Consider the following 144179-nt stretch of genomic DNA (forward strand, 5'->3'; position numbering starts at 1 on the left):
GGGTACTCTGCAGTCTGTGTGGGATGACATGCATTCTGCGTGGGATTACAGTGATATCTATTGTCCTAGTTACTGCAAGTTTGTTCCATCACTATGCACAGCCTCACAGTGAGCCAGAGAAAGAGTTTATACATAGAAATATAATAACATATAATATATATTTATAATTAGTTAATGTTGTCCAGACCACAAATGATTTCTAAATCACACACATATATTATACACACATAGAGAGATCTGTTACTATAATTTATCAGGTGACTGGTTTTGCACAGTGGAACACTGAGAGCAGTGCATTGCACATTGGGGGCAAGCACAAAACCTTAACCTCATAATCTTGAGCATGTGCCAGCACAGACTAGTAATGTATGATGGGCAGGAACAGGTTGTGTGCAGGTCATGGGTTGTGCAGTACATGGAATCCTCATGAAAGATCTTAGCTGTAAAACAGCAGCCGTGTTGTAAAAGCACCTTTATGAATCCATGGTTCTAGGTTAAAACCAGAAGGATCTCAATATTATCTCTAATTTGCTCAAAGTCTCTCAGGTTTCTCGCTTCCTTTCCACAGTCACTCAAGAAATCTGTTGCCATGGAATCTGTAATATGGCCACATTGCTGTTTCCTTTCTCTCAAATAAAACCGGTATTTATCCAGGATCTTACTGCCATTTACTAATCGCCTGGCCAGGCACTGAGCGAGAGAGGTTAAACAGCACTATGTACTCTGCACCCAAAAGTATTGCAAACCCTTTACAAGCCCACTTCACCTTCTTAGGTCATACAGGGATTTGTGTCCCTTGGGGGAGAGTAAAAACACCTCTTTTTCTATCTACTTTCCTAAATATGGTTAAAGGTGTATGTCTTGTACCTGCAGCCTGCCATTAAATTGTTACGACAAAATACACAAATTACCCTAAGTCTGTAAATTATTGCCAAACTCTGCAACAATCACTTGCAAATCTATATTCTCACTAAAACAAAACTAAATTTTATCCAATGTGTTATATAAAACATTTGCCTACAACAAGGGGGGAGGAGGGTTAAAAACCTAGGTTTATGAAATAAGGTGACTTTATAGCCTTTTTGGCCTAATGCAAGAGAAGGAATCTCTACCTAGTTCTAGTCTTGTGCAACCTGAACATTGGCCTAAAGAGAGAGAAGGAATCCCTACCTAGTTCCAGTCTTGTGTTACCGTAACATTGGCCTAATGAGAGAGAAGGAATCCCTACCTAGTTCCAGTCTTTTGTTACTTCAACATTGGCCTAATGAGAGAGAAGTAATCCCTACCTAGTTCCAATCTTGTGTAAGTGTAACATTGGCCTAATGAGAGAGAAGGAATCCCTACCTAATTCCAGTCTTGTGTAACTGTAACATTGGCCTAATGAGAGAGAAGGAATCCCTACCTAGTTCCAGTCTTGTGTAACTGTAACATTGGCCTAATGAGAGAGAAGGAATCCCTACCTAGTTCCAGTCTTGTGTAACTGTAACATTGGCCTAATGAGAGAGAAGGAATCCCTACCCAGTTCCAGTCTTTTGGTACAGAAGGAATCCCTACCTAATTCCAGTCTTGTGTAACTGTAACATTGGCCTAATGAGAGAGCAGGAATTCCTACCTAGTTCCAGTCTTGTGCCACTGGAACATTGGCCTAATGAGAGAGAAGGAATCCCTACCTAGTTCCAGTCTTGTATTACTGTAACATTGGCCTAATGAGAGAGAAGGAATCCCTACCTAGTTCCAGTCTTGTATTACTGGAACATTGGCCTAATGAGAGAGAAGGAATCCCCAACCTAGTTCCAGTCCTGTGCCAACGGAACATTGGTCTAGGTAGTTTGAGCTAGACCACTAGCGCTCTCTGCACTAGACCAGCTGAATATCAATTTAAAGCAGCAAAAACTTGGAAAATTTTTAAAAATGTATGCCTCCCCTGGTAACTGGCTGCTCACTGACACCCGAGGCAAGGCACTCAACTTGGCTCATGGCAGGAGCCACCCTAAACCTTTGACATCAGAGTGGGAGTACAGGAAGACTCTAAGTACAGGAAGACTTAGAGTCTTTTTTCCCACTCCCTTTCATGTGATGTGATGTAACACTACTTGCTGAGTGCCTCAGATATACCACGGATATAATTATTTACTTTAGGCTCGGCCTCACATTCAGTCTGCCATGAGAAGGATGTTCCTGGTGCAGAAGTTCCTTCCTATGTTAATATAGAAGAGACAACCAGAGGCCATTTTTACTTTGGGCTATGGTGTAGTGTACTCTGTGCCAAGCATGGTATTAACGTTTTCCTTTTATCTGTGTGTTTCTATGTGTTGTTATATTTATCTCCTATACCTGGCACCATCTCCGGTACAGTTCACACCTTGTCCTGTGACTCACCTTTCTGCTAGTAACTCATTAATAAGGTAACCATTCATTTTCTGAATGCAGATTCTCCATACAACAGTAGGAATATTCACGTTAGCAATGACTACAATGAATACCTTAGCCTTTCACTCACATAACTGCTAGAAAAGCTGACAAGCATTTGCACAAAAGAAGAAAAAGTTTTGCTAGGTTAGAACTTTTTTGTGTAGGGCTCCTGCTCCAGCCCTATGTCTACTGTATCTTAATATCTTAATCCATGCAAACAAGCCACTGATCCTGTGCCTTTCTCCCTTATCTAATGCTGCAGCCCTCCATGGAAAAAATATAGTGTTCAAAATGTCTATATCTTAGATCTGCAACCTGTTTTTTTTTTTTTTACCTGTGAGCTACATTGAAATGTAAAAAGAGTTTGGGGAGCAATGCATGCATTAAAAATTCCCCTGGGGTGCCAAATAATGGCTGTAATTGAATATTTGGTAGCCCAATGTGGACTGGCAGCGTACATGAGGCTCTCTTTGTCAGTACCAGTTTTTATGTAACCAAAACTTGCCACAAGCCTGAAATACAAAAATAAGCACCAGCTTCAAGGCCAATGGGAACAAGGAGTTGATGAGCAATATATTTCTGCCAAGCCACTGGCTGGGGACCACTGTATAAAACCAGTGGCAGTGATTGGTTTTGGGGAGAATAGCTCCTGGAATCCTAGTTTAAAGATTTTCAGTGGGCACTTATTTACTGCACCAGGTATTCTTGGTTATATGACAAAATGGCACATGCAGCAATATTTTTATACATTTCTAACAGGCAGCAATAAGCAGTCCTCTGTAACTTTAAAACACAAGTAAAGGCCAACTCACTGGGGTGTTACAATATAATAGACACCCAGGTTTTTATTGGTGGTCTAATAAAACTTAAGAAAAAACTTAGTGCAAATTTAAACTTGCACAAGCATAGTACAGTAAGACTTTATAGTTAAATGCTACTGAGTGTGCGAGTCTGGAAAGGGACAACCAGGAAATGTAGTTAACATGGTACTGCCATACTTTTTTTCCTGGCCCACTGCACAAGGAAAAAACTTACCAATATATATATATATATATATATATATATATATATATATAAAAAGGCTGATGCACACACTTATAGGGATAAAAACCTGGGTGCAAATCAGACAATGTAAATATGTAAAAAATGCTGATGCACACCAGGAAAATTTTATCAAAAAAAAGATACTTAGTTTATTTAGATCGACGTTTCGGTCCTCACCCGGGACCTTTATCAAGTATATATATATATATATATATATATATATACAGAAAAGAACAGAGCACACCCTAATAGTAATCAAATGCCCCAGGTGCTTGCAAAAACCATGTATATAGCAAGACAATGAGCCGCACACGAAGGGACTTTTTTAATGAAAACGATCCAACGTTTCGAGCACCAACTGTGCTCTTCCTCAGGGACAAACCAAAAGACAGTGCAAACCTCACCCCCCATAAATACCCCACCACAACAAAAAGGGCGCCAAAAAAAGTATCAGTAACCATGGTAACCAATGTAAATAAATGTAAATATGGTAACTGAGAAAGGTCCCAATGGGGACCGAAACGTTACGTCGGCTGTTTATGCTACTTTGAATATATGTTTTGATTTTTCACAAGAAATCCCGGAGTTACTGGTCTTTTTTATACTATATATAAATATATATATATATATATATATATATAAAATCATTTTCTTTTTCTGCTGAAAATACTGCGTGTAACATGCAGTTGCACTCTCTGCACTAGCAATGCAGTATTGGGTCAGACACTTTATTATTATTATTATTAACATTTATTTATAAAGCGGCAACATATTCCGCAGCGCTGTACAATAAGTGGGTTTCATACATTGGACATACAGAGTAACATATAAAGCAATCAATAACCGATTCAAGAGGTAAAGAGGGCTCTGCCCAAAAGAGCTTACAATCTACACTTCAGGCATTTTAGCTAGACAACCCCATTGCTGTATAGGAATTCACAAGAAAAAGCAGGCAGGCACTCTGGTTTCCACAGGATGGCCATTTTGACTTTAAATATTGTGTGTCTTGAGAGTGTATGTAGCCTATGATTAAGTACCCTAAGGTACCAAACGCCTAAGGCTTTTTTTTTGTCCTATGTATGGATTAAATAAATAGTACGGTAAACGTTTTATTTACTACAAGCTGCTTCCTCTGACTTTTTGACATCCTGGGGAAACCAGAGTGCCTGCCTGCTTTTTTTCTTGTGAATTCCTATATGGCTCCCTAAGCTGAAGGTCCGGGGCATGAGCACCTGGACCCACCTGTATTGGGGGTAAGACTACAAAATTGACCTACTTCTGCTATTACTGTGATAACCTGTATGTGGAACCCCATTGCTGTAACCTTTATGTTATCCCTTTAATAACATTGCTTGGTGAATTACTTGTCAGTGGCTGACAAGCTGTGATTCCCCAATGGGATTTGACTGTTTTAACTAAAATGATATTTTTTCTCTTTCAGTATTTCTCCATTGAAAAGCCTTTAGAAAACCCCTTAAATACATCTTCTTCAAACCATATTCAATTCTTTACAAAAAGATAAAGTGGCAGAGGAACTTAAGATTATCATAAATGGTGAACTAAAAATCCCAGCATGCACAGTTAACTCAACTGATATGCACAACTTGTGATGAGCGAAATTCTTCAGCAGGTTTTACTGTGAAAAAACACCCATAGACTCCAAAGGCCACAAAAGAAGTTGCACGTTAAAAAAAGGTAGCTGTTACAAGTAGCTGCTACTAGTAGATTTGTGTGTCTTCACCATTAGGGCTATGGCACACATGGAGATCAGAAAGAGCAGATTTATCAAGGGGACCCCTACTCCTGAAACTAATGTAAATCACTGGTGGAAAAACACACGCAAAGTAGACTGAAATTGCCTCATGTGGAAACTCCGGGAAAACAAAAATGAGGTGTATGTATTTCTACCAGTAGTTTACATTATTGCCAGTGGGAAGGCATTTCAGGGAGATTAGTCCACCACAGTAGAGCAGATTTAACACTGGCAACTAATCTCCACGTGTCATCACCCTTACCCCACTCTCACCACTTCTCTGCGAGTATCAGTATAATGGTCTTTATTACTAATGTTTCAAATTATCCTGACTACTCTGCTTGCTACCTCCCTCAATCAATTGCCTTTTTTTGGACCATAAACTGTTTAACCCTCTGTATACCGCTATACTGGACTTTTGGCCTGTTCTCCTGTGTCAAACTTCATCCTTGGCCTTCACTTCTGCTCAAAAGGCCGAGTTGACACCCTGTCTGACATGAGTTTTGCTATGGGTGTAACTTGCACATAATATACTAACCAGCACAAAATTCTGCATCAACCTTTATCTAGTGCAAATAAGTCCATAAAAATGCTGCATTAGGAGCTGCATGATAATAAATATGCACTATGTCTATGTAAGTTAATGGTATACAACAGAGGTCCCCAACCTTTTTTACCTGTGAGCCATATTCAAATGTAAAATAACTTGGGGAGCAAGACAAGTTTAAAAAAAGTTTCCAGGGGTAGCCCTTGTGTGGCCTGGCAGCCTACAGGAGGCTCTCTTTGGCCTGTAACCAAAACTTGCCTTTAAGCCAGAAATACAAAACAAAGCACCTGCTTTGAGGCCACAGGGAGCAACATCCAAGGGGTTGGTGAGCAACATGTTGCATGCAAACCACTGGTTGCGGATCACTGCTATACAGTATCTAGTAGTGTTACCTTGGGAGGCAACTTCGGGAAACCAAAGCAACGCATATGGCATCCCACTGGCGATTTACATTTTTGCCGGTGGGATGGCATGTCGGGGAGATTAGTTGCCCAGAATAGCAAAGATTTATCACAATCCACTGCCCCAAAGCAATTTGACATTCTGATTAATTTTTAAGATTACATAGATAGCCCAGTTGCTTTAGGTGAATCATTACTAGATACTAATAAATAAGCACCCATATATTTAATAACATGCCCTCTTTATAAGAGCACACCCTCTGTACATAACCTTTGTTAGTAGAACAATTGCTTTATAGAAATAAATAACTGTGAGAACAGAATCTTCCTACACTACATATTTGCTTTTATTTATTTGTGTGGGTGCTGTCATTTCAAATTGCCATTTCTAGGAGTGGAAAATACCTCAGCCATGACATGCAATATGTCAGTTCCCACTCATATCTCTAAATGTAAATAATATAAAAAGAATACATTTTACAAAAATGTTTAATGCTCTTTTTTCCCAGCACCAATTTTGGTATACATTATACACATTTGGATGCCTCTGAGGTTCCTGAAATCAAAAAGCCCACTTCCACAGAATACAGACTTATGCACCAAAGAGACACCATTCCCTATTAACACTCTCTACATAAGAGACAGTGAAACTTCAAATGCCCAAATCATGCCTTTTATGCAACTGGATTCAAATGGAATGAATATATCCCTACCGTTAACTTAATCTCCGCTGCCCATAATACCCAATCCCAGAGGCACCATATTATGTGCCCTGTTTAAATGACTGTGAAATACACAAATAAATAAACACTCTTGTAAATACCCGAAATGCAAATCCAGGAGGTCCTATGGACATACTCTTAGTACTCCATCCCACAGACACCCTTTGTCTTAATTCAGTTCCCTGGACGCACTTACTAATAATTAAACCATCAAAACATATATTCTACTATTCATTTATGGCCATATACTTTATACCTCACCTACAATTAGCTCACAACATGTTGCAAAGTGGAAATTCTATGCAAAATATGCAATTTCTTAGCAATAAAAAAGGCAACAAACAAAAGGTAATTAAAAGAAAAAATCAACATAATTCACATATTAATAGCAAACACCCATGAAATCCTTACAGACTGGGGGGATTGTAATGCAGGCAGTATTAGGAAAGGGAGAGGTAGGTAGGCTACCGATCTGCAGTTGTATGGGGCATTTAGGACTGACAGTCAGCAGGTTATTATTTCCTTACACTAGCAGTTTCAGGGTACAACTTGAATTAGGTACTCTGGAACTACTTAAATAATGTAGTACAGCGAATACTGAATGCTGAGTACTTCTGAAATTAGATGCTTGGGGTACTACTGAAATGAAGTAATCAGTGGTTGAGGTATCGCATATATCTATCAAAGTATTTAAGCCTAGAGTCTCCAAGTCTTATGTTGTGACAGAGCGCGACCCTGCTCTCCATATCCCATGTGCCAGCTGGTGCAACTGCACTTACCCTGTGCCCAGAGGAACCCTCTTCCCGCAGGACTCTGAGCAGGCAAAATGCATTCACGGACCAACTCGGAACTGTGAGCCTGAGAGACAGCGATATCCTGGCCCCGCCTCCTCCATGTAAACACCTACTGATTGGTTCTCTCCGAACATCTGCACAACAGGGCTGGTGCTTTAACCCCATATGTGTGGGTACTGGCACTAAAGCTAAGCTGTCGGGGTGTGTGGGCATGTAAACATTGCGGGGGTTGTGTATGCCAAGCCATACAGGGAAACTCCTTAGATCACAGACTGATCCTATAATGGGAATACAAATCAGCGAGTAAGGGCAGATGGTGTCCTATAGAACATGAGGCGACGCGTTTCTAGTACTGTCATACATTGTGTGTGAAATGGAGGAGGGGGGGGCATGGGGGAGTAACCCTCAGGTAAGGCTGAGCTAGAGAGTGTGGGGGGGGGTCATGTGGGTGTAACCCTCAGGTAAGGCTGAGTTAGAGAGTGGGGGGGGGGGGTCATGTGGGTGTAACCCTCAGGTAAGGCTGAGCTAGAGAGTGTGTGTGGGGGGGGGGGGGGTCATGTGGGTGTAACCCTCAGGTAAGGCTGAGCTAGAGAGTAGGGGGGGGGGTCATGTGGGTGTAACCCTCAAGTAAGGCTGAGCTAGAGAGTAGGGGGGTCATGTGGGTGTAACCCTCAGGTAAGGCTGAGCTAGAGAGTGGGGGGGGGGGTCATGTGGGTGTAACCCTCAGTTAAGGCTGAGTTAGAGAGTAGGGGGGTCATGTGGGTGTAACCCTCAGGTAAGGCTGAGTTAGAGAGTAGGGGGGTCATGTGGGTGTAACCCTCAGGTAAGGCTGAGCTAGAGAGTAGGGGGGTCATGTGGGTGTAACCCTCAGGTAAGGCTGAGCTAGAGAGTAGGGGGGTCATGTGGGTGTAACCCTCAGGTAAGGCTGAGCTAGAGAGTAGGCATGGGACATTCGAGCCAGTACACAGTGGGGGTCATTTATAAAGTTCATGCAATGCATATATATTCCCAAATGGTTGATTTGTGCATGTTTTTCCCAAAAGGCTTAAATTTGGCACTGATGTGCCTGTCTTTCCTTTTTTTGAGGATTGCAGTAAAATGCGTATTGCGCACAAATATTTGCAAATGACTTTGTGGTTTGTGCAGGTTTTCACTTTGCAAATATAAATTCACAATTTACAAAAACAGTTTCTGCCACCTAAGTTGTGGCATAACTCGGACTCAGAGGGGCAGATTTATCAAAACGCAAGTTCGAATCCCAAATGGGAAAAATTCTGATTGGATACGATAATTTCTGATGATCGCAAATATCACGTATATATGCTTACAAAAAAATTGTATTAGTCACGATAATATCATATTGACGATCCAAAAGTCACAAAATTTTCGTATCCGAACGATTGTAGAATGCAGGAAAACCTTTCCGACTTTGATCCTTCTGTGCATGATTTTGGAAGCCTCCCATAAGACTCAATGGCACTCTGCAGCTCCAACCTGGCCCAAGAAAAGTCACAATACTGAAGCTTGAATGAATCCGAAACTTTCGTACTTGTTGTGACAATACGATTTTGTCGTGTTTTTTTTTACGCACAGTACGAAAAAGTTGCATTAAATAACAAAAAAATCAGCGAAAATACGCATACGCAAAGTATGAAAAAGTCACAGAAAACACGATCGGGCCGTTCGTGGATTGATAAATCTCCCCCAGAGTGTATAATATAAATTGCATAAATATTTGCAATTTGCAATTATGCCATATTTAAAAACCTCTTAAGGACAATCACACTGTGAATAAAATTTCACAATTATGTTTGCACATTAAATACACCAGTCTTCCCCAGCTTTATAAATATAAACACAGACAGGGCTAATATGTTTACTGTACAAATAATTCTGTGCTGCACAAAGTTTATAAATGAGCCCCAGGGCCTAATCAACACATGAAAGTGAATAAGGGCCACAGCTCCTGCTCATGTGTGCGGCCCCTACACTCTCATCCAGTCTCAGGTGCATAGCAAGCTACATGATTGGCTGCTGTATGGCCACCTTTACTTGATATCTGTCCATGATTTTGGAACTGTCTATGATTTTGCCTATGTTCAGGAAATAATAGGTATTCAAAAGGGGTTCTTATTACACATTTGCATTGTTAGAATTATGACTGATAAGCAACTGCAGGTGCAATGGGCCATGCATACAGTAGGGAGCAGTTTGTGTCCAAGCCATTGATATATTATATGGGGACCAGTGCAGACCCGATAGGCAATTAATGGTCTGACTCACCACCCAACAGGAATTTTCCAGCCTTCTTAATCAATAATTAAGCCTCTATCAGATATTAATCGGAGGTGCCATCTTCTGACCCAATACATGGGAAATAGTTTAACAACTTAGCAGCCAAACTTTGCACCTGCATGTGCAACTGAAGGCCAAATTGCAATATTCACTGATTCACAGGGGCCTGAATGTTCTCTAAGTGAATCATGCCACCTAATGGCCACTAGAAGAATAAAAGATTGTATTTCTTTATTTTGTTACATTTCTAATCATATATTGTAAAACCTTAAAATAATTATAAGGACACAATGACAGTTTGTGTCAAAATCCTTTCTGACATGACTGTCCTGGTAGGATTTTTTTGCCAGTGAAACAACATCTTGGTGGGAAACTATATTTCTAAGACCTGGAATGAGCAGGGGCATTTCTAGCCATAATGCCACCTGAGGCGGATTTTGCGATTTTGCCCCGCTTGCGTAAAATAACCAAAGATAGTAGAAAATGTACGTGTTGGAAAACATTCTTATAATGACCTTAAAGGCATTCTGTGAGGAAAAAACATATTTTTTTACAAAATGCGTCAATGGCACTCATTCAGCAACATTTTGCACTGAAATACATTTTTCGAAAGAGCAAACAGATTTCTTTTATATTTTATTTTGAAATGTGACATAGGGCTAGCCATATTCTTAGTTTCCCAGGTGCCCTCAGCCATGTGACTTGTGCTCTGATAAACTCCAGTCACTCTTTACTGCTGTACTGCAAGTTGAAGCAATATCATCCCCCTTTTCGCCCCAACAGCTGATAAGCAGAACAATGAGACTGTAGCAAGATAACAGCTCCCCGACACCTGCATTGCTAGAAATGCTCCCATGCCCCACCTAGTGGTAGATAGTACTCAATAGTAAAAATCCAAGTCCAGCTTAGCCAAGTCATTACTCCTCCAGTAGGAGGGGAAACAAAGTAGAGAAACAAAGGAGAAAGTGCTATTGTTTAAAAAAAATTTTTTTTGGCAATAATTTAGGGGCAGCATGCTGTGCAGCCACACTCCCGCACTGGGGATTTCTGTGCATCCTGTCCCCAGTGCACTGTGTGCGAGACAAATGGATGCGCTTCTGCGAGATTCTGGGGAGGGAGAGAGAGGGGTGGCTGACAGGGGGCGGGCTCTGGGCGCCCACTGGACAATTGGAGCTGCTAACCAGAGCTCTGTATTCCTTCTGCAGTCAAATGAGGAGTTTCAGCTGTTTCACTTCCTTACCTTTGCCTGACATGCTCAGCAACTGACCAATTATGCTCGAACTCCTGTGTCCTTATATAGGACAGTCCCTGATTTTGTTTTCTTTTAAGTCCGGTACCGAGCAGTCCCCTGTTTTTTTTTTTCAGGACTGCCACTGAACGTGTAGGTTTCCAGGAGCTGTGATCAGAGCTCATGTTGGAAGAATAGCATAAGATGCAAAATACAAAGGTTTCTAATTAAAAAATAGTAGAGAATATTTAATGAATTTATATTATAGTATAAATTTATTCCATTTGGTCTAAATAACACACACAAGGATTATGATTTTTGACTTTACATCCCCTTTAACCCTTTAAATTAAGGTTTAGTTTTGGTTAGTATTCGGTCAAACATTAATGACTTTTAATAGTATGTGTAAAGCTAACTTTAAAGAGGACCTGTCACCCAGACATAAAAAGCTGTATAATAAAAGTCCTTTTCAAATTAACATAAAACCCAAATTCATTTTTATATTAACACATCCAAACCCATTATAAAGACATTTAAAAATCCCAGCTGTCAATCATATATTGCTTGCCCCGTCTCTATGCCTTAGGCATAGAGGTGGGGCAGACAATAACTTTAGCTTTCCATTCTGCACTACCTAGATCTCACTGCACATCTCACTTTCCCCCTCCCTCCTCCTCATCTAACTGTGTAGCCAGTGCATGCACCTGGGCATCTGGTCCCCCATTCTGGCACATAAACAAGATTTTGGCATGATACACAGCTTGCCTTAATAACAGTGTCCACAAAATGGTGCCTGCCTGCTTGCTGTGATTGAGTAATTCCAAGATGGAAGGAAACAAGATTTATATTATTTATATAGAGTAAGTAAAGTTTATTTTGCTCAACTAACAATATAGAAAATAATTTGGAGTTATTTCTTAGGGTGACAGGTCCCCTTTAAACAGTGTTTCTCAAGTTTAATTGGTGCATGGTAAAAGCATACCTCCCAACATTTGAAAATCACAAAGAGGGAGAAAAAGATCTGTTACAAAAACAGCTTTTTTCCATGGTTTTAACGGTAGCATCAGATGCATTAGGTTTTAAGAGAGACACAGTGGTTCCCACATATTGTGATGTGCTATATTTTGGCCCTCAGCATTTAATGGCGACATAGTGTATTGTCAAGGTAGTGTTAAGGAAAGAGTCTGTTACTGTGAGTGTGTGGACAAGATGGTGTCAAGAGAAGGGACTGCAACTTTAGCATCATGGGTAGGCAATATGTTTTATCAGTGCTGTCCAACTTGCAGCTTCCTGCTGTAGTTAAACTGATACAGATACTGAGAGTTGTAGTTTAACATCAGGCTCCGATGCTTTTATAGGAAAGAAGGCTGTGGTTGGGGAAATTTTAGCCTGAAGGTTATAAATAACTGGGGGAAAGTAATGGCAATAAGTTGGAGGCTGTCAGAGAGAGACTGGTGATGAGCGAATCTGTCCCGTTTAGCCTCGCCGAAAAATTTGCGAATCTTTCAAAAGATTCGCGAAATGGCAGAAAATGCGCGAAACAGTGAAAATGTCGCATGTCAAAAAAAAATTGTCGCCCACGGCTATTCTTTCGTCGCACTGCTATTATTTTGTCGCCCGCGACTATTATTATAGTCGTGGGCGATAATTTTTCCGCTGCAAATTTTTTCATCTGTTTCGCAAAACAATCCACCAATGGCGAAACACGGAAATTTGCCGCGAATCCATGCCTGGTGAAACATTTTGCCCATCACTAACTGAGACTGATCCGCAGTGAGAGGGAAAGAAAGAGCAAGCAGGAATCAACATCAGTGAAACTTGTAGAAACCAGTAAGAAGGTCAGAGCGGGAGGTAAACAGAGACAGAGAGACAAATCACTAACTAGCAAGTAACATCTACCTTGGCTGCAGGGGAGAGGGAGTCAGACAAGGGCAGAGGGCAGCAGCAGCAGCAGCAATAAATCCAGACTGGTTCGATTTAGTATCTCAGCAGCAGTGTTCCCACTGCATTCTTTAACTGGATCAATCTTATCTTGGGAGGCATTGCAGGACATTCAGGAAACTATCCGGGACAGCGGGTTATTGGGGGGGGGGGTATGATAAAAGGGTACACAGTGGTCCCCATCATGACCTAAAATAGTATTAGTACAAATTGCTCTGCAGAATGGAAACTGCTCCCAATAGCCAAAGAGCTGTATGGAGCTTCAAAGCTCCATATGAAAGTTCAAAGCTTTCATAATTTAACTTAGGTTTTAAGGTATCTATTGCTTTATCCCATGCCTTGTACGTGACTTCCTGAATGGATTCAATGTTTTGTATTTCCTGATGGTCAGTACTCTTCAGGTCTTCTCTAAAAAATGAAACTCCATCTTCAATTTGTTTGTAGAACTCACCCAGCCATTCTGAAATACTGCCTTAATTGTCTTTGACAAGCAGTGTTGATTCAGTAATAGCTGAAAATATCCCAAACTGATATTAAAGGGATATTGTCATGATTTTTATGTATACTTTTTATTTCTAAATTACACTGTTTACATAGCAAATAATTCACTCTACCATTTAAAATGTTATTCTTGAACCAACAAATATATATATTTTTTAATTGTAATATTGCTGTGTAGGCAGCCATCTCAGTGCAATGTGCCGGAGTCTGAGCTTTCAGAAGGAGCCAGCGCTACACATTAGAACTGCTTTCAGGTAACCTGTTGTTTCTCCTGCTCCCATGTAACTGAAGGAGTCCCAAGCCGGACTTGAATTTCTTACTATTCAGTGCTATTCTAATACCTACTGGGAGCTGCTATCTTGCTACCTTCCCATTATTCCGCTGATCGGCTGCTGGGAGGCGAGTGATATCACTCCAACTTGCAGCTCAGCAGTAAAGTGTGACTGAAGTTTATCAGAGCACAGGTCACATGGCTGTAGCACCCTGGGAAATGAAGAATATGGCTAGCCCCATGTGAAATTTTAAAATTAAATATAAAAAAATCTGTTTGTGTTTTTGAAAAACGTATTTCAATGCAGGATTCTCCTGGAGAAGCTCTATTAACTGATGCGTTTTGAATAAAACATGTTTTCCCAGGACAGTATTCCTTTAAGAAAACTTTTCAGCCGTTGGGAATCTTAGCTCAAGCAGTACTCAAAAACACATTTTTCAATATTGCTTTCAAAAATATTTTCACGAAAGTAAAGGTATTGCCTTTTATATGCTTTAGCTGCTTGCTGCTTTGAGACAATTAACCTTCATATTCCTCCCAAACCAATGACAAATATTGCTAGCTCATTATCATGATTCAGCATTGAAAGGTTTGCTAATTCCATAGCCCATAGACTCTCTGTATTAATTGTTATTGATGTAAAGGACGTAATCAAATTTCATATCTGGCTTATACTTCCCATCTTTTTCAATAAGTTGCATGAATGCTCTTTGGATGCATCTGCCAGCACTAACAGCAAACTGCAGACCAAACATAGTATTAAGTAAAATGGATTTGCCTGATCCCCAACACAGACAGTACAAATATCTTCCTATCCCCTTTTGCTTTAATTAATTCTGTAAGCACAGCTCAAATCCAATTTAAAGGGATGTAGGAAGCATCACCAACCATCAATATGATAGGGCAGTCAGAAATCACGATATCTGCAGATATTTTAGGCAGTTCACATAAACATTCATCTTTGAGCTGCATTTCATATAAAGCTTCAAAGGTCTGTCTAGCTTCCCTTAAAGCATGCAGTTATTCAGCTTTTTGGTTAACATATCCTTGTCCTTAAGCAATATGTTCCTTTCTGTACTGCTCTAATTGTTGTGTTTGAAGCAGGGACCACAACTGATAATTTATCTATAAATATATTAAGCTACTGTTAAAAGAACAATTTTGTTTATTGTTAGAGGGACTGCAGAATGTTGATAAATTACATTATAAAATAATTTTCAATGAGCTTTTGTAGTTGTTCATACCTAATATTCTTCATCTCTGTTCAGTCCGATGTTTATGTTCTTCAATGCTACTGGTCTTTTTTTGTAGAAAGTATGGTCTTGATTTGATACACTACACAGTAGTGTGTACTCTTTTATTCTTATTTCATCATTTTTATAAAGTTAATCTTTGTTGCTGCATACTGTGTGTGTTTATTTTTCCAAGTAGAATTCTCTGAGGTGTACTACTCAGTGCCCACTAGGTGGAGGTAATGTACTGTAAATCCTAGTTCCTAGTACCTTTCATGCAAAGCCCGGCTACTGGATTCCAAACAGGTAAATACAGGTAAACAGCCAAGAAAAGAGAGTGTGAGTGCAGTAAGAAAAGGGTTACATAATAAAATTCAAGGTAACAATATGCCCAGTTATGTATAGCCTTCCTTCTCTAATAACAATTCCTGACAGTTTCTTTCTGTATTCTGTATTATCCTTAGCAAGTAGACAAGTCACTGATCTGTCAGATAACAAAATCTGCCTGTAAAACTGAAAACCTGCTCATTCCTACACATAAAAATATAACCCAGCCAAGAAGGGCAGCTCACCCCATGAAAGTGGTGTTGTACTCACCTTCAGTTAGATGCAGTGCAAATGCCCCTGGCCCCCTGCCTCATTATTCTACCTTTGTGATGAGCAAATGTTTTCGACAGGCATGGATTTTTGTCAAAAATGCTGTGAAAATTCACTGCGACAAAAATGATGTGCCCCAATAAAGTCACATGGTAGCTGCGTTTTGTGAATTTTTTGCCATTCCATGAATTTTTCAGCGAAGTAAAATGGGACAGATTCACTCATCACTATTATGTCTTTAAAATGTTGCCTATTTTTAAGAGTCTTTTATATAACAATAATTTACGTGCTTTTATTTTCTTTTTCATAGCAGTTATTTCCTTTGTCTGTGCTGTGGTGGAGTGAGGACAGCTGTTTCCTTTCCCAGCCCTAAGACATGTGAGCTCTGGTCTGTTAAAATTGGATAGGGCTCAAGAGGATACACATACGGTGCATGTGTGTATTGACAAATTCGCCCCCTCCCCAGTATAGGCTTTAATATTCTGCTGTGTTATTATTTACTGTACTATGTAAATAATAAAGAGTCTTTTGTATCTTGCTTATGATGGCTTATCATGCTGGGGATATCTACATTCTGATTGTGTATGGTTTTGTGGGGGATTGGAAATAGGTCCACTCCACAATAGAAAGGGAAAACTAAATATGTTAAATTGGCTTAAATTGGCTAAACATGACTTAATGTATCTTTCCTTTTGTATCGGATATTGGTTGTATTTTTCTTTACTTACCTTTATGTTCACCCTTCTATCATACTGCCATCAGGACACACATACTTATCATAACTAATGCTATAGGCAAGTACATTGCACTGCAGGGCTACAAGTGCTGATTACAGAACATACTTAGTGGTGATATTTCATACAGACATTACTGTAGGGTTTTACTTACTACTGGAAAACTCTATGCCAGAACAGGCGTTCTGGGGACATTTCATATAGATATTATGGTAGGGATGTACATACTGGTTTAAGGAATTAAAGGAGAGGCCAAAGGGCTCATTTACAAGCATTTCTCCTGAAGAGAAAACTGTATTGGTAAAGCACAATGCTACTACAAAACACACTGAACTCTTTCACAGTTTTAAGAAAATTCTGTTTTAAGTTGTGCTCTAAAAAGAGCCATTTCTCTATTTTATTCTATGTTTTGAAATCAGACAGCAATCCATCGTTTTATTACTTATTTTCTTGCCAATATTATTTTTACTGCCTTATAAGAACAGAACAGACTGGTCAACATTCAAACAAAGTCACTGTTTTTCTTGATATATCCCATAGCTTGTGATATATCTCATAGTTTGTGCTGTAAAGTCAGGGTAAAAGTAGCAATGGCATAAACCAGTTGTAGTTTGTTGTATACAAATGTCTGGGTAAGTGGATAACATTAGGGCAACGGAGGGTAAGGGCTGCTACAAGTATACTAACAGTGTAGCGAATACGAGTAATCCAATCAGATGGTGGGATGCACTGTAACCACTTGCTTGATTCCTAGTGTAGAAGTATGGGTGATCCTGTGAAATAAAAAAAATAAAAAAAAATTGTTATAATGGCTTGAATGGGGCTTAAATAAATTGTTTTAAAGAATCTTTGCTGCCCAAATTCTGCCCCTTTAGGTGAAAGGAACATGCCTTTCATAGCAGTCCATGTATCTTGACTTGGACCCATGGTTTCCACCTAATAAAGAAGAAATTCTGTGTATGCAGATTTCCCAATAGACCCCCTGACTGGTGGATTTTGTTCCCTATGGTAGCCTGAACTTCAGTGGTTGAATCTGTACCGCTGTCCTTTAATCATAGATTCAAGCACGTCCTCCTTCAGTGGTCAGTGCAGTCTCAAGGTCCTTAGTTACAGCTACTATATACTGTGTTATCTACTGAAGTAGCTGCAAGTACAACCCTCCTAAAACATACTTTCTTTCCCAAGAAATCCCAATGCTTTGTCTGTCTAATTAGTCTTGCTCAATATCACATGGAATCCATGATAAATAAACTTCTTCTACCCCAAATGACCTCTGGTATCGGAATTTCCATAATATACCCATCCATTATTTCATGGGCTTTTCTAGTAAATCACCAGCTAGGGATGGGGCCAGAATTACAAAATACCGGCAATGTACTTTCAATCACGGTTATACCCTCTGGCCACCCATGTAATTCCTCCACCCACTCCCACCACATCCAACCCAAGAACAAAAACTATTTTTTTGACTATTTATAATATAGATGCAAATATTTACCTTAGAAGGACAGAGAAGCGGGATTGGATCAGATAGTGTTTTTAAGTAATACTTATCTCCTTGTGGCTGGAGCTGAAAAGTAGGGGAAAAAATGTGTTTTGTGAGTTGTTGTGCAGGCCAAAAAGGGATATTAATAATAATGTGTTCTAGTATGCAGCTGCACTTAGGTGAACATCAGAATACTTTAGAAAACTAACTACTTTAGAGTGCCAGTGATTCTATCTCAGTGGCTTCACAAACACCACCATATGCATACAATATAGTGTAAGGACAGAGAAGAGCACAGTAGATTCAGAAGTTAATTATTTTTTTTATTAATGCAACATGTTTTCTAGAAGGCTGGCCGGCACAGAATTGGAATATCCTTGAACAGAAGGTTTATTACTCCTTGATTCTAATGTAAAGCTTCTCAAACTAATAATGAATAAAGTTTCATAACTTGCAGTGCAGCAGTAAAGTGTGACTGAAGCTTTGGAGTTGGAGAAACAAAAGCTAATCTGAGAGCAGTTCTATTGCATAGTGTTGGATCCTTCTGAAAGCTCAGACTCTAAGCACTATGCACTAAGATGGCTGCCTACACACCAGTATCACAGCTAAAACATTTTTTAAATGGTAGAATCAATTATTAGCAATCTGAACAGTGTAATATAGTAATAAAGACTATGCCATAAAAATCACAACAGAATCTGTTCAAACAAAGCATCTTATTTACATCTAAACAAAAATATTTGTTTCCTCCATTTTGCAAAACCCCCCAGGTTTACACAACCCACTTTTCTAAAGCATTCCAGATTTAGGAAAGATAAACTGGAATAACATTCTAGTCATTAAAATAAAGATATGTAAAATATAGGTAGAAGTGATTCTGCATCTGGGGCCACCTTGAGGCAGCCTTCTCGTGCCACCACCCTGTCACACCCCTGAATTTCCTGTTTAACCAAAATGTTAGCTCTAAAACATTTTTCCACCTGAGGCCTCAGTTGTCCCCATGGCAGGACCATTCCTGAATAAAAGGCATCAAAAGATGTATGTTCTACTGGAAATTTGGCCATTGCAGCCTACTAGAGTTGCTGAGAAGTTTGTTCAAGGAAATGCAGACAGTTTAGGTTTTTCTAAGAGGTGTGATTGGTTCTGTCAGGACCAGAGAACATAAACATGCCATCATGCAGTTGGTGGGTGGCCCAATGACAGATTAGTTGGGGCCACCTTGAGGCAGCCTTCTCCTGCCACCACCCTGTCACACCCCTGAATTTCCTGTTTAACCAAAATGTTAGCTCTAAAACATTTTTCCACCTGAGGCCTCAGCTGTCCCCATGGCAGGACCATTCCTGAATAAAAGGCATCAAAAAATGTATGTTCTACTGGAAATTTGGCCATTGCAGCCTACTAGAGTTGCTGAGAAGTTTGTTCAAAGAAATGCAGAAGGTTTAGGTTTTTCTAAGAGGTGTGATTGGTTCTGTCAGGACCAGAGAACATAAACATGCCATCATGCAGTTGGTGGGTGGCCCAATGACAGATTAGTTGGTTTTCTAATGTGCTGCTCCCTTACAGGCAGTCCCTTTATCCTTCGATCTTAAAAGGTTGGTCTGCCATGAGAAACTCATTTCGTCCTGGTAACTGTAAAAAAGAAAATTCTGATTTTTAAATCTGCACTAGTGATACGGCTCCCCCTCGACCAGCTCCAACACTTAAAAAAGTAAGCATGGGGGGTGAGGGGGTCTGCATTGGCAAGGCTGCCCCAGGGTGGCAGTAGGTGCTGAATTAATCCTGGTTTCTGCTAGTACAAATTTGTAGGAGGAAAAAAGGTAAATATGAACTGTACCATGTTATTCCACAGCGCCCTGGCCAGTTGCTCATGACCTTTGATGGTAAGGTGAAAACAATCAGGAGTAAAGTAGGAATAGTCAACCGTCCCGTTCTGCAAATAAAACACAACTTGAGTTCATCCCTTTCTCTAATTGTATGAGGACCAAGGTGGCATTATTTGGCCACACTTCTCACACTCACTTGGTCAGTTGGTGGTTTGGCATGTTTTAGAAAAGGCTGAAGAATTACAGCAAAGTCTTTCTTTCCATTAAATCTTGTGGAATTCAGAAACAGACGCTCTAGCTTTTCCTGCAGGGGTGGAGAAAGAACACAAATATAGATATAAGAACTAGGTTTTTTTTTAACTTAGGTTTTTTTTGTGTACAGAGCTATATCCAAATGATACAAGAGTATTTTTTCTTACCATTACCCTCTTGAGCAGAATTATTAATGCAAGCTCAAGTGAAAAACACTAATATGCACACAAAATCTTGCACTCTTAATCACTATGAACCCATACACACACCTTACACCAAGTGCCAGTGCACTGGGTTAGTCTGCTCCGATTAAATACATGCCACTGCATGCAAGGTGCTAAGTATCAGGTGCATGGATGCAAGAAAGCCCTGGAATTAATGCCTGCCATAAAGAAGTCTTGTTTCAGGGTTCCCTTTTTTCTTATGGTTCTTTTAAAGCCCAAAAGTCTTGATTTGAGCTGGAACAAAGGCTACAGAAACTGTTTTAATCTTTTGGCATGGAGAAAAGAACTGTCTGTATAGTAGAATAGGGGTCTGTTAATTCATTTATTTCGTAGCAGAGTAGTGCATAAAAAAGCCACCAAATTGGATCACATGGAGAAACACCCGCATGTATAAGCCCATAGTCATATATGACTTTGTTCTCACACAGATCCATTTTCTCTCTTTCTTTTGCTGTGTCTCTTCCTCTAAGACCAAGGGGACATCTGTGCCTCTCACTAATAGGGGAATACTCAGGGGAGGGCCCAGAGATATAGGAGTACACTGCTTCTAAGTCCAGCATGTCAGGTGTGGTGCAGTTGAGTGAGAAAATGTATCATTGATAAACCTCTGCAGCCCATAATATGTACCTGAAATCCACACATCCATACTTTTCCAAGCCACAAAGACATACCTTTCAGACACAGTATCACAATATCTTCTATTTTCTAATGACAGTTACCAAAAAACTGGTATCACATTGGTCTTTGTTGATTCTAATTACCCTTGTAACACAACTTAGTCTCACCTGAAACTGGGTCATCTGATCTAATATTTCTTGGAACTCTGTAGAATTTTCATTTGGCACAGCCACACAGGAACAAAAACTCCTAGAGGACAAAACATTATTTCAGTATGTCTAAAGATTCTCAATAATATAGTAAACAATCAAATATGTAAGCCAATAAGCTATTATCTTGGCATGGCTGGGGCAGGAAACCACCCCTCTAAATTTACACTAAGGGATCTCATTTAGATCTCTCCTCTCCTGCTGTGGATTTCTCCTGCATTACACCATAGGGGAGTGCAGGAAAAATGCAGCCTATTCTTCCTTATTGGCCCATACTGTTGCAGGCACATCAAAGCACCAAACACAGGTGGAATGCAACGTATGGTCCAATAAGGAAGAATGGGTTGCAATTCGTTCTGTGCTGTTCTGTGGTAGAACACAGAAGAAATCCAACACAAAGGAACACAGGCCTAAACTCACATGTGTAAGAGCCCTAACATTTGTGATCAACTTTATAGATATTTTAAATATAAATAGGGGGTGCAATAAAGAAGTGGCCACATAAAACAAACAAGAGAACAAAGTGATTCTCTTTATTCTCTATATTAAGGGGCGAATAAATCCCCCAGATAAAGTTGGCTCATTTAAATAAGATTAACGATACATGGGCTGCTGGGTCAGTTCTTTCAGCCAGCAGTCATATACAGTACCACATAGAATGAAGCAGATATGCAACCTTTCTGGGATGCAATATTGCTTTCCTTCTTTTTAAAGTCTGCTGTATAATCCATGCTTGTAGAACTTTCTCAGGTTCAGGGTATGTGATGTAGGTTTACAGCAGGGCTGTATCTACTATAAGGCACTTGAGGGCCTATGCCTGTGGTGGCAGTGACCAGGGGTGGCACAGAATGTATTATCTTTTTTTTGTGAACTGTCCCGCTGGCTTTATAGGTAAAATCATTTACAGTCTCGGAGGCAAGGGACAAGTGTGTGCATTAGTTTGCTTACTTACAGGGTCCTTTCCATGCCCTTTGTGAGCTCAGCTACTATGGCTGTCATTTAAGGTCAGTCTATTTCAGATTTGCTGCCTGTACCGTTGAAAAGCCAAAGTATATGACAGCCAATTGCAGTACATAACAAAAGGCAAAAGCATCTCTCTTCATGCCTTGACTTGGCTGACAGCTTAGAAGGTATATAGCAACCTAATTCAGGGTATTAGTTGCCCTTTAAGAGATTTTGACATAATTCAAAGCTATTGGTTATTAATAAGTGATAGTTTACACAAAATAATAAAATGAACTTGCCTTTGAAGCAGACATCCCAAACTCTTGTCATTAACACTGCGAAGCTCCTCAATACGTAAAAGTTGAACAACATTTATAATGGCTCTTGGCAGCTGTGAATATAAAGTCAAACATTCGGCTCATTGATTAGTCACATATTGGCAGAGCTGCCTGGTGGTGGGGCGGAAAAATACAGGTATGGGACCTGTTATCCAGAATTCTTAGGACCTGGGGTTTTCTGGATGTATAGCCATACTTTGGGGCTGATTTACTAACCCACGAATCCGAATCCGAATGGGAAAAATTCCGATTGGAAAACGAACATTTTGCGACTTTTTTGTATTTTTTGTGATTTTTTCATCGCCGTTACAACTTTTCGTAAATTGTTGAGACTTTTTCGTAACCATTACGACTTGAGCGAATTGTCGCGACTTTTTCGTAGCCGTTACGATTTGCTTGGATCTTGTCACGACTTTTTCGTATTGAGCGCTCGTAAACTGCGGGCAAAACTTTCAGACTTAGCATGATTTTGAAAGCCTCCCATAGGACTCAATGGCACTCTGCAGCTCCAACCTGGCCCAAGAAAAGTCACAATACTGAAGCTTGAATGAATCCGAAACTTTTGTACTCGGCGCAAAGGCTACGAAAAAGTAGTGACAATTCGCGCAAGTCGTAACGCTACGAAAAAGTCGCGACATTTTGCGAACCAGTCGTAATGGCTACGAAAAAGTCGCGACAATTTACGAAAAAATCGCAAAATACAGATCATTACGAAAAAAACGCATTCGGACGCCTTTCGTGGACCATTCGTGGATTAGTAAATCAGCCCCTTTAAGTCTACTAAAAATGCTGCTCTGCCCTGCTTCAACTCTAAAGGCATCTCTGTTAAAGGACATTAATCATATATTGCATCTTTGTATCTGTCTTTAAACAATCCAACCCTTTTATGTGAATTTTACACCTTGCCCTTTCAAATTGCCTTGTGAATCATATCGGTGAATTTCAAATAACTGAAGGCCTTTTTTGGTTTATAAAATAGGCAGATACTTACTTGTTGCTGCAACATGTCCAGAGATACTGTAAGGTTGTGTATAAAGCTGTCTGCTGAGAATAGAGTCTGTAGGGGAAAACATTGTGTGTGAAAGGCAGATAATCTTACTGTTGCTGAGCACTCTGATTCTCAAATTATGTGAGTTATATTTCCAGTGATTAATGCTTCTTTTGGTGTTTGTTGGTGTCCTCTGATGGCTTAATTGTAAGCCTCAAGCTCACTGTAACACACTTGCATGGCTGAACCCAGAACAGAGGCATTGTCTGTAATTACTGGTAACAAATATTTATAAAGCTGCAACACATTCTGCAGCACTGTAGTCTGATACCTTTAGGAAATAACAAGTGGCTGTAAAACTCCCTTTTGGGAACCCAGACTTTCTGAGTCAGAACCTACTTCAAGTAACCAGATGGTCAGAACAACTGGGGAACAGGAAACTTGAGGTACTGACAGCCAGTTGGGAACAAGTAGAGCTCAGAAGGAATAGTCTATCACTAGGCCAAAATTTAGTGCAGGTAACATTTCTGGACAGATCATTCCCACCCTCCACAGATGTTCAGGGCTGAATTGTCAGATTCAGCCCTGAAGATAGATTTTGCTCAGGCACCTTTAATAGCTCCCGATCAAAATCTTTTAACCCGCCCGATCGGCGAGTCAACCGATATCAGCAGCCTTCTGAGATATCGGTCACCTCGCTGCATGGCCATGCACCGAATATCGTACAAAACAAGGTTTTCGCACGATATCATCGGTGCGTGTATGGCCAGCTTCACAGTAGCCTCTCAGGCAGACAACAGAAAAGTCTATTGAATGGGAAAAGGACTTCAACAAGTACTAGTGCATCAGTCTGGGGAACAGCTGGTAAAAATGAAAGTGTAGTTAGAGCCAAAAAAACCTACATGGCTCTTGATGCACTGCATGAAACAATAACTTACCCTAGATAAGCAGTTTTATAGACTTACTTTAAACCTGTGGTATAATGTTTTGTACTGCATTCCCATGTCTGTACACCCATGCCCAGCCATTTTCCATGTCTGTATGATACCCATGCCCAGCCATTCCCTATGTCTGAATCAAACCCATGCCCAACCATTCTCTATGTCTGAATCAAACCAATGCCCAACCAAGCCCTATGTCTGTATCAAACCCATGCCTAACCATTCCATATGCCTGAATCAAACCCATGCCCAACCATTCCCTATGTCTGAATCAAACCCTTGCCCAACCATTCCCTATGTCTGTATCAAACCCATGCACAACCATTCCCTATGCCTGAATCAAACCCATGCCCAACCATTCCCTATGTCTGAATCAACCCCATACCCAACCATTTCCTATGTCTGAATCAAACCCATGCCCAACCATTCCCTATGTCTGAATCAACCCCATACCCAACCATTTCCTATGTCTGAATCAAACCCATGCCCAACCATTCCCTATGTCTGAATCAACCCCATACCCAACCATTTCCTATGTCTGAATCAAACCCATGCCCAACCATTCCCTATGTCTGTATCAAACCCTTGCCCAAACATTCCCTATGTCTGTATCAAACCCATGCCCACCCATTTTCTATGCTTGTAATGCAAATGTGTTCAAAAATTCTTATGTTAGTCAATTGGTTAATTTGTCTTGCTTCTAAAGACTTAAAATCCCTATGATCTTTGACATCACTCACCTTATTTTTGCAGTAATCACACACATCATTAGATCCAATGAAGATGGTCACTAATTTCCAGTCTTCTTTAAAATTTACTCCCTGAAAAGAAGAAAAAAATTAGGGGCCTGTGTAGAATTGCAGGTGGAATATTCTGACATTTATATTACAGGAAATGAAACCTGAATATTGTATGTATGTATGTATATCTTTATTTATAAAGCGCTACTTATGTACGCAGCGCTGTACAGTAGAATTCATTAATACAGACAGGGGGGTTAAAGATAATGGATAAATACAAAGTACAACAATAAATACAAATAAATACAAGGTACAGTTGCAATAAGAGTCAGAAACACAAGATGAAGGAGGTCCCTGCCCCGTAGAGCTTACAATCTATATGGATACTATAATATTATTTTAATTTGTTAAATAAATAGTGATCCTAACTATACAACATTGTCAAAAGATACAACTGCAGAGAAATATTACCGGGTAAGATTTCATAGTGTCAATCAAGTGCTGCGTTTGTTCTGGCAAATTACTGCAATGAAAAAAATCACGTTTCAGTTTTTATATTTTTATTGGCTCACAAGTACATAATGTGGTAGTCTTGTTATGATCTTTTTATTTTAGTAAAATCTCAGTATCACACAAAAAAAAGAGTCAGTAGACAATAAATAAGAATTATTATAATTATCATATTAAAAAATAAGATCTGCCTTACAAGGTATTTGCTCCAGTAACAGCCAGATTTAGGCCTGTATCCTCCAGTGGGGCTGGTTTATAGCTGACAGTTTTCCTTTTTCCAAATCCAACAATGTTGGGATTGAAAAGTTTCAGAATGTCTAAAATGTTTAGGGAGATATGTCAGCTGACAGATGCTGGATAAATAACAGCACATACTGTAGAAGAGAGTTGCTATTTGGAAACAAATTGAAAAGGATTTTCACTATTATTAGACACGTTGAAGTACAGAAGGCCTGGTCAAGGCTGACATTTGTAAAAAGGGGATGAGGATCGCTGTTAGGCACAGAAATATCTAAGGAAGCAGGTGATTATTATGAGCTACATTGGTATATTAGAGTATAAGGCCCTATCTAAGAATACATCGGTAAATGGTGTAACTAAATGAACACAGTGTGGCACAAGGAAGTGGTCACTGTCAAGGAAGGGAATGATTTAGTCAAGCATCTCATTATTAAGGGCAGAATGGTACAGAGGGTATAATTATATAGGGGTCAGTCATTTAATGCAGGACCTATGTGGCCCTGTCCCACTGAGCATTTGTTGGACTGTAGGTATCTACGGTGTGGGATGTAACATAAGAAAAAAGACTAAAGACTAAGTGAAAGCTCAAGGGAACAGATACTCACTTGGTAATGTAGTGACATCTGAGATGTTCCCAAAGCCCCCAATACTGTTAAAATAAGACAGAGATTAATGCATGGGGGTAGGATGGAGTCAGTGGTAGACTTTCATTTTCATCAAAGAGGCATACTTGGTAAATTGGATGTGACACAGTTATACATTCTAATTAATTTATAATCAACGATTATACATTATACTTAGTTCATCATTGATATTTAGCTCAAATTTGAATAACTTTGGAGCCAAAAAAATAGTCCTTGGGGACACTTGAAATGTAGCTAAAAGGGCTACACATATTAGATATCATTTTAATGTAATCAGTATGTAGATAGACTGGATCAGAAAAATCAGACACACGTCCAATAAATATTGGTTATTAGACTGCACTTAGTGTAAGACTAGGAATAAAGCACAAAGGACCAGAGCAAAGTACTCAAGCACATCCATCCATTTTTTAGGACTTGATCCTCAATGAAAAGTGTCCTTGCCTGCAGCTATTGGTTCAAGATTGTCTCAAAATTTTGCTACAAGCAAAAGCACCCTTAGAATTGCCCAAGAAAATAACAGCAGGCAATAACCAATGTGAGAAGGGGATAGCAAGCTAAAGGTGTGGCTGCAAAAGGGAGGTGCATAAGTAGGTGAGAAGATGTCTATGTACAAAATAAAACAATATGAATGAAAGATGAATGATAAGGAATAAGAACAAAACAGAATGGTCATTACAACTAATGCTATTTTGTTGAGACAAATGTTTGTAACAATTTTGTACCACAAGAGCTTGCAGGTTTTTCTTACCTCCAGGAAAGATGTCGGTATTCATTTGGGATCTCTAGTACACTGGTAGCATTGGCTGCAATTGCTGTCTGAAACAGAGAGGGTTTTGTTAATCCTTTTTATATGTTACCTCTCTGCCCCAAACCAGGGCAAAACAGGCCTTACCGTCAGTGAGTCCCCCAAAGCAGCCACAACTTTCACATCAGCTGGTTTCACTTTCTCCACTGTGAAAAGAAAAATTAAACAGACTTATCATGTCATATCTTTGGGACTTTAGCCTGTCTATTGTTTAAGAGACTTTTGTTGCAAATATTCTTATTTAGAACATAATTTACTTTTAATGTATTTATTATTATTATTAGGTCATGCACCCTGAGATAAATTTGCAAGATTTCAACACCTAGAACTCCAAGTCAAAATTGAACTACTCCATATTTCGTCCTTGCAAGCCAGATAATTAGGTTACCATTATACAACCCCCTCCCTTTATTGTGGCTGTTTTCTTAGCAGGAGTCCATTATGTAGGAGGATTATCTGGGATCTAACTCACAAGGACCAAACATGGAGTAGCTTAAGTTTCCCTGTTTTTCTTGTTTAGCTCAAGAAATAACAAAAAAGAGTTTTCCTTATTAAAACAAAAGGTAAAAAGTATGTTAATCACAATTCCTATTAAGTGATCTTGTGTTGAACAAGGGGTTTTAGGATAAAAATCTCCCTAGTTCTAATGTCAAGGGATTCATTTGCTATCATACATAGACTGTTACTGACCCAAGTATTGGCTCATTTATGGGAACTTCCTGACAGGCTGCCTGATCTGGACAAAAATGTAACTGTCTTTCAGATATGTATGAAAATTCTGTTTGGTCGTTAGACCTGCAGTAAAATCCAATTGGATTGAATCAGCCTGATTTGCCCAGTATAAGACCTCACCAAAGGAGATCTCAAAGTGAATGAGCAGACTAAGATATAAGAAAGTTTTATGTATATACCGTGTTTCCCCGAAAATAAGACACTGTCTTATATTTTTTAAGCTCCAAAATATGCACTAGGTCTTATTTTCAGGGGATGTCTTATTTTTCCATGAAGAAGAATACAGGACACATTTATTCCATCACCCTAGGTGGATGTCTTATTTTCGGGGGGTGCCTTATTTTCCGAGGGGGGTGTAAAATCGGGGGGTGCCTTACTTTCAGAGGATGTCCTATTTTCGGGAAAACAGGGTATCTATTAGTGCTGGGCGGTATACCGGTTTAACCGGTATACCGGTTTTTGAAAAAAAAATGATATGATTTTTGAACATACCGCTATACCGGTATGCGCCCTTCCTGCAGTTTTTATCCAGTTACATCCGGGTTGCGCCCGTGCGCACGTGACGTCGGCGCGCATGTGACGTCGGCGCGCACGCGACGTCGCTAGGACGCATCGCTGGAGCTGGAGGAACCACAAGTTGGGTAAGTTGGGCTGGGGCTGGTGCTGGGGTTGGTGGGGTTGTGGCTGGTGCTGGGGTTGTGGCTGGTGCTGGGGTTGGGGGGTTGTGGCTGGTGCTGGGGTTGTGGCTGGTGCTGGGGTTGGGGGGGTTGTGGCTGGTGCTGGGGTTGGGGGGGTTGTGGCTGGTGCTGGGGTTGTGGCTGGTGCTGGGGTTGGGGGGGTTGTGGCTGGTGCTGGGGTTGTGGCTGGTGCTGGGGTTGGGGGGGTTGTGGCTGGTGCTGGGGTTGTGGCTGGGGCTGGGGCTGGGGGGGTTGTGGCTGGTGCTGGGGTTGGGGGGGTTGTGGCTGGTGCTGGGGTTGTGGCTGGGGCTGGGGGGGTTGTGGCTGGTGCTGGGGCTGGGGGGGTTGTGGCTGGGGTTGGGGGGGCTGTGGGGGTTGTGGCTGGGGTTGGGGGGGCTGGGGTTGTGGCTGGGGGGGTTGGGGGGGGGTTGTGGGGCTGGGGTTGGGGTTGTTGGGGGGGGTGGGGGGGGGCCACCAATATTTATTATTTATTTTTTATTTATATACCGTCAAATACCGTGATACCGATATAATTTTGAAAAATACCGTGATATAAATTTTTGGTCATACCGCCCAGCTCTAGTATCTATACATAACTATTATCTCCCCCCATCTCCAATGTAAATGTTCTCAGTATGAATATAGCTGGCAAAACATACAATATACCTGTTGTGGGGACTTCAGCAGAGGGAGACATATCGGGGCATATAAGAACTTCATTATGACTGCTCCCATTTTTGGCTTTTTCTGGAAACTCCTGATAAAAAATATCATCATCATCATCATCATCATCATGAGTGGAAACTGAACATTTAGCACACAATCCAACACAATCCAACTGTAAACATAACACCCCCTCTCCTCACCAGAACAGTCAGTTACAAATGTTTTTGCATCCAGTCATAACAAATCTATCCAGTATAAACAAAAAAAGAAAAAACACTCAAACCAATCAAATATTGGTTGCTGTGAGTTTGTGCATGGGTGCAATTCAGCAGCTATGGTAACAATTTAAACCTTTTTGTATTAGTTATAAGATACTGTGACTAGGGCCAAACTAGGAGATAGTTTATTCACAGCAAAATGCCCCAACATGCCCTATATGCCAGTAGTTTTTAGGGTATTGAGGGATACATGCCCAGATTGCTCTCTCATCTTCCACATTGGTTATTCAAAGATCAAGAAAGAGGAAAAAGAGTAAGAAGAGTAAAAAGTCAGTGATGGTTCCTGCCTGTTGTTGTTTAGCTGAGCATAACCTTACTCAGAACCAGGAATGAAGGGACACTAAATCAGATTGCAGTGCTTTTAGTTAATTTTTAACAGTGTAAAATATGTTCATACTTTTTTTCGCGGGAAAAATGCAGCAGTAAAATGTAATGTGCACCAAAGGAAACATAGATCAAAGGTTGCATTTTATCAAACTATTGTGTTTAGAGAGCACTGTGTACATAATGCTGGAGTCTCTTGTTAGTTTACATTAATCAGATGTAAACCCAAAACATACTGTTTTGTCAAATAAAATAAAATTAAATTATTAGAAACTTTTTTATATGCATTCATTAAAAATGTATAGTGTTTTGTAATTTTCTAAATGTAAATGCAATTGAAATCAGTATTTGTGCAACTGCACTGCCGGTCCTTTCCTACAATGCCTTGCATACTTCACAGATCTATTAATCTGCTGGCTTTTGGTACAGTTTCCACAGACAGAACAAGAAGTACAGAGAATACTGTTTTTAATAAAAATGGCTTTAAGGTCACTGAAAAAAGTGTAATTCATTTTTTTATCATGAGGTAACATTTTTGGGCGCTTTATAACCCCTTTAATACCAGAGCATGCAATGAGATATGATAACATCTAACTATAAAACATATCCATTCTTACCTGTAATCCATACATGGGTATTTGTGTTTTAAGACCCGACATATAGTTATCGAACCAATCCAGCCCTTTTGAAAGAAAAAAAAATGACAAGGAAGAAAAACCAGTAACAACCGCTCAATAACAAGGCTAGCAAAACAAACAGAATGACAAAGTGCAGGCTACTTCATACAATGTTATTTGTGCAGGTATGGGATCTCTTTATTTATTGGAGAAACAGGTTACCAGGGATGGCAAAAAGCTGATACTGGTAACTTTAAACCAAAATTTCAGTTTTTTAATTGGCTCTTCTAGCCAATCGGCTGTTCTAGAGCAGAAAGTGCTCTTGGATGAAAATTGAACAAAATCATATGATTTTTCATGTTCATAGCTCAGAACTGGGCAATGTGCAGTTTTTATTCAGGCTAAAGCAGTGTGCCCAAAATGTCTCTAATGCTCCCAAGAAAGAAGATAAATTAAGTTAAGGGCTGTGGCACACGGGAAGATTTGTTGCCGAGCCAAGGTTAGTTGCCGCACTGAAGATTAGTTGCCCGCGACAAGGGAGATTTTAAGATATTTCACAGACAATACATCATGGTTGAATGCAAATAGGTGAGGTTTATTGAGGATCAATAAACCTCACCTATTTGCATTCAACCATGATGTATTGTCTGTGAAATATCTTTGTGAGAATCCTGTGAGTGCCGACATTTCTCCATCTATCTAAACTTTGCTGCTCTGGCACCCAGGTATTGTACCTAAAGTTTGGTGTGCTCCCCACTCTGCAATATATATATATATACACTACAAGGCTGCAATTTGCATCAGCATTTAATCATCAGCCCTGTAATACTAGCTTACATGACAGACCAGACTCATTTTCTGCTTGCTAATTTGTGACAACCCCTAAGCTTAGCTCAGAGCACACTGAGAATGTGAGCGTCACTGACACATAACAAAATCCAAGATGTGACAACTCTTAAGGCCTAGATAATTTCTACTACAGAGATGATGAACTTTTAATCTTAGTATATAACATATAGCATTTCTAAACATATTCATTTTTAGGATTCTATGATTCCTGCTTGTGGCAACAGTTTGGGGCCCTTTCCTGTTTCTGTGCAACAACCCGCCCCCACTGCTGTACTAGGGCAGCTAAACACCGGTGTGCTCTAGAAGTTAGTTGGCTCCAAACATACCAATTCAGCAGTTTAGTTTCTTCTCCAACATCTTCACAGCAAATTTTTTGGGGTGAACAAGCAGCAGAACTACTCTGACATTCTGCCCCCTGGTTTCCCTTATGACTATTCTGTAACTAGTCTCTATGTAGTGCCTGCCTGCTTAGTGAGCACTTACCTAGGATTCCCTCAATGCTGCAAACATCTCCTTCAGGTCCCATAAACTTGAAAAAGGAAAATTCACCTACATAGAATGCTCCCTGGAACATTTGCTCCAAGATCGCATACATTAGACAAGACCCACATTGAGTGGAATTTCTAACTATTACATGATGTAATAGTCTGATGTAAATTAGTCGATGTAAATCAGAACTTACCGTATGCCTGGTGCAGACATAAAGAGAAGATGATCACTTTTAACATCCTCATTCTGTCAGTCTACTGAGATGTGTTACCTGCTAAATATTCCAGCAATCTTTTCATAGAGGGGATTTTTGGATGTAGCCAGCACTTGTAAGCTTAACGGAGAGGCAACAGAGCCAAAGCACAAGTATTCAGTGTGCAAATGCAGGGGCACTGAAGGTCCAAGTTTCATTCTGGGACTAAAGAGCACAGAATGCACAAATCAATAGATGGCCTTTCCACATTATTATAATAATTTATTAATATTATCAAAGTCCAAGCTCAGAGGTGAGTCCCACTTATTTATTAATTATTTAGTCTTTTCCAGTTAACCCTTATTTTGTGTTTAGAGAATCAGCATTCCATTGATGTTTATCCCCTTGTAATTAAGTTACTGATAAAACTTGTCTCTGTCACAGCATATTTTATAGTCCAAAGGACATAACCTTCTTGGTTACAATCATGAGATTAAAGGAGACGTCTGCCCCAAAACACAGCACTGACCTTTTTATATACATACTGAAATCAAATGGTCAGGAAAAAGTTTTTGCTAAGGAGCAGTTAGTACAGGGGGAATGTACTGTAAGAAGAGAGCACCTAAATATCTTGGCTGGTAGAGGAGTCAGCTAGAACATTATCTAATGGTGCTTGAGAGAGCTGATATGAAATGGCCATAAATAAAGGATTTGCTATTATAGTGGTTAAGGCCAGTGGCACACTAGGATTTTTTTCTGGTTGCATAGAAATGCAGATGGGCGACGGCCGACATACTCTGAGCATTGGCCCATTAGAAACACTAATGTCTTGTAGATTGTAAGCTCTTTTGGGCAGGGCTCTCTTTACCTCTTGTATCGGTTATTGATTGCTTTATATGTTACTCTGTATGTCCAATGTATGAAACCCACTTATTGTACAGCGCTGCGGAATATGTTGGCGCTTTATAAATAAATGTTAATAATAACATATGCCTTTTCTCTCTCTACACAGGTACAGAAAAAGCCTAGTGTACCACTGGCCTCATTCAGTTATGTGTCTTTCTGAAAAGTTTATATAAAGTGAAAAAGCACTTACTTTTTCTGCAATATATTTATTGTGATATCATCTACATGATCCCTTATCTACTCATAAGTGACCAGCATCAATTATGGCTGCTTAAACAAGTTATACATACAAAGCTTTGGAACTGGCCTATTTGGTACAAAAGTTCCATGGGTTTTGTGCACTGGTTCATAATTTTTTATGCCACAAAAATTTATTGCTGATTAAGAAAGATACAATAAGTCTGCGCATAAAGGAGGTTTGCACAGGAAAGTAAACAAGTTGGTTAACTCTAATGCTAAACATGGTAATTGCTTTTGGACTCATAATGGAGTTTGGAACTATTAACCTAGTTGTGGTCACACTATCTGGAAGCAAATGCATGTTTATGGTTCATAATGGCCCAATAAGTTTCTATCTTGCCTGAACAATAAATTGCATTATGCAATTAAGCAAAAACTATAAATAGCTTATTTTATAAATAAGCAAAATTTGTACCATGGCTTATTTGACCTTTGTATGTTACCCTCACTAATTTGGTCTTAGTAAAAGAACAGTTATGCCAAGGACCTCATCAGGCCAGAGATTCAGTAAGTGACCAATGCGTCTGCTTTAGTCAACCATTTAGTTAGTCGAGCACAGGGCTCCTGTGTGCTTTTAACAAAAGAAGGACAAAGCCAAAAATGAAGGTTCAACTTAAAGGCAGGAGGCAGTAACAGATCTCAATGCAGCTGTGCATGAGATCTCCCTTTCCCCTTTGCTTTTCAATTAGTGGGTTCAACATATTCCTTTGGATGTGTGTCCCATTGCACTCATACCCTGAATCTAGCCTATTAAAAAACAGAAGTGATAAAAAGTTTCTTTGGTTTAAGACCAACTGAGCTGAGCTCTGCGCAGGGTGCCAACAGAGTAACTTTAAGATAGGAGAGAGAAATAAAGCTTCTGGGCTAGACCAATTCTTGGTCTCTGGATACAAGGCCTAGACACTGCAGGAATGGAGAGAAGAAAAGCAAAATAAAAAAGGTCAAAGCAGTAGTAGGAGATCCTAGTCCTTGGGCTGAAGAACTGACATTAATTTGCTGGTAAAATTACTACCATCTGTGAGTATGAAATGAGTTTACTGCATCTAATATAACATGGGGCAATATTATATATATATATATATATATATATATATATATATATATATATATATATATTTATTTATTTCCAGCAAGGATAGCACACCATACAATAGGGGTTGAAGCCTGGGTGCTATTGCAAAAAAATATAAATGCAATAAAAGCCAGCACTCACAGGACTTTGAGACATTCCTGAGGGAGATCTCCCTGACGAAAGTTCCTGTAAGTAACTGAAACGTTGGATAAATAAAAAAAACATGAAAGGAAACTTCTTGTGAACATATTTTTTTTCATATTACATGTCTCAAAGTACTGCGAGTGCTGGCTTTTACTGCATATATATTATATAAAAAAAACAATGTTAAAGGGATTTGGTCATGATTTTATGTTGCACTTTTTATTTCTAAATTACACTGTTTACACAGCAAATAATTCACTCTACCATTTAAAATTTTATTCTTGAACCAACAAATGCATTTTTTTTTATTGCAATATTGTAATGTAGGAGCCATCTCAGTGCATTGTGCCTGAGTCTGAGCTTTCAGAAGGAGCCAGCGCTACACATTAGAACTGCTTTCAGGTAACCTATTTTTACTCCTACTCCCATGTAACTGGAGGAGTCCCAAGCCAGACTTTGATTTCTTACTATTGAGTGCTATTCTGATCTCTACTGGGAGCCGCTATCTTGCTCCCTTCCCATTGTTCTGCTGATTGGCTGCTGCGGGAAAAGGGAGGGGGTGCAACTCCAACTTGCAGCTCAGCAGTAAAGTGTGACAGAAGTTTATCAGAGCACCCATGGCTCTGGGCACCTGGGAAATGAAGAAAAAGGCTGCCCCTCCATAATACTGTAAAAGCATCAGAAAACATCCCCTGTTATGTTGTCTGTGTGAAATTTTTGCTTCCTATAGTATTTTTTTTTTCCAGCATGATTGTCTTCCAGTACTATTAATTCTTATTTTCTCCCAGCTGTGTTCATGATTCTTCATATTCATTCTCTTCAGTCATACTCTTTCTACTGCTGTCAGCAATTGCTATGTCCCCAATTACATTGTTCTTTAATTTTCCCATCTGCCCCTGCACTGTTGATTTCATTTATGCTCTTCTTGTTCCTTGTATCATTCACTTAAGTTTTCCCCCATCTTTGCTTATTTCTGATAAACAAATAAAAGTACGCCACCATTTGAACTTTATTTTATTTAAATAAAACTCGTAAGCCCGGCTGATAATTTACATGGCTTTCCTGTCTGCCCAAGCTGTACTCTAACCCCATAGGGGAGCTGGGTTCTCAACATTGCACAAATGAGCCCCTTAACAACCAAGTATTTAACCCTTCTCATGCTTGGGGGTTGGACTGTATGCTGTCTGCATCCTAGCTCAGCATGATAAGGATTATTAAGAGTACATCGGGGACAGTCCATCTATAATTCTTGAGATGATACCTATTTCTCACCGCATATTTGCCAAATAGATTTTTCTTTTTTTTTACATAAAAAAATTTGTCACTTCAGATCCAAGCACATTTCTGATTACAAATGATGTAACTGAAGATCTCTTGTGATTGCATCAAAAGTAGCAATTCAATTATTTTTGGAAATGCATCATGTTTTCCTCGGATCCACAAGTCAATGCAGCATTTGAGGCTTCTCTACAGTCTCTTTCCCCAGAATGAAAACATGAAGAAATAATGTGATGTCTTTGCAATCAGCACAACTGCTTGAGTAGCTTTTCAGATTTAGGGGACAACTGATGAAGACGTTTAGCCCAAGCCAGACGTGAGCTGCAGGAATATCGGCTGCGCAAAGGGATTCTTTACAAAATGTGAAGCTGGGTTTAAAAAAAAAATCAACACAAATGGAGAATGTAACAAACTGAGTTAAGTGGTGTGTCTTAAAAACATTGTTTAAAAGAGAGTAGCAGGACTATGCCCTAGTGCAGATCTGCATATTCAGTAAGAGCACAAAGACCCCCTAATTCAGTGAGTGAGTGCTAACAATATCACAGTGAGGGAGATACCCCCACACAGCACGCCTTCCCAATCTCCACCACTTCTAATTAACGAGTCCTACTTTTGGCCCTAAGGTGGGAAAAATACCTTCCCATATATTTTTAGCAGTGAGTCGGTGACAGTTTTGAGACTTTTATAAATAAAACTAAAGAAAAAAATTGCTGTGGTTGAAAATGGATGCTTTCCATACAGCAAACAAAAATGTAGGTAAGGGAGGAAATTACCTGTCTAAACAAAAAGAAAAAGAAACAAAAAATGAATAGCAGAAAACAAAATAGCTTGCTTTGTTTCTATTAACACTCGGCAGATCAAAGTGGTTGCATATATTTCCTGACCCATTGTGGGACGGAGGCAGCTCTGGTCTTCTGGAAGCCTTTGGGTTTAACGGTCTTTACACCAAGTAATGTTCTTCTAAAGAGCAAACCGTTGTGTTCACTGTGGTTGCTGTACTTCCTGTTGTTGTTGGGGTTGTTCTGGCTGTTGAGGGGGTGGATCCTGAGGTGCTGCTCTTGGAGCTGGTGTTGGGGGTCTTAAAACAACTTGAGGTTGCCTTTGTCGATATGCAATGACTGTCCCAAGCAGCAGGGCGATAATGGTCATAAGGTACAAGTCCCACTCTGGTCCCAACAACTGATCCATATCCAACTGGGATACCATTTCTTTAACCTGATGCAGTTGGAAGATAAGATAATTAAATCAGGAAAAACTTATCAAAGCATCAGAAAACAATTTGGGTTTTATTTTTTGTGAAGTGTACAGTGTAGCTTATCATACAAGGCAAGTAGATTGGCCAAAGTAGTGGGAACTTAAAAGTAGGCAGGGAAGATGGGGGAACATATATTAAGTTCTAGAAGGCAATCATATCCTTATTTAGCAAAACATAGTAAATGGGTAACACATGCACACATGGGGTGAAGTCATTATTAAAGCTCTATTAAAGGAAAACAATACCCCAGAATGAATACTTAAACAACAGATAACACAATACAAACTAAGAAACTCACCAAACTGGATATAGAGATAGATAGATGATGATAGAGATAGATAGATGATGATATATAGAGATTATATATATATATATATATATATATATATATATATATATAAAAAAGTATATTTTTATGAAAATGGTTTATTTAGATGAAGCAGGGTTTTACATATGAGCTTGTTTATGCAATATATTTCTATAGGGACTTACATTGTTTTGGGGTATAGTTTTCCTTTAAGTAAAATGAACAAGATTATTGCACCAGCATATGAAAACCAAGGATATCACTGGCCAGCCCTCATTAAGAACTAGCAACCAATTAGCTAAAAAGCATTAACCAGTTTGTCACTATATTGAAAAGATGCAAGGAAATAGGGATGCACCAAATCCACTATTTTGGAATTTGGCCAAACCACAAATCCTTCATGAAAGATTTGGCTGAATACCAAAATGAATCCAAATCCTAAAAGGACAAAAGATTTTCAGCTTCTGTGTTTAAGTGACAAAAATGATTTTAAGGATTTGTATTTGGTTTGGCCAGGACCATGGATTTGGCAGAAACCAAATCTTGCTGAAAAAGGCTGAACCGTGGCCAAATCCTGGATTTGGTGCATCCCTAATAGGAACAAAACAAACAAGGAAAAAGGAATGTTTTTGGGACAATGATTTTAATGCCTCAAGTACTTACATTCATATCACACAGATACTGGAGTGCATACAGAACCCCAAGTTTACACAGTGCTAGAAACACTGGCACCTGAGCATCTGGGCTGGCTTCAGCAGCCATGTCATAGAAACGTTTAGCAAGGTGGATGTCCTATAAAAGGAAGAACAAAAGCTGATGTTGTGAGAGAACACATGGAGTGTGTGCATGTTTACAATTTCAAATGCAAATGTACGTGCAAGTGGATATACATGCAAATGTGTCACAATGAGCTGCTATAATGCATTTTATGCATCTCACAATATTTCACGGCCCCCAATTCTAAGCTGTACACTAGAAAACTGGACATGCTATGTTCAGAAATACATTTAAAATCCAGTTAATATGTATTTTATATTTTGTGTTTGCATGAACCTTACCCCTGTGTGTATGAGCCCTAAATCTTTGGAGAAGCCAAATCAGGAAGCAGTGCCATGCACGTTACCAGGGGTGGCAAAAAACAGGTGCTGGTAACTTTAAGAGCCGAATTTTTGGCTATTAAACCAAAATTTCAGCTGTTTTAGTGCAGAGAGGCTATTAGTGATGCAGGCTTCCCCCTGACCAGTTGAATTTATGAGTACTGCGGGGTGATGGGGGGCAGCATCGGGAAGACAACCTTGTGGCGGACTAGTGCCCAGAAATGCCAGAAAAATTGTAAGTCAAAAACAACTACATTTATAAATGATAAGCAAATATAAGGATCCTAAATAACTGCTGCTTTATATGTTTCTTTATATTAAAAGGATCAACAAACAAACAAACATGTAAAAATACTGCTCTTTGGAAATGCAGAACAAGTAAAAACACTTCAAAGTAAGATAACAATGACCTGCTTGATCCCCAGGCCCTTCTCATGCATGTATCCCAGGTTGAACATGGCTTGGGCACTGTGCTGCTGTTCAGAAGCCAGGCGGTAATGAATAAATGCAGTCTCATAGTCAATATCTGTTCCATAACCATAGAAATGATAATCACCCAATTTTATCCTGGCATGGGTGTAACCTAAATGAGAAAAAAAATGTTGATTTCTATGTTTAGCAGTTCATGCTACCATATAGTGGGGCACTGAAATTTTATACCCAGAGGGGCCGATTTTCCCAGGGTTCTTTCTAAATGGTCCCAAACTTGATATTTATCTCATAAAAGCATACTTCCAAAGTAGACTCAGATCTAAGGCTACTGCCTTAGTCTGCAGATGAACAACAGCCGAGAATCAGCTCTTTGCTGGCATCAGCCTTTCCCTATGCCTGCATCTGGAGCCACTGCGTCAGCCTAGGGGCAGGCACATGGAACAGATTTTAGTGCAAAATGCATACTTGTGTGTTTCTGGGCTGAAATCTGCTCCATGTGCCTGCATCTGGGCTAACTCAGGGTACAGCTCAGGGAATGGCTGTTGCCAGCGTAGGGGCTGATTCTTAGCCTGTGTTATCTGCCCAGTGTGGCATTACACTAAACTATGCTCTATAACAGATTTACCTGACACAGGATATTCGGTTTTTCGGGTTTTAAAATAAAACTGCCTCATACACCCTGGAATAAGCAGTGTATTTAAAGAAAGATTTGTAAGATTTGTATAACAAGGCCCTCTTCTCCTTGATGAACAGCTCATTTACAGGTGTATACTGCTGCCTAACCAAACTTCATTATTTGCACAATAGCCTCTCCTAATATATACAGTATTACAACTAATGTACATAATTAACTGTGAACTTCATTAACCTCCTTCAGCTTTCTAGTTATAATGATATAATGTGCATATATTGTGATCCTTTTCCCAGAAGAAATCAAGTTCTTGAATATATATGTGTGATTTTACATTAGACCATGATAACTTGCAGAACGAATAACAAGTTTTGTCCACCAAAATCTTCAATAACCCTATTATTGTTGAACCTACCCTTCTCATATTTAATGCAGCAAATAAGACTGACCTTGTGAGGCTGCCCGATTCCAGTGTAGCAGAGCCCTGGGAAAGGTTTCATTCTCTCCAAATATAGCTGCCTCTTCTGCAAGAAATACAACAGCCACAGTTAGAAATATTTCTCTCAGTCACATACAGAGCCTTTAATACAAGACAAGTATTTGGCATCTACCAGAATCCCATTCTCTTACGTTGGTCTAAGATGAAAGCTGCGTTGCTCTGGGCCACCTCATACCCCTGTTCAGCCAAAAGCAGGTATTGCACTGCTGCTGTGTTGGCATTACCATTCTTGTAGCTGTTATAGGCAATCATAAGCCTCTCTGACCAACGCCCACGCTCACATACATTCTTAAATAACTAGAAGTGAAGATCAAAAATTGTGTTAGTTAAGGGAAAGGAAAATGATTACTTTTTAACCTCAAGCGACTTTATGTACAATGTTTATTATATTTATTTTTGGAAGCCCTCACATGCCACTTCCAAGTGAACTGCAGTCACTTAGTAAGTGGTGGTTGTTGTGTGATTAATTAACCAACTGATGGGAAAAAATTAAGACCTGATGACTGTAATGTACTACTGGAGTCCCTTTACAGTATTAAAAAAAACTACACACGCAAAACTACATAATCACTGCAATAACAAATACCTATGTGACAGACCTTATAGAGTACCTCTAAAACTCAAACACCATCTCTGCATGGGCTTCTATCATAGGGAATCAGCAATTTCATTAAATAAAACAGCACAGTAAATCAGGTTTTCAATATCTTTGGTTTTGTACTGCAAACAACAAAACATTGTTAAACCACTAGTTTGAGATTTCTAATGTGATTTCTCAGAAAAAGTAGCAAAGATTTGCACCTACTTCAACAGCAGTGTGGCAAGATCTCATCACTCCTGTGCCAGTGGCATGCATCTGGCCAAGGTTGTAGAAAGCCAAAATGTGACCTCCTTGTGATGCCAGGTTAAAATATTTCAGGGCTTGCTTGTAATCTTTCTTTACGCCTATGCCATCTGTAAAGCAACCAGGGTGCACAATTTAAATGTCACCGTTGAAAGTATTTTACTCTTGTATTTTATCTTTTACAACACAGAGAAAAAGGGAGAGAAGATAGGAAGAAAGTTTAAAGTAGAGTAAGAAGAGAGCTAGGTACTGGAGCTAGTGGGTCACATCACATTACTTATGTACAAGTATCACTAACATGGTTTATTGCAGTTAAAAGTATACACAACTCAGTCATTTTTCTTGATGACAATATTTAATCCTGCATTTTGAAGCACAGGATTTGTCACAAACCAGTGGGAAAGAGAAAAATCTACAACAGGTTGAAGTTACTTTGAATATAAGATAATTTGGCTCTCGTATGGCTGAATCTGTGTTCTCTGTATCTATATTAAACCCATGACGAAAGGTATCCAGTAATTGCCAGGAGAAGTGAAATAAACTCACAGTGACCGTGGGAAAGTAGTTAGTTTTACTGCTGGAAAGGGACTCTGGCTAATAAGATGAGTACAAATTGTAAGAAGCTACAATAGTTTATGTATAAAAGTGATGGGCACCATGTTTCTTCCTAGTGGGTCCTGTGGCATGGACCTACAACTAAGCATAAAGGGAATGCCTGTTGGGCATCATTAATATACAAAGTCAAAACATCTATTAAGCCATTAAAAATGTATCAGATGCATATCTCAGTCACCTACTGTAATACATTGATCCAAGCTGAAGCTGTCCATCCACCCACCCTTGCTCCGCTGCCTTCTGGAAGTATTTCAAAGCCAGATCATAATCCTGCAGGATTAATTAGCAATTCCAAATTATTGGGGACAAGAATTGAACAAGAATTCAACATTTAAATTCCATTTGGGATAAGAATAAAACAACTGAACTTGTCACTGTATAAATTGTGTTCTGACTCCAAGCAACTGGCAGAATTCAAATATGTATTAGAACAGGAAACAATTAGTATGGTACAAAATAAATTAATAGCATGAGACATATAATGTAATTATATGTAAAAGCCTGAGCATCTGATTTCAGTACTGCAAATTTTTTCTTTTAGAAAATGTACAATTTGTTTACTTACAACAGGAACCCCTCTGCCATACAGATAAGCCATGCCAAGTCCACTCTGGCCAACTGGATTTCCCTAAAGAAAGAAAGTAAACGTAAATTTGGTCATGGTACTTATCAGCTTGAAGAATTACACTTTATTTCTCAGTATTACTAAAGTACTACACTTAGGGGCTGATTTACTTACCCACGAACGGGTCGAATGGAGTCCGATTGCGTTTTTTTCGTAATGATCGGTATTTTGCGATTTTTTCGTATGTTTTGCGATTTTTTCGGATTCTTTACGAATTTTTCGTTACCAATACGATTTTTGCGTAAAAACGCGAGTTTTCCTATCCATTACGAAAGTTGCGTAAAAAGTTGCGCATTTTTCGTAGCGTTAAAACTTACGCGAAAAGTTGCGCATTTTTCGTAGCGTTAAGTTTTAACGCTACGAAAAATGCGCAACTTGTTCGCAAAATGTTCGTTTTCAAGTCGGAACTTTTCCAATTCGGGTCGGATTCGTGGGTTAGTAAATCAGCCCCTTAGAATGCAGGTTCCACATATGCATCCTGTGTTATACTAATGTTGTGGTGTATAGCTTTGTGTACAGCTCTCAATACACATTTTATTAAATTATATTTTAAAATGCATATTTATTTTGTTTCCACATTTATACATACACAGATATACATCATCAGGGAGTGAACCCACCATATCTGCTGCTTTCCTAAAATACTGAAGAGCGGTTTCATTACTCTGAATCACTGTATCACTTCCTTCAGAATACATCTGAGATCAAAAGAGAGAGAAAAAGAAAAGATACTGTTGTTTCTGTTAGCACAACCATTGTTTACCTCCCAGGAAAAGAAGTTCAGAAAATGAGAAAGCCTGTAAATAATAATACATGCAAATTACATTTCTGATAGAATTGCACTTTTGTATTAGTTTCGTTTTTATTTACTCTAATCAGAACCAGTCGATAAAGGCTGCTTCCTTTCAATTTCCATACCTTTCCTAGGAAAGCCATTGCATGGGAGTTTCCTGCATTTGCTGCTTGATTAAAATACTCAAATGCCCTCTGAAAAGAAATAAAATGGAAAACAGAACTAAATTGCTGCACTGCTGCTGCTTTAAAATATCCTTTTACTTTTGACTTGACAATGAAAGCATCATAAATAACAAAACTCTGCTAAGGCAAAAATAACCAGTTTATCAACTTATAAATATATAAAATCTTATCCATTACTGGGCTAGAAAATAGAAACTTTAGGGCTTATCTAACGAACTAAATGCGCTAATATAAGAAGGGTTACTTATATAATGATAATAAGGAATGTAAACAGTTATTACAGGGTCCTGCTATAAACAACTACAATAATTTCTCCATTTGCAGTTCTGTACAACTGTTATGGCATCAGCCTCTTTGGCCATGCCAGACAGCACTTGGTGCGGCATACGTTACTAAGAAAAGCGGCAAGCAGACTCTACCAATAGGCAGAGTACTTTATAGGTACAGTTATACTGTCAATTTTTCAATCTATGTCAGACAAATGATTAAACATTATCATTTGTATTGATATTTTTATTTTTAAAACATACTTGATGATTTTGTTCCACACCACGCCCTCCGTGCAGATGAAGCTGTCCCAGACCAACCTAAAGTTAGTAAGAATAGACACATTTTCATTTAGAAAACTATAACCATTTGCTCTGCATTATATTATGGAACAGAGGGAAAGAATTACAAACTATGTAACAGAAGCAGTATATGTTTGTCAAGATTAAATGACTGCTATGAATTATACATTATAAAATGATAGATTACAAAAGAAACACATCTTACAATTATATATGTAAGCACAACATATAACTCTTGTTTTTGGTGTTTTGGCAGAGACCATATGAGTGGAGGTAAAGTAAAAAGTGATAATTGGGCTCAGTTATGTCTGTAAAAGCATTTGGGGTCCCCACAATTTCTCTGTGAAGATGTTCTTAGCCATATGTGAGCAGTTGCCTGACTTTTTGGACCCATTGAGCAGTTCAGAATTTGAGAGATACTGAAGCTATGTTTGGATACCCAGATGTTGCTGGACAACAACTCAAACTAAACTGAAAACAAGCTGGCTGCAGTACCTGCTAATAACCAGATTCTCTGTTAATTTATAAATAAATATAAAAAAAAAATGTTTCTTTCCACCTTAAAAAGAAGAAGAAAATCATTTTGGCATTTTACTGCCAATAGATTTGCCACATTAGTGCCACCTAGAACACTATATTTATTCTGCAGAAAACTTTATCATACCTGAGTAAAGAGCCCTAGAAGCTTTCTCGGATTGCAGCTGCCATTTTAGCTTGGTGTTCATAGCTTCCTGATTGCAGTTTAGCCGTTATAGCTCAGATCAAACATTTCTAAGGGTGGGGGGCATGAGTTTTATGAATTCTTATGGGGTGGGGGAGCAGGAGAGGGGAGAGAGGTGCGCAGACTCTGGATCGGGAATGAAGGATTTTTCTGAGAGAAGAAGTCAGATACCCTAAGAACATGTTTACAAAAAAGGAAACAAGAAATCTTGTGTTTCTTTTGATAGAGGACAGCGTTTGTGTGAGTACTTATGGCTGTATTTACATAGACCTTTCTGATAAAGCTTACTTAGTCCTTCCTTAAAGGAGAAGAAAAGGTAAAAACTATAATATATTCTGGTTCTAGAAACACATTATAGCTGAAGCAAAATCATCCGAATTAAAAAGCTCCTTTAAAGGAACAGTAAATCAAAAAAATGAAAGTGTATAAAAGTAATAACAATATAATGTACTGTTGCCCTGCATTGCTACAACTGGTGTGTTTGCCTCAGAAAGACTACTATAGTTTATATAAGTAAGCTGCTGTGTAGCCATGGGGGCAGCCATTCAAAGGAGAAAAGGCACAGGTTACTTAGCAGATAACAGATTAACCCCCATTATATGGGGCTTATCTACTAGTTATCTGCTATGTAACCTGTGCCTTTTCTCCTTTTTTCCAGCTTGAATGGCTGCCCCCATGGCTACACAGCAGCTTATTTATATAGTAGCTTTTCTGTAGCAAAAACACCAGTTTTTTGCAGAGCAACAGCACATTATATTTTAATTACTTTAAAACACCTTAATTTTTTTATGTTACTGTTCCTTTAAATGATTGCTTGCACATTTATGCTATTGTATGCTAGTTATAAGTGTCTTACAGACCTGAGCCTGGACATCTCCTTTCTCAGCCAGAAACTGGTAATACTGGATCAAATCTTCCTCAAGCATTCCACTAGCCATTCCTGGATTTTCCACTTCATCTGCCAAGCGAATCCTTTGTACAACAGTGCCACCTGTCAGTGAGATGTCACTAGCAACTGAAAAAACAAAAAACAAACAAACAGAAAATGAAGATTAAACAAATAACAGTTTTTTTGTGCATCACTCAACTTCAGAAATTTTGTTTGAGAAAAACAAAAAATAGCATGTCCTAATTGGCAAAAGGCACATGCACAAGTAGCTCTGGACACAGGAAGTGCACAGTCACCAATCTAATTTAGTGTAATATAAAACATTTACAGTGATACCAATTTATTTTTACTGGTCCCAAACAAGCCTAAAGTATCTCAAAGGCTTGTTATCCTAGAAACACATATACCTCATTTCAAATCACTGCCTTTCTCTTTTCTAGACACTGTAAAACAAAAACAAAAAAAACCAAAACGATTGAAACCTAGTTATGGCAGTCACCTATCTTACCAGCCCTCCAAGTTAGGAGGTATAAAGGGACACTTGATTGTAATGTGGGTGCACATGGGTGAAGCATGGTGGTGAGTAAAAGGGTTAAAACAATAAAAGATTGTAAGATATCCAAGAACTGCATTATCCTTGTAGTTGCAGATTTTGCTAAACTTTTGGTGTGTCCACTATGCTGGCAAAGAAATGCAAACCACCTATGTGCTTTACAGAAATAGGCAACAATGATCACTTTATTGTGTAAATTTGTATTCATTCCTGAAAATTAAACTACTGTACTTAAAAAGCTATGATATGGATGATAGTGTCCCTATATTTAGCTATATAAGTTTTTTTTAAAAGCACCTGCACACTGTTGACCTGCAGGCAGAAATAGTAAGCCATTCATAAAAAAAACTCTATTCTGTCAAACATTGGTTTAGCCCGACATTGCAAACACTAAATCAGTTAATTATACATAAATTATTTACATGTCTGGCCTCGCCACTTTTCTTCAGTTATATAACCTGAAAAAAAATTACCATGGTTTGCCACAAGACGATAATGTGTGAGAGCTGATTCACAGCTCTGCAATACTCCAATCCCAGCCCAGTATCGATAGCCCTACAAAAAAAAAAAAAAAATCAAATTTTGTTGGACTCATTTTAGAATTTCAAGTAAAAGAAAGGAATGATGAAGGTGGATGACTTACCAAAATCATATGAGCAATGAGGTTTCCCCCTAGAGCACCAAATGTGTAATATACAAGAGCCTGTGATTTACAGAAAAAAATAAATTAATAACTGAAATAATTACAAACAAGAACTTTTTATATGGGTATAGTTACCTTTGCTTGACTGGAATTCAGACCCAGACCAGAGGCATATAAAAACCCAAGAGCCTGAAATTTAAAAACCAAATATAACAATAAACATCAGAAGGGCAAAAAAAGAGACTGGGGCCATTACTGCAGCAGGTATTAACAAGGTAACACAGGACAGATATTCCAATCCAATCCAATCCGTCTATTATTGGATAAAAGGAAAGCAGTAATTCACAAGCAGCTGAAGATGTTATTCTGGTTCAGCAAAGGCATATGCTTTCTTTACCCCAAGTCAAAGGTTAGAATAACTCATAGTAACTCATATCTTACCATCTGACCACGAGGTGACCCTTGCTCTGCCAGTTTCTCCAGAAGCTCTTTAGCAGATGGGATATTTTGTTTTATAGGATCCCCAAACAGCAGGGCATAGGCCACCATCTCCATTGCCTTGATGTGGTTCATGTCAGATGCTTTCATAAAATAGTGGAAGGCTCTAAATAGACAGAAAACGTATCTTGTTGAGGATAATTGAAAAAAACACAAAAAACCCCCCCAGTGTTTATGCAACACTTGAACCTTTGTACAGGTTCAAACAAAAAGCTAATTTAATTCAACTGCTCCCATTGGTAAATATTTGTTTCAGATGAATAAATATGGCTAAACCATCTTTCCATGCAGCGCAGACATCTACCAAGACGGATTTTAAATCCTGCAGGATCATAGGAATCCTAGATTTTGCATTTACATATGTGGCAACTTACTCCTTCTTCTGTGATCTTTTGTTGCTCTCATTTAGTATTTTCATGCCCAGTTGGTAAAGGTCCTCTGCTTCCTGCATCTGACGTCTCTTATTGGACTGCTCTTCAGCTTAACAGAGGAGAGAACTATGGTTAGGACATGGACTTAATAAATAACCAACATGTCAGTGCTAAGCAAAATTTGACCTAGCTAGTAAGAAAGAACTGCTAGATTTTCTAATACTGCCTAAGCTTGGCATCTTTATTATCAGAAGGTATTTAATTGATAAATGAGCGACACACATGGATGTTTTAGCAGAAGCCCTATAAGAAAAAAAATTGTGAAAGGCACAATTGTTTAGCGGTTCCAAAGTCTGGTTCAGTATAGCTGATTTGGGTAGATTCTAGCCCTAAGCTGAAAGTCCCAGTATACATTTCCATTTGTGAAACATTCTCACCAGGGTTGGACTGGGCCACTGGGCCCTGGCCCTCATGGGCCCCTCCGACCCAGGCCCACTCATCTAGAAAGCTGCAGATGCTTCCCATTCAAAGACCGCACGCTCTCGTCCTATTGCAGCTGCAGGTTATGGAGGAGGAAGGTGGTAAGAGGTACACTATGCCACACCAGTGAGGGACAAGGGGGGGGGGGGCGGACAGACCTCAGGAAGGAAGGCCCCTGAGATGGGAAAGAGGGCACTTGGGGTCAGTGGGCCACGGACACCCCGGTGCGACACTGATTCTCACAATATTTCTCAGTGAGATAATGGATATTCTTTCTAAGTGCAACTTTTACATCATTACATTCTCCCTCAAACAAATGATCAAAGCACAGCTGTGCATTCCATATGATCAAAAAAACTAGAGGTAAACAATGCCTACAACATGTTAAGTCACTGACCTCTTTCCCTCCTGCATTAACCAGGTCTTGTTTTATATATTAGTTATGTAAATATTTAAATACGTTGAGTAAATTATGGTCTTGAGTGTTAAACACCGAAAGATTTCATAGTGCTTGGATGGCAGGAATAGAAACATTCTCATGATGCCCTTATAGATTTTCCCAGCAACTCATTTGTGATGCTTCAATCTTAACCAAGCACAAAAAAAGACCAAGGTCTGCCATATCTGTACTAATAACTGTGCCAGATGCAGGCACAGCCAGCCAGGTGTGAGTGGGTATTGGGCCTATTCTTTGATGTTGTATTGGTAGAAAGCCCTGTAAGGGCATGGCACACAGGGTAAATACCAGCAATTGCATATGGTAATCACCGTTTGCATGGGTGGCAGGTTCTCTCATGTACCACTGACTAAGTACTTTGATACAGGCTCTAACAGTAGTTATATTAGCAGATTTTGACCATACTGACCAACCACTGGGGTATGTATGGCACCTTTGGGATAAGTGCAGATAAGGTTGTACAAGCACTGGCAAATCCAAAATGTGAACCTCAGCAAGTCCTCATATCGTCTCGGACCCATTACTGCCATTACCCATTAGAAGAAACCTATTTGACCACCTAGATAGCCAAACTGCACAATAACAAAATATTTAAAGGTTCTGGCTTCTACAGAAAAATTCCTTGCTACAGCTAATTTTAAATAAACCTTGTTAGGCCAGAGTCTTTTGGATTCTCTTAGGGACACAATCATCACTTTCATTGCTTTTTCATCTTCTTGCAAATTCACCTTGTTAAAATGTGGCAATAATCATCTATATTGAATATGAAAAAATAAACAGGACATATAAGCACTTTGTGCCCGTTTTGAACTCTTTGCTCCTTCCCAAAGTTCCATAAATAAGGCTGTGGATCTCATGCCAGTTGATTCCCAGTTATCCAATGTGCCTACTCTACGCCCACCAGCAAATCTGCCTCATGTGCTATGGACCACTACTCGGCATAGCTGTGCCCCACCTCATAAATATAGATACAGTCATACTGAGCAATTAATAAAAATTTCAAAATAAACACCACACTATACACTACACAATACACAAAGCCTAGTACAGTGTAGAACACGAAGACAATAATCTTTTACTTCCACTGAATAAAAAGGTATCTCAACCAAAATAAGAAAGCCCTCCTCTTCTGCAGCACCACTATTCAAATTGCTTTGTAAACTTACTATGGTATATCTGCTCTGTTCAAATATGAAATGCTCCTATATGTTTTTCCATTCATGCTGATTAAGTTACACACAAACTTAAATATTTGTGTTTATCTAGCTGTTTAAGCTTGTACTTACAAGATTTAGATTTCCTCATTGCCCTGGGATAATTCTATTTTTAAATCCATCCTAAATACAGTTGTGGGACTGTCAAATTCTAAATTCCTTAGAACATGAGGGGTAATTTATGGCTGCAACCACAGCTGCAGGGGGTGCAGTCAGTTGCATTAGTCACTGCAAAGCAGGTATGTACACATCACTCTTAAGCCAAACACCAGAACACTCATGCTGGGATTATGGAAAAGGCACAGCATTGTGAGTAAATACATGGCAATTGCACTTTTTGCACATATTTGCAACATACTAATAAAAGTATTGTGCCTCATATCATGAGTGAAGTTTAAACTCAACACATGAAACAGCACAAAAGCTAGTACATTGTAGGACTCACTTTCACAGAACCCCCACTTCAAGTCAGTCTTGTAGTCATAAGTGGTTGCACACCAAAGTCTGCCATCCTCACGTCCATCTGTTGTGCACTCAATGTATTCCTTATCCAGGAACAAGAATGGGAAATGACATGCTTCTCCCTCTGCAGTGCCTCCCAAGACTAGGATTTGGGGATCTAGAAAATTACAAAGACAAAAAGCATAATTAATAACATTTCATTGGATTAAATGTATGAACATATTAAACAAGTTAATATGTTTACCACTGGAAAAGGCTCTTTAGCAGAAAATGAAGATGGCATAACCATGGCACTACAGAATGTCAGGAAATATCTATATTGTATGCGTGGAACGCATTTCTATACAAATGTGTAATCTATTTCAGTCAATTGGTCAATCCTAAATCAAGTTTCAATTAATCAATCCCTGTCCAAAAAAAAAAAAAAAAAGACACCAACCCAATGACATTCAAGTACATGTATACTATACAACAGAAAGTCTTAAAAAAAGTAGCCTTTAGTCTCAATAATTTTTGAAAAACTACAAGAAGATTATAAAATAAAGACTTTATCATTTTCAAGAACTTTTATTTTAATCTTACAGCTATACATAAATAGTCCAGGTTTCAGTTTAGTTTTCTAAAGCCACTGCAGACTACGAGTTGAGCAGTGTTTACACGAAACATTGACTTGGGCCAATCAGTAGGAAAGGAAAAAGACAACTCCTCCAACACCTGATGGGTTTAGAAAAAACTGCAAGAGGCCAGGTGGCTGCAGACAGGTTTTACATACCAGGCAATAGGCTGATGCAACCATGCTTTGCTGACCCACACACAGAAGCACAAAGATCTATTCCTTTATTGTAGATCTAACTGAGGAATCCAGAGAGAATCCCTCCCAGCAGTTTGATCTATTTTGCTATTTTTCAAAACTTCCCTGGCTGGTAGGTTAAGTGTTTTACAAACTGACACAGGATTCAATTCCTCAGTATGTGTTTGACTGCTTTAACCAGTTAAATGCTGTTCTGTTCTATGGACTAACAATATAGCAGCGCTGAACATTATCACCTGTCTAAATACTTGCACCTCCAAAAATTTGCATGCGGGATGGAAGGATTCATTTTTCATGCCAGAAAATAAAATGGTAATAACAATAAGCAGCTCAGGGTAGTTCACATTTTAATTAACTTTTAGTATGATGTAGACAGTGATTCTGACATTTTACAACTTATCATCTTCATTTCTTTTTTTGGTTATTAAGGTCCAGCAGCTATTTGGTTATTAAGGTCCAATTTACAAAAGCAACCAAGGCCATGATTAGGATAAAAGACTAAAATAACAAAAGAATAAGGCCTGAATAGAAATATTAGAATTAAAAAGTAACATTAATAATATACTGTAGCCTCAAAGAGCAATAGTTTTTGAAAGCTGGGAAGAGGAAGGCAAATCATTCAAAAACTAAAAAAAAAAACAAAGAACAATTAAAAATAATAGGCCATTCTATAACATGGTAAAAGATAAAGGTGAACTACCCTTTAAGAATGAACACAAAGATATTAAAATGGCCCATAAACATTTTGTTAAAGGGGGTGTAAAGGCAAAGGTAATAATGCTTAACCTATTGCAAGAATGAAGCATAGGAATTTCCTTGGTTGGGTCCATGTGTATGGTCGCTAAACTCTCCAGCACTCTGTCCCATGCTGTTTCCAGCCGCAAATAAGAACAGCACATGCATCTCTTTACTACATGCATCTATACGCAATCGCTCTGTGCATATTTACACATTATCCAGACATGCCTGCACTGTTCTTATTTGCGGCCGGAAACAGAAAGTGACTAAGTGTTTAACTTTTGTGGGAACGCACACAGATCTTAAGCTGGAGGACAAATGAAACGCAAGCGCTTAATTTGTGCAAATGGTTGAAAATTTTTAACCATTATATACTGCAAAACTGATCCAATATGGTCTTTAACAGTTATTAATTTTGCCTTTAGATACCCTTTAATGTGGACTCAAATAGACAAATATTACTTTTGCATTCAACTGTAGGGTGCATGTCTGCTAATACTTTTCTACTGGTGCAAAAGCACCCTGCAACTCCAATTGAATCAAACAAAATACACATATATATGTTATGCCTATATTTATTTCAAAAGTGTTAAAGGACAAGGAAACCCAAATTCACTTGGGGGGGGGCAATATGTCAGGCACCACGCTCGTCTTCTCACTAAATCCTAATATAAACTCAAGATTGTACATGCACAATTGTAAGTCTGCACTTGGAATTCCTGGAAAGACAGGATAAGATGGCAGCATAATGCTGCTAAAGGAAGGAGAAGGGGGATCCTTGGACCAAAGCATTTTTTCTGAGAAGAAGCACCAGCACAGGGACCAAAACAATGAAACATACTGGTAACCCCCCACCCTTGTTTAGGGTTTTACAGAAAACTGATCTTGGAACAGCTCACAAATGTTTTTAAATAAAAAATCTGCCTTGTTGCAACCCCTGAACCAAAGAAACTTATGATGTATATTAACACAGCATTGACATTTCTGTTGCAGGTACATTAGTATTTATTTATATTCTTTCATCTGTTTGTTCCCTTCTTTTTATGCTTGCAATATATGTACACATCACTACTACTCTCCAACCAGCTTCCAGTTAAAATATATATATATATATATATATATATATATATATATATATATATAGAAAATAATCATCTGTGGCAAGCACACCCTTCAATGTTTCATCAAAATTTTTTTATTTTAAATATATTGTTAAAACCAATGTTTCAGTCCTTATTAGGACCTCTCAAGGATAAAAATTTTTGAGAAAGGCTGCAATTGTGGCCGAAACGTCAGTTCTCTGTTTCTACACTTAATAAACTACAATTTTGTTATAAGTCCTGAGCGATGCGATTCATATTTTTGTTTATTATATATATATATATATATATATATATATATATATATATATATATATATATATATATATATATATATATATATATATATATAGTCCCTTAGAAAGCACTCACGGTACGTGTATTAAAAAAAAAAAAAAAGGAATTTATTTAAACAAAAATGTCTACGCGTTACGATCCATATAGGATCGTCATCAGGACAATATCAGGAAGTGAGGTGCATGGTTAAATACATTGTCCAATCAGTGCATACAGACAATTTAAACACATTTAACCCATTAAGTATATGTATACCATCTCAAAGTGTGTCAGTCTCATTGCAAGTAAATCTGTGTACAAACACAAGCAAGTGCACATCTAAAAGATCTATTACATTTGGATCACATCTATATATTTTTTTTAATACACGTACCGTGAGTGCTTTCTAAGGGACAATATGCGAATTAATGGTTAGCACCCGGACATAATTCATTACGTTGGTGAGTGCCGATGTTGGGACATTATATATATATATATATATATATATATATATATATAAAGTCCAAATGGATCAGGCACTCACGTATCAGCAGGATTTAGGGTGCCTGGGTGCAGAATTAAAGGTAAAGATACTGCAGAAAAGATACTCCGCACTCACAGGACTTATGAAAAATAAAGAAATAATTTATTGGTCAAACAACTAACGTTTCGGCTGGCGCAGCAGCCTTTCTCAAAGTGACTCATAAGTCCTGTGAGTGCGGAGTATCTTTTCTGCAGTATATATATATACACACACACACACACACACACACACACACACACACATGGTTGCTGGTCAAAATAAAGTAAATATTATACTTGGACTTAATGTACAGAAAAAAGGTATTACAAAAAATCGTTTCAAGCACAAACAGTGCTCTTCCTCAGGGGAAGTTGTCCCAGAGGAAGAGCACTATTTGTGCTCGAATTGTATATTAAGTCCCAGCGTGTGTGGTACTCTGCATCTTTCTTTCTGTGTATATATATATATATATATATATATATATATATATATATATATAAGTTTTTAATCTTATATTGATGTAATTTTAACTGAATTTATTCACCTTTTTGGGTATACACTATGCAATCATGACACTGTAATGTGTGTATTTTTAACATGATGTATTATGATGTATATGATGGATTTATAATGATTGCTTTGCCGAATAACTTCACTGAACCTTAATGATTATTTTAAACAAACGACTGCTTTCTCCCACAAACGACTGCTTTCTAAGCTAAGGTATATTGGTCTTAGTGAAGCCGTTTGCACATGGATAGAAAACTGGCTACAGGATCGGGTACAGAGGGTGGTTGTTAATGGTACATTCTCTACTTGGAATAAGGTCATCAGTGGGGTCCCTCAGGGTTCTGTACTGGGTCCACTTTTGTTTAATTTGTTCATAAATGACTTAGGGGAGGGTATTATGAGTAATGTATCAGTGTTTGCAGATGACACAAAACTCTGCAGACCAGTCAATTCTATCCAGGATGTGACATCCCTGCAGCAGGATTTTGACCAACTGGCAATCTGGGCAGCTAAGTGGCAGATGAGATTTAATGTGGATAAATGTAAGGTCATGCACCTGGGATGTAAAAATATGCAAGCCCCGTATACCCTTAATGGGACTGCACTAGGCAAATCCATAATGGAGAAGGACCTTGGAGTCCTTGTAGATAATAAACTTGGCTGTAGCAAGCAATGCCAGGCAGCAGCTGCAAGGGCAAACAAGGTTTTGAGCTGTATTAAAAGGGGTATAGATTCACGGGAGGAGGGGGTTATTCTTCCCCTTTACAGAGCGCTGGTAAGGCCCCATCTAGAATATGCTGTTCAGTTTTGGTCTCCAGTGCTCAAACGGGACATTACTGAGTTAGAGAGGGTCCAGAGAAGGGCAATTAAGCTGGTAAAGGGTATGGAAAGTCTCAGTTATGAAGAAAGACTGGCCAAGTTGGGTCTGTTTACACTGGAGAAGAGGCGCTTAAGAGGTGACATGATAACTATGTATAAATATATAAAGGGATCATATAATAACCTTTCTAATGTTTTATTTACCAGTAGGTCCTTCCAACGGACACGAGGGCACCCACTCCGTTTAGAAGAAGGGAGGTTCCATTTAAACATTCGGAAAGGATTTTTTACAGTGAGAGCTGTGAGGTTCTGGAATTCCCTCCCCGAATCAGTCGTGCTGGCTGATACATTATATAACTTTAAGAAGGGGCTGGATGGATTCTTAGCAAGTGAGGGAATACAGGGTTATGGGAGATAGCTCTTAGTACTAGTTGATCCAGGGACTGGTCCGATTGCCATCTTGGAGTCAGGAAGGATTTTTTTCCCCTCTGTGGCAAATTAGAGAGGCTTCAGATGGGGTTTTTTGCCTTCCTCTGGATCAACTAGTAGTTAGGCAGGTTATATATAGGCATTATGGTTGAACTTGATGGACGTATGTCTTTTTTCAACCCAACTTACTATGTTACTATGTTAAAGGGGTATTCATTTAAATAGCACCAGATCTGCACTTGTGATATTTTAATGATAATTTATGGCACTGATCACTTTACAGCATTTGCTGCACACTTTACTGCAATGGTCACTTTATGGCATGTGTGCACTGATGTCACTTCCTATTTGCTGGTTCACTATGGATAAACAGAACATGGGGTTGGTTAGCATGGTTGCCTTGAGAAAGGTCCCAACGGGGACCGAAACGTAACGTTGGCTGTTCATGCATTTTTAATACACGATTGATCTTTTTGGAATATAACTATATAACTCGGTGTTGCTGGTCTTTTTTGGATATATTATATAAAAAAACACACACTTGCCTGGTTTTTGCAGTTCCACTGTCTGTGTGCCCTTTTGTTCATTCTCGTCTCTTTCATTTTCATCTTCTGTTGGAATAAGTTTTATGGTAGGTAACACAAAGGATTTGGGGTTTCCCTCTGGATTTAGGTCTAGGTGCTTCTGCTCAGATCTGTCCTTCTGAACTTCATTTTCATCAAATATGGCTTCATTCTTATCCTGTTCTTCTACATCTGGGAGCATACTGCCCTCCTTTTGGTCTCCAGTGGGGTATCCTGATTCATGGTCTTCTGGTGTCTTACAGAAAATAGAAAACTAGTATGTTAAATCTATTCTAAGGACACATTAACATATTTATTTGTCTTAAGCTGGCCATATATGCCTAGATTTGGCCTGGCAGTTTTTTGAATTTTGAGCTTATTACCATACTCTCCTGACATTAATGCAACATTGGTTAAACTAAGTACTGCCACCTTATAAATTATTTTTATTCCATTCAAATTAGTTGGTGTACATAATAAAACTTGCAAAACCTTGCAAAACAAAAAACAAGAGGCAAATTTAAATTGCTGTCTACATACAAGTTATCAAATGGAAAAATGCATGTAATCCCTAATAACAGAGAAACTTGAGCAACCTAAAAAGAAAACAATTTTAAAAACTGTACTCTTAAGTAGCTCAAATTACTCTTTGGATAGAAAGTAGCACCTGGTAAATGTGCCTACTCCATCACTAAGTTATATCTTCCAATTTATTTTTGGTAGTTTACTACTTTAATTAAATAAAATTATAACTGCATAAATAATACTTTGCATTTTGGTGAACGAGGTGTTGCGAACAATTAAAAAAAACAAAAAACAAAACCTTCCCATGCGTAGAAAGCATTCACGAGAATCTCAAATCCAAACCTACAATCCCCACAGAAGCCAGTGGAAAGCAAATTGGCAATCACAAGGTTATAATCACTACTGATACCTTCAAGTCTTAATTAGCAGTATGCTATAAGAGATGGTGATGAGCGGACACTCCACAAGACAACACAGAAAGTTCATTCTTACCACCATATACCCCTATTGTCAACTCCTTCCTCCTTTTACAGCACATTGTTTGCAACAAGGAATTCTGTCATCTTTATGGTGTACTTTTTAACTTCTAAATTCTCAACTTCTAAATTGTCTCACTCTACCATTTAAAAATGTATTTTTTAGTTGTAATATTGGTGTGCAGGCAGCCTCAGTGCTTGGGACTTGGATTTTGTATTGAGTGCTATTCTAATATCTACCTGAAGCAGTTATTTTGCTACCTTCCCATTGTTCTGCTGATCGGCTGCTGGAAGGGGAGTGATATCGCTCCAACTTGCAGAGCAGCAGTAAAATGTGACTGAAGTTTATCAGAGCACAAGTCACATGGCTGTGGCACCCTGGAAAATGAAGAATATGGCTAGCCCCATGTGAAACTTCTAAATGAAATGCATCTTTAATGCATCTTTAACGAGGAGAGGATTTACAGGAAGAGGGAACACAGCTGCTTGGTTCACAGTAGAGGCATTTAGTAGAACAACACTTCTGCATATTTTTACCATAAGAAAAATGCTATTTTTTTGTGGGTTTTGGAAGGAAAAATTTATGTTATAGTCTAAACATACTGCAAATAAAACTGTTTTAGATATGCAGTATTTATCACAACTTTAATTGCAGAAAGGGTATAACTCACTATCCCTTGGCTGTCATACACACAAAAGATTTTCCCTGGCAATGTAAATACAAACACAAATTATATAAATGTCTAGTATCAGGATCAATTGAAGACTCACCTGTGGATTATCACTGCCTTCAGGTACATCTGAAAAATAAAGTATAAAAAAAAATTATATGAAATTTTTAAAAAAATAAATGCAAAATGGACACTCAGTGACATAGACTAATAGACACTGCTTACTCTGCATACAATATTCTTTCCAAATATCTTATTAAAGGCTGCCTTCACATGAACACTGGAGCCAATTTTATCAAGCACCAGTTATCCTGCCTTTACGTTTTCATAATGTTGCATGGCCTTTATATGGGTTGTCCAGCTTTGAGAAAAAATGGGAAAAACCTACAATCCCCTTGTAGATGGTGCCTTTATGGGGACAGCGTTTATGACATAGGAACTGCAAAGCAACACAGCTTAACCACTGTGCCACATGTTATACACAGAACATATAAAGCACTGCAGGAATGAGAGGGTGGGAAGGGGGAGAGCTGACGACTTTATCATTTAATGGCACATGTAGTAAAGACTGTCAGTGCAGCAAAACACAGGAGTCAGTTCTCCTCAGCAGCATATGCTACAGAGTTTAGGAGTCAGAGGCAGGGATGCAGATAATATAAACAGTTCAATACTGATTTTATTACCAGAGATATTTACAAACATATTTTATAAGAATGCAATTAGTACACATAACGGTAAGCTGATTAGCATGACATTTTTCAGCTTATTCTGGACACAACAGCCTTTCATATTGCTTCATTATCTTCTAATCTAATTTTGTTTTAAAAATATATTCATATAGCTATACATTTCCACTGTTTTCACCAGGTTTTTAAAGACATTAGTTCGTGCGACATTTTAGTGTATAGGGGAGCTTGGTTTAAAAACGTGACGTACAGGATGATTATCTGTGCCTATTGACATGGGGGAGGTTGCCAGCTCTGCACCCTTGCTGTTAATGTACGCCACTCATCATTACAGTCATCCTACCCTCTCTAATCATCCTGCACCTCCCTCGGTTCTACACTCATACCCCGCTTTCATTCACGTTTCTACTCTCCCTAACGTAGCTTATTCTGCCCGGCTACCCACCGTTGCACTGCACTCTCCCTACTTAATATCTGCGGATTGTCAATAACTCGGTTTCACTGGGACTCTCTTTTTTTTTATTTCACTCACCTGCGGCGACCCGGTGGGACCCTGACAACACCTCCAGGAAGCCGCAGTAACAAACGAGAAACAGCAGAATACGCACAGCCCTGTCCCCCATTCCTCCCGCAGCCCAGACCCGTTCAATTCGTCTGACAGTCCGAGGCTACGGCCCTGGCCTAAACATTCCCAGTCAGCCAACAGCGCCCAGCTCGATAGCCAATCGGCGATCGCTACTCATCTACCTGGACCAATCACGGAGCGAGATCACACACTAGCAAATCAGAGTTGCGAACGACAAGTTCCGTTTATGACTTACCTTGTTTTGTATACGGCTACATGGCCCGCTCTAATTGGTCGTGCAGCCGGCGTTGGGTAGAAAACTACAGTCCCCGGCATGCTTCACTGTTGGCCCAAGCCTACTAGGCTCACGGGAATTGTAGTTTTATACGTGTTTTAGATTGGACGTCACCTAATCTAATTCTGGAGACTCTTTATAATTAACACCACTTTTGACTTTCAAATAGATTCTGGCTGCTGATTTCATAAATGGTGATTGAGAGTGGAAAAAGCTGCAAAACGGAACTTTATAAATACCACATTTATTTTACACATCTTTTTTCTACTATCTATCTTTTGGTGCAAAACATTTTACAAACGTTTATAAATAAATACTTTTTATAGCGGTAATATTCACAGCTATAATTTACATCTGATATAGCATATCTCCCAACATTTTGAAAAATGGAAAGAGGGACAAAAATAAATGCTGCGCGCAGTATGGCGGTTTTTCTTGCCAGGCCCATTTTTGTGGCCACACCCCCTAAATACCACTCCCATTTGACTAAATTTGTCAGGTTATTTAAAGTTTGAACACATTTCTGGGGGTTTTGGGGTCCTGTTTTATGTGTCTTATGTTAGTTTTGCTGAAAAGGTGAAATTGCCCTTTAAGGTGCAAGTCTTAAGGTGGCCACACACGTGGCGATTTGCGATCTTTCGTGCGACCATCGGTCGCACGAAAGATCGTTAAACCTGCCACTAACCTTCAGGGCTGAAACGGCAAATAAGGAGGTAGAAACAATAGGATTTCTACCTCCTTCTGCCGATTCAGCCCTGACGGCAGATTTTGCTCAGGCGCCTTCTATGGTGCCCGATCAAAATCTTTTAACCTGGCGATCAGCAGCTTCCTGCGATACCGGTCGACTCGCCGACTTGCCATACACGCACCGAATATCGTACGAAACGAGGTTTTGTACGATATTATTGGTGCGTGTATGGCCAGCTTTAGTTCCCCCAAGAGACCTGTTTAGCTTATTAGTTACAATTGTATCTCAGTGCAGGTGTGGCTTTTTACCTTTCTGGGATCTCTTCCAAAAGCCCACTTATTAAATTAAAAGCGAGAAACAATGTTTCTAAGTGCAGGTGACGCTTGTTAAGATTTCTGGGCTCTCTGCCAAAAGCTACTTTAAGGCCGATGACACACATAGCGTATGGCGTATATTTTCGGCAATTGGAAAAACGATTGCTGAAAATATCGCCATACGCATAAAAATGCGATACTATGCATTCTCTAGCATTTTTATGCAGATATTGGCTACATGTGCCTGCACCTGAGCGTATCTCATTCATTCCGGTGCAGGCACAGGTAGGGGACATATGGTGTGTCTGGCGCATATTTTTGGCAAGCGTTTCTCAGCTTACTGAAAATATGTGCCATACGCCTGGTGTGGCATCAGCCTTAATTACATTTGTATCTTTTTTAGCTTCAGTGCAGGGGATCAAAGGGAAATGAGGGACTTTTCAGTAAGAATCTGGGACTGCGGGTTGAGCTGTCAAAAGAGGGCTCAACCCGCAGAGGGACTGTTCGGGACAGTTGGGAGGTATGATATAGACTCTTGAAATCTTTCATGTAAAATCTTTTATGAAAAACTAAGTTGAAGCACTGTATTTCAGTGGCAAAAAGGGTAATTGAAATGTTGCTTTTACGTAATATATTAATTGCCAGCTCTTTGGGCAGACCTGGGTATTAACTCTGTCCTTGGAAATGTTTTACTCTTGTTTTTAAAATTAAGTAAATGAAAAGGTGATCTTATGACAGAAATCTGCATTCTAGGTCTACTCTCACTGTGCAATCAGTGTTTATTGAACAGGGGTGCTAATTGGGAGGCAGAGTGAACCTTGGGCCCTTGGGTGTTCTTAATACATGGGCCAATACTCCACTGATGCTACCTTTTCTTCCATGTTAGAGGGATAACATGGAGCAGGGCTGCCCAACTGGGCTGCATGGATCCCTCCAAACGACTTTCAAGGGCTGTGACGTTGTGGGGCATTGCCTTGACATGGCAATTGGTCAATCGGCATGTCAGTCCTAAAGAGTTCTGTCCAGTTTTCAAAGTTGGCAAACCAGCAGGCAGCTTTGACCCGAACGACCCTTCTGAAAACCGGGCTGTCCAGGTCAAACTGGACAGTTGGCAACCCTAGGCCCTAGGATGGCGTGAGACAGGCTGTGAATAGAAATGACACTTTAGAAACTGAAATTTTGTCTCTTAAGGGCAACTTTTTCATATTGTCGCACAAATGCCAGCATCGAAAACTCCTGAAAACCTCTAAAACCAGGAAGCAAAGAAAGATCTTCAAGTTGTAAAATAAACATCTGCCATTGACATCTACATGATCTCTACATATTTTAGATGGCATATTTTTGCTTTCAGATTTGTTGTGGGTTTGCTGCATAAAAAATCACAAAAAACCCAAACAACATTATATTTAGTGACATGCAGTGGGTTGTGGAATCCCAAATACATTATATTCAAAGAGAAGAGAATATTGCAGTGCAGTTTTCTACAATTCCATTAAAAATTATTGCCTCAGAGATCACCTGACATAAGCTCTATCGTGCAATATAAGAGATGTCTTGTTTAATTTTCCTTTTTAGTTATCTATATTTTGTTACTTTGTACACAGCTGTCTACCAAGATTTTTTTTTTTTTTATAAATGCATGAATATATATTTATGGTGAAAAGTACTTAAAGTGATACTGACAGCAACTTAAATTTTTTTTTACACCTGCTGTTGTGTTTTAATTTGTATCAGCTTTAAATTCCTAATAAACTAAATCTGCAAAGTTTTTTCACTTCATAATTATGGTAGCATGAATTACAGACCCACGGAGCAGCCGTGTTTGTTCCCTTATTCCGGGTTTTAATTTAAATGCCTCCCACGTGAATAAATATGCCCAATCACAAACCTGCAACGCCCCTTCTGCTTTCAGCCGATGTGTGACAAGCTCAGCTTGTTGTCTGTGTGTAATGGGGGGAGGGGGGAAGGGGCAGGCAGGCATGCACGGGAAAGCTTAAGCTGACCTGCTATTTAATTCTTAGTGGGAAGAGCAGAGAGGTGGGGGCACAGTCCTTTGAAGTAGGCAGGCAATGGAAAGATCAAGCCTGCCTGCTATCTAGTTCACAACGCCATGCAATGCTATGGGAGGGAGGGGGAACTCTTTGAAGCAAACGGTAAGCTGAATCCTCCCAGTTTATGACGTAGTCCTTTTGACAGATTGAGAAGCTACAGTCGGGCTGGCTGCCAGACAGTCGGGTTCAGGATCTTCAGTAGGATTTATGTAAAGAAGCAGGACTTTTAGGAAAAAAACAGTCAACATGACCTATAGGTAGGTTTGGAAGTAGGTTCATATTTTTATAAGAAATTTTTTGGTGTCAGTATCACTTTAAAAGCATGAGAACTTAAAAGCAAATGAGAAATATTTACTAACATTTACAACTAGTGATGAGCGAATCTGTTCCGTTTCGCTTTGCCAAAAAATTCGCGAATCTTTAAAAAGATCCGCGAAACGGCGGAAAATTCGCGAAACGGCGAAAATGTCATGCGACAAAAAAAATTTGTCGCCCGCGGCTATTATTTTGTTGAGCGGCTATTGTTTCGTCACCCGCAGCTATTATTTTGTCGTGCGGCTATTGTTTCGTCACACGCGGCTATTGTTTCGTTGCGCGGCTATTGTTTTGTCGCCCGCGGCTATTATTTTGTTGCGCGGCTATTGTTTCGTTGCACGCAGCTATTGTTTCGTCGCGCAGCTATTGTTTCGTCACCCGCGGCTATTATTTTGTTGCGCGGCTATTGTTTCGTCGCCCGCGGCTATTATTTTGTCGCGCGGCTATTGTTTCGTCGCACGCGGCTATTATTTCGTCGCCCGCGGCTATTATTTTGTCGCGCGGCTATTCTTTTGATGCCCGCGACAATTCTTTTTTGACGCCGGCGACAAATTTTAGACGTGCAGCAAATTCTTCCGTTTCGTGAAACAATCCGCCAATGGCGAAACGCGGAAATTCGCCGCGAATCCATGCCTGGCGAAACATTTCACCCATCACTATTTACAACATTTATCACCCTCTCTATGTACTATCTGGGATTTTGCCAGATCTAATACTTCATGCTGTAATGAGAAATTTGATTCGATAAAATCTTTTTTGTATTGTTCATTCATCTACTTCAACTGAACTGATGGCCATGTATTTCAATGAGAATAAAAGTCTTTCTGGCACCAGACTTTATCCTAATGTGACCAGATCACTTAAAAATTTAGGGACACATCTAATAAATCTATTTAAACTTCAATTAGTGCAGCCCTGCTAGCTGGATTTTTTAGATGTGTCCCTGAATTTTCACGTGATCTGGTCACCCTACTTTTTCCACTGGATGTGCATGCATCATTCCTTTTCAACAGTCTTATTGTATTTGCTGACAAATATGTAGTTTACATATCTGATTTTTATATCAGTTCTATTGTTTCTGACCCATGCAACCACGTGTGACTTGTAGAACGTGATTTATTGATCTGCCTCATTCTACAGAATCTCCTGTTCAATTTGTCAAGTAGAGCTTAAATAATGTAAGGATAACAAGTGATATACGCCTTAATATCTGAAGCAGAGTTGTTGTGTAAAATGTTTGCTAACCAGACCATATCTTTCACTCAGTCTTTGAGTGGTATGGGGATTGTGCCACTAGGTGGCCCTAAAGGTCCACAAGTCACAGACTCAATCTCTCTTTTTCAGTGAGTCTCAAATCATCTCATGTCTTTGTGTATAGCTCAGACAGACTGATTTGCTCTGACAGCCTGTGATGAGAAGGGAGGCTGGAGAATGCAGGAGCCACCTGTAGAAACAGCTCTGCTAAGGCTGAATTAGAAATATATAGCACAAAAATAATAACAATCACAGGCTCTGCTGCCAATAACTGGGTTTCTAAATGTAAGGCGACTAGGGAATCTGGACTGACGTATAATATCTTACTGTGCTTATTTTTGTACTGGAGGGCACAAAGGGTAAGAAAGATTTTTTACTTTGATGGAATTTTTTATGCCTACTTTAGGGATATGGATGCTTAGCCTTATAACTGTATTCTATTAATTGCCAATGTTATCAGAGAAGCACACAAAAAAATATATTTAGATATTACAATTGTAATAGAAATTTCAGTAACAATGACAGCTTACTTTTATCATATTGCCATGTCTCTGCTTTTCCTTCCAAACCTAAGATGAGGCACAGTGTTTTAGAAAGGGATAGGACCTCTGTGTACCTTACTTTACTGCGTGGCACTACTGCCCTTACAGAGCCCTGGCCTCCTCCACTATGCCTCTCCATTCTTCCCGATTCAATGCATGCTGATGCCAGTTATGTAACCCCATAGTTCTCAAATCATCTTCCACAACGCTCAGCCATCACTTTCTTGACTGTCCTTTGAGTCATTGCCCCTCAGGCCTTTGAAGATAGAGACCTTCCTCCTTCACTCCTTTCCCATATGTTCCAGATAGCCAGCCCAGCAGAGCCTTACGATCTTGGTGATGGAGGTTATGCAGGAGTCGCCCTATACAGCTCTGCGTTTATACAGATTTGTCTTACTCTCTGAACTTGGATCAGACCATATATGCTCGTCCAAAGTCGCCATCATCCCAGGCATCACTCCACAGGCCTAATGATGGTCTTGTAGATATACAGCATCTTCTTCACATTCCAGGTCAAAAGCTGTGACTTCAACAGGTGCGTCTGTTGCCACATTAAGTTTGGCCTTAATTGTTAAGTGGGTTTCGTACCTCCCTGTAATCTGGGATGTCAGATACCCTTTCAAAGCTGTAGTCCCCTAACCAAATCAAGCCCAGCCCTGCTTGTTCTTCCCTCTTTGTCATGAATATGTACTCAGTCTTCTGCATGTTGACTACATGTCCTGCTTGCCCAGACGCCTCTTCCAACTTTTTGACTGGCTTAACAGGTCCTCATAATCTGCAAAGGCCAGCACCTGCACCGTTCTATTCATAGGAGTGCCCCCTGAGTTTATCTCAATGCTACACACCAATTTCTCCAAGGCGAAGTTGCAAGATAATGAGTCATCTTCTCTCAGGCCCCTTCTGACTTGGACCTCCCTGCACACCCCATTCTACATTTTATTTTGCTTCGAGTGTTCCACAATGTTATCTAAACAAGCCACAATATTTTCTAGATATTCCAAGTGAGGCCAGCGTCATCAACAGGTACCTGCAGTCTACGCTGTCATAGGACTGTTTATAGTCAATGAACAGCTGATAGGCAGGAGGTCTGTGAGCAATTGCTTAAATGATTCCAAACAATTATATAGTAGATTGTGGGTATCACTAGTACCAGCAAAAAAAATTGTCTGGCTACTATGGCATGTTATATTCCATGGCTCTGATCTAGTCCAGGCAAGCCCCTGATCCACATGTAACCTCCCCAACTTTAGGGTTATCCCTGTCCCTTTTATATCAATGAACTAGTGCAGTCCTGCATCAGGTGGACAGTTGAGTAGCATAGGGGTTAATTTATTATGGCTTCAGAGGCAAGAGCTAAAGCTCTTAGGGCAAAATTTCACTCTTGTTTGCTTATTTACCCAGTGTTCATTTTTGGGGCATTGCTGCACATGATGCATTGTGATTTAAAATTCAGCATAAGGTGGTATGGCAGGTGGTATGGGCACTCTGCACCAACCGGCATTCCCTAACATGCATCTGAATAATGTCTATGTGCTTCCCCTAGACTGCCTCTCATCTGAAGGCAGATTCTGTTAATGCCTTTAAAGGTGGGCATATATGTTAAGATCCACTCGTTTGGTGAAGTCACCAATCAAGTGGATCTTCTCCCGATATGTTCACCTTAGGTGGGCAATATTGGGCTAATTTGATTGTTTGGCCTTGGGCAACGGGGGACATAGGAACCATTGGACTGAGGGCTGCCTCAACCTGATGCTGTTCCTGATTAGATGTGTTATGTTTGATAGCCAAGAAGGAGTAGGGTATAACAGTGCTTTATTAGCAGGTTCATGCAGCCATTACATAACACAGGAACTTCAACTCTAACACTTTTAGTAGCCTAGAAAGTACTATGCATGCACAGTATTAATGTGCACTGAGTTTGTTCACAGTGACACCTACAGGCCATTTGTATAAACACCACATATTCCCCCTATAGTAGGAAAGCATTTTTTTCAGTACAGTAAATGTAATAAACAACAACTATGACATAGTATGCATCTTAAAGCCATATTATGCATATTTCACATAACATAGTCCTTGGTCCATGCAGGTTGTTTTCTGTTTCTTTCAGGCCGCCTTATAGGTTCACTTTGCTCAGGCCTATCACAGGTAATATCAGGAGTAGGAATACATCCTTCATCAAATGGGACTTCTGCAAGGTCATGTCTAACAGGAGCAAGACGACTGGCATTCCATATGCGTCCATCAGACAGTTCGTATGTGTATGGACCTCGCTGGCATCTCACTTCAAGTGGTGTAGTAAATTTGGACTGTCCTTGTTTCAGTAGTCCTGGCTTTTTAACTCGGACTAGAGATCCAGGCTGAAAATGTACTTCTCTTGCACCACGTTTTCTGTCAGTATAAGCCTTGCATTTGGCTTATTGACGTTTAACAATGTCAGCAGTAGATAATTTTGTAGCCAGAGCATGTTGTGGGAATTTGATGTCTGCAACATGTAACTTAGTGCGCATCTGTCTGCCATGTAGTAATTCAGCTGGAGATGCTTGGGTTGTTGCATGGCAGGTTGCTCTGTAGTTATGTAAGAACTCTGTTGTAAATGCTTTCCAAGACTTCCCAGTAAGATTTGCTGTTTGTAGCGCTTCTTTTAGACTTCTGTTGAATCGCTCAATTTCTCCATTTGCTTGTGGGTAATACACAGAAGATTTCCTATGCACAATATTCCTCTCTCTCAGGAAGAATTCAAACTCAGATGAGACAAATTGTGGCCCATTGTCTGATATTAGCTCCTTTGGGTTACCTTCTCTGCTGAAGACTGTAGACAGAAATGTTATTACTGTAGCTGACGTTATATGAGACACAAATGCAATTTCTGGCCATTTACTGTAATAGTCTATCAAAGTTATAGCAAATCTGCAGTCTATAGTAGCATCTGTAAAAGGACCCACAATATCAATAGCAAGTTTTTCCCAGGCTGAATCAGGAAATGGTACTAGCTGAAGTGGTGGTGTATATGTGATAGCTGTTTTGTCATGATTCTGACAAGTAACACAAGAGTGAATGGCAGTTACCACATCGGCATCCATTGCTGGCCACCAGTATAGTTCTCGTAGTCTTTGTTTTGTACGTACAATTCCTTGATGACTCTCATGTGCAAGTTGTATGAACTTTTCCCGCAAAGTACCAGTAAGCGATGAGATCCTCGAACAACATAGTCATCTACTAAGGACAGTTCATGTCTAATCCTGTAGTAAGGTTGAAGATCAGGGCTGACTTTCTTCTCCGAATTTGGCCATTTGCTTTGTAAGATGTCCCATATTTTTTCTTGAACTGGACATGTGAGACAAGCTTGCTTAAAATCAGCAGCTGTAACTGTAGATGATAGTATATCGTCAGTCAATGCCATGACTTCTATGTCCTCCTCCAGTGTATCAGTAGCTGCAGGTAAAGGTAAACGTGACAAACAATCAGCAGTAACATTTTTCAAACCTGGTTTGTACTGTATTTTGTAGTTGAAACTCAGTAGCCTTGATGACCATCTAGCTATACGCATTCCAGCTCTTCCTAGTCCCTTTGTTGTAAGCAGTGTAGTTAAAGGGCTATGATCAGTGCACAATGTAAATTCTCTACCCCATAGGTAGGTTCTCCATTTTTCTGTTGCCCAAACACATGCTAGAGCTTCTTTTTCAACCGTTGAATACTTGCGCTCTGCCTCTGTAAGTGTTCTGGATGCAAATGCAACAGTTTTCTCTAACTGATCGGCATGGATCTGTGTGAAGACTGCACCAACGCCATAGTCTGAAGCATCTGTAGTAACCATAGTTGGTAGTGCAGGATCAAATAAAGCCAGCGATGGACTGTTCACAATTAACTGTTTCACTGTTTCAAAGCTATGCTGAGCAGTCTCTGACCAAACCAGACTTGAAGTTCCACGTAATAGTGCTCTAAGTGGCTCCACAACTGAAGCATAGTTTGGAATAAACTTAGAATACCATGAAGTAAGACCTAGGAAAGCTCGTAAGGTCTGGAAATCCGATGGAGTAGGTGCTTGTGTAACAGCGTTGACATGGTCAGGGTCAGGCAGTAGTCCATTTTGTGAAATTATATGACCCAGAAATGACAGCTGAGTTTGTCTGGAGTGACATTTGGAATGATTCAGTTTCAGTCCTGCAGAATCAATACGTTTCAGAACCTTTTTAAGGTACTTGTCATGACTATCCAAAGTTGGAGCATAGACAATTATATCATCCAAGTAGCATTGTACACCAGGTATGTCATGGAGGATAGAAGACATCAGTCTTTGAAAACAACTGCTAAAGCAAGTCCATAAGGTACACGCTTGAAACGAAACAAACCATCATGGGTGATAAATGCAGTGAGGTCTCTGCTTTCCTCATGCAGTAATACTTGATGATAAGCACTCTGAAGATCCAGGGTAGAAAAGAATTTTGCTCCTCTGAGTTCTGAAAATATTTCCTCTATGTGTGGCAAGGGGTGATTATCAATAACAACTGCTTTATTAGGTTCACGCAGATCAACACATAATCGAATACCTCCTGTTTTCTTCATTGTTACAACAATGTTCACACATTCAGAGGATTCTGATTTTTCAATCACATCTTGCTCTACCAGTTTCTTTAGTTCCTGGGAGACAGACTCTCTTATAGAGTAGGGTAATCGCCTCAATTTCTGACGTACTGGCTTTACATCTGGTCGCAATTTTACTTTGTGTACAAAGTTCTTTGCACAGCCCAGTGGAGTGTTGTTTTGTGTTGCAATTTTAGACACTGGCTGTGAGGGAGGTACTGGTGCTATAGTAATGCAGCCATCAACTAATTGTAGGTTTAATGCAGCAAATAGATCCCTTCAAAGTATAGCAGTACCATTATTCACAATGTAAAAGTCGCATTTTGCTGTATTTGATTCAAATTGTACACTGTCACTTGCAAGCAACCAAGGACAGGAATTGGATCCTTTAAGTAACTGACCAGTCTCAGAGCAGGTGCAACAAGCGGATCTTTTGCAAAGTATTTCAAGTAAATATCCTCTGGTAGTATAGAAACAGCTGAACCTGTATCAAGCATCAGGTTAATGGTTTCTCCTTTGTCAGTAGAAGCAGTACTGACATTAACAGTGCATAGAAACTTGTCTGGAATAGATGTACCACCTTTAGCCACACTTAACACAGTAACATTTGGAGCAGTAACTTCATGAACATCTTTAGCAGAACTACGGCAGATTTTAGCAAAATGTCCTACCTTTTTGCATTTGCGACACTGTGCAGCTTTTGCAGGACATGCAGCATAATTTGCAGTGTGTTGTGTTGAACCACAGCAGAAGCAGTATTTTTTTATTTGTATCTGATGTATGGTTTTGCAGTGTAGGTGAATCCCTTTCCTTAGCACTGTATTTTGCATGTGAATGTGCCTTATTAGGCCCTGTTGCTGAATTCACAGCCTGTACATTCCCAGTAGTTCCCTGACTGAGAGTTTTAGCCTCTGCCACTGCTGTTTCAATTTGGCTAGCAATTGTAATATCCTTTGCAAGGGTTAAATCATGTTCCAGGAGCAGTCTCTCTCTAATGCGAGGTGAATTTGTTTTTTCCACTATTTGGTCTCTTAGCATTTCATCTGTGAGATTCCCAAACTCACATGTAACAACCAGCTCTCTTAAAGCTGCTACAAATTGTTCTGTGGATTCGCCATTACGCTGTCCACGTTGGCGAAATTTATATCTTTCAGCAACCACATTTACTTTTGGCACAAAAAAGTTCTTTATAGCAGTAAGAGCTGTTTCATAAGTATTATCAGCTAATGGTAATGTATAGAATATCCGCTGTCCCTCTGCTCCCAGGCAGTGAATAAGTAAGGCATGCTTTCTAGCATCAGAAATCTCCCCTTGGTCAGTAGCAATAATGTAATTTTCAAACATACGAATCCAAGCAGTAAAACTCATGGTAGGCTCACCAGGGTTTGGAAGAAACGGTGCAGGCTGCTGCAGGGATAGAAGAGACATCCTCGTCGCCAATTTGTTGTGTTTGATAGCCAAGAAGGAGTAGGGTATAACAGTGCTTTATTAGCAGGTTCATGCAGCCATTACATAACACAGGAACTTCAACTCTAACACTTTTAGTAGCCTAGAAAGTACTATGCATGCACAGTATTAATGTGTACTGAGTTTGTTCACAGTGACACCTACAGGCCGTTTGTATAAACACCACAAGATGGGATAATCAAACTTGCCCAATCGACACCTAGCCGATTTTCTGCCAGAGATCGATTGGCAAGATCCATCAGGCAGGCCCCATACAGGGACAGATAAGCTGCTGGTATAAAGGACTCAAATTGGCATCTTAAATCTGTGGTCACATTAAGAGTGGCTTGGACAATTTCTTGTACAGGCATAATATCCAAAGTTATTGTGACTTTTAGTTCAACTGCTACTGACATACTGCAAGCCATTTTCTTGGGGCAACTCTAGCACTGTTAGGTTTTATATAATCTTACATACTGTATATAATTCCTTATCTCTTGATTAACTCTCGAGTGTTATAGTACACAGTGACATATCAGAAATCTTAGGATAGAATAAGGCTCTGTAGATCCGAGGGTTAAATCTTTATTTAATTTCATGCTTTCTCAGTTTATTGTGCTTGAAATGTAATAAATAGTGCAGAGGAAGTAGCAACCAAAGCATATGTTCAGGCAGTATTATAAAATCTATAATCTATAATCGCAGAATCCTGTATCTTGCTGAATAGGTAATCTTGCCTTCATCTTGAAAGATTAAAATAAGAAGACTTCGCTAGGAACTGACATACTCTTGAGCAGTGTAGCATGAGGGACTTCAGGTGCCATCCTGAAGCATAAAGAATCCCTGCTTTTTTATCCAAAGTCAGACCCCTACTCTCAGCCACAGTGCTAAGTACAAAACTGGTCAATTGCAGCAGAGATGTCCTACCAGTTGTAGTAGGTGTTGGTTCTCCATGAATTCTGATAACCTCCAAGCCCTCTTGTGGTGTCCCACACATGTCTAGGGAAAGCAGTAAACATTAACTACCCATTATACTTATGAATGTTTAGTTTGTGATACAATGGGAGAAATGTGTTACAATGCCATCAGCACTTACATTTTTCTTGTTAAGGCTACAGTCTAACATAGTTATGTAAAAATGGAGTCACAGCTGAAAGGAGGTGGGTATATGTTGTTCCTTTACTTCAGTTATTTTCCTGCACTGCCTCTCTCTTTTTTTGGCTCTTGGGCAGTGTCATCCCCTGAGTAGCTGTCACTTGTCATTTTGACATGCAATGTAATCCTGGGAGGCAGATGGAGCTCTTGGAATGAGAAAAATTAATTAGTGAACATTTGATTCACAGAATCAGCTGATGAGCATATTTATCTTTTCTATTTCTATCTTTTCTATCTATTGTTTCTATCTTTTTTTGCAAACCTGTATGGTAAGGCCCTATTACTTTACATCCTGCCATGTTCCCATTGATAATACTCTGCTTTCTACAGCTATAGATAATTAAAATGCTACTTTGCACCTAACATGGGTTAAATGCAGAGTTATATAGGATAAAATGATGAAATAGATTAATCAAGGCTGGTCCTGTTGTTTGGTTTTAATGATACAGAGAAATTACATATTTTTTGTTTTTGTCAGAAAAATTCTTGTTTGCATCTGAGAAGCAATAGAGTTGCCAACTGATCTCGTGCATTAGGGTTTGAGACTTCAGAACTGTTTAAAACCATATTCCCTCACCCCCAAATCCCCTTGCCCAGAGTGCCTTAATTTCATCTGCCGATTCCTACTTAAGGATTCTAGGTCACCAATCACAAATTCCCAATATGTTATCTCTCATGGAACAGGAATTTATAGCAATATACTGACGCCTTGCATTAACACCTTAATTGTCTTACTTGTAGGTACTGTAAGTACAAGAGGTGTTTTATGAAACACGATGCTACCTTTATTTTATAAGCTATACTAATGGTCAGAGAAACAGTTAATAAACGTATCATTGAAATGCTATTTATTTAGTATGATGCACATGCTGAACCTTAGAAGTAGATTTTGTTTACATGAAAAATGTTTTGACATTTATAGATACAGTTTCAGAATTTTATCTTCCTATAGGAGATTATCTAATATGTTGATGCAGTTGACTACATTAAATTAATTTATATAAAAATTTTACCCTTGGAAAAGATAATTGCTGCAGCATAGAATACACTGTGGTATAAATGCAACAGATACTGTAACAGTTTACTGAACATGTACTGTACCATGTATACTAACACCTCAGATAACTGTTCTGCTGAAAATGCTTATGGAAGAGCTCCATTCATGGAATATGTGGTTTCAGATGTCTACAGAGAATATAGTTTTATGTTAATAAACCCATCTGTCTTTTCAGTTTAGAGTTAAAAAGCATCACTGGCAGTTTGAAATACTTATTAAAAAATATTTTCTTCAAATCCTCCTTATTAAAACAAGCTAAAAACAGTCTTTAAACGGCACTGTTACAGTCGCTGCATTTCCTTGAAATCATAGTTGGGAGGTTTAAAAGTGCATCACCCCCATACAATATACACTACCCTTTATTGGCCTTTTCCCCAAGCAGGCTCTAAACTAAGCACATGTGAAATTGGTTCCATGGATCTTTATTCTTTATTCTTAGTGACTAAAGAGCCCAAGACACTCTTGGTGACAGAATTAGGCTCCTGTTGTATGAAGTTAATAAATGCTCCGGGGTTTCTCTCCTTTAAATTACCTCTGTGCTCTTACTAACTCAGAGAGCTGGGAATTGGAGGAGAAGTCAGTAGCAGTGGGAAGAGGAGGAGGGAGACCTTGCATTCTCTTCTGTTAATAATGTGCTAGTTCCACTCAGCTGTACACCCCTGATTCACATTCCCTCCCTCGTTTCCATAATTTAAATGAGAGTAACAAAGAAGGCAGAATGACAAGACCTAAGTGAATTTCTAGTATGATGTTTTTGTGACCTTTTTATCACTGTTAGGAACTTTAAAGAAATTTACCTGCCTAAGTGACGACCAAACCAGTGATCCTTGAACATAAACCTTGAAATAATCAGTTATCTTCAATGAAGGGCAAAAAGAAATTATTGTGCATATAGAAAACCTTCAGTCATTCACTTGAAGTAGAGTACAATTTCAATTTAAATAGCTACCCCATGAATTACTTTGATATACTTTTTTTGTGTTATGGTTCCTTTAAGCACAGATCATTAATTTAAAGTAAGCCAAATTTGCAGAAACACTTTATTAAAGGGGAAGGAAAGGCTAAGTCACTTGGGGGTGCCAAAATGTTAGGCACCCCCAAGTGACTTAGATCGCTTACCTTGTACCCTGGGCTGGTGCCCCTGTTAGGAGAAAAAAGCACCAGCCCAGGGTACTTGTAGTGAGCGCTTCCTCCTTCCTTTTTCTTCTGCCGGTGAAATCCGTCGGCCGGCTCATGCGCAGTAGAGTGAAAAACCGACTTTCTTGTTTAAGTTTGGCTTTTCACTCTACTGCGCATGTGCGCGCAAGCGAAAAGGAAGGAGGAAGCGCTCGCTGCTACCCCGGGCTGGTGCTGTTCTCTCCGTACAGGGGCACCAGCCCGGGGTAAAAGGTAAGCGATCTAAGTCACTTGGGGTGCCAAACATTTTGGCACCCCCAAGAGACTTAGCCTTTCCTTCTCCTTTAAGAACAGTCTTGAATGCAAGGTTGTTAGGAAAGAGTGGGACTATATAGACCATTATAATGCTGCCACAAATTAGGGTCAATGCAGAATTACTATATCATAGGGGTCTTTTTAAGACTCCTTTATGACACAACAACAAATGTGTTTCTGCCTTTCTACAATTTTACATCCCTAATAAGGCCTCTTCAGCTTCAGGCCAGAACAGGTGAGGAACTTGGAGACTTAAAGCACATAAGTGATGATTGGACCAGAGACATGGCTGCAATATTCAGTCTTGTTTCTGCATTAAGGTTGAAGAGCTCCTCAGGTATTCATGTTCACATTTGCTTTTTTGGCCCTTGGCATTCTTCAGTGGCACTTGATGAGATTTAACCCTCCTAGGAGTAAGACAATTAGAACAGGATAATCAGCAGACTAGGGGGCTGATTTACTAACCCACGAACGGGTCGAAATGAGTCTGATTGCGTTTTTTTCGTATTTTTTGCGATTTTTTCGGCGTCTTTACGAATTTTTCGTTACCAATACGATTTTTGCGTAAAAACACGAGTTTTTCGTAGCCATTACGAAAGTTGCGTAAAATCTTGCGATTTTTCCATAGCGTTAAAACTTACGCGAAAAGTTGCGCCTTTTTCGTAGCGTTAAAACTTAAAAGGTGCGAAGTTTCGCGTAAGTTTTAACGCTACGAAAAAAGCGCAACTTTTTGCGCAAGTTTTAACGCTATGGAAAAATCGCAAGATTTTACGCAACTTTCGTAAAGGCTACGAAAAACTCGCGTTTTTACGCAAAAATCGTATTGGTAACGAAAAATTCGTAAAGACGCCGAAAAAATCGCAAAACATACGAAAAAGTTGCAAAATGTTCGTTTTCAAGTCGGAACTTTTCCAATTCGGGTCGGATTCGTGGGTTAGTAAATCAGCCCCATGGTGTAGTAGGGAAATGGGAGAAAGTCCAGGCCAGGGTAAGGACAGATAGCCATCAGAAGAATCCATAAAAATAAGCCAAGAGTTGAAAATCCTAAAATTAATTTAGAACAGAACCCAGAGTTTGAGAAGGGACTTTAGAAACATGGGGGTGCTAATGTAAGAGCACTCCTATTTAAAAGTTCCTTGGTGCCAGAACAGTGATTCATCATGCATGTCTGAGTATGCACCAAAGTTGTCAGTATGCAGCCCTGATCACTGGTCCACCTAGAACAGAGCAAGACATTCTAGGCCTGAGTTTTGTCAACACTAAAGCATTTAAAAGGGGCAGTATACCAAATTTTTTTTATAACATGAGCTAAATAAATAGAGCTTGAGCAAAACTTTCAACAGTTTTTAAATAAAGAAATATCTATAGTTTTTGTTATTGATTGCATTAAACAAAAGATTGAAACCACTTTCCATTTTTAACTTCCTGTCCCATAGAAGTTCACAATTATAAAAAAGTCTAATCACGATAAACATATAAAAAAATGTATACATAAAATTATTTGATATTTTTTATATTTAGAACTAAACCATTTTCTCCTCTTGAGTGGATATATAGAACAGAGAGCTTCTTCCCATTTCATTTTTTTAACAGCACTCCACAGTTCAAGCAATTCATCCTATAGATGTTGGTTGATGACCTGTGTAACCCTTTATTGGTCTATGCAACAACAGATAAAAAGTGTACTTCCACATCTAGTGACCCATACCCAAAAAACGACTAAATGCTTTCAAACAACTTGCTAGTAAATGCTATCTAATAGGTCACTAGAGAGTAATACAAATAGACCAAACTTTGCAGCCATTATAACATTACGTACTTAGGGGCCGATTCACTAAAGGTCGTTAACGCTTAACGCATAGTTTTATGCGTTAAAAAGTGTTCGATAATTAAGTACCAATTCATAATTCATTAATTTCGCATACGTTCCTACTCATATTGCATGCGCAAAAATCCTGATTATCGCAAAGTGTTATTTCCATTGCATTGAGGTAATTATAGAATAGAAATAATACAGAAACAAACATATTTGAAGCGTTAAAAGCATAAAATGCGGAGATAATTACTGTGAAACTTAATGCCTCCCAGGAGTAGGCGTTACTAAACAAAATTGCAGCTGGTGATTGTCTGTGGTGACAAGATGGAGTTTGCAGTCGGATTTTTTCAAGTATGTGATTGTCCTAGAGTGATGCATCCTCAAGTTTTCAGGTAAAATGGTCATTTTCAGAAAAGTAGTTTTCAGAAATAATGGTTAGGTGCATAATAGCGTGTGCTAATATCGCGTGCTACAAAATAACGTATAAATATATTGCATGGTTTAAAATAACACTTAAAAATATGTCATCGGCAGATAAATAACGATAATAACATCACTTCTTAATTCAGACAAGCGTCCTTTTAGTGAATCGATCGTTCATTCTCAAAATATAAGAAGTGATAATATTTTTAACGCATGCTATAAATATCACTCGTTTTTTCGGACTTTAGTGAATCGCCCCCTTAATGTTTAATAGTAGAAAAAAAACTATTCTCCTCCTATCAGTGCTTCCAACTTTATGGTTCCCATGCTGTTTTTCAGGGAACTGCATATAGCTTGCCTGTGCTATTCATTGGGGTCACTCTGGTGATATTGTTTTTTTGGACTAAGGAATTATCCCCATATGTAATTAAAGACACTAGGTTTTCCCTGGAGCAGTAACTATAGCAACCAATAAGATGTTTTGGTTGGTATGGGTTGCTGCTCCTGGGCAAACATAGTTCCTTTTTTTACATAACCCCATGTGCAGTAATAGTAATGAAATTGCAAAATTATACATTTCTGTACACATAAAAAAGATAAAAAATAAAAATGCTAGAAGCAGATAGAAATAAAAAAAATAATGGGCCCTATGTAAGAGTATATAGTTTGGATCAACATGTTTGTTGGTATTTTCCACATGACATATTGCTGTTTGGTTCAGGGTACAAGTAGGTTTTTAGTGCTGATATATATAGACCTATTGCATGAAAAACATGCTTTTTTGTGAGTTTGCAGGATTAGGAGCAACAGGCTGTTACATACAAACAGCTAGTCATCTTCTGAACATCCCTAACATTAACATTTCCTCCATCCAGCTTGTTCATCTGCTTCCCTTGGGTTTACATTGAAAAGCAATTTGTTTTGGGAAGGCACCTCAAGAACTGACCTCTAGCATTTACATGAGGAGAATCACTCTCCGGAGAGGACAAATGCAGAATTCAGCGGCCATATTAAATATTCAGTAGCATGGATTGTGTCTGGCGACATGGGGGACTGAGAATTACTGAACTAGTGATGGGAAGAAGAAATAAAAAGCAGGAGAGACTTTATAGAGAAAGACTACTAAACTGACCTGCTTGATAGCTAAGAAGTGTGATTTTGAAATTCACTCGAGTTGGATCAGGAACAAATTTTATAAAGGTACTTGATAACGAGATACAGGGCTTATTATGCAAAGGGTATGTAACATTCACAGTTGGGTATGGAACTATTTTCAGCACTAAAAAAAATCATATTATATGGATTTAGCAGAGTTCTAGAATGATTCTCTTTCATCTTTATAGAATATCAGTGTGAACAGATTCACTGATATTTATACGTAAACATATACAGGTATGGGATCCATAATCTGGAAACCCATTATTCAGAAATCTCCAAATTACAGAAAGGGAAAGTTGTGCTCAATCACTAAATTTTAAACCATTAGGCGGGGATGCAATGAGGTTGTGACCACAAAATACGTATAGACAACAATAAGTACCTCTGAACTTCTTAAAGATCACATGAAGTAATACTGGAACACATAGTCTTCTCTTTGTGACCTGTGGTGCCAGTAGGTTGAAAGAATACTGTACAATACTTATCCATATTCTTTTCCTAACATAGGGTACTTTATCAAATATGAATTGACTCTGATGGTATCTTATCAAACAGCAGTGTGTTCATGCATCATAGTTGGATTTTTCAAAGAGAGCACAACTTACCCTTGCTGTGTATTACCTAAATCTAAGGCATCCATTTACTAAAGATTGTAAAAATTGTCTATAAACCATTGGCCATTATCATTGCAAATATTCTTGTGACAAAATTAACACCACCCCCATGTTTAATAAAGTGCGATGAGTCAAATTTGTCTTGTGATAAATGGAGTTATTTACGCAAGTGTGACAGTTAGTTTCAGAGTTATTTCTGGCGAGTTGTTGGAGCTTATTTTGGTTAAAGGAGAAAGAAAGGTAAAAACTAAGTAAGCTTTATCAGAAAGGTCTGTTTAAATACAGCCATAAGCACTCACAGAAATGCTGCACTGACTTCTCTGTAAAAAGATTTCTTGTGTCTGTAATTCCTGTGCCAGAGACACGCAGCTCTCCACCCAGCCCCCTCCCTCAAGAATGCTAAGAACTCACTCCACCCCCCTTAGGAATGTGGATCTGAGCCAATCAGCAGGAAGCTTCCTCATAGTCTTACAAACTGAGCATGTCCACTTGGTCTCGGTGCAGGAGTGAGGCATTATGGGAACTTTCTTTACACAGCTCAGTGGTTTTTCTTCCTGTTTGGCTTCTGATCATCTGAACTGGTGAAATATTGGGAGACTTAAGGGCACTATTGAGAGAACTGAAGGTATGCCTGCAGCTTGAGATTAACTCTTTATTAGCCTTTCCTTTTCCTTTAACTGCATGATCTCCTTTTTTTTTTCCTTGTATTTTTTTGGCACCACTATCAGTGGCAACACTAATTAATACTTTATATAAAATAATATTTATTAGCAATTTATGAATGTAATATTAGATATAATTATGGCCAATAAAGTAATACAAGGACTAAATTAAATTCACATTATATTAATTATTCTTAACTAATTCACTAATAATACATTTAAAAGTACCATTCTTCCCAAGTGCAATCACTAATGTTTGCTACACATGTTAAAAATGGACTTTATATCTCTCCCACTATACAATTCCTGGCTTGGTTTCAAACACAATTGAAATGACAATTTTGTCTATATTTGGTGACAATTCTTGCGATAATCTTTAGTACACGTTGTGAGACAATTTAGCGTTAATACAACAATAGGTGATAATAAATATGTGAGCCAGACAATTTGCAATGACAGAGTGCTCGCACTTTATTAAACCTGTACTTGCGTTTTTTTCTGGCGCAGGTCATTATTGCTGTCTATCTCACCTTAGTAAACAGACACCTAAATCACTTCTAGAATCTCTCCTTTACAGCAGATTTGTATCACCCAGAGGGCTAAGAAATAGAAGAAATGATATAAGCTAGTTTTAGTGATGAGTGAACACAATCTCCAGTTTCAACATGTAATGGAGGGTTTCATGGGAAAAATGCCTCAATGGCCATCTCATTATATATATTTAGAAGCTCTTTTTAAATTGCTGCTCTGAGAGTAAAGGTAATTACAATTGCTAGATATTAGAGTTACATGATTACCGAGTAACCTGCTCTTTGCAGGTTTCAGATGATTGCCCATCTGTATACTCTGGATATTATAGTTCAAAGAAGCAATTACTGAAAATGGTTTATGTGTGACAAGTGGTATTTATGATGTGCAATGTCCTACTGATAGGTCATTACTTATTGTTAACTCTCAGTAGGTTTGGCATTATTCACTGAGCAAGTGCCGGATCATTGCTATTTAAATGTGATGTTTGCCAGATGTTGTATCCCAGTTTTTATTTCAGGATACCTTTAATATAATGTTATGAAAAACTAAGAGCCTTCTTTATGAATTGCTCACAATTCTCCACCAAAGACCACATTTCTACTTTGCAGAGTCCATGGAAAGTACTATAACTTAAATATATATATATATATATATATATAAAAATATAAAAGGAGCACTCCTTACAAACAATCAACTGCCCCAGGTGCTGGACAGAAGTTTATGTAAATGAAGAACAGAGTGCCGCACACACAGGGACTTAACAATAAAATAACAAAAAATCTTTATTAATCTAACGTTTCGAACACTAAGGGGCAGATTTCTTAAGACATGAACGCTCGGAGCATTCATTCGAACGCTTCGAGCGTATTTAGCCGAATTTTTTGTGTCTTGCGTGACTTTTTCGACACCCGCATGACTTTTTCGTACGCTTGTGCGACTTTTCTGTCCGCTTGCGCGAAAAAATCGGAAAGGTTTTCCCGATGTTTACAATCGTTTGGTTTTTTTATTAAAAAAAAACAAACTTTTTCTTTTGTATCAAGTCCCTGTGTGTGTGGCACTCTTTCTATTATATATATATATATATATATATATATAACACAAGGAAGAGTGGAGCACACCCTACAAAGGCTCAAATGCCCTGGGTGCTGGCAAAATGAGGAAATATAAGGACAGAGAGCTGCACACACAAGGACTTAGTGATTAGTGAAAAAATTTATTTGAAAAAATCCAACATTTCGAGTACTGACTGTACTCTTCTTCAGGGACTGTGGTTTGTCCCTGAAGAAGAGTACAGTCAGTACTCGAAACGTTGGATTTTTTCAAATAAATTTTTTCACTAATCACTAAGTCCTTGTGTGTGCGGCTCTCTGTCCTTATATATATATATATATATATATACGCACAGATTTGTTTTTTATATAGATTTGACAATGTTCCATGCAATGGAAAGGCCATTGCTACCAACTTACTTATGGACATACTTTGAGAAACTTTAAGAAGTAATTATATTTGCTTATGGAGTAAGCCACTCACTAATGGACTCCTATATGAAGTTTAGCTTTGCAGAATAAGCCTGAGACTGGTTGTCTTGCATCACTGCAAACATCTGCTGGTGATTGCAAAATGATGCCTAGATGAATGTTAAACTTTTCCTTTGATATCAAGTTGGGGTTTCCCCTATATCAGTGGTGTAACTACAGAGGAAGCAGACCCTGTGATCACAGGAGGGCCCAGGAGTGTAGGGGGCCCAGTGTTTTGTGGCCCTAAATTGCATTTACTGTGGGGCCCAGTAACATCTAGCTATGCCAATGTCCTATATTAAAAGAGTAGGAAAGGTACAATCACTGGGGGTGCCAAATGTTAGGCACCAAGATAAGTGCTAAACCTTGTCCGCGCTTGGCTAAAAAAAAAAAATTAAATATTAAATTCGGACAACACTGAGTGAAAAGGTAGTTAATTGATCACATGTGAATCTACATTACTAGACACTAAAGTGCCCAAACTAAGTTATATCCCGCTCCTACCTGTGGCGCAGCAGCGTTTCTCTCCTAGCGGTGACGTCACCTTCGTGAGTCACAGGTCAGGCTACGGGTCCTCACTGGCTACAAACTCCTGTAGCCACTGGCTACGGGTCCTCACTGTAGCCAGTGAGGACCCGTAGCCTGACCTGTGACTCACGAAGGTGACGTCACCGCTAGGAGAGAAACGCTGCTGCGCCACAGGTAGGAGCGGGATTCGCCATCGGCTGTGCCCTATAGTAAGTTCCTGGCCGGGACAGAGGGTAGTTCCTTCCAATATTCTCTAGAGTGTGGGGGATTGCGCCTAATAATACTTGCTGCTAACGCCATATATGAATCTGTAGGCTACAAGTCTGAACTATTACCCTTAGAGACATATAAGTCAAACGCTTATTCTGGAGCGAGGTTTCTATAGGGATTGGTGTGCACTTTACTATTGGCTGTATTCAGCGACGGATTAATGCTAAAGTCGCATCATGTACAATATTTTAAACTGAGGATTAGGTATTAGTGTAATTACCGAGCCCCTAAGGTGGTTCCCTCATTCTTTTTAACCCATATATTTATATATATTTATGTAATTACTATACTCATTAGTTTTCCGATTTACTATATGGGTCTGTTCTTAAACTAATTACTCTGATTATGTACATTGTATTTTCCCATCCAAATAAGAATTGTTAGGTCTTATTCTATGAATTAACGCACTTTGAGGTTTATTTTTTAACTCTTGACCATGTATTGATGCACTTTTTAAATGAGGATTTTTTTTTGTAAATAACTAATAAATTGTTTTATTGTAATTCACTTTAATTGGTGGTTTGTTTCTTATGAGCGCCAACTCTGTTGTATGAAATGTTAGGCACCCCCACAGTGATTGTAACCACCTTCCTGATACCCTGGGCCAGTGCACCCAGCAGCAGAAAACTGCACCAACTTGGGGTACGTGCACGCAAGTGATCTTCTTCCTCCTGTTTTCATACTCTGTGATCTTGGGGCCGACAAATGCGCAGTACAGTGAAAAAAAATGCTTTTTTGTTTATGTTCATCTTTTCACTCTACTGTGCATGTGCAAGTGGAGAAAAAACAGAAGAAGGAGGAGGATCAAAGAGGCCAAACTGACAGAGCAGAGTTAGAAATATAGATATATGGGACTGCACCAGACTGAACACTACAGAGAAGGCTTACATTGACATCACCCTCAATCCTCCCAACTTTTGGACTCCCCTGTTCATATAGTTCCATACTTACAAGGAACTATATGATATTGACTGTCCATTGAGAGCACATATTGGGAAAGGTTATTTGTGATAATACAATATATGGCTATGTAGCATTCATGGACAATTGACTATAGCAAGAATTAAGGATTAACAAAAACTACCTAACCCCACATCCGATCCCTTATCACTCCCCCTTTCCTTTTCTCAGAGTTAACCAAGCTTGCTCAAAATGTATGAGAACTTGTTTGCCTTCAAATTTTGTTAGGAACTACTTTTCTGTTATGTACTGTGGGATATATTTATGCCTACTGTTCCTACATTCTTTTCCCACTGTATAACCGATTAAACCCATTAAAATTGATAATGACTGGATTCATTTGGTGTAAGGTGCAATACTTGCACCAGCAATGAAGTCAGCTCCTCTATGTCAGTGAGAGGCTTAGTAGAATAATCAATATTAACAGATTAATTCACTATATGAAAAAATATAAAATTGTTATCACCAATGTTACCATCTCACTCATGTTTTACCTCACTTGGAATATTTTCTGTACTATTAAATTAATATTAATCTTCGATTCAACTGTTCAGAAAACATTAACAAACCTTTCCCCAAGAATCTGTTTTAATAATTCTTATTTATATCAAACCTCGTTTTTTCTGTATTCTGCCATGTGCTCTGTGGGCAGATCTGCTTGACCATTATGTAAGAGCATAGCATGCAAATTAGTGCCAAGGACAAGGTGCACAGACAGTTGCATATACATATATATGTTGATGACAGCAGTAACTTGTGCTGATGTATTCAAAACCTGCTCTATCCGTTTTTATGATACATAATAATGTTACTCTTTTTCTACACTAAGTGGGATTGCTCTGGTGTTAGTAGTGTTAGACTAGGCATAGGACTGGTGACACTAGTATGTCAACCATCCAGGCTAGTAGACTGAATGAGCCGACATTGTACCGCGCTTCTGTCCTTGTTCTACAGTATAGTCAGGGGACAACTAATTTACAACCAGATAGGGAAATAGGCCCTAAGACCGATTCATGGAGAGAAGAGGAGGTATAGCCAGTGAACCATTAGAAACTCATTACCAAAGCAATGAAAGGGATTGATCCCTTCATAAAGCCCAGAATGCCAGCAATTAACCTACATGCAATTAAACGCTGGCAGACTTAATGGCATGCAGATAAATCAGAATTTTATACCTAGAAGGAGAGAGATGGGAGATATTAATAGGTTTCAGCATATGGAATTAATACTAATTAAAGTAGGATCATAGCAGGAGCCACCTACAAAGCTTCCTTTTACAGAAGCCTAAGAAGGAGCACCCAGTGTCCTGTCTCTGCAGGATGTATGAAGAGTTTTTGGAGCAAATTCACTACAAAGTACTATTGATTCTAAAAGGGATTTGACCATTAGGCTGTAAACAGGATAAATGCATGACAAAGAAGGTGATAAGATGTCTAATAAAAAACACATAAACACACATATACACAGACAGTTTAAAGCAGTGCATACATGGCAAGTAGTGTTGTTGATCTGCTGCACCACTTAAAAGTATAATTCCACTCAACCAAGTGTGGACCCAAACAAACATTTTTTCTTTTTCACAAAAGCGCAATATTTGCCCATTAGCTAAAAATGTTCTTAAGCCCCCTTATTTTAGACAAATAAATCTCTTAATAAGATAATTTTTGGCACTTAGCAATGGTACAGTGAGGTTTGATTCATTACCTTTTGCATATTTGATTTAGATAGGGCAGCAAATTTCACAGTTATACCATTGCAGGAGATTCACAGCATCCATAGGCCCTGGAACCAGTGGCAACACATGGTTGGGGATAAAAATTTACTATATCTGGTATGCCAAACTTACACTTTCTTTTTTCTTTTAATTAACTGCCTTGCCTCTTCCTGGTTATGTTTCCTGGTTATATTTCTAATGCAGTTTTCAAGAAAGACTGGACCAACATTCAAGGGGATTTGCATAGAATGTTTGTGTTCATAATTTAATTTATAAAGTGGTACAAAAAAACGCAACTCTGTACAATATTACAGTATACAAAAGTACACACAGGAGGAACATAATACAAAAATTTATAATTATCATTATAAAAATAAAATAAATATGTATACATATACATATACAATATACAGAGATTAGTGTGATAAGATGTAGCAAGTAGGCCCCTGCCCATTAGGGCTTACAGTCATATTAGTGCTTTTTAGTTTTCAAATTCTTCTTTGCCTCACTAGGAATTTGCCTTGTTAAGCCTTGTTGCTAGTTTCCTTTAGAGCAATAGCACACAAGGAGATTTGTTGCTCAAGGGAAATCTGAGCTACTGCAGACAACAAATCTCCAGAAAAAGCCTTTGCTTTCAGTAACATTTGGATCAGTACATCTAAACATATTACATTCTATAATCTGGCTTCATTGCGGAAAAATGTGGATGATAGCATCCTCACGATTAAACCAGATTGCCATGTATAATGTGTTTGCATGTTGTTAGTAAAGGGGAAGGCATTTTCAGGAAGAAACTTCAGGTGACTTTGGAAAACTGAAGCAAAGCGTATGTGGTCCCACTGGCAAGAATGTGAATCGCTGGTGGGATGGCATATGCTTTGCTTCAGTTTTTTGAAGTCACCGGAAGTGAGGAAAGGGTAATGGCACAACCAGGAGTGTTGGCATTTTGGGGAGATTAGTTGCCTGCAGATGTGAAGATTCATTGTGGGTGACTAATCTCCCTGTGTACCAGTCTTCAGGGTCATCTCATTGAAAACCAGATAGTAATTTCCGCCAAAGAATCATGCAGCAAACATGGCAAAAGAAGTGGCTTATGTACAAAACAGTATACTGGAACTGCAGTGTGATTTGCTCTTTGCATGTCCAAATAATATCAGATTGCTGGGTTCTTCAAACCCTTAGCTCTTTAGAGTTCAGATATTTCCCAAACATTGTCCTGCAAACACAGAAGGTAAATTAACACTTTTTTTCAAGGCCTTGCACCACTTTGTTAAGGTCCAAGTCCTACTTTTCCCTCAACAGTAAAAGCACAGGCCTTAGCACTTTCTTATTCTCACGGCATCAGGAGAACCAATAACCATCACATAGCTCAGCTTCAGTATCAATGATTTCTTTTGCAGACAATCAGCATCAGTGTTGCTGCTCTAAATAACTGTTGGTAACCGTTGTAGAAATCTCTCTCCACTTTACAATATTCCATTCTTACTAGAAATTTCTTCAAATGGCAATAGATTTTATCCATCTTGTCTAAGAGTTGCCAGCTTTCCCTTCTGTCGTTTCTATGGCTCCTCCACTCTTTACTAAAATGTAGCATCTGCTTTATGTTGCCTGAGTATTACAGTAATATCTTACCTTAATGCGAATATTCTTGCAACAATTTGGACGTGCGACAAGCATGTCAAATCAGGAATTCCGGCACAAGGGACCAAAACACGGACATGAGTCAATGATCCAGCAATAGCTGACAGAAAAGCACTGGCTTATATAGGGCTTTGATGACAAGATTATTGAGACCTGACCTTAATGAGTTTAGAGGTGGCGACTGAGTAAATAACAGAGGGAAAGTATGGCTAAGTGGACTATTAGCTGCAGTTTGTTCTAAAAGCCTCTGGTCAACAGGGAAAGGAGCTATCCAACCAACCCGCAGTCATAGGTTCAGCACCCAACAACTTCTGACATATATACATCCCTCCCTCTTTAAACCAGACAGTGACATGGGTGGTCCACTTTACCACAAGTCGGGCCTCTCAGTGGCATATTCTCAATACAAAAAAACTGTAAAAAAGTCTATGGTGCTAACTACTGTGTCATTCAGTGCAGGGTTTGTGGACAATAGGTGATCCATCTCGAATTTTCTCAAACTCCTACCATCCTGGTTAGCAATTCAAACCTCTCATAATCTAATTGAAGCAAACACTATGTCCAAACAGACAATGGGATAGTAGCTGCTAATCTGAAGAAACAAGCTGGATCTTGTTCTGATTTTAGATGCCCATTGAGTGGAGGAATCACCCCAACCCCTTCATTCAAAATGGCCTTTTAGAGACTATCCACGGTGAGATACCAATCATGATCTTAGCCTTTTTATTACCTTGTTTTTTTAAAGAGATCACAATACACAGAGAGCTAAATAGACTGGCATATTATTAAAGCCTATGAACCGAGATTTAGTTAAATGTTACCCCTTCTTACTTGCTTCCTCCACCAACTATGTGTGCCGGTGCATTTCCCCCCATTGCGGCAACAGGGAGAGGAGTGTAGTACGCACAATGAAAACGTTTTAAAATGTATTTTATAACACAATTATCAGATAGGATCAGTTATTTGGAAACCTGAAATGCACAAACCTCCAAATTTCAGGAAGGTCAGTACCATAAAGTCCCTTTGCAGCCATTAATTCTAATTGTTTTTACAAACTTTCCTTTTCTTTGTAATAATCTTGTTGGATTTATTTTATGTAAGGTTTTTTGTTTGTAGGCTTAAAGTATAATGATCCAAATTATAAAAAAAAAACCTGTCCAGAAAGTCCCAGGTCCTGGATAATAAATCCCATATGTAAGTATTCTAACTAGCATGTGGTCACTGCTTTTAATTATTTCCACTGTTTTCCATAAATAATCATAAGCTGATGGAGAAGTAGGAGCTCAAAATTAATATTCTTATTTAACCTAATGCTGCTGGACAATAGTAGCTGTATAAAACATTGGAACATTAGATCTTTCTCACACCGCATTTGGGCAAAGTAAGATTTGTGCATAAATTACCAAACTTACCATCTAAAACATCATTTTTGGTCATTGTTAGAGAATGCAGATATATTCTGAGCTCCTTTTTAATGGCATATTGGCGTTGGATTAAAGTGATGCATGCAGATGCTCACAGACGTTGTCTATGTCAGACCTTAAAGACAGACAAGTGTCTGTTAATAAAGTTTACTTATGCAGTCCTGAGGGACACCTGCAAACCAGCTAACAAGTCTTTTACTACGGACGTTTCAAAATGTGGCTCTGCGTGGAAAGGAATGATTTAAGGAAGAAAAACTTCCTAGACAGAGTTGAAACTTCTGTTTCTGTGATTTAGGGACAGTTGACAACTAATGTATGTAGGTGAGACATTGATTTGTATTCACTTTCAAACTGTATTCCTATACCTGCTGATTGACATTGTTTTTGCAGTTTCTTTTTAATGGCTTAGTATAAAAATAATACGTTTTAATTGCAATTTGGGAGCTCCCTAGTATTTACAAGATACAGAATTGATGAGTTTCCAGCATCACTCCAGACAGTTAAGCCCCATTAGACCAGACAATACCTGTGCCCCACCCACATGATTATATAAATACAGATGACTCCCAGAAAATTTGGTTGGGTATGTGCAATAATTATGCTTCTCAACTACATACCTGCAAACATTTAAAAAACACTTTTAGGCCATGCCTCCAAGAAATCAAATGCTATGGCCTTCCTAGTATACTCCCCCCAATTTGGGATCCACCTATTGGGGGTATGGTACTGCATTACACAAGCTTTCTCCAAGCTTTCCAAGCAGTGTAATTCTGCCATGGTGCTGTGTCTATCCTATAAAGATTCTTTTGCCCCTTGCTTTTACTAGCAGTTCTTTTTTTTTGCAGTTATACAACGGAGCTTGCCTTCTAGCCTTCCCCTGTTTGTCACACACTTGAGGAAAGTGTTATGTTTGCCCTTTGAGCAGGGAGAAGATGCCTTTATTATTTTCTAATCCAAATTTACCATAAGAATTCATTTCTGTGCCTTAGTATTTTAGTTTGTATGGGGCTTTTGGGGAATGTCCCTTGAATGCTATTCAATAAGCATTTGTCTTATTATGAGCACCACTGAAACAAAGCATGCCTTTCATTTGTGCACATTTTGGAAGGTACATACAAATCAGAGTTACAGTATGCAAAGAGATCCATATACTTAACACTTGGTCAATGGCAGCTGTAACTTACTGGGTCTCTTGCACCTTAGCAGACCCAGTTGTGCATTTAAAACACAGTACTAAAAGCAAACAATGCATCTATTCTTGGTGTTTCAGCATGGGCATATATGTGTACAATTTTGCATTTAGAACTGTGCCTGCTACTGAACAAAACCCTCTAGTTTGTGTACCAAACTACCTAGTTTCTCCCAGACTCCTTGGGGAGGTTTCCCAAGTTGTTTTATCTCTCACAAGTTCACATAACTTAAACCTAAATTTCCTCCATGTCTTTTTTAAATAAAATCAACAAACCAAAATGTATTTAAGTTTTAAGTAGAAATCAGTACACTGCTATACAGAACTTTATTACAACAGAATAACTGTTTTATTACCCCATAGATTGGTAGAAAGTAAAATTATTGCTCCCTACATTTGATGGAATTTGGCATTATGTCTGAATTTGATATATTTATGCCATGCACATAGGCTACCACTAGATGACAGCAGAGGTCCACAAAACAGAGCCATCGCCACAATAGGTAGTCCATAAATTATCTGCAAGAGAAAACACTTCCAGCTGTTTCAGGATGCTGCTTGAATCTGAATTTAAGCTATGAGAAGTCCTTGTGTTTAGCTAATGCAGTAGCCACAAGTATGTACCAGGCAGACTGCAGGATCTGCCTGTCATGAGAGCAGCTTGGCGTTAATACACAGCGGAGACTCTCAGACTGCTGGCCAGCTAGTTTTTTTACCCAATGCCAGGGAAATATTTACAATTGTGTAAGGTTTTCTTCTTCTAACACTTCTTTACCAGATAAACATTGTTAAAGGACAACTCTTAAAAAGTCTATTTTGTTGCTATCCTGCTTGCTTGCTATTTCTTGGTTTCTTTACTTTTCATTTTATATAAACAGATTATCCATGTCTAAAGATCTGAAAAGCCCGTACACACTGTTCAAGTGCTTCTTTGCTAAAGGCAGGTTAGTTCCTCTAATAGCCTCAAAGCTGCAGGAGAGGTAACAAAATGATTGTGCAGTGTGGCAAATCCACAAAGGGAACAGCACCTGTTGGGTAGCCCATCATTGCTTCAGGCAACTAATGTGCTAATGTGGTGCCGTTATTTAAAAAGGGATCCCGTTCTCAGCCTGAAAACTATAGGCCTGTTAGTCTGACATCAGTAGTAGGAAAACTTTTGGAAGGGGTAATAAGGGATAGGGTACTTGAATACATTGCAGTTCACAATACTATTAGTTTGTGCCAGCATGGTTTTATGCGTAACAGATCTTGCCAGACTAATTTAGTCGCCTTTTATGAGGAGGTGAGCAGGAACCTCGATGCTGGAATGGCAGTTGATGTCATCTACTTGGACTTTGCTAAAGCATTTGATACAGTACCTCACAGAAGGTTAATGATCAAATTAAGGAATATTGGCCTAGAACATAATATTTGTAATTGGATAGAGAACTGGCTGAAGGATAGATTACAAAGAGTGGTGGTAAATGGAACATTTTTAATTGGACCAGTGTGGTTAGTGGAGTACCGCAGGGGTCAGTCCTTGGGCCTTTGCTTTTTAACTTGTTTATTAATGACCTGGAGGTGGGCATAGACAGTACTGTTTCTATTTTTGCTGATGACACTAAATTGTGCAAAACTATAAGTTCCATGCAGGATGCTGCCGCTTTGCAGAGCGATTTGACAAAATTAGATAACTGGGCAGCAAACTGGAAAATGAGGTTCAATGTTGATAAGTGCAAAGTTATGCACTTTGGTAGAAATAATATAAACGCTAACTATCTACTGAATGGTAGTGTGTTGGGGGTTTCCTTAATGGAGAAGGATCTAGGGGTTTTTGTTGATAACAAGTTGTCTAATGCCAGGCAGTGTCATTCTGTGGCTACTAAAGCAAATAAAGAGCTGTCTTGTATAAAAAAGGGCATTGACTCAAGGGATGAGAACATAATTTTGCCCCTTTATAGGTCCCTGGTAAGGCCTCACCTTGAGTATGCAGTGCAGTTTTGGGCTCCAGTCCTTAAGAAGGATATTAATGAGCTGGAGAGAGTGCAGAGACGTGCAACTAAACTGGTTAAGGGGATGGAAGATTTTAACTATGAGGTGAGACTGTCGAGGTTGGGGTTGTTTTCTCTGGAAAAGAGGCGCTTGCGAGGGGACATGATTACTCTGTACAAGTACATTAGAGGGGATTATAGGCAGTTGGGGGATGTTCTTTTTTCCCATAAAAACAAACAGCGCACCAGAGGTCACCCCTTTAGATTAGAGGAAAGGAGCTTCCATTTGAAGCAGCGTAGGTGGTTTTTCATGGTGAGGGCAGTGAGGTTATGGAATGCCCTTCCTAGTGATGTGGTAATGGCAGATTCTGTTAATGCCTTTAAGAGGGGCCTGGATGAGTTCTTGATCAATCAGAATATCCAAGGCTATTGTGATACTAATATCTACAGTTAGTACTAGTGGTTGTATATATAGTGTATGTATGTGAGTGTATAGATTGGTAGGTGTGGGTTAAGTGTGCTGGGTTTACTTGGATGGGTTGAACTTGATGGACACTGGTCTTTTTTCAACCCTATGTAACTATGTAACTATGTAACTATGTTGTGATTCAGGGCTCAGACACATGGATGCAGTGAGCGAATGGTGGAGAGAAACAAAGGAAATAGCTGTACTATTTGTTAATGACTGAGAAGAACTGCCACAGTATACAGTATGTTAAATGTTTGTTTACTGCAGTGGTGTCTGCAAAGAGTTCTAGCACAGCACACAACATCTGTGTGGCCTACAACATCTGTGTGCTGTGCTATATTCATCATTAATGTCTGACCCACTTATAAAACTGCTGTAGGACTACACAGGGGACATGCTGGCTATTCTTTGCTTGACGTGGTAGAGCAAAGGCTGGATGGTCAGGGGACTAGGCAAGTATTATAGAGGGAGTATTGTACTCACAGCAATAAGAACTAACCTTCTTAATAAAAACAGGATACTAACAAAAATGCCCACCAATGTACAACAAATCCTCTTGAAAAATAAGACTTGCAAATAACACTTTATGCCCTTGTGGACAGCTATGCACCCAGAACCTCTTGCTTATTGATACACAGATATCACAAACAGATACTGACTTTACATTCAGAGTCGTCCAGACTTGCAGACAGTTTGGATTTTGATCTTATCAGTGCAAGATACCCAAAAATGGCTTCTGAGGGTTTGGTGAGTGATATGGGCCTTAAAGCTCATCAGTGTACAATAAATAAAAGTTATTCAATACGTTAAACATTATAACCATAGTAACCCATGCAAACCAAGTAGAGGTAGAATTTACTTGATTACTTAGTGATTCAAGCAATGTGACTGGTTGCATTAATGTTAGATGTGTTCTGTGGAAACAGAGGTATTCCTCTTCTGAGGCCCTATTTGACATTTTATCATACACTACAGTCTGTTGCTAAATGTCAATGTAAAGCCTTTTGCAATATAAATCAAGCTTTCTGTGATCTCTGTTCCATTTCCTTGCCATTTTCATATTTCACCAGTTACCAATGGCTGAAATAGGCTCATAAGGTGGCTCATAATCTAGCTTCCATGTACTTACATTGTATAGATTCAGTGTGAATATACAATGTGCCATTCTGGACATGCAATAGGTCATTGCCTTCTTAATGGGATATATTAATGTCATGGCACTCTTAGCTGTTGCTTGATAAATGGTGCCGGCCCCTAGGGGTTAATTACACTGCCTGTTTCTAATGTTTCTTCCTGTATCCTTATTTTGAAGATCACAGTTCTGGATTAGTGCAGCACCTTTAGTCAAATGGAAGGCTATGAAATTATTCAAGTACATTGTACCTGACATGTAGCCCAGGGATTTTGGATCCATTGTATGATACTGGTTTTTCATTACAAGATCAAACTGTTACTAGAAATTATTTTCACATGTACTGTTAGAAAAAGGTATCCTTGTAAAGTGAGCCTTATTGGCTTAAAAGGAAATGTTTCATTTTCATTTTGTAAGGGACTAGTGCAACTATAAATGTGAGTCATTTTATAACACATTTCTCTTTTGTGTGCCGTGCCTGTATCTTGTAATAATATCTCAGAGACATATCTTTGGAAATGGCAGATCCCATGATTTGACGAGCTATAAAAACTCAAGAGCACACACATATTTAAAGTAGATATTGCTACATTGCTCTTTTAATAGCAATCTTTTTTAATCTACATATTGATAGGAATATTGTGGCTAGGCTATAGATTTATTAATTGTACAAAGTTTTATATGGGAAAGCAACACATGGTGCTTGTTGCAGGGTGGCGTGAAATCACATTTTGATAGAATCATACAGTAAATAAATGCTTAATAATTAACTTCAGTCCCTGCCCTCGTGGAACTTACAGTCCAAGTGGGAAATGTAATAAAATAATCTGTGTTTGCACAGGTCAGTAACATAACAACCAGATGTTTGTTTTACACCAATTTACCAGTAAATTCAAAATGAGCTGAACGCATTGGACACACTAGGAACATGCTAGAGTGGATGCAGCCTTCATGCTCCAGTGCTGCTAAAACAAGAACAACAGCCCTTAGGTAGATGCAGAAGGATGCAGAATAACTACTAAAAAAGCAGACAGTCATTTAAGTAACAGGAATTGCTGCCCTCATATAAGAGCAAAAGTGCTTATAACTATTCTAAAGTATATTAAATAATGTTGACTGTTTGCTATACTTGACTCAATTGCGCTCCTTTGTTTCTTTCTATTTTGTCAGTTTTGTCTGTTAAAGTTTAATTTTACCTTGCATGGATATTACTGTATTTTTCATTTACTCATCTTCCCTTATGGCATAAAAGAGCAGCTATAACCATGTTTTTTCTTCATAGGTGGGGAATGTACCATAATCAGAAACAATTTCTGTCTCTAAGAAAAAAGCAAGACAAAACCCCATGTGTGCCATCATTCTAAGGGCACATTGACTTATTTAGGGTCATTCTATTCCCACTGCAGGCTCTCCACCAGCCATAGATCTGGAATGTCTAGACAACATTGCAAAGGATATAAGTATTTAACTCCATCAATTTGTATATTACCCGAGTGGTAAGAAGGGAAATCTGTCTTTGCTTATGATTCTAGATCAATATTATTCTTTCATTTTTTTCTCTCAGATTTTTAAATTATGGATCAGTACTCTGAGGTGTTAAAATAAATGATTCTCTGAGCCCACCAAGACATTTAATTGTAGATTGCTGTCACAGAAGAACAGTGATTTTATTAAAAACCCTTGTGAGTCTTTACGTTATTGAAAGTCTGTGATCAAATCCCTTTTTGCTTGCAAATAATCTGATATCATTGCTTTTATTTAACCATATAAACCAATTAGAATAAAAATAGTGCAATACAAAACAACCGTCTCATAGACATTCAGTCTGCAAACTTCAAATGACTGTCAAATCCTTGGAGACTTTTAAGGATCTTATAGTAAAACAGTAGGGTTCATGACACCATGTGTAACAGGCAATTATTAAATCAGAATTTACTATTAGGGATTTATGGCAGCAATTTATAATTCAAATTGAATTGCAAATTGGAAAGTAGAGCTCCAGGCTGTAGAGTTTGACAGACATACTGTAAATAGTATAGTTAAAAAACAGAACATTTGGATAATATGAATTAAAAGTATTTTATACCAAAGGGGCAAATCAGATTCACTTATTTTTAAATAACAGGAGCTCAGAGGGGGTGCATTCTCGGAAGGTTGCCATTAATTCTGCCTGTTCAGAACCAGTGTTGGAAGCATCATTAATCAGGGATGACAACAGGGGTCAAACACCTTCTAACAAGCTTTTTCACCTGCTCTACTCTACTTAAGGGTAAGGCAGACACCTGAGGTACTGATGTTTGGGACTGGAATTTATCTTAGTACAATTTTTTGCTTTTTCTCCTAATGTCCCCATAGATAACACCAAGATAAAACCCAGAGATAAGTGTTTCACAGGCAATTGAACTGAGCTGGCGTTGAACCAGAATTACTTAGACTCTTGCTATTATTCAAAAGCATTTTTTTAATGTTTCGCCATTTAGACTGCATAGAATATAATTTGCAGGACTATGCATTGCTTTTGTGTTTTAGTAATCCCTTCACTTTGCAAAAAATAGTTCTAAGCCCTTAGGAGGAATCTGAAACAGCAGGAATGAAATTTGTAACAATGGAAGGATACAACTATGTAATGGCTAATGAGACCCATACATCAGAGCAAACATTTAATTTTGAATTTTGAAATTATTTTGTGTTTATTGATATATTATTAATAAAAATCCCATTGGGGCTCCTTTATGAAGAAGACACAGCACACATTAGAAGTCATGTATAAACAATGGGCAAATTTGCAGCAGGGCAGTAACCTATGGCAACAAATCAGATGTTTGCTATTCTTGTTCTACCTGCAACTAATTGAAAAAAAAACCTAATTACTGATAGGTAGCCAGTATACTGATCAGGTACAAATTTGCCCAGTGTTTATAAATGGGCCTCATTGTGTTTGCCCTTATATTGCTGAATACTATTCATTCATAGGCTCACAACTGGGAATGTATTAGTAGTAACTCATCCACTAACTCAGTGATTCTCAAGTTGTGGGAATGGCTACCCTTGGGGGCCCAAAACAGTGGCTGGGGGCAGCCTAAAACCCACTTCAGGTAAGAACTGGAAAGAATGCCCATTTGCTTTTGTAAATACACTTTAAAGCCCACCTTATAGGTAATGGTAGGTGAGATATGGATTGAATGCCTATTAGTTGTCCTAATTTTTTTTGGAAATATACAATATTTGGTGCATGCTTAAAGAATCCTATCATAATAAGTGATTGAAAAAAAGGGTTCAGGATGCCTTGGGTTGCATTTACTTGGTGGAGTCCTCTGATGAGTGGCCAACTACCAGAATGTCACTCTCTCTCTTCTCAACTATTTTGTTTCCCTTGTTATCCAATTTATTGAATCAATTCAGTGCTCTTCTACTGTTTTGTTTTCTATTTTTCTTTGATTCTATTTCCTCATTCTCTCATTAAGCCACCTGAAGAATTGTTTAAATAGTCTGTGGTGCTAACAGCTGGTATGCTGCATGTTGTTTCCAGTAAGTGACTGGTACACCCAAGAGACCTTCATCCAAAATATCTGAAGTGCTAATAATTTAGCCAGATTAACAATGGTAGCTAATGGTAGCCAGTACTCTATGGGGATATGTAATGACTTCAAATTCTTATTTTCTTATACAAGAACACATGTTTTTTTTTAGCAATTTAAATATTAAAGGGATATATTATACACCAATGCAGCTTCTAACTTTCCACCTGTACGTAGGTAACAAAACCATAGAGGTCACTGCTGTTACACAAGTACTGTACTGCCTTGCTTATATAACCATAGGCCTCACTTGCGAACCCAGATGCAGTGTGCAAAGTGCAAAAAGAGGCTGCAGTTGGAGTGCAGAGACCTGCAACTCCCTTCATCTCCCTGCTCTAGTCTGCACTATATTAGTGAAGGGCAGATGGGGAGGCCGGTGGGTGTGCTGCTGTGTCCCTTAGTGCTCCTGCGTTTGCAACCCCCTGGGTCAAGACTATACTCTCATATTACTTACTGTATATAGATCGTTCTGATGCACATCCATTACCTAAATGCAGGTGATATTGCCACAAATTAAGTACGAACCTAGTAAGTAATGAGAAGTCTTCTCACTACATTTGCACTCATGCTTGTTTCTTCTTATATAACCCTGTCATACAAGCGAGAACAGCAACTTGGCTAAATGTTTCTGTTCCGTAAATATTTATTTATTTATTTTTTTATCAGACTAGCTGTACAATGTAAATGCAGAGTGGGTGGCTTAGGTTGCCCAGGACAACAAGAAATATCTTCAGTTCTTTTCTGCTGGGCCAACAAACAATGGTCTGACCTAGCCCACCCCAGGGCACGATTAGGTCAAATAAAAAGACAAACTGGCTTATCTAAGTGGACACATTAATACAGTGAGCTTATTAAAAAGTGATTGGTTCCGAGATGCTATCCACTAGCAAATGAATAGAGCAAACAGATAAATAGACATCTAGAGAATAATAGTACTGAAGCAGCCCATTCTCGCTAAAAGGTCCATTCCTCCAGCTGACGGTGCCGGATGCTTTTTAAAGAGAAACCTTGTGAACCACAGGCTCATTAGTGTGTTTCTCCCTGCTATCAGCCAGCCCTTTTCATGGTATGTGTACTTTTCAATGCGCTTCCTAATGAATATGGATGTGTTTGTGAAGGACTCAAGATCTGAGACCTACACCCTTTGGCACATTTTCTACAGTGAAATGACAGTCAATAACAGAGGTGAGTTGCTTTTAACCTCTACACTGCCACAGGCATTACATTAAACTAAGTATATTTTGAATCATTGGAGCATTGTGGTCAATTTAGACTAAACAAATAACAAAGTAGAAGTTGCATAATTAATCTTTTATTGAATTACCCATGCATAAAGTATATATTGGACAAAACATTTCATCATACAAATAAAACTTTTTAAATACAATTTCAAATTAAAAATATTTACTGAAATGTCCTAATCTGTGCAAGGAAAAGCATTCTACTTACTACTTACATACAGATAAAAAAAAATTATAACCACCACAAAAGCGGCAAAAGCTGCCGAAGAGAGCACACCCATGGGCTCTTGCCTAGCTTTCTGCTTTCTTTTAAGTGTCTTCTTCCGGGTCCTGACAGCCCTGGGAACTTTTCACACTCTGAGCTAAAAAAGTATAATATATCCTCTTGGTCCTTGCGTGATTTATAAGTGGAATGTCATAATATCCCTCCCTCAAAAGCATGGTAGGATAGCCAGTTACAGCTATGCCTTCACACAGTAAGGGGATAGTTGCCTGTCAGAGCTGACAGCCAGCCTGCCAGCTGCTGGTTGGCTGTCAGGCTGGTATCTTACACTGCAAAGTGCTAAGAGCAAATGTAACAGTACTTAAGAAAGGGACAAAAAAAAAATCCCCAAAAAGGGTGTTTTATAGGTAAGGCCACTTAAGTGTCACACAGTAACAAGTACACTAGCTGGCCATAACAAGGCTCACAGCAGAAAATATGAAGCCTGTTAGGCCTGTTAGGGGTAAGACACTGACCCCAACAGCCAAAAAACTGTTGCTCTGTGAGGCTACAGTATTACTGTTATTGATACTTTTTATACTTGTATTTAGACCCTCTCATTCAAACAAATGCCTGATTGCTAGGGTAAGTTGTACCCTAGCAACCCAGTAACTGCTGAAATACCAAACTGAAGAACTGCAAAGCTAAAAAATTCTAAATTCACAAATAAAAAAACCAAGACCAATTGCAAATTGTCTCAGAATAGCACTCTCTACATCATATTAAAACATTATTTAAAGGTTATTAAAAAGGTTATTTTTATGTGGAGCATGGACTACTCTTTCTGACAGTTTATTATTGGTTTATTATGCTAATAGACAAATGGGGTTATGTAATAAAAAACAAATGCTACCTGCTGTTTGGTTGCTATGGGTTACTGCACATGGGCAAACTTAGTGCCTTATATTACATATGAAGGTAAGATGTTTTAAGTACAGGTATGGGATCACTTATCCGGAAACCCATTATCCATAAAGTTCTGAATTACGGAAAGGCTGTCTCCCATAGACTCCATTGTAAGCTAATAATTCTAATTTTTAAAAATTATTTGCTTTTTCTCTGTAATTATAAAACAGTACCTTGTACTTGATCCCAACTAAGATATAATTAATCCTTATGGAAGGCAAAAACAAGTCTATTGGGTTTATTTAATATTTAGCAGACTTAGGTTATGGAGATCCAAATTATGGAAAGATCCCCTATCCGGAAAACCCCAGGTTCTTACATTCTGGATAACAGGTCCCATACCTGTACCACTTCATAGAAAAAAACAATTATGTATTTTATCTGAGTGGAGCTTCTGCCAGGGAGCTTCTTGCATATGTATTACCCTTTTGCAGTGTAATGTCTGGTAAAGTGACCTAGGATATGTATATTAAAGCATAAGTTTTTCCAAAAATTACAGCTATTGTATTACAAGATCTTAAAATACCCTTTATTCCCCTATTTTATAGCACAATAGCTTCCACTTCCAAAATATAAAAACAAGCACATTACATATGATTAAATAAATATATCTTATTTTACTTGAGGTTATTTGGATAATTCAGACTGTGAAAGTAATAATCATGAAGTAGGAATCTGAAGGTAATTTCCATTTAGAAAGTCTATTTAAACCCTGATTGGGGTTGGATTGGATTATAACCCAGGTAGTGTGAAATATACAAAGTTATAATTAGTGGAAGTAAGGGCTTTGTACTTTCCGCATCCTTTTGGGAAAAAAAGCTGATTTAAAACCACACTGAGCTCTGTATACTGATTAAATCTAAATAATAACAGCAGTTGCTATTAGTGTTTGACACATTCCCAATGGATACAGTACAACAAAGTCATAAAAAGAGCTCAGTGACAGTTAATAAAGGAGAAAATCTACAAAGTTCAGAAACTGTTGGATACGTTGAAAATCATAGTCCCTACCATTTACGCCCTAAATGTTCCTTCCTGCTATAATGACACCATGCCTAGCCATTTCCCACACCCTATAGCCTCCTACTATCTTCTATCCTCCAATCATTCTCACCCTATCCCTGACACATATTCCTTTCTGCTCTTATCCTTAATCTTTATAATCATGCTGTCATTACCATCAGCACTCTTCAACAACCAATACCATTTTCAAAAACATAGTTTGCATTACTTTTGGTTATTAATTTATATTCACAGATGTCCCTTTATAAGGTCAGAGTCAGGAGCCTGGCGAAAAGTTGATGTTGAACCAGATCAAGATTGGAACCAGGAAATGAAAGACAGGAAAGCCTTACAGCATTAGTAGTTCTTTTAACAGGATATTAAGAGATACTATTCAACAGTACATTCTAGAGACAGGAAATGTTTATGTGTGGGTAGGTAAGTAACACTTAGGACGTGTTTATGTTATGTACTGATATTTGATTGTAAAGCATTTAACACCTCTTCTCCATGGTTCCATTACTTCTTTGTTTACTACTCAAAACCACATACTGTAATTATTTATTTATGTTGTTTAAGGTTGCCAATAATTGAGTTATTACCTGTAATTCTGCCAGGTAATTCCACAACTTAATTGCATTGCAATAAAAACTTATGGTGGTGGTGAAATGTATTTTCCTTTAGGATCAATTTATGCTGTCTTGACAACTGTATTGTTCTAAGAATGAAAAGTGTGGTAGGCAAACATTTGTACTAATTATAAAGTATGTATTATATAACAATATAGGCTAATCATATCACCTCTAAGAAATGTCTATTTTTATGAAAACAACTCTTAGTTGTCAGGCATTGTCATCCATGTTCTTACTTGTTTGTCTGTGCTCCTCTAATAGGGCCCTATACTCTAAATGCCGTACTATTATTGATTATCCAGAATGCTTAAAGGACAAGGAAAGGTTAATATAAATTAAAAGTAAGTCTAAAGGCATTCTTTTTAAGTACTTACTGCATATCTAAATTCCCAGATCCCTGCTTGCTTCTCTGAGATATGGTGCTGGCAGCCTACAGCAGTGTGAAGACTACAGTGAAATCACTGAAATCTCTCTTCCCTTCCTGTAGGCTTCAGTAGCAATGCACGTGTGTGTAACTTGATCCTGTCTCCTGTTCTGAGCTACACATGCCCACCAGCCAATCAGAAGCAGATCTGCCAGAGAGGGGGGGAGGGAATGAAACACATGTGCAGAATGAAGCAAGGAGGGAAAGGAAGGGAGAATACCTTTTTAAAGATGGCTGCCTGTTCAAGAAAACAGATAGAAAATGTGAAGTAAGTGTGATTGAGTAAATATTTGATTAGGTGAGCCAAAATGTGGCGTTTTTACTAAACAATAGGAGGACTATTGGGCAGTATGCTTTTTAAATTTTGACTTGCATTCTCCTTTAAGTTTATCATTTGGAAATGGCTGTGCCAGGCCTACAGCTGAGGGTAAAGAAAGCTAACCTCCCCGACCACGGCTTCCCCTCAGTGGAAGTGGTAGGCTGGGAACATGGGTGAGAGGGGGAGAGGGGGAGATTCAGTGCTGTGGGCTGAGAAAAGGTGGGAACCTAGGGGAAGGCCCCTAGTTACTGCTCTGGGGAATGGAATAGAATTTTTAATTGATTAAGCTTAGACAGGTTCCATGGATTCAAGCTTATCTTATGTGTTTTGTTTTCATAATAGTATATGTATTATTTGTATATTTTCCTTCAATTATAAAATAAATTGTACTTTATTGAGAAATATACATATATTTGTTTACATTCTTTGTCAAAACAAACATGAATGAACTTGAAAAAACATTTTTTAACAGACTTTTTTAAAAGTGGAAAACAAGCCCCCTTGAAACAAAACTACCTCAACATCAATATGTCAGTGAATGACTGAGATGATGAGCCGGTAGGAAAAGTAGAGCCTGGTGGATACACGAATGTGCTTACTGTTTAAAGCTGACAAAGCTGATACTGGATGATAAGTAATGTTTAGCTGGAGTAAGTTCTGGTATTATTGCATAGATGGCCTGTTGGTCTGTGAATCTGAGTGATATGAAAGTGTGGGTGTAGCAGAAGCTGATTTGTCAGCAATTGGTTTTATTAATAATGAAACCTATTTTCTCTTCCTATTTCTTCTGGCAAGACATTTTTGAAGTAAGGAAATAGAAAAAGGTTGAATCATTTATCACCAGCGAGGAACCCCACATATAGTGCCTAATGCACAGTATGCATTGATTTTTTAAGGTCAACCAAACTTTATACTATTTGGAAGCATTATTTTTTAGTCTGTATGCAAAATTATTTAAAGTCTGGAGCAGCTGATGCTTGTAGTGTCCAAAACTCATTTACAGGTGGATCCCTGTACAAATACCTGGGCTCACCAGCGTCATGTTAATTTGTGATAAACATTGTGATAAAAAAATTGTTTTGGCTCTAGTATGTACAAGTCTTGTACCCTAGGATGTACAGTCTTGTGCCCTAATGTCTCTGATTCCTGGTGGTTGTACTGTTGTCAAAGGTGCCCCACAATATACAAATTGGTGAAAGAATACACTGACAGTGATTTACTGAAAGACAATGAAAATAAAACCACTGTGCACCGTGCACTAAGCTGGCATTCATTACACTGCTCTTTCTGTCTTAGGCCCTCTGCTGTTCTCAATCTATACAACTGCTCTAGGCAAATTTATGAAGTCATTTGGATTTCAGTACAACCTTTAGGGCTCTGGCACACGGGGAGATTAGTCGCCCGTAATCTACCCGAAATGCCATCCCACCAGCGAAAATGTAAATCGCCGGTGGGATGGCATACGCGGCGGCACGATTTCAGTGAAATCGCAGAAGTTTGCCATTCCACCGGCGATTTACATTTTCGCCGGTAGGATGGCATTTCGGGGAGATTACAGTATTGCCCCTACAAGGGAGATTTGTTGCACAGTGACTAATCTCCCCGTATCTCACAGCCCTAGCTGTAGCTGATGCTACAGGACGGATTATTTAATTGTAATGCAGATTGCACTTGATTATGATCAGCCATATAATGAGAATCTGAGTTACTGTAAGTACCTATCAGCCTTGTAACTGGGGCTTTTGAATTTTAAATATGCTGTGTGAGTTGGCTCCTAAGCTCAGTAACTGACAGCAGCACAGAGCATGTGCTGTGAATCAGCAGAAAAGAAGATGGGGGCTATTTGTGGCATCTTGATCATCTTTGAGTTCAAAGATCTTCACTGCTAAAGAGTTGTGATTGCCTTGGGCTGGTACCGAATCTCAAAACATAATGGGCAGCATTTTTAGCCTACTTTGTTAAGTGTTACTTCTCCTTTAATAATCTGTAAAAATTGAAGACTAGCTTTTGAGGGTCAGGGTCCTAGAGGCGAGCCTTATGTAGTAGGATATCAGTCTTAATGTTCAGGGGCCCAAACTGGGACATGAAAGCATGTCTTAGATTGAGATACCTGTACAATAGAATATTGTCTTGGTTACTTTTGTGCTAGAACTGGTCCAGAGATGGAAAGGACCTGCTGGGAACAAGTTGCATAATCATTATGAACATCATCATTTATATAGTGCCAGCAAATTACGCAGCGCTTCACAATAAATTTAAACAAACAGGGATCTTAAAAACTTTAACAAATAAGGGTATACAGAATAGCAATGGAATCAGAAGGCCTTGCTAGCAAGAGCTTACAATCTACAGGATAAGCATAAGTGGTGTTATACCCAGTTTTGGGCAAAAATAAATATCAGACTGATCCTTAATTGGGAATTGTGCCCCATAAAGGCTAGTGGTGAAGGAATTTGCACATTGGCTAAGAATATCTTGCTAGCCTTACTCCATATTATCTGTTGGCAGCAGGGGACTAGGGGTATGAAAGTGACATCCTTGGCCATTTAATACGGGGCATTGCGGATAGCACCAAATAAGCCCATAATAGAAGAAAAAGCCTTGCAACCCTCCCAAATCTTGGTTAACATTCTATATATTAGAATTAGTGCCTGTCCTTTTCTATTCTCTGCCCTGGTGGCTCTGGCATTTGAAACAATTTAACACAAGCCAGCAGATTGACAGACCTGCCTTGTTGGATAAGACTGATCTTTGCAACATTGTTTAAAAAGTAACAACCAGGAGTTCAGCAAATATTGCTTTCATTAGCAATTACATGTATAAATAACTTTTAAAGCACTAAGAATTTTCAATAAATTTGCATTGGAAAATTTATTGGAATTATGTTTTCTTTTATTAGGCAAAGACTTATTTTTGGAGTTGACATGTTTTATAAAGTTTTATATATATATATATATATATATATATATATATACATATATCAAAATAAAACAGCCAGCACCAAGGGTCTTTGTGTTTCAAAAAGTCTCTTGTGTATTATAATTGCATGTACAACCGACGTTTCAGTCCCTTTTGGGACCTTTTTCAAAAAGGGACCGAAACGTCGGTTGTACATGCATTTATAATACACAAGAGACTTTTTGAAACACAAAGACCCTTGGTGCTGGCTGTTTTATTTTGATATTTATATGATATCTCGTGCACAGGGGCAGCTGCAGAGCAGCAGATTTTGGAGTGTGGTGCTGTCGTGTGGACTGTTTTATATATATATATATATATATATATATATATATATATATATACATATATATATGGTTACAAACAATAAGGTTGTTACTAAAGTTAGTTCTGGAAGCCAAATTAAGGAGTCCGTCTAGATGCTACATACAGTATAGGAATTCAACATGCATTTGAGCAAAATAGGTTGCGTGTCTGCTTTGCAGTCTTTTTGTGTTTCTGTTTGCTGATCCCAGAGATTTTTGTTGCACCTTGTAAGCAATTTTTAAAGAATCATTTTTTCTGCATAGAAAAATTAAGTCTTACTTTTCGATTTCCTTGGTGTTGTGATTAATGCTGGTATTGAAGCCAGAACACATAACTTTTTTTTTTATCATAACCAGGGCCATTTCAGTTGTAGGAAAGGTCTTCTAGTTCGAGTTACTGTATTTTTAGAAAGAGCTGCAATCCTTTCTATGTTTTTCGCCTCAAGGTATACTATTTTCCTTGTATTCATCAAACTCATGTGCTCCAGTTCCTGATGCAAGCTAGGTTATTCATGGTGGCATGCTGTGTGCATCAGATTATGGTCTTGAAAATTGTGGGTCACATTCCCAGTCATTTGCAAGTCCTTAACTTAGTTTGTAAAATAGGCTTGCAAGGTCAGTAACCTAGTGAATTGCAAGGTGTGATTTGCCAGGTAAAATGTATTTATATAAGCAGTTACACCAGCGTATATGTTTGAATTATATATTGTTAGTTCTGAAATAGGCAACAACTATCTAAATAATATGCTTTAAGAATGTATACCCTTATCGCAAATGTAAAAAAAGTATATCTTTCTAAAAATACTAACTATGCAGTATACCACCCTGCTTTTCAATCAAGTTCGTAAACGGAAAATATCAAACTTCTTTTCACACATGCAATAGCAGGCTGAGAAATGTTTTTTTTTTAAATGGGATTTTAATGTAACCATGGAAACACCAAGAAAAATAGTTTTGACCAGATTTTCATTAAAGTGAATAAAGTAGTGTTTTGTACTGGCTGTATTTTGTGGCTACAGTTAAAATTATTGATGGTTGCTGCCAGATCACTATGCATGGAAAGCAATAAAGCAAGGCAGGCCACCAAATATTAGAATGTGGATCAGACATTGCTGATTCTAATCATTGCAACTTCTATATGTGAAGAGAACTGATGTATTGATATACATTTAGGAACCAGAAACAGCATGCAAGCTTAACCAGTTTAAGGGATAATACGCCATTTATGAGGATACTTTTTGGTTCAAATGTTTCAGTGTGGGAGACATTCATCATTTGAATATCTGGTTTATGGCATGCATCTAGAATTTGGATAACATGGAGAGTTTAAGTGTGGATAGTCATCATATGCAAGTACAGTAAGTCTGTAAGGGGGCCTCTCTATCACTACTGCTCGTATTTTATGGGTTAGAGAAAGCATGGAAAGTGTTGCAGATATTTTTCTTCAAATATATTAGTGGTACTACTAAATGTTAAGGTGGCCATAAGGTGACTGATAAAAGCTGCTTATGGTCTATGGCCAGAAGTTAATTGGGTTTATAAAACCCATCGGGATGAGGAGCACATCGACCTGTTGATGCAATCCTCTCCCCAACGGCCTGCATTCTAACAATGTGATCCAAGGGCCGAACAATCGGATCAATCAGGTCTCAGCCACTTCACGGTTGGCATATTGGGGAGAGATCTTTCAGTGTATGGCCAGCTTAAGAATGCTAGATTGAAGACGTGACTGATAAAAATGCTTTTTCATTATTTTGTTTTATTGCATGGGCATATTTTTCTGTGTTCCTGAACCTCTACTATGTATATTTATACAATTTCTTCACAAGGATGGTTGATGTATAAAAGTCCATTTGCTAACTGAGCTTCCTGTATGTAAGTTCCACCAGTAATTTATAAGGTGTTTGTGTCAGGATCACTGGTGAATCTTTTTCTCGGCAAGAATCCGTGGTGGACCTTATTTCTGTTAGCATCTCTTGGTCTTGGTTTGTGTTATATCTTGCTTTGTATTAGGGAGACATTCAGTTAAAGACACATTCCTGTTTAGATTAACTATTCATTATACTGTATATCTAAGAAGAAAATAAATGCTGGGTTACAGTTTACAGTTTTAATATTTCTTTAGAATGCTTGGTGCATTAATGTCGGTAAACGAAACATGTTTATTATACTCACTGTCATCTCATAATAAGTCTGTCCTTTATCAGAAAGTGAGTAAGACATTGGCACTTCTGTCTAAATATATGTTTACATACAGCAAAATGAATGTTCATTGCCCTCTTTGTCTTTGTTTCTGCCAGGCTTCATGGTACATACAGTGTGCTCATTTTATAGATTTACATAAATAAATAAGCTGCCAAACCTAATTACTTTTTCTCAAAGTCAAAATGCACTCAGTGTGTCTTTTCTTTCTGTCTCGTTTAATTATTTTTGCATCAGTTGTCAGCTAAAGAGTGTGTGCCAGGGATAAAACAGGATCAGAAGTGTTGCACTCTTTTAATTTAGTTAATTAAGATTGTTGTTATTTTATACAAGTAGTGCGGAATAGATTTCTCACATCTGAACCTATGGTTGTGGTTTATAAGTCTAGCATTTGTATCCTTCAACTGGTAAATGTCAGGAAAAAGAGTGCTATGCCTTTATGTTTTCCTCAATTAGCAAGCTCTTGTGACTAACTCCTTGTATTGTACATAACTTGCTTAGCAAATTTCAACTTATAATAGTAATATATTGCAGAAAGTAAAGCAACCAGTGGGGATGAATATCATGAAATCAATTTTACAAGCTAACTTTGTATATCTTTCCATATGCAGTCTTTGGTAGAAGCAAATTGATTTAGCAATGTTTGGCTAAACCCTGTTTTAATGGTTGCAACCAATACACTTACTAGCTCTATTATAAGAATTAGAGAAACAGTTGTTTTGCTGAAGGCTAAGTTTACTGTGTGATAAAACTTTAACCTTTAACAGGGCCAGCAGTACTTAAATTTAAAACACATTGGCCACATCATTGACAACATACTGCTTAACAGGGAACTCAACCGAAAATTGAATTGATGCAAACTTACTGGGGTGCTTCCCTAAGCACTTCTGCAATTCACATTTATTTTCTATTTTTAGCGGCTTCTAAGATAATTGCATTTTTAGAATGCTAATTGTTAGGCTTTTAGCTCAGCTAAAAGTTAACAAGGACTAACTGAATCCTAGAAGTGCATAGACACAGACAGAATTGCATGACACTCTGGGCCTTAAAAAGGTTCTTGAGCTGAAGCCTGCCTGGCAATATAAAACTGTGTAAAACAATGCTAATATCTCACAAACCAATTAAAATAGGAAATAGGAATGTAAATGGCAAAAGAGCTCAGATGACCACTCTGTATAAATGTACACTAATTTGAGGGTTTAGTTTCCCTTTAATAAAAAAGTTTCACATTACAATGTATACTTCAGAATATGTTTAGGACGGGGCACATTGATTAAAAGATGTTGAAGCTGTATTACTTTAAGTGCTATATATATAGAGGCAGGACACCTTTGGTGTCTGTTTAACAATGGGGATGAAAAAATAAAAGGGCAATTATGTGGTCCTCGTGTTCTTTCAAACTTCCCAACATTTCAAAATAAAAAAGCAGAATTTTATGCCATGATCTGCCTTGGTGACACCACTTATACACAGACACCCCTTTCATCTGGCCAAAACCACTTCCACTTTCAGGTGATCCCTATTTTTTTAAGAGTCTGTGATTAAGGACTGTACAACCTAAATCATGACCGGGGGCGGGTTATATTAATTACAAAACTAGAGAAAGTTACACCACACACAAACTGTTGCTGCTTATTGTTGAATCAGAACCACATTTTTATTTAAAGGAATAACATTACCCATTTCATTTGAAAAAGACCTAGAGATATAGCTGTGTACAGTAAGATGAGCCTTTACTAGGCAACTGTGGAGATTGGGAATTGTGATGCTATAATCTGTCTTTAATGTGGCCACCAAATGCACCTTTCTTTCTTTATTCTGGGTCTGTTGGCATCTGTTAGCAATGTATATAGCTAGCTTGTATTAGCAACCTAATGTGTTTTGTAACTGTAAATACTAAACAGTTTGTATGTATTGGAAATGAAGTGCATTTGTGTTAGCTGCACAGCTTAAAATAGCATCTGCAGCTTTATATTTGGAAGTATTTCCATACCTGTGGTCCAGCATCTGTGATCACAGGATGGGGCTTTGCAAGGGAAATGTAAGAGATATAAACTAACAATAATAAGCAACAAAAACATTGCTGCAGTCTGCCCACCTTCTACCGGCTTGGGAATCACTCTTTACCAAAATGGCTACCCTTGATTAAGTTTTTGTTAACCTCATAGACATAGATGGTCAGTCAGGCTTTCTGCAGGGTGATACAAATTTTGTCTATAGCTATATTAGGGCAGGCACACCTTCTCTGATGTTAAAGGAGTTGTTCACCTCCAAATTAACTTTTAGTAGGTTATAGAATGCCCTATTCTTACTAACTTTTCAATTGATCATTTTCTATTTTTTTTTTTACATATTTGTCCTTCTACCAATTTCTAGCTGTCAGGTGGTCGTCACTCGCCCCAGCAACCAAAGAGCAAGAAATCTGAGACACTACAATTTGGTGTTATTATTACTTTTTATTACTTATCTTTCTATTTATTCTATTTAGACCCTCTTCTGTTAATATTTCCAGTCTTATTCAAACCACTGCCTGGTTACTAGGGTAAACTGGACCCTAGCAACCAGCTAACTGCTAATTCCACAATAGAGAACTGCCGAACAAAAAGCTAAATAATTAAAAAAAAAGCACAAGCAATTAAAAATGATAACCAATTGCAAACAGTGTTAGAATATGAATGCCTACATGAATGCCTACATCATACTCAAAGTTAAGTAAAAAGCAAACCACCCCTTTGAAACTGTGTTCAAATTGACACAGTTGTGTTTGCAGGTCGACATGAATTGGGCACAATTGTGCTGAAAAGTTCAGTTGGCATCATTAAAAATTGAGAGTGACATTATGTCTGATTTTCTTGCCACATCTGCTTGCACCTACTGACACAGGGCACTGTTCTGAGGTAATGGTTCCCACACTTGTGTCAATAAGAGCAACGTGGCTCGATTTGGAACAGGAGGCATGTATCATTAATATTAATATATTAATAAACCAACATATTCCATAGTGCTGTACAATAAAAGGAAGTATACATCGATAATTACAAATTATATACACAAACTAATACAGGAAATAATGTTGGCTTTACTCATTAGATCTTACAATCTAAATTTACAATATTATGGTTATTTGTAAGAGCTATCAGTACAAACGAACTGAAGAGCACAAATTTAGAACTACAGAAAAATCTTTCCTGTGCAGCTAAAGAATAATACCCATATATTCTGGAGGCTGATATTTATTGTCCATTTAATCACTCGCAGCTAGACTGAAAAACATCAGCAAAAGTTTATTTTAGCTATCAGTTTTCTCTAAGCTTTTCTGCTGCATGCAAACATATTTTATGCCCCATATAATAATGTGAGGGCCAGTTCAGAATCTATCCTGTGTTCAGAAAACTGCTTTTATGATTCTGGCTTCTTTTTTTAAGCACATAAAACCTGCATCTAGCTTATATTATTCACATATTTGTGCTTCAAATCTATTATGCGTAGAATTGTTTAGAAATAAGATTGTTTTTCGGTTTTATTTATAGAACATAATACCTAGACAAATCTACCAGAATACTTTTTGTCATTGATAAAGTACTATAAATATATACAACTGAGTGCAAGACTCTAAAGACAATATACACATGGACAGACAAGTATATAATTCAGTATGTAGTGTTTATGGTGTAATACAATAAAATAATGATTTTCACATGATAAACAGCAAGCAAGCGCTTCTCTGATACTCGTTTTAGACCTATAAACCACACCACACACCTCACCACCTGATTGTCTGATTCCCCAAGTTGAGAACATATGTCACCCCTTTCTCTGTTGCAAGTCTGGGCCGTGGGAAACCCTCTACAGGTGGCTTTCAGCAGATTCACTGGGTAAAGCTGGTACTTTATTTCTATTGAGTATGGGTTTTTTTTGGATCTGCTTCTTCTTCTATTCTGGGAATCGTTTTTGAGAGTTAGAAGATATGGTTATACTGTATTAGTGACATATAACTTTTTTGTATTCTCCAAAAGAAGGGATTTCAAATTACTTCACCCCCCCCTTATATCTGATGCCATATTATATTACACTGTTTAATAAATATCAAATAATTTAAGCTTTGTATTACAGAAAAGAAAATTATAATTACATATAGGTGGATCCAAAATTAAGAATGGGGACACAGAAGGGCTGAGTGCATGCAGCTTCCCAGCTTGTGCGATTAGAAAGGCTGGTGTGACACACCATATAGGTGAAAAGGGAGCACAAGTGGATTTTTAACTTTTACAATAATTATTTCACTGTATGATACCTGGAATACTACATATAAAATACAATAAACTTTTATCTTTACTTTCCTGTTTGTGCTTAGCCTTAGTGCTTGTTTGTAAGATTTTATCATTAATATGGTAACCACCTAACATGTGCTTTGGAGAACACCTCAAGGACATAATGTTTAATGTTATCAAGAGGGCACCTGTACTCTGCCTATTAACTTCATAAAAAGGTTTTAAAGTTTCAGGACTGTGGATAAAAACTTTGTTCAAGGACATGATCTTTATAAACATATCACTTTTAATTGAGGCTCATTTCTGTTTTCTGGCTACTTTCTGTTTTCATTCTTATTATGTTGTGTGAGGCTGCTTAATATATCAAGTTCTTTGCAGTTCCAAATAACATTTACTTGAAACCCACCCATTTCAACCACAGTAGGAGACATGAGGATGTCAAAGCTGTGATTAGGGTTGCCACCAGGCCAGTATTTCACTAGCTGGTAAATTGCAAGATAGGGCCAAGGCTGGTACTTGCTCTGCTACCCAACTTGAGTGTTTAAGGTCTTTATCCCTGCTCTTGAACACATATTTCTTCCCACGCACCCCAAATATAGAAGACTGAAGCTCATATGTTCAGGTTGTGCCTCTCTTAACACCTTTAGAGCAACAGTAGAGCAAAGTGCTCTTCTCTCATGCAAAAGTAGCTTTCCTTTATAGCTATTGTGCTGATATCCTAAGAAGCCTTCATCAGGTCTAAAAATTCCCGATTCTTTTTTTTCACTGCTCCCTGCCTACAAGCTTTTATCTGTAAAGGAGACAGGAATATTAACAGAACCCAGAGTGCTTCAGTATGGAAAATATTAGTCACTTTTTGAATGGACTCTGTGTCATTGTGCAAATATACACCTTTGCCTCCAGAGATATCATCTCTGTTCCCCTGCTGGCAGAGAGATGCATGTGGGCAGAGAGTCTGGCTGTGCTCAGAGTTTGTAACATAGAAAATATTTTTTTCTAGTAAAGACACTTCCTCTATACATATAAAAGCAAATTGTCTCAATGATTACAAAAAAGTTGTTTCTTTTATATAGTAAATATGGATTTATCTTTAAAATGCCAGCTTTGTTGCAGTCCACTTTTATACATTTTACCCTTTGTAGTTATCTACAGAAGGAAATATTTATTTAAAGTATATATTTAAATATACAGTATATAGAAAGATCTTGTGATGTAGAAATCACAGAAGTAAATAATACTGATCACTCAATGCTAAATCGTCAATGAATTAGAGGCTAAGTTGGGGATGTCTGTGTAGCTGCTAAATGGTTTTTAATTTTGATTTTTATGTGGGCAGCACATATTATTTATTGTGTGGATGACAACCTTGAGTCACTGAAAACCATTTTACTTTATTCTTAAAAGAGCTTTCTGTTGAAAGTGAATATGCCAACTTTACTTCTTTGCATTTATTTAGGATTATTAATGGATCTCAACTGACATTTAAACTAACCTTAATTTTACTACAGCATCCCTATGAGACCTTCCAAATATGCTTTTGTGACCTGCATCTGAATCTTAAGGGAATATTTTGTAGACAGAAGTTACAACTCCACAAAAACCTTGCAGAATGGATTAAAGACAAAAAAAAATCTTCGTCCCTGCTCTGATTATTAATGCATTTTTGCCTTTGAAGTTCAGGGCTAAATTAGTCATGGAGAATTTGACAGTTTCAAGCTTTAGTTATTTAATTCAAATAAAAACCTTCTGAATATGAAATAACAAAGGCTAGAAAATGCATGAAAATTGAGGCCTTCAAGTCTAAAGATAACCATTTGCACTGCCCTAGACTAATACTATTAGTATTTATTTGCAAAGCTGCAATTTATAGCACTGTTTTTTGCGTTTATAAACCAGATATATTAGTTATAAAAGAAAAACATACAAGGGCTCATTTACATTTAAGTTGCACCTAATACTGCATTTATTATTGTTGCGCTTGGCGCCACTCAGTCCTTTGCCTATTGACACAGGGGACTCCTGGAACTACCGCCCCCTCCTAACCAGGTGGTAGCTCTAGGGTTCCCTCAGCACCTTGCACAATAGGCTCAGCACACTTGTGCCTAAAGAATAGGACATATACATTACTTGCACACCAGACACCATAAATAACACCAGGCAAACTTAGAAAATATTCAATGCAATTAGGCACAAGTGCAGTTGTGTCCAATTCGGCAAAATGGACGCTTCTGCACATGCCCTCATTTTGCCAAACTGGACACAACTGCAGTAGGTGCAGTGCAATTGTCTAAATAGGAGCACCTGTTTGTGTCTGCAATAATACCTAAATTCTGGAAAAAAACGGTTATTGCACTTTGCACACTACATCTAGGTAAGTGAATGTGCCCTACAGTCAGGGTTAAAGTGTTGTTAAAAAGAGTTTGCAATATAAAAAAGAAGTTATACAAAAGATGCACATTTAAAACAACAACCCATCAGTAAATCTGCACCAATATCAAAATTTAAAAATCATTTCTTCATTACAATACATTTAAAAATGCAATCAAACTCCATGCATACTGCCTAATGTATTGTAATAAAGAAATTATTTTTTAACTTTGATATTGGTGCAGATTTACATTTGTTTAGCATTCTCCTCTTTGGCCACTAGAGGATATTTTGCGCTGATCTTTGTGCTTACGATGTAGATAGTATTACTTCCCTTTCAGCAAAATAACTTTTAGGGGGCCTACACTTGAAATAATAAACACATGGGTCAGCAAACAAAGCTTAAAAGGGACCTGTCACTCTAAGAAATAATTCCAAATCCTTTCCTATCATGTTAGTTGGGAAAATGTAATATTGCCTACATAATATAATTTATTTAAATGTTATTTCCTTTAGTCTTGGCATTCACAATCACAGCAAGCAGGTAGCTGCAATTTTGTGGACACTTATTAAGGCTGGGCAGGCGAGGGTCTATAAATAGAGGTGAATTACAGGGTTGGGTTGGGAGCGGGCAGGTCAGGTGCAGATCAACTTTTTGCAGACCCACACATCACTATTTGTGATGACCCAGGCTATGACCCTGACTATTCTAAAGACAAGCCTTTTATTAGTGGAAGAACTGCTCCTGAAGCTCTTGCCTGCTAGGTTGTAATTCCTTGAAAGCTGTTTGCTCCTTCTACTAGAATCAGAAGCTGGGCTAAGTTTGGAACTCCTAAGAGTTTCTTATATCCATGTGATGACTTGTATTAGAAAAAAACCCAATACTTGACCTTAGAGTCAACTGCTTTGGAGCATTTTTGCAGACAAGTATATTTGTTGTCTGCTGTAAATCTCTTCTACTGTGGTTGACAAATCTCAACAAAATCCTTTCCCCTTTAGAAAGCTTTAGATTGCATCAAGTAAAACACATTACTTGCAGCAAGGCATTTTTTAACATTTAGATGTTGCATCACCGCAAGTTATGTGTCTTTCCTGTGGCAATCAAAAGCTTTCTAAGGGAGAAGGCATCTGCGGGAGACATTGTCATCTATGGTAGCAGAGCGTCTGCCATTGCCTTAAGAGATACTTTTTACATCTGGATAATTCCCAACTGAGGTTAAAGGGCATACAAAGCTCTTCAAAGGTTTAGACTAGTTATTGTGCACCTTAAACAAAACATACAAAAATACAAAATACATATTTTAAGTCAGTAATAAATGAAATCTCTGGCCCACAACTCTTGTTAAAGGGGTCATGGGGCAGCTTACTATTGTCCAGTAATAATGAGATGATATAGAAACCACCAGGTGGAACACGGGAACTATCTGTGTATTGTCTATTTATAAGGCATAACTATAAGTTACACTAACAGACCACTGCACATCTCAGTTTTTATCACATCCACATAGAAAACCATTTCATTGGTCAGTTACAAGTACACAGTTACAAGTGTCACTATTGCAGTCTTCCCTTTACATCTTAGTTTGCAATAGCAGATGAGAGCAATTTTGCCCTTCTCCTGATCTGTCCTCTAAATGACCATGGTACGTTGAAGATGTAAATAATAAATGTAGCTTTTCTTCATAACCACCTGCACCTGGAGAATGAACCTGGAGAGATTATGTTGTTACTTATTCAAAGATATTTTAAGTTTCTGTCAAAGCACTGATAAGTCATCAGCTTCTATTACAAACATAACTTTTATCCCTCTCTCGGTGTTTGCAGCAATTTACGTCTTTGCAATTATATTTTAGGATGTCTGTAGTCATCAATCTTTTAACCCATCAGGAATGTTATTATCATTAATAGCCTAATTTAAGAGACGGTTTGGTTCTCAAATGTGTTTGTTTATGGCATCCCTTAAAATTATACGATACATGGATAACTTTAGGGACAAAATTGCTGGACTTCCTGAACCAGCATAAGAAACTTTGAATTTAAGTTAGGAGTAAAATTAAACACAAGCAGCCTGTAGATTGTTTACCCATTTCTGCAGTACAGAGATATTGTTGGAAGTCCAGACAAATAACACACTATCAAACTTATATACTAACATTTGTGAATGCACAATGTAAGTTCTCCTGCACTTGGGATGATGATCAAATCCCACCACTGCATAATAATACCATTACTAAGTGATGCTTAGTCCATATTCTGTAAATACCTAGTCCTCTAACCTCACTTTAGCTCAGATTATTTGGGCAATTCACTTATTATTTTTGAGATGACCAGCAGTTAGCTAGTACTACTAAGGGCACTGGCACATGGAACATTTTGCTGACTGCATTTCATCCTCTTGTGAGAATATATATGCATCACCCGCGCTTCCCATAGTAGCCTGAACTTGCCTCATAAGGCAAATTTTAAGAGAGATTGATGTTTCTAAGCCATTAGATCCTGGTCCATTCTTTATATATTCATATTTGATATAATGAATTTGCATGGGACAAAAGTGAGTTAAAACACAACAGTGGTTAGCTATTAGATATTATCTAACCCTGATTCAATTCAGGTGACCTCTTTTTATGAGAATCAATTTGTGTCAGGTGGGATAAATGGGGGAATTACATGACAAGAGCATTAAGGGGATATAGTGATAGCTAGCAATGTGCATGCTCACAATAACTATTTTTCATTAACAAGACAGCAATGTGAGTGACATGAAGAAGTTGTTGTAGAAACCCTTCAATCTCCTGTTAATATACTCTGTAAGCAGAGTCATGCTCATAAAATAGATTTAATGAGGTCCTGAAAAGTATTAGAAAACTAGAGATTGCATGCTTTTAATTTAAATTACAAACATCAGCTCTCTCTCAGTGAAACATTAAGAAGTTGTTTCAATTTATAATGTGCAGCGTCTGCTGGAAGAACGATGGGATGCCATTGCTGACCTAACACCTTTGTAGTATAAGGCTAATGCTACATGTTGTGTATTCTTGGCAGGCCAAAAAAGGTTTGTCGAGAATACACTAGGTGTGGCATTAGCCTAACCTGTAGAGGTTATATAGACTGTAATTTTCTGCCTGTTCGTCTTGTATAAGACATTTGCAGACCAGTTCCATCCCATGATAGAGATATTTCTGGAACACTGCTTTTCTTTGTTCTTCTTTAATTTAGCTCAGTGTTACTCTCAACTGAGCAACAGATGTGATGTAACCACTCTTTGTCTCTGAGCACTAGAGCCCTGGAAGAACCTTAGCCATATTGTGCACATTCATAAAGAACAATTTTTCATTCTAAGCACCAAGAACAACCTTCTGGAAAACTGACCCTTCAGCTGTCTGGATAGGCCTTAGCCCTTGTGAATCCCACCTGCAACAAGGGGACTTCTCCTGCCCTTTGACATGTCTGGCTTGTGTGACTCCATCAGGACAATACATTACCACCTGTGTACATGTAAATCTCTGGGTCATAACAGGGCATGCATATCTTTTCACCAAAGTAAGGTTAATGTTAATTTAGAACATCTTGGGTACCTACACATAGGTAATCCAATTAATTTTAAACATGTATAAAGAAAATAGCCTAAATATAATAAAGATTAATGGTTGTTTGGTTACAACATTGGACCATACTTTTTTTGCATAACCATAAAAGAACTGTCATGCACTTTCCCTGTCTGAAATGCCATGGGGCAGATTCCTGACTACTAATAGCTGCAGGACAATTGCTGTGTGTACATACTTGGTTGCAGTTTCCCTTGGTGGAAATACTAAGGGCAAGTTTCCACAGGTGCAGAGCCTGCAGCTTCCCTGGGTGCTGGTACACTTACCAGTTGCCAAAACCAGTCTATCACTTCACAGTGGAACAAGGTGAGAGAGAGGTTGCATTACACTGTAAGCCTAAGGGATATTGAGAAAATATTCAGAGTATCATGGTTTCCTTTCAGTCTGTGGAATCAGCTATGTCTGTTAGAAAATACATTTATTTTTAGAAGTTCAGATAGTGTTTATTCACATTTGTATTTAAAGGACAAGTGAAAGTAAAAACTAAGTCAGAAAGGTTTAGTCTTGTCTTCTTTTGTGTAAACATGTTCTACTGTATCAGACTTCTTCTCCTTTAGGGCAAAGAATTTATAAGAATTTATAAGGATTCATTCCCCCTCCCATCAGAATGTGTGATCTGAGCTACCAACAGCTAAAGCTGCAACATGGAAGCTACTGAGACCAAGCTTAAATGGCAGCTGCTATCTTAAAGAAACAGAGGGTGCTTTTAGGGCTACTTACTCAGGTATTATAACGCTATCTGCAGAATAAATATAATGTTCTAGGTGGCACTAATGTGACTAATCTACAGTATTGGCAGTAAAATACCAAAATGCCTTTCCTTCTCCTTTAAGCCCAACTAAATGAGCTCATGTCAAAAGGGGGGCATATATTCCCTTTAAAACCTTATTTATACCTCTATAAGTGCACAGGTTACCTGTTTGCCTTTACTAGACTTTTGCTCACATTGCTTGTTGGAAGGTCAACCAGCAGTTCACACACTTCCACTTATGAATGGCACACAGACTCTAGTCAAACATGCAACACAACTTTATTCTCACATATCCAGGGTTACGACATCCAGGCAACCTGCTTGGGTCCCTATATGGTGGATGATCCATCAGAAAACTATTCCCACTGCCCTCCTCATTGGGGCAATAGGCAGCCAATGCAACTAACCCAGACACCTAGTGCCTGCTCCACTTTCCCTTACCTATTTTTGTCTTCTTGTATTCCTTCTTTTCTGATCTTCTTCTCTTTCTCCAGCTCATCCTGTCACTACTCCCTCCCATAAAAGACCCTGAATCTGGGTGTGTTATACCCTTCTGCCTATAGCACCTCCTAGTGGCTGGTGTTCAGTTATACAACAACTTTTCTGGCTAACTATACTGCCTCCTTGCTAAAGGAACAAAATACATCTTCCCTAAAATGCGTTATATGCTACCTATTGGCAATTTAAAGGAAAAACAAGTAATAATAACACAAACATAACATCCATCCCCATACATGCTTGCATGTTTTTTTTTAAATTGGGCATCTGCATGCTGAACTGCCTTAATTCATGACACAACACCCAATGTGTTTTTAATGTTCTCCTATTGAGCCTTGGCAGTGCCAGTGCTGCTCACAGAGAAACTCACGCTATAGTCAGACAGAGCAATCATCATAAGAAATGAGCTTTCTGCAGAGGTCAGCTCTGTCCCAAACAAGAATATTTTCTGCAAGATGATAAATAGGATTTCACGTTAACACAAAATCATCAAAATGCAGAGAAAAGTGTGAAAATAGCAGTCAGTAAATAAGGTGAGATGAGCAAAGTAACCTTCTCGCTGCTTGTATAATCCCTCTCAGTTCACTGCTGTATGATTAATCCCTGTGCTGAATATTGCATTGGGCGAGTATTTTAATATACGTATTGCTGTAAAATAGATTGGTCACAAATAAACACAACAGGGTATAATATAAACTGTGATAGAGGCCATTACCTCAATTCCAGCATCAAATGGAAAGCTTTTAACTCCTATTTCACCACCATAGATTATATGGAGCCTTGTCTCCATTTTTTTGAATCCACTGAATAGATCGCTATTTCTCAGTACATATCCCCCATTTGTGTGGTAAGGAGTAAGGACAGGCCCTGATTTGTGGAGACGCCACAATCTTGAAATTTTGCTCCCATACGGAGCAATGGGGACTTCCACGCATGTGCACATCAACTAAAATCAACTAAAACAAATTACAGTTTACAGAGATTTGGTTATTCAACTTGTTACCTGCGTAGATGATACCTTTGAGGTCCCATGATGATGATGAATACAGAAGTGATTGGAAGCTATGGAGGGGAGCGATGTGGACTTGTATGCAAGTGCTTGCCTTCAGGTTTGGGGGTGACTGTAATTAGAGAGTTTCCTTATGGAAGAAGAAAATGTGGCAAAAGCTGTCACTTTTATTCATATTCTTTCCAGTGGGGAAGAGTTCACTGGTGCAGTTGCTGCTGCTGGGATCTTGGGATTGATTCTGACCAGGTCACTTTGTGGAAATATTTGTTCTCACTGTGCACATATGAGTTTCCCAAACATATGAGTTACCCCAAAGACCATATAGGCAGGTTAACCAACTCCTGATAAAACTGCCCCTAGTGTGTGTGTTTGTGGTAGGGAAAATAGGGTTTGAGCCTTTTAAGGTCAATAATAATTGTGAATAATCAACAGTACAGGTATCTGCAAAGCACTGAATAAAATATTGCCACTATGTAAAGAAATGGAAATAATAATTCAATAAAACTATTCTACTTGCAGAGGACTGAACAAATATCACTGATAAGTTGCTATGGGATTCTTCACTGGTGTTGCTAAATGCTCCTCTAACGCAGACTTGGAGCCTCAGTCTAAGCTCTTGTTGAATTGCATCTAAAATGTATAAAACAACCTCTAAAAAGGCACATCTTGTATGCAGAGAACCTCCGGGGTCCTTTAAACCATACAGAGGGTTTTCTTTGCTGGTAAAAATATGAACACTTCTGGACTATTATAGATGTCCTCTTTACATTACATCTCTGTTATCATCAACATAATCACGTTAGAGAGCCAAGGCTGACTTGTAATGTTGGACAACTGATAATCCATCAGCATGATTGCATTGTGCACTGAGTGAATATTACATTACCCTATAAAGGCAGAACATGTGCTAGGAATACCTAATATCATCACGGGATTAAATTGTGTGGATGAGAATGTAGCCCTACCAGGGCTGAGAGACATGCAATATTTCGAGCCTGTCCATCACTGACACAATTAACGTTGCCTTCTTGTATTGCAATTCCTGTGGTCACAGATGGAGCTAGATGTAAAAGGCACAGAAATCACAATAAATATATGCCCCTCTTGTCACAAATCCAATATAAACAAAGCATGTCACATTCATATATTTTTTGTTTTTAATAACTCTTTTGCTTAATATTGCCTAGTAAGAAGAAGCCAGGTGCTGTGATGGAGAAGAATATCTTTAGATCACGCTTCAGCTGGGGAAAGGCTGTTTTTTATTAGAGCAACAAGACACTGCCAGTTTCTTAAACTCAATCTCAGCTTTCATCAGTGCTGCATTGTCAGAGCTTTCCTTCACAAAGTCAAAGTGACAGATTTTTGGCTGCAGTATTTTACTATTTCCTTGGTGTTCTTGCCAGTCCACTTTCTTTTTTTCATACTTTCTTGTTTCCTTTACAAGAAGTCAGCCACCAATTTGATTTAACAAGGGCAATGAGCTATTACATTTTTTGGTATAAAAGAATATGCTCAAATATTTGATATTATCATTCCATCCTGAATGCTTCAGCAACCCTGAAGACTGCAAGCTTTATTTCTATTATATGATGTACAGTGTGTAGGGATTAGCTCATTTTAAGGCATAAAAACAGCAATTATTGAATTTATGACATAGGGACACCGTGTGCTGAAAGCAGGTCTGCGCCTTTGTTTTACTTAGCATGCAGCATAAAATCTTACCAAATTGTCAATCAGAGTACAGTTTATCAGAAACCAGAACATACACACACAAACAAAAACATTCATCTTCTAACCCTCAGGCTCCCACTGAGCCCCTGCTTTCCTCTTAGGGTGAAGACACACAGAGCTACTAGAAGTAACTACTACTACAAAAATAGTTAATGCTAATCATTTACTGATAATTGTATATACATGTGTTTTAGCAGAGGCAATTCTCAGTATTGTCCATGGCAGGGGATTTTCTGGCATTTAGCAGCCATGAAAAATACCCGCTATTAAAGGAGAAGGAAAGGCTAGTAAAGAGTTAATCTCAAGCTGCAGGCATACCTTCAGTTGTCTCAATAGTGCCTATATTTCAGAAGATCAGAAGCCAAACAGGAAGAAAAAACGCTGAACTGGGTAGAGAAGATTCCCATAATGCAATGCTTCTGCGTAGACTCTAGGACCAGATCTTCAGTTAGCACATGCGCACACATCAGCAGCGGCAGCCTTCAGTCGTAATGGTTGGAATTTTTGCGCATGCCTGCAATCTGACACTGTTTCCTCTTCTGCCTAGGCGCGCTCCCTGAACTATTAGCATGTGCGTCATACTGAACTCGCTACTCACTCCCACCAGCCAATCAAATGCGAGCGGCTATTTCCATAGGAAACTATCGAGCACTCCGTTTTCATTAATCGTTCACCTTTACTTTCTCTCATACGGGGGCATCCACATAGCACAAGTGGTGCGCAGCGAGGGCCAAAATAATTTTATATTAATTAGACTGTAAGGAAGACGCACACCTGGGGTCAGGAGGAGGGGATGCGAAATGCATGCGCAGTATCGAGAAGAGAGGGAAAGGAAGTGGGAATCCAATAAAACGGATAGAAAGTTTGCAGTAAGTGTAACGGAGTAAATATTTGATTAGGTGAGCCAAAAGTATAGCGTTTTAACGAAACTATTTAGCAGTATGGTTTATAAATTTTGACTTGCGGTCTCCTTTAAGAAACTCCATGTGTCATCAACACACAGATTTTTATACTGAAATATGTAAAGACCATGGAATTTATGCTTACTACTTGAAAGTTGAATTAAAGTCTGTTTACAGTATGCTAATATTACCATGCAATGGCCTATGGAAGTAGTGATGACTGTTGCTAGTCTTAGGCAAGACCAGTCCCCACTTCTTCCCACTTCTCACTGAAGGTATCTCATTATGAGCTTTACGGGACTTGTTTAACATACAGTCTAAAGATCATGATCTTTAAATAGTCAAAACAGTCACACCAGCTCATAGAAACTATAAGAAACTACCAGCTTTTCCATAGTAGGCCTTGCCTTCAACTTACAGTTAAAAACCTTAATCACTTTGCAAAGTGTACAATGTATTTTGTGTATGGTACTATGGCCCTGAGCACACAGGTATAACTCCCCTCTTTCAGCACAGTAATTCTGAATGCTGAAAATCACTTTGAATAAGTCAGTAAAAGTAAATAGCCACAAAAAGGATCATCCCTTTATAACACCCCAAATACCCCCCATGGAGCCTAAGTGCATGCTGCAGGAAAGATAATAAAAATATACGGTACCCTTTCTGGCACGATCAGGATGATTGGAAGGAAATATACTTGTTTTTATTTTTTTCCCCGAACAGCCTTTAGACTTTATGCTTTAAATTACAGACACTAGAAAACTAACAGCCAGCAACAAAATGGTAGGTAGTGTGAAAGGGGAGCAATTAGACTCCTGATATGAGGGATTTTAGTGCAGAATACTCAATGATAAGTCCTGCTGGCATACTCTCTGCTTTCCACAATACAGCTGTGTCTTGTTCTCTTGCAATAGCTGGTGTATAATCTCTCTGCAAGACACCAAGAGGACCCTGTGTCAGAAAGAGATGGTTAACATAAATAGATGCCTTTAAAGCTCAATGAACAGAAAGGCAGTAAATATTTTGGCCCGCTAGTCACAATGAACCTTTCTAAATTGACACCAATGCTGATGCTGAACAGAGATGCTGCAAAATTAATTCTATATGTGTATTTATTCAGTAAATTAAAGGCTGCACAGGGTGGGGTTTTTTACACCAAGAAAAGCACTGTGGCATGTATTGCTAGTTGCAGCATCAGTTGTTTCATTTTGGAGTTATTATACTAGGGTATGGATTGCCAAATCAATCAGCTTCAGAAAGGCAAGTTACAGTTTTAAATGCTTATAATGCAGAAATGAGCAAAAGGGCACTGAAATTGTAGTTCATGTGTGGAAGTCTGTTGGCCCCACACAACTGTAAAGCATTATTTCTGTAGGTATTTCTTAAGAGTTATTACTTAAGAATAAAAGTTAAAAAAGAGTCACTATATATAGGACAAAAGCTATTTATATAAAATTAAATTTACAAATAGGGCTCTTTGCAAGTGGGATGCGTGCTTGTAATATAACGTGTAATATATTGATGGGTATAAAATGACTTCCCTGAATTGCCAGCTATTAATCCTGCAGCTGGGTAGCTCCAGTATAGAGTGATATAGCTCAGGCTTTATTGGAACAGCTGATGCTTATGATCTACTTTTAATCAGAGTTCTTTGATGCATGGTTTTTACTTCAGGGCATTCTGGATTTTGTCCTTGATTGCTGCTCTATATACTGCTTAGACTGCTTAGACATGGGTAAAGCTGTATTGCATTTTCGCATATATCACTGCTGAGTGAAAGAATCTTCTGCATGTACTAAAAACTCTAGTTTATATAATAAATAATAGTACTCATTTATAAAATAAAAGGGCATTAGAAGATACTGCTAAATTACAAGCAGCCTACCTTCTCAACAAGGGACTAGATACTTAGGCCTGAGCCACACACGGCACACAAAGAATCCTATTTATCATACTGTGCAAAATGATTTATGACAGAAACACTTTGTAAAAAGCTGTGTAAAATAAATGACAAATTTATCAAGGTGTTTTATTTTATGCCGCCCGACTGCTGGATTTGAATGCCATTATTTTACATCACAACAGACTTCACGTAATCCATTAGTCAGTGGGAAAAATTCAAGAGGCAAGTAAGTTCTGGTGCAAGAAAAAGCAGAAAAGTCATGAAATGGATGAACTCTGTTTTTTTCACATGGTGTTTTCAAGTGTCTGCTTCTGTTTATACTGATATTTTAAAAAGATCTACATGATCACTGAAAATCAATATCCTTTTTTTTATACTGTGATGCCAGGGGATGTGTAGTGAATTTGGTTATTTTTTTTACACAGCATGATAAATAGGCTACAAAGTATCACACATATTTATGTGTATTAAACTGTGAAATTAGAGCTCACCACAGTAAAATTTCCGCCATTAACTATTAATTTCTATGGGATTTTTAGAAGCATCTAACTTTCACCTAAAATACGCCACTAAAGATCCCATAGTAATGAATAGAGAGTAGTGAAATTTTACACTTTGTTAAATCTGCCCCTTAGTGTGCACCGACAGGCAAGGCATCCACCTGTCAATGCAGTGCACACATACCAATACATTTTAGCTGTGAAATCTGCCCAATGTTTATACATCTGTACCGTTAGTGTTTTCTCCCGTAGCACTTATATTGCAGTGTCGCCCACCTACAAGCACCATTTGCCTATTTGTGTCTGTAAATTACCCTCCCATCTAGATTGTAAGCTCTATGGGGCAGGGACCTCCATCCTCTTGTATCTTTGACTTTTAACTTATTGCAACTGTACCTTGTATTTATTGTTATACAAATTAGGAGTCCAGCTTCTTAACATACAACGAATGTAAAAAAAACCTGCTTTTCAACAAAAAACACTGCTTATAAGCAATAAAAAAAAGTTTTTTCACCTTCAACTGAATCTCGTCCACAAGTTTTCACGTGATAAACCATAGGATAACTTTTCCTCACTGAACCATTTTATTTGGTAGTTGTGTGGCATACATTGACTGGAGTAATGGGGTGGCTAAGTCAGAAAAATCTAGTAGGTTTGTAAATATACTAAATGACAACTTTTTATTTCAGGCGGTTCAAGAACCTACTAGGAATGACTCTATTTTGGACCTGGTAATATCTAATAACACTGAACTCATATCTAACATTTGTGTGGGTGAGCATTTGGGGAACAGTGATCACAACATGGTCACCTGCAGAGACAGCTCTATAAGGGAGTAACTAAAACGCTCAATTTTAGACGTGCAGACTTTGCCAGTATAAGGGCATCTCTGCAATGTGTCAACTGGGAAAGGCGTTTCATGGGGTTAGACACAGAAGGAAAATGGAACATTGCTTTGCAAGTATACACAACAATATATTCCCCTTGTAAGCAAGGAGAGGCATTGCAAAGCAAAACCTTTATAGTTGAATAAAAGTGTTAGTGTCGAGGTTGGTAAGAAAAAACTTTTGCTTTTAAAGCATTCAAGTTAGCTGGGACAGCAGAAACTAATTTAGTCGCCTTTTATGAGGAGATGAGCAGGAACCTCGATGCTGGAATGGCAGTCATCTTTGCTAAAGCGTTTGATACAGTACCTCACAGAAGGTTTATGATCAAATTGAGGAATATTGGCCTTGAACATAATATTTGTAATTGGATAGAGAACTGGCTGAAGGATAGATTACAAAGTGGTGGTAAATGGAACATATTTCATTTGTTAGTGGAGTACCGCAGGGGTCAGTCCTTGGGGCTTTGCTTTTAACTTGTTTATTAATGACCTGGAGGTGGGCATTCGACACTAAATTGTGCAAAACTATAAGTTCCATGTAGGATGCTCCCACTTTGCAGAGTGATTTGACAAAATTGGAAAACTGGGCAGTCCTTAAGAAGGATATTAATGAGCTGGAGAGAGTGCAGAGACGTGAAACTAAACTGGTAAAGGTGATGGAAGAGTTAAGCTATGAGGTTAGACTGTCGAGGTTGAGGTTGTTTTCTCTGGAAAAGAGGCGCTTGCGAGGGGACATGATTACTCTGTACAAGTACATTAGAAGGGATTATAGGCAGATGGGGGATATTCTTTTTTCCCATAAAAATGTTCAACGCACCAGAGGCCACAACTTTAGATTAGAGGAACAGAGCTTCCATTTGAAGCAGCGTAGGTGGTTTTTCACGGTGAGGGCAGTGAGGTTGGGGAATGCCCTTCCTAGAGATGTGGTAATGGCAGATTCTGTTAATGCCTTTAAGAGGGGCCTGAATGAGTTCTTGAACAAGCATAGTATCCAAGGCTATTGTGATACTAATATCTACAGTTAGTATTAGTAGTTGTATATATAGTTTATGTATGTGAGTGTATAGATTGGTAAGTATAGTCTGTGTGTGCTGGGTTTACTTGGAAGGGTTGAACTTGATGGAGTCTGGTCTTTTTTCAACCCTATGTAACTATGTAACTATGTAAGGGTACAGATAAGTAGTGCTGTGCATTTGTCATTGAGAGTGTGGAGCAGATAATGTCAATATGAACTGATCACTGATAAATTAAAGAATTCCAGAGGTGGCAAACTCATAAAATAACTCAAAGGAGGATTATAGCCTTACCATATATTACTGAGGTCTAATCCTACTTTGTACTACAGTTTGTGGGAACTGGGGTATAGGCTGGAGAAGACCTGACTATCAAAACAATGTTTCAATAATGCATGCATTCACTGCAAGCAGTTAAGAGAAGAGCAAAGGATGGGCAGGTAACTGCTTTTAGTAGCAATTACAAATAACAGTGGAAAGTTTTTAAAACTGCAGATATTTAAATTTTTTACATTATACAAAAATACATTTATGGGTGAGCATCCCCTTCAACAGAGTGCTATATTTTAAACAATAATATCTGTCAATAAATACTTAGAATCATACCTTTATGAATAGATGATATGCACTTTATGATGAAATATGCATACATGCACTATGTAGGCTGGCATTCACGAATAGTAGCTACACTTATTGATACCATCACTTATTGTATGGTTTGATTCCCAGCTGTATGATTGTAGCTGAAGCTGTGCTATTTATATAAATGTGTTGACTTGAGAAAGCTCAAGAGTGTGAAACGAGTATAAGTTTTATGCTCAGACCCACCACATGAATTGAATAAAGGCTCCTGCCTTCAGCCTACAATATTTTGTTCCTGAGTATGGTGCTTAAACAATTATGAAAAATATTAGGTATATATGGTATGTATGGTAGCAACTTAGCAGAACTGAGCTATTTTTATTAAAAGCAAATATATATTACAAATAATTTTCATGTGATGTGAAAAAAGTAAATATTGCTTGATTTATCATTTTAATGTCCAAATATAATATATGGCACCAGTTCAAGTATTTCCAAAAAAATGTTAACATTCAGGCTTTCATCTAAAGCCTTAATTCAGGTCTGTTGGGTCAAATCATCTTTTTAGTCTAGAGCTTTGTAGCTTTTACAGTCGTTCTCCTATGTACTGGTAACTAGATGATACTGTCTTTTCATGTTCCACCAGAATAGAACAAAGAGCAGACCTGCAAGCCTAGAAATTAGGACAGATGCTCTCCAATGAGATCTCGGCAGGACATTCACAGATAGCTGAAAAACAACTTTTTTCTGACCTACATCTAGCAACAGGAGGTTCTGTCCTGCATTAATGCTACTAATGATTTCCCATGCATAATACAGCAGCTTTGTCTGATGAACTAGTTAGAGCAAAATCTTATGCTGTGGCCAACATAAATTGGATTTCTGTGCACATTATTGAACATATTCACTTGGGCCAAATTACTGAAAGTTGACTTGCTTTGTTGGGCTGTTGCTTTGACAAAAGTATGCAAACGTGTGCAACTGAATTCTAACAAAATCTTACAATTTGCAATCAAATTGCAGTTAAAAAGCAAGAAAGCCTGGGAAATGAACATGGCAACAATAAATGGAATATTTTACTGAGTTTTAATTTTCCCTATTACAAACCTTGCAGGATTCCATCAAAAATCATACATCATTCTTCCTGCATTGAACATAAAAGTTACAGAAATAGCAACATTGTATATGTTGTTGAAAGCTTTTATGCGGAAATGCCTTGTTAAGAGTTGTGTCCTTGGCCAGTTAACAGTAGGTAAAGTTAGTTATACAGTAAAGGTGGCCATACATTGTAAGATTTGCTCATTTGGTGAATTCACCAAACTAGTGGATCTTTCGCTGATAAAGGGCTAATTTGATTAACTTACAAAGATGGAGATAGGAATGGTTGGAGTGAGGACCTCATCAATGACCTGATTTGGTCCCCTATCCAACTTACAATGATGGAGATAAGACCAGTTGGAGTGAGGACCTCATCATTGAGCTGATCGAGACTTGTCTGATTTTCACCCAAATATTGTTCAGGTAGGGCCATTGGGAGTCCTCATGCACAGGCAAATAAACTGCCGAATTGGTCTAAAGAACTCGAATTAGCAGCTTTAATCTGCCCATGTATGGCCACCATAAGTCTGATAATAGTCACTATGTACCTTTGTCTTGTAGCTAAACAGTCCTTGTTATAAAAGAGTCTCATTAACAGCAAGGATGTAAATGGGACAACTTTCAAGGGATTCTCTTGGAAGTCACTGGGACTTCAGTCCTCAGTCAGTGAGAAATCCTTGAAAGTTAACTTGGGAAAAGTAAGCAAAAGTATTTCAGCCAAGAGACAATAGTGATTTAGAAGAGAACTAGAAAATGTTGATGACGATCATAAAACAGAATATACATTACATAAACTGGATGCAGCAGGACAAGACAGCAACAGGGTGTAGTGGGAAAAGAACAGGGCTTAGCAGAAAAGGACACGTAACAGGTGCAGATGTAAACACCTCTACTACTTAGAGAGACAGTGAGCTGACTGCTAAGGCACTCATTTAGAGAACACTATATACAAGAAGGAAGTTCTAAAACATGTCAGAGTAGGTATGGCAGGAGTTAATAATTTAACTTGTCAAGGCAGGTGTCAATTTCCTGCCTCTGCAGTGAGCTGACACTATATACAGACCAAGGACTAAATACAAGACAAGAACTGAATCAGGAAAATACAAATATAAAGCCAAAAACAAGATGCATTAGAAGCCAAAAATAGTACAATACTCAGGAAAGGAAGAGAGATGTATAAAGAGGATTAAGCATTGATTCATTGGGACGTGTTACATGAAACAAGAAACTTTTTAAAGTCTTGTCTAGCACAGTGCTTTGGGAAAAACATCCTGATACAAAATGATCCCTGGTTCATGTCCTTGCAGATCACTAAAGAGACCTCTCTAAGTGGCAGATGCAGCTATATAAACTGACACTGCTCACTAGGACACTTATGGCTTGACACAGCCTATTCCACTCTGAGAACTGGGGTGGTGAAAAGAGGTAGTAGCAATGTTTCAGATAAGGGATATGATATAGAAGAACAGCAATTTTCCGCACTGGTGCTGCAACTTAATTGTACAATGGGTGAGCACTGGGTATTACAGAGCTGAGGATAACAGAGCTGAGAAACCTTATTGGATATGAGCAAGATCAAGTCCAAACAAATAAAAGCCCAGGCAAAGTGTCAACTCGGGTAGCAAGGACTAGTAAAATGCAGGCTGAGTTAAAATAAAGCAAAGTAAGAGGGCAAGAACCAAAGTACCCAACTAATTAATCTACAGCTTTAGTAGTACACTAGCAGTAATCAACAATTACCTCAACAGGCTTTACAGCTCTAAATAATGTAAGAACCAAAGCCAAATTTAGGACAAGACTGGGCAAGGTAAAACTAGCAGCTTTTGCTAGGTTTTCACTTATTTCATAAAAACTACTTTACCTGCCTATAGTGTTGTTTTGGATGTTTGTGGCAGTTTACCTGTTCCATGAACTTTCCCGGTCTGTGAACAGAAATCACTGCATAAATATAAATATTACTACATATGTATATAATATGAGTGGCATGACAATATATAAATATTTGGAGTCAAGTCTGACACCCACATATCATGCATTAACAGGACTCATTGTACATGTTCAGCGCAAATGGAACTCAGATGCATGCAATAATTCTAAACATAAACTTTTTTCTAATGAAATGATAGCTAACCTGTAAATATCAGCAGTCTTAACAGACAGTTTAGAATGCAAGGATCTGCAGTCAATCTATGTTTCTAGGGGTTCCACTTTTAGACCTATCTTTTCTAACAGAACTAAAATTTTAATTCTACCAGAACATTAATCAAATAAACTTTCTGTGAAATGCTTTCATTGTATGTTTGTAGGGGCAGACTAATGCAGTTATGCCATCATAAAATTAAGAAAGCAGTTTCAAGCATTTCATGTATAACATTTTATATATCAATTTCTTTAAACATTTGAATCAGAAACTAATTATGGAGATTATACCTGTCAAGTAAGAAACTGCATTTTTCTCAGTATCATAAACATGTTTTATCTTCCTGGGATTTCTGGCAACATAAATGCAAATGAGATCTCTGTAAAAGTTGTTTTTCAATTAAAAGAGGCAATGTAATTAGCATCTCCAAAACCCCCTGAAACTGTGTTTAAACCAAAGTGCTTGGCTTCCATTTCATCCCAGTGATATTTAGTATTTAGTGATATATCTGTGTGAGCAAAATAAGAAGGCACTTGTAAAGTAAAATTGATAAATATTGGTAGGAAATGACTTTGGGGGAAATCTGAGAATATTCATACGAAAAGCTCTGATAAACAGAAAAACTCGGGCTGCAAAAAATTATAGTGTGGTTTATTATGTTTAATAGGTAGGATTAGTACTTTTGCAGTTTATGTTTAAATACATTGGGTCAACAAAACTCAATTTTAGCAAACTTTAGAACCCCAAGGTTATACTTCAACAGGTAGTTTAGGACATAGAACAGAAATTACTTTTTTCTTAATTTATATTGAACAATTACTGTTATAAATGTTTTTCTATTGGAAAGAAATGTAAAGCATTAAGGACCACCCTAAGTGGTTTGACAAACTGTAGATATAAAGAAGTTCATAGAAATGAAAAAGAAAGCGGTTAAACATTACAAGTCAAAGGGGACAGACACATATTTTCAGAAGCTATAAATAATACAAGTGTTGAAAAGAAGCAATAAAAAAGGCAACAATACAAAATGAAGAACAGATTGCTTCACTGCAAAGGTAAATCACACAAATTGTTTTAAGTATAATAATAGTAAAAAGTTGGGTTCAGAGTGGGGCTCCATAATGAAGATATTGTGGATACAGGGGATTCTGAAAAGTACATTTCAGTTATTTTCCTCAATATATACAATCGGATTTATAGGACATACTCTGTGGCTTACGGTGGCTGAGACAGAATATGGTACTAAAGTGTTAAAAGTTAATGTGGAAAAAGGCATGAGACCTGATGGAATATACTTCAAGAACTTAAAAGTACTTATGTTTAGTTCTGTTATAGCCAGTCCACATTTTTTTTCTTTTTAATTTTATCAGATTCCTTTTCATCTGGTAATGGATATGGATGGAGGATAGATAATTTAATTCTACGATATAACAAGGGATCATAATGGCAACCTTACAATATTAGGCCTGTGAGTTTAACAACTATTGGGGCCAAGGTTGAAGGTTTTAAAAGGGATCATATTTAAGATTATGATCTAAAGAATGGCATTATGAAAAGTTATCAATATAATGATCACATGATAGGAAAGTAGGAAGCAGGAGTTGCAGTAGATATGATCTATTTGGCAACCTTAAACAAAAAAATATAGCTACTAAGTTGTTGATCTATCACTTCCCCTGCTGGTAATGTATTTGTATTGGCAGGAAAAGGGTTAAACCAATCTGTTGGTCTTGATAATGCTGTTTGTATATGGGAAAACAATCAATGTAAATGGAAAAATTCTCTTCTAAGAGTAGATTTTTAGCTACAGAATTCTATATTTCGTTATACCATTTATTCATGACTTGGGGAAGAGCATTGTGTTTATTGATGAAACAAAACTATGTAGGCTAGTTAGTTATGTCCAGGATTTGGCATTCTTGTAGGGGGATCTTGACAAACTGGCACTCTGGAAGACTAAGTAGAAGAGGAGATTTGTGTATATAAATATAAGGTTATACATTTGGGATTTAAACATATGCAAGGCACTTCTACAATTTATGGAACTAAGTTAGGTAAATCTTTGATGAAGGACCTGAGTGAACTCAATGCCAGTCAGTAGCAGGAAGGGCCATCAAGGAAGGTATCATCCTTTATTAAAAGGGGTTTATATTCAATTCAAGGAAAGTAAGGGTCTTTGTATTCCTTTTAAAGCATTAGCATATTAATAAAACAGAGAAGGTTTAAAGAAAGGCAACTAAGCTGATAAAGGATATGGAAGGGATCACTTAAGAGAAAAGTTTGGCAAAGATGGAACTCTTTACACTGAGGCAGAAATTGCTTAACTGTCCCAGGTCTCTGATATATCCCTGCTGGTTTCTCTCCGTTCTCCTCCGGATATAGTAGTCAACAAGTCACAGAAAAATAAAGCCAGCGCTCACAGCATAGGGAAAAAGACAAAAAATTAAAATATAGTGCAGTATTACTTTTTTTGAGTCTATCACACCCTTCTATCTCTGAGGAAGTCATAAGACGAAACACGTCAGGCTTGCAACGTCATCCATGTGCGCCTCATGACCATGCGGTTTAGAATACCGCCTTAAAACATCTTAATCAGCAGGACCAATGTAGACACCTTGGAGAGACTATTTCAAAGCACTATGATGGCTTTCAAAATGTGAGCGTGGTGATTTTAACGAGGACTCGAACACTGGTTTGTGTGTGTTTCTGGTGGTGTGCATTTATCTCCTGAGCCACTTTAGGCACTTTGGGCTGTTCCTGACCAAATCAGCTGTCATTCTTCTTCTATTCTCTCTGCCTGCTCCCTTTCCTCCGCCCACCTTATTATCCTCATGTGTTTCCTGACCATTGCACCTGGCTTGGTCATTGAGTTCATTTCTGTGATCTTGCCTCTGATATCCTGTCCCAGTTCTTTTTTCTGCCTTCTGAGTTTCTGTTCCTGGTTCCTGCCTTATGAGGTTCTTTTCCGTGACCACAGCCTTGTTCCTTTGCTCTTGGTCCCCAGTACTGACCCATGGCCTGTTCACAATTTTGTTTGTTTACTGCCAGCCCCAACTTTGGCCTGATTCTGGATTGTGTCTCTGCCTGCCGATTTCTACTATTCAAGTCTGTATATCAATTATGTGCACTGTTACATAATTATGTTATCAATTATGTTCTCTTTGATTGATTATCATGGCCTCTGACATCAGTTCTGTGATATATGGTTACACTCCAGGTTACACAGTCTATAGGCTTCCAATTCCTGGTCATGGTACTCCACAGCCTCTTCACAGGGAGATTGTGACATGAGGTGGAATCTCAATCTTGAAAGGACTCTCTTGCTCACTAAGGCAGTCAGTTGGGTAACAGAATGCTTAGTGTAAGAGGAGAAGGGAAGCTGATCAGGGAGTTTGTGCATCCCAACAGATTTGCAAGGTCATGCAATTCCTAAATGGGCTGATCTTTCCTACAGTGTCTCTGGTATCAGGGTTAAGTATTGGTTGATTGTATAAGAATTGTTGGGAGTGGTACATATTGGTAATTATTACACAATTAATGGTATGGAGAATCTTAAAGTGTGGACATTTTTCCAAAGTCATTTTTGGAAACTTTGCCTGTACCACATGAAACTTACATGTTAGAAAGCTAAATGCGGGGTTAGGAAAGAGAGGTTTGGGGTTTCTAGAGAGCAAGGCTACTTTTGCCTTAGTGAGCAGAAGCTTAGTTACCTAGGTGGCAATGGATGTAATCAACAACATGCTTAAATGTTGATAAAGCTTTTAATAGAGTACCAGGCAGACAGTTACTGATTACTAAATTAAGTAATTAAGTAATATTGACCTGGAACATAATATTTATACTTAGAAAGAAAACTGGCTGAAGAATAGATTACAAGAAGTAGTGGCAAATGGAACATTTTCTAATTTGACTAAGTTGATGGAGTATTGTAGGGGTATGTCCTTGGCCCTTTGCTCTTTATTTTCTTTATTAACAGGCCTATTGAAGAACAAGGCTAGCCAGCCTACCCTCTAAAGCTGCATTGTGCACTTTGTGATGGAATTTTTATCAGCCTCCAGGTGCACAGCCCAGCCATTCCCAGGGACAAGGTGCTGCCTGACTGAGCTTTTGCACCTCTGACAGGATGAATTGTAAGTATCCAGTTTAGAGTCCCTTTAAGACCTTTGTGCACAGGTGATAAAAAGGAATTAGACCTGCAAGCATTTTGGGGTGGTATGAATTTGATGATTATATCAATTACAGTTTTCCCAGTGGACAAAGATTTGAATCTGGCCCACTGTTTAAAATATTGTGATATCTACATTTAGGGGCAATCTGGATTTAGAAATATACACAAGCTGTTGAGCTCGCTACTAATAACTGCAGTCATTTATTCACATTCCATGTGGAATTGTTTACATTCCATTCAGATACAATCCGGGCCCCCTAAATATTGCCATATTGCTGTAATGAGAATTTTTCAACATATTTGCCAAATGTGCATTATCCATGTTTATTTTAGTCTTGATTCAGCATCTGCTGGGACACACAATGGGACAGTTCTTTTTTTGCCTTGTTTTCAAAAGGCTTCATTAAAAAAAGCAGCAGGTAAATGTAACTAATGAATTTGTATAGAAAATGTTTAGGAAACAGAACACTCAGGGTGGCAGCTAAATGTCTGCATAACAGACCAAGAAAACAAGGCCACCAACAGTAGTATTTACCAGGAGAGCACTCGATGGAATCTGAATGATGAATAGATATAATTAGTTCAAAGAGTCTGGGATGCAGGTTATCAGATTTTCTTGTTTTGTGAACAACAGAGAAGCCAGCTTGATTCAATGTGATAAAGTTCTACCGTCTGTCACTGAATAAGAGAATAAACCTGTCATCGTCTCCTCATGAAAACACAGCAGGGCATTTGGGCCAGTGTAACTGTACTGTTATAATCTCCAACAGACAGCAGCTGCTGCAGAACCTCACTCTTTTGCTGGTGTGACAATGAAGGAGAGTTGGCATGCAATGAAACAAACCAATGGCAAATATAAAATAAGTCTCATTTGCTTTTCAATCAGGAGGATCCTTGCTAATCAATATACAGGATGAGATATATTAGGGTTTAGAAACTCCCCATGTTGGTAAGAACATAACATTAAATCTAAGAAGGAATGGCTATTTCTCAGAGGCTATACTTTGCAGTATAGGTCACCTAGATGGCCACCCTTTGCGGTTAAAACTTGGATGGTTATACTTCAGCTGTGAATCGTACTAGATAGATAAATCGTACGTACGTGCTAGATAAGTTTATTTTTATAACAATGGTTCATTTAGATGAAGCAGTGTTTTATATATGGGCTGTTTTATAGGATAAATTTTATAGTCACCTACATTGTTCAGGGGTATAGTTTTCCTTTAAACAAAGCATCTTTAACAAAACAGAAAAAGGAGCTTTAGTATTTCTTGTTATGTACGATAAACCAATTCTAAACAGACGTGTATAGAAGCGTTAACACCTGCTCTGAGAGTCCTGTGTAGCATAAATACTGTTAAACATTTATCAACTGTAAGCCTTCACTGCAGTCAGAAATCTTTTTGCTTCTGCCTAAATCACTCATCATGTGACCCTCACCATCCCTTATTGCTGCTGCAGAACACTTAGGCCAGAAAAGACATACAGAGAATATTAATGTAACACTGAGACGCTGGAAGATAGAGCAGGGAGAATTTAGATTGCTGGTCCTCAGGTGAGGACCCCAGGGTCTCATTTATCAACTTAATGCAAAGCACTCTATCAATAAACTGTCTACAATCATGCTCTTGTTTCCCAGCATGCTGGGCAACTCTTTTTTAATACATTTAAATTAAATAATAAAGAAACAGTGCTGTACACTCGCAATGTTCTACTAGAGGTCAAATTTACATTATATGTTATACCCCAGAATATGTACTTTAAGCTTAAACTATCACCTGTCAGCGAAAGCCAAGTACCGGTATACTATATATGAAAGTAGTCTCTTAAGGTCTTTGTTGTTGCTTGTAGTGTCTTCCAATATGTCTTTTTTTTAACCAATCTAATCTTCATGAAATGGTGTATATAGTATGATACTCATTGCATATAAACAATTTGGCCCTAAAAGAATATTTGGTTGTTCAGCTTATCAGAGAATTTCTCTATCCATTGTTAGTGTGCATGCTTGTTTATCTGCAGTATCAGTAATACAGTACAATATATTATTTTCCTTTTTCTTGATGTTCATTTGAGGTGCCATTTATTATTATTGACATTTATTTGGTATCTAAGGGTGGTCAGTGAGAGAGTGCGAAGGCTTCTTGGGGAATAGAGATGTAGCGAACTGTTCGCCGGCGAACTAATTTTGCGCGAACATCGGTTGTTCGCACGTTTGCGGACTTTTCGCGTATGTTCGCAATTTGGGTTCGCGTGGCGTTTTTCCACTGCATTTTTTCTCGGCCTAAAAACGCCACACAAGCCACACATGGCGTTTTTCAGCAAATCCCGTTTCCATGGTGCTAATAGTGCGAAATAGCAAAAAACGCCACGTATTTCCGCTAGGTCTGCCAGCTGCCTTTGCTTTTTTATGCAACGCTGTGTCAACAAAGTATTTTTCAGAGAAATTTTTGCCCTTGATCCCCCTCCTGCATGCCACTGTCCAGGTCGTGGCATTCTTTAAATAACTTTAAAATCAGTTTTCTGGCCAGAAATGGCTTTTCTAGGTTTTAAAGTTCGCCTTCCCATTGAAGTCTATGGGGTTCGCAAAGTTTGCGAACTTTCGCACTTTTTGGCGTAAGTTCGCGAACGGGTTTACGAACTTTTTTTTTGAGGTTCGCTACATCCCTATTGGGGAAGTCTTTAACCACAACAAAGACTTGTTCTTTAGACTGTTTAAATTGCATAGTTATACTCAGAGTCGCTCCTCCTTTGAGACAAGGTGAGAACCTTACCTCAGGTGGCAGCAAAAAGCTCTCCAGAATTGCCACTGGTTATACCGTAAGAAAATCTGCAAATGTTAGTTTTCAACAGTACACAGTATGTGTATTAAAACTTCCTAATGAAACAGTAATTATGTTTGCTCCAAAAGATTACGCCACCTTCAAGCATACAGTACCTTAAAAAGTTTGCAATGCGCAATTAGAATTCTCAATACAACAACAGTCTGAAGAGTATTACATTGCAAAATGCACATTTTATTACATTCCCCTGTATGTATTTACTGTTGTATGAGAAAACCGAGACAGAAATATGTTATGAAAACATTTACAGATCTCTCTTTTTTAAAAATTATTTGTATATATGTCTGCCAAAATGTAAGAATGGACATTTTACCTCTAACAAGAAGGCAGGCAACAGCACTAAATGTATAACAAGATCTTTGCTCTTGGAAGTACATGGTATGGAGGGGTTTACAGGAATTACAGTAAATCTAACCTTGATCGTACAGGACAAATGGTTTCAGCAGCTTCCGACAGTGCAGAACAGCAAGATCAAGCCAGCTCATATCTCCCTACTGCATCCAACAAGAGCAAAAGGAGTAAAGAGATTTTGAGATTCTTTTAGCACTTGTTCTTCTGAGCCTCTCTGGTGCTCCGTTTTTCAGAGAAATCAGTCTGCCCAGCCTGTGAATTTTAGAAAAAGGGTTTAAAGTGCCAGAAGGAGCTAATAAGAATTTTTATTCAGCTTTACTGTTCACCTGCAAAGCTCTGACTTCAAGATATTCTTGTTTTATACTTACCTGGTTTTGAACTAGATCAAAATATATATAGGGGCTATAGGGAAGATTTTGTATTGTATCATTGTTTAGGTTAGAATTTGGTGTTGCATAGTGAAACTTACTGTTGCATAGTGAAAGCAAATGTAATTCTCGGTGGTCCTCCAATATACAGTAAATTATTACAAATATTGCAATGATTTTTTATCTTTAAAAATGTAAATAAATGTAAATACATGTAATTGCTACTGAAAATAGTATCTGACTACAATTGTCAATTGACATTTGCATTTGTCATTGAAATAATGTAGCAGTGGTCAGTAACCCTCCAAACAAGACTTCACAGTGCCTTGCACACTGTTGTGATTAACAGACATGTAAAGAAAGAGAATCACATGTAATTGTGCAAGGCATTGTGGGAATGGGAGTGTTTGCTAAGCTGACTTCTGCCACATTTTAGTAGTAATTACATAATAAAATGTTTATTTGGAAATACTGGTTGCTTTTCTACTTTTTTTTAATGAAACCAAACTACAGTAGCTGTGGTACATGTCAATCACTGTCATACTGAATACAGTTAATATTGTTTGGTAGTGATTCCCTAGCACCCAATTTCTACATGCTGAGAAATCCTTTATTAAGTATTAAGACTGTCTTGGTTTGTGAGCATATTTTCCAAAATGATTTCAGATGCGTTACACTGGTAAATTCTGAAAAACAGAATCTGAAGCTTTTCAAACAGGCCCTGGTATGGTTACAAAAAGTCCCATTCTGTTGCTTTTCAGAGATGAGAGGATTATCCCAATTGAAAGCTGCTACTGAAATTTATGAAAGGATGAAACATTCTTTGGGGATATTTTAAGATCTGTTATATCTGCTAATTGTACTTTTCACATGTTGGAGAGGTGAGCAGGAGCTTTCAGTAAATCTGGCTTTCATGTGCTGGCTTTCAGTTGCAACTAAGAAATGAAGCCAGACAGGAAAATTAGCAAATTTTATAATGTTCTTGAATGTGGGGAACACATTTCCCAGTAGGGAAAATGATCAAATTCAAAGAAACATGTTCAATTTTTAATATTCTGCTTTAATATTCTGTTCCATTGATGTACTTTCACCTTCTTCCCGCTTCCTTCCCCTTCTTTTTCTTCTGCCAAAAACCTGTGAGATTAGTTTATGAGCTGTTTCTGCTTTCTTTAAGTTCATATCAGCTACTATGGGTTACTGCCCTTGGGCAAATTTGGCCTTTTATTAAATCACACCATTTTCTTATAAATGCCAATGTTTTGTCTTGATAAATATATTATTGTTATTGAGGATGCTTCCTGGAAACTAAGTTCTAAAAGTAATCAATTCATCTTTATCCTAATGGTACCCATGCAAATGTATTTATAGTTCATTAGGCTTTCTGCTTCTCCTGGAATAAGTCTCTTATCTGCTTGATTAAAAATAATGGTCTTGTTCCCAGAGACCTTTGGGATGTAATGCTAACTAAAGGAATCAGAGTTATCCTAGAAAGAGCTAACTTCTTCATGTGTCAGATTTGCACAATACAGCAATGTGCACTACCTGTGGTTTAACTGTTTATCAGCTCCCCCTGGTGGGAAAATGTTTTATTTTCTGTTTATTAGAAAGCAGACTTTCTGTGGGATATTATACATTCTTAACAGCCTGTATTATTAATATCTGTAGTGCTTTGGAGCATTAATTTCCTCCCAATGTGTTTCAAATAAATTATTCTTTCAAAGCTGGATGGTAACTACAGATTTACTGGGGAAAAGATGCATCTAATAAGTTATTCTAGTGGCCAATGTCAGAACTAAAAGATAATATATTTTTCTATTATCTCTAGGTATCACGCTCATCTCACTTTTTTTTTTTGCTCTCATTTTCAGAGCCTCTCTATACGTGGCAGTTAAAGTTTTACGTTGCATTTAAATATAAATGTGCTGTAAAGTAGATGTTTAAGAACAAAGCTCACGCACTCACAGAATTCTCATGGAATTTGGTAAGTTACCAAACAAACAATCTATTGAATGGGCCCCAAAAAGATCCAGTGGACACACCAACCATTTCTGAAATCTCTCAAGAGTCTGCATGCCAAAATTAAATACTTGACTGATCTGAATTATTAGTTCACACATGTGAACCTTGCAAAGATCTTAGATCATGTCATTTATACATGTAGGAGCAAAGTTCAGATTAATTAAAAAAAATACAACGTTTTCTGACCTCTGCTGGAGGTGGGAAACAAATTAGGGAGGGAGTTATTAAAGAGAGATAGAGAGGAGGAAATGGTGATATAGATTCTCTGGCAGGCCCAATCTGTAGCAGAGAAAGATTTATTACAGTAATTGGTGCTCATTAACACGCCCATCTCCTGCAGCTTAGATAATTAGAGAGCTGTGCCCAGTGTCTCATTGGGAGCCTTGTTATTGAGTCATTGCTCAGTTGTAGAAGAGATGATGCTGAGAAGCATGACTTCCAAAATGCAGGGAACTCACAGCAAACTGCCTGATATTAGTTAATCCTGCTGAACAAGTCATTAATCCTAATAGAATGTTTTATCATATTTGCATTGTCACATAATTAATTACTCTAATAAGTGTTACATTGCAGGGTGACAGAGGCATTCAGTCACATACACTATCAGCAAGGAATTTCATTCATGTGTATGAAATGAATGCAGGGGTTAAAAATTTTTTCAAGGGGCACCTTTTTTATGGGAGATAGGAACACTTCATTGCAGCAGTTGCCCCATTGGCAACTTAGAGGGCCCCACTGTACAAAGACAGCAAAAGAGGAAAATCTATGATGCCTTAATTCAAATTGAGTTCAGCCAGTGCGTACGTATCTATCTAGCAGTTGTCATATACAGATTAGTTCACGACTCTAGTTTGCTGACCATTTCACTGTGATAGTATAAAAACACTAGCATGCAAATAAAAATATCTTTACAGTAACTAACTGTGAAATCAAATGAATTTACTAAACCTCCAATAAAAGAAAACTTTTATATGTGTAAGCTTCACAGGCCAGGGATCTCCTTTCTTTTTGTCTTTTTGACACTTAGCTTTCAATCTTTACTGTAACTGTATTTTGTATTTATTTATATTTATTACTGCAATGACCCCTGTTTGTTAATTTACTGTGCTGCTTTCATAAGTAACACTATAAATAAATATATTTGATTTGCTGTTATTTTCTGCCTCCTTCTCTCTCACTTAAAGGTGAAGGAAAGGCAAGGTCACTTGGGGGTGCCAAAATGTTAGGCACCCCCAAGTGACTTTAATCGCTTACCTTGTACCCCGGGCTGGTGCCCCTGTTAGGAGAGAACAGCACCCGCCAGGGGTACCTGCAGCGCTTCCTTCTTCCTGTTCACTCGCGCGTGCATGCGCAGTGGAGTGAAAAAGCCGAACTTTAACAGAGAAGTTGGCTTTCCACTCTACTGCGCATGCGCCTGTCGTGGGGTCCCCGCAAAACGAAGCCGGAAGGAGGAATCGCTCGCTCGCAGGTACCCCGGGTTGGTGCTGTTTTCTGCTAACAGGGGCATCAGCCCGGGGTACAAGGAAAGCGATTAAAGTCACTTGGGGGTGCCTAACATTTTGGCACCCCCAAATGACTTAGCCTTTCCTTGTCCTTTAAATCTTTTCATCCTTTCAGTTTCTAGTTCTGTGTTTTCCCATTAACTGTATTATTTGTCTTGTATCCCTTCCAAATAGACTGTTTTCTGCCAGTCTGTTATTCAAGTTTGTTAGACCTTCAGTCTTCCTTTTGGAAGCTCCTTTACTTTTGTTTACTAAAATATTAATAGTTAATAGTATTATATTATGAATAGTTTAATAATAGTTTAATTAATAGTTTAAATATTAATAGTTAATAGTAAAATATTAATATTAATAGTCCCTGGATACTTAAACATGTTCGACTCTTGAGATCAGTTAAATCATAACTGTTGTAGCAATGTTGCATTGTAGCAAGCATTGTATAGGTAGAACAACCTGACCCTTTGAAAAAAACAGATTTAATGTATAGTTAGCTGTATAAAATATAAATAAAAACACAAAAAAAGATTTGTCGAACTCAATAGATAACGTATTAACGTTTTCAACACACTAGCACCTGTTGGTACCCAGGATTAGTACACTCCAGCCTGGGACCAGAGCAGGCCTTTCCTTAGAAAGTAGGTATGACAGCATAAAGGTGTTATTGTAGGCTTCTCCCTGGCGGTACATGGGCAGACAAAAGCCAACTAACCGGCAACTTTGTCAATTACACAAATATCACAGTGTGAAAGATACTTTTTTTTCAGCACACATGCCATGTTCTCTTCTCACAAGCCCCCAATACCCCTGTCATATGGAAAGACAATAGCAGAGTCTTGTTAAGTTTTCATCATAATTGGTGAGTTGTTGCTATAGGCAGCATCACCGTTGATGCTGGCTTACACATTATAATAGATATGTCCCTAAATCCGCAGACTGATTACTGACCGCTATTAGGGCAAGCACTTCTGGATGTTCTGTTCGTGAGTAACTGCTGAGTAACTGTACTACATCTGTTTGTGCCTATCCTTCTTGAGGTTGTTCTACATTTCTTTAAATGAAGAGTTATCATTTGTTATAAGAATCACTGGCACCCAGTTGATTGTTTGGTGAGCAGAGAGCACACAGCACCTCCATTTAACCATAGGCTTACACATGCATTTCATGCTGTGGTTTTCATTCCTTTAGTGTAAACCTAGTCTAGAGCACCCACAGGAAGAAGTTTGATACAAAAGGTACCCAACAATGCTGTGTATAATTCATGGGCAAGTTACCTTGGGTGCAGTAAGAGTTATAAACAGTGCAACCCGTAATAATCTGTAGGACTTTGTTAGAGATCAGATAAATATTGATGTTTTACTAGGATTTTATAACCAAATAAACAAGATAATCTTACTACAGCAGTCCTGTTTCTTTAAAGTAACTTACCCTTGAGCCCATGATCACAACAAAGTCTTGAGAGGACAGATAACAGTCCATTTCCATTTATTTCTTACCAGGAGCATTTTCAGAAATGATATGAATAAAGTCTTCAGAAGTAAGAAGTAAGGAATCGCCTTTTTAACTAAAAGCAGCCTGCTCTAATGATAATAAAACAATAAAAAAAAGCACATTGTAAAGAGAAACATTGATGTTAATATATAGCAGGCCCCGAAACTCTGTGCTCAATCTAAAACCTAATTAAATTTAATTCAAATTAATTCAAACAGTCATAAAACATAAGTGAAAAAATGAAGGATGAAAGAAAGCTAGATCTGGGATTTATTACCCGCACACGGACTATTACTCTTTATATTCTCAGAAATGTATTTTTGTTTTAAGACTAAACATATAGATATGTCTCTGTGTAGCAGTTTGTGTGTGAATTTAATTATGCTATAGAAGAAAGATGAAGAAATCTATTTAATTTTGCTTTGCTCATGTTTTTCTTTTGTACTTTCCATTATCATGGTTGATCCTAATGCTGTTGTCTTTGACTATGTTTTTGAACATTATCTTTTTGTTTTAATGTTGGAGTAGCCAACGGTTTGTACAGTCAACTATATTTATACTGTTGCAAAATCAGTATTTAGTTCAAAGGATCTCAATAGCTCCCTAAATTGCTGGTAAATTCTGCTGTTGTGGCAAAGTTTTACACTTTGGGGCACATTGACTAAAACTCTAACATTTCTCATTTTTTTCTTTTTAAAAATTTGAATAAACTGATTTCCACAAATATCTGACATATACTTGAAAGTCTGAACTGCAAAAGTCTGTGCGGGAAAAAGTTGTAGAAAAGTCGCAAAACTCAGAATTGTCACAAAAAAACCAGCATCAAAAATCCGAAGTATGAAAGTTTTGAAGCAAAAGAAGGATCTTCCAGGTAAGCAAAGAGATATCTGCCATTGACTTCTACATGATTTCAGGTTTTAGCAGGCGAATTTTCGATTTGGATATTTAGCCATTTTGATGCATAGTAAATCTCTAAAAATTCAAGACTTTTTTTCCTGCAACTTTTAGCGCTAAAAAATCTGAATTGAAAAAGTTGCCTGAATTCACCCTTACCATTACTTTTATTATTTCCCACCTTCAACTACATTCTCACAGGAATTACCCTCTGCCGTCCATAGCTTCAGTCTGTCACTACACTAATTTATTTATGCCACCATCCCATTTCAACTAATGCCCTTTGCCTTCACTTGATCCCATGGTTCTCTGACAATTAGGGCCCTTAAAGGGGCAGTATACACCTTTGTTCAACATAAGTTAAACAAATTACGCTACTTCATGTTTGGTTCTTGTAAGGTAGATAATTAGATCAGTAGTATACAACTCCCTCTTTTTTGTTTTTGTTTTCTTATAACAGTTTCCATTATGCAGGGGTAAGTTTGCAATGGTAATCCAATTATCCAATTGTGGCTGAATTTGTGAATGACCCCATAGTCTTCTAAATTACCTATGCTTTACATCTGACCTTCCCCTTTCTTTACCTCATCCTATTCCCAACTGTGAGACTCCTCTCAATCTTTTGCCTGTCTTCAGAATTCTCTGCTGTGACATTTGCCTTTTGTTCCAAACTCAGCACTTTCTATGGAAACATCTTTTTGAAGAAGCCTGTTGTTTTCACCCGTAAATATGAGAACATACCATAAAGAATCATCATTAAAAAACATATATATCAATAGCTGTACACTTCATTCAGTAACCCTTGATTGTTTATTTATTGTAAGACAGCTGTTCGTGATAATACTATTGTACAGCACTTGTACTCATCATGCCATCTGCAATGTCTTAGCTTCTGTCTAGAGCCTTTCTCAAGAGAAATTGGACCCAAATTACACCTCCCTTCATAAAACATCACAAGTGGACATTATTTTCCTCCATTATTGCTGCCTCATTACTCAAGGGGTACGTACACGATCCATAATTAACGAGATACAAACCACAAAAAAAGAACATTAAAGAACAATGGAAAATAGTAAAGAACAAAAACATAAACATTGAGTATCCATGTATACAAGTGTACTCCTAATAACTTGAATTATTTATTACTTAGAAAGCAATTAAATGAACATTAAGGCCTCAGGGCCCAATTTTATTTTTATCCAATATGTCTGCCTTTGCAGGAGTAAATGAGATATGTCTCCTTTTCTTCTAGGAACTGACACATGGTCCATGGCAATGAACTTGAAAGTAGGTAATCAATGTTAAAACTCAATAATGTTGGCAGCTGCTTTCATAGACTTCTGATCCCTAAAACCCATGCTGATCACTGATCTGTGTCCATCCATATGTATTGTTAAAGTTAGCAGTCTTCCAGCATAAGATAGCTGGATAATGAATTTACAACAGATGTGCTATGCACATTATATGATGTTTATTCTGATTTTTTTTTGGATAAGTTTAAGGATAAAAGAGTTGCTATATCATATCACATATCTAAATAATGTGCTGTTTGGACATTTATAAAAGCCTGTTTTATACAGAAATTACTTTAGAGGTTGTTTCTTATAGCTTGCAAGTAGATCTAACAATATCAATAAAACCATGTATGTTTGCAAGAGCACTGAGCAAAGTGCAATTTCAAAAGAAATTGTCATGTTATTTCCCCCACAATGCAGTGTTTTTTCCCCAGATTTCAAGTGTCATTGCAGTCACATGGGGGGCTTGCCATAATTGTGT

General features: G+C 38.3%; 2 protein-coding genes across 2 annotated transcripts; both read right to left on the reverse strand.

The window, feature by feature from the left end:
• Positions 1-16813: 16813 nt before the first annotated feature.
• On the reverse strand, positions 16814-32301 carry LOC100492667 (phospholipase B1, membrane-associated). The gene is made up of 16 exons (XM_012969728.3): positions 32064-32301; positions 30533-30597; positions 29314-29404; positions 27326-27384; positions 27182-27249; positions 26392-26435; positions 25743-25863; positions 25508-25559; positions 25037-25117; positions 23359-23424; positions 22329-22420; positions 21043-21124; positions 19978-20085; positions 19793-19888; positions 17971-18042; positions 16814-17245 (listed from the first exon to the last, which is right to left on the reverse strand). Exons 1-16 carry the CDS (start codon positions 32113-32115, stop codon positions 17144-17146), a joined length of 1251 nt encoding a protein of 416 aa, XP_012825182.2. The 5' UTR covers positions 32116-32301; the 3' UTR covers positions 16814-17143.
• Positions 32302-35423: 3122 nt separating this feature from the next.
• On the reverse strand, positions 35424-58758 carry sel1l (SEL1L adaptor subunit of ERAD E3 ubiquitin ligase). The gene is made up of 21 exons (XM_002938370.5): positions 58503-58758; positions 57385-57413; positions 55595-55868; positions 49827-50000; positions 47234-47339; positions 46803-46965; positions 46497-46550; positions 46362-46421; positions 46192-46273; positions 45137-45291; positions 43517-43573; positions 42927-42995; positions 42629-42706; positions 41949-42011; positions 41566-41653; positions 40730-40878; positions 40056-40221; positions 39875-39949; positions 38773-38945; positions 37929-38057; positions 35424-36918 (listed from the first exon to the last, which is right to left on the reverse strand). The coding sequence occupies exons 1-21, from the start codon at positions 58591-58593 to the stop codon at positions 36685-36687; spliced, it is 2469 nt and encodes an 822-aa protein (XP_002938416.1). The 5' UTR covers positions 58594-58758; the 3' UTR covers positions 35424-36684.
• Positions 58759-144179: the final 85421 nt, after the last annotated feature.

This window comes from Xenopus tropicalis, chromosome 8 (genome assembly GCF_000004195.4).
Source record: "Xenopus tropicalis strain Nigerian chromosome 8, UCB_Xtro_10.0, whole genome shotgun sequence".
Taxonomy (NCBI): domain Eukaryota; kingdom Metazoa; phylum Chordata; class Amphibia; order Anura; family Pipidae; genus Xenopus; species Xenopus tropicalis.

Coding starts and splice junctions, on each gene's coding strand:
- sel1l (XM_002938370.5), bottom strand. CDS start 58,593: ATGGGGGACAGGGCTGTGCGTATTCTGCTGTTTCTCGTTTGTTACTGC. Junction 46,422..46,496: donor TGAATTCCAGTCAAGCAAAG/GTAACTATACCC, acceptor TGTAAATCACAG/GCTCTTGTATATTACACATT. Junction 40,879..41,565: donor GCTTGGATCAATGTATTACA/GTAGGTGACTGA, acceptor GTTGCTTTACAG/ATGGCATAGGCGTAAAGAAA.
- LOC100492667 (XM_012969728.3), bottom strand. CDS start 32,115: ATGAGGATGTTAAAAGTGATCATCTTCTCTTTATGTCTGCACCAGGCA. Junction 26,436..27,181: donor TACCGACATCTTTCCTGGAG/GTAAGAAAAACC, acceptor TTATTTTAACAG/TATTGGGGGCTTTGGGAACA. Junction 17,246..17,970: donor CGCTTCTCTGTCCTTCTAAG/GTAAATATTTGC, acceptor TTTATTTCACAG/GATCACCCATACTTCTACAC.